General features: G+C 38.8%; 2 protein-coding genes across 13 annotated transcripts; both read left to right on the top strand.

Moving 5' to 3' along the window:
• The first annotated feature begins 46,755 nt into the window (after positions 1 to 46,755).
• Positions 46,756 to 107,816, top strand: HBS1L (HBS1 like translational GTPase). Of its 12 annotated transcripts, none has more exons than XM_055810956.1 (22): positions 46,803 to 46,950; positions 48,606 to 48,677; positions 50,212 to 50,277; positions 50,970 to 51,030; positions 52,224 to 52,304; positions 54,642 to 54,836; positions 80,711 to 80,819; positions 82,348 to 82,396; positions 83,199 to 83,293; positions 88,584 to 88,840; positions 89,320 to 89,485; positions 91,719 to 91,836; positions 95,071 to 95,217; positions 95,909 to 95,983; positions 96,768 to 96,885; positions 97,062 to 97,130; positions 100,383 to 100,487; positions 102,527 to 102,617; positions 104,239 to 104,347; positions 104,963 to 105,063; positions 105,962 to 106,106; positions 107,176 to 107,816. In XM_055810956.1, exons 5-22 carry the CDS (start codon positions 52,262 to 52,264, stop codon positions 107,185 to 107,187), a joined length of 2,004 nt encoding a protein of 667 aa, XP_055666931.1. In that variant the 5' UTR covers positions 46,803 to 46,950; positions 48,606 to 48,677; positions 50,212 to 50,277; positions 50,970 to 51,030; positions 52,224 to 52,261; the 3' UTR covers positions 107,188 to 107,816. The 12 variants fall into 12 exon arrangements, with proteins under 12 accessions (XP_055666932.1, XP_055666926.1, XP_055666936.1 ...); XM_055810954.1 differs by having other exon boundaries at positions 52,224 to 52,364; XM_055810953.1 differs by lacking the exon at positions 50,970 to 51,030 and having other exon boundaries at positions 52,224 to 52,364.
• A 2,350-nt stretch (positions 107,817 to 110,166) lies between these two features.
• Positions 110,167 to 121,288, top strand: ALDH8A1 (aldehyde dehydrogenase 8 family member A1). Its single transcript, XM_005230141.4, has 7 exons — positions 110,167 to 110,422; positions 114,395 to 114,542; positions 114,932 to 115,087; positions 116,482 to 116,631; positions 117,249 to 117,505; positions 118,311 to 118,472; positions 119,918 to 121,288. Exons 1-7 carry the CDS (start codon positions 110,285 to 110,287, stop codon positions 120,368 to 120,370), a joined length of 1,464 nt encoding a protein of 487 aa, XP_005230198.1. The 5' UTR covers positions 110,167 to 110,284; the 3' UTR covers positions 120,371 to 121,288.
• Positions 121,289 to 126,574: the final 5,286 nt, after the last annotated feature.

Raw genomic sequence — 126,574 nt, 5'->3', positions numbered from 1 at the left:
ACCTAGGTGCCTCCCGCCGACGGGGGGTGGGCCTGGGCGGGTGCACCTGCTGCGCTCCCTGCTTGGCGTGCGGGCTACAGCGACCCTCGGGGGGCGAGTAACCTCTCCCCCACCCCCACCCCCTTCCCGCTGGAAACATACGCTAAAAGGGACGCTGGGGGATGCGGGGGTCTCCGGGGGGGGCCGAGGGCCGGGGCTGTCCGGTGCCTGACAGCGGCTGCCGCGCCGCGGGGGATTTTTGCAATAGTTCCCCTTGCAGCTGCCAGGGGTGGATGGTCCCCGCCGCCGCCGCGGCGGGAGGGGCGGTGGGTGTCCGACGAGCTCCAGAGAACACGTTTTGTGATACAGAAATGAGTCAGGACGTGAAAAATGGCGAAACATGCAAAGTTCCCAGGCTGCGCTGCTGCTTGAAAAATCGGGGCTTTGCAGCGGTTTCGGCGCACTCGCCCTTTCCTCAAAGGCCCGCGGCTCATCAATGAGCCGCCGACGGGGCGGGCCGGGCGGGGGCGGGGCCGCGGGGCCGCTCCCCAGCCCGCGGCGCCGCTCCGGGAGGGCTGGGGGCCCGCCGCCTCCCGGGGCGGACCGTCCCGCCGAGCCGCAGGCCGGGCATGGGGCACAGCGCGGCCTGCGGCAAGCCCCCGCCCCGTCGTGTCCCTGAGGTCCCCTAGACTCCCATGTAACGGGATTCACCGGCGCAGGCAGCCCGGGGACGGACGGGCAGCGGGGCTGTCTCCCCGAGCCCCGCCGGTGCATCGCTGCGTGGGGTTACACGCGGGCCCACATTAGCCGACGGGCGCACGTCACCCCGGCTGTGCATTACCCACGCCTCCGACGGCCGCTGCCCCACCGCCCGGCCTCCGCTCGCCTACCTGTGAAATGGACCTGCTGCACCGGGGGGCGGCGTTCGTGCAGGCTGGAGGCGCTCTGCGCAGTCACCTCGTCACAGCTTTGCGAAGCGTTTCCCTGCTGTGAAGGGGGACTTCAGTGCTAGTGGCAGTGGGAGAACTGGAAAACTAAAGACTAGTTCAGCTCTGTTCTGCACCCGGTGACCTTTATATGAAAGTGCGTGCTGGCATCAGCAGAGAACAAGGCTACTCAGGTCCATCAGATTTTTGAGGCTTTTTTTCTGGTAAAGATGTGTTTGGGGAAAGTGGGAAATCAGGCGGCCCGAGGAAACCCGGAAAGGCATCTTGGTGTCCGCACTGTAGCGAGCCACTGTTGCTGGGTGTTGGGGATGTTACTGTTGCAGAACCAAAGCTGATATTAATCCACAAAAGTATCGGGATTTTTTGTGTGTGTTAAATGTTGCTTTCATTACTTAACACAGTGATGCTTACCCAGTTCTGTCAGAACCTAATGCTGAATCCTTTACAGAAAGTTATTAGAGAGACTTCTGAGTACTGCTCCGCCAGAGAGTGTTGCTTCTGTAGGTAGGAGGCCTGAAGCTGGGCCTGTAGTCGAAGCAGCTGTAAGGCTATGACAGGATTCACAGGATTTGCTCTTAAGGGGAGGTACTAGTAACTTTGTGACTGAAAAGGTACGTTTCACTGAAACAGTGTGGTCATGCTGCCTATAGTTTCCCACAGAGGTACAAACAAAACTGTGCTAGGTTATCTCTTCCTGCTTCTGCGGGAAACATTTTCCCTTGTTGGTTTTTGCAAATATTTCAGTGTTACTGAGACAAATCCAACATCTTCCCGATTTGGATGTAAATTTGCTGAATAAATGCAAAGAATGTCTATTATTGTTCTCAAGAGAACTGTTAATGTTCACAATTTCCTTCTGAAGGTTTTGTGTAAGACTGCATTTCTTCTCCAGTGACTCTGAATGAATACCCTTTTTTCTTCCCATATTGAAAAAAACCCAACCAACCAAACAAAAAAACCCAAACAAAGACCACATTTGGTTTATAAGAATACTAAAAATTGAAAATAAAACATATTTTTACTGTGTTCAAAATAAAGAGGGAAATGACACCTCTGCTCCAGGCTTAAAGATCAGTATTCTCCAACCCTGCATATATAAACCCCCATAAAACCACTAAGGTGTGCACATGCACTCCACTGGTGTTGCTTCATTGTTATTGTTTAAAATTTAGCTAAAAATGAGCCACGAGCCTACTGTTTTGTTTTCTTTCCTTTCCCAAACACCTGTAGCCTGAGGCAATTTGGGGTGTAAGGGTTCTTTATAATATATCTTTGCCAAAGCCCTAAAGAAAAAGAAATCACCCTTCTACATCTGAACTTAGAGATCATATGCCCTAAGATGTGCAGTAGCAGACTTCTTGTATTACCCTTCCAACTTCATTAATTAGTGATGTCTCTGAGCCTATTTATAGTAATTGCATCAACTGACAGAGTAATTGTAAACAGTGTAACTGCATGTTCTGATGATCTTTTACTTACACAAATTACATAAGTAATTTAAGAGAAGTAATTACATAAATGGTAAATACACAGTGAATTCCTTGATTTCCTGCACCTCCACTACAAACACAAACCTCAAAATGGAGTTCAAAGCATGTGAAGAAAGTTTCAAGAATCCCAGTTAAACATCAAATCCAAGACATGTTGTCTTCATCCTTAATGTTTTCCTGTTGCAATCTGCTGTTTAGCTGCAGTGACTTGGGCTGAGTACTGCCAATATTAGCTAACTAGGCATAATCAAATCAAAAAGGAATCGTGAAGGAAATGTAGCTGGGAGAAGAGGAACAGTAAGCCTGAACCCTGGGATTTTCCAGATGGATAGGAGGTAGTTGCATAAATCCTTATTTGACTTTGGAAAATCCCAGCAGCAATCTTTACCTATGTGCTGTTCCTGCTTTTCCTGAATTTGTCACAGAATTTGCAAGGAATGCTGTGAAATCAGTGTCTAACTACTCACATGATCACACACACGTATGGGGTTTTTTTCTATCACAAGTGTTATAAAAAGCCACCTTTCCCTCTGGTCTGAAGGCACCTTAGAATGCAAGAAACATTTTTATAAATGCATGTTAATATGTGCTTTTTTGTTTATTTTCTGCATTTCTCTCAGCTTGTGCAGTGAAAAACAAAAAGCAACTTTCACTTTTTTAGTTTCACTTTTAGGCTAGTTGCTGTAAAGTTTCAAATACAGTTGTGGTATTGTTATCATTGAAAATCAGAGTTTTTTTATATTTTAGCCAGAAATATTTTCAATATATATTGTTAACACATTTGAAGCAAAACACAAATATATGTTTTCCTTTAATGTAAACTTTCTAACCTAAGTTCCTCATGGAAGAAGAAGGTTGATTAAAAGCTCTGGGGAGGGAGGCAGGAGACTGAGGTTTAATGTTCCTGGTGTCACATACCAAGTCACTTCAGCCACATATTGAGCCACATTCCCCTACCCGTGGATATAAATTATGTCCAGCAATATGTATTAACACTTCTTTTCCAGTAAACTGTGCGGTGTATGAGGGCCAGCCTGATGGCCACATGGCTGGCTGCCTGAGGGCTACCTGCCTGAAAGGTACCTGCTTGTTTGCCACCCAGATTTGCATGTGAGCCAGGACTCCCAGAGCAGTGAACACGTAGATGTGAGTGGCAACCATCTGCCCTACTGAAAACAGACATTGTGTGGACCCGAACAGGGCCAAAATAGATGGCAGGCTGTGGGCCAGCAGGAGATGGGGCTATCTCCACACCATCATACCTACATTTTCTTGCAGCCAGGCTGAAAAGCTGGAGAAAGGGTAGTGAGCTGGGAAGAAACTGTTGCAGCTCCTGGGAAGAAGATCCGCCCCTAGGCTATGCATCCATGTGCTTAGAGAAAGAAGGAGGTACTCTGCTGGCTCCTACTCCAGCTGTGTAGATGGCATAGCCTTCGTCTTCAGATCTGGACATCCGGTTTCAGCACATGCAGTTTTAGAGCCCACTAGACCACTGTTACCCAGTGATTATACCAGAGCACCTACACTGAAAATCCGCAGCATGTTCTGGCACAGAACTGGAGTAAGACAGCAATAGTTCAGACTTATCAGTTGACTGCATAATTCATTTTTGTTTAATTTATTTTTGCCCAGGTCAGGTAACAATAAGAATTCAGTGATAAGGTTAGACTGAATCAATTGAAATTTTATTTGAAAGGGATTACTAACAGAATAAGAGGTCTATTTCCTTTCTGTTGTAACATCTAGGTTTTCCTGATGACAGTCTTGGATGATCCTCTTGGTTTAAAAGCTAAGGGAAATTCAAGAGGGACCTGTGCTGCTGCTGGGAGAAAACTTCGGGTTGTAGCTATACAATGTAGAATGAAAGGAAGGGACATAACTTGGTGAAATTAAGATCTTGAGCAAGGGAGCAAAGGTAAACCTTGCACTCTTCAGCAGAGGCTCTTTTTTGTGGTAAACCCTCTTTGTTTGTGCATGGCTTGGAAGAAGAGTAATGCCTGAGGCCTTCCAACTGCAAAAATAGCGTTCTATAGGAACAGAACATATGTTCTACGAAAGCTGTTACTTCATTTGTTCTGAAATGGCACGGTATAGTAGGTGCAAAGTGAGGCTTGGGGCAAGTGGCACCAGATCCTTGGACACCAGCAGAACCACATGTCGAGTCAGCTGCCCAAGTGCAGCAGGCTCAGCACCACAGAGTTCAGTGCCCCCTGTGAAAACTAACCCCTTCCCATGTAAAAACCTACATCATCACACAGAATGATTTAATTTTTTTTCCTTTTTAAAGCATAGTACTAACAATAAGAAGCATCCATTTCATATGCAGCTCCATCTTAACCTGTAGCGGGGCACTGACATCCAAAGCAATAGAAAATTAGCAATATGGTGGGGTATTGATATTGTATGTTATCAGCATACCTGGAGCAATACATCCTTTCTGCCAGCTTTCATCACATAGGAGACTATGTGATTTCTTGCCTTTTTTTTATTGCTAGCAACCAGTATTTCAAAGGAAATCACAGTGTTTATTTATTTATTTAAAACACAATGTGATAAAAATATTAGACAAGTTTGATTAATAACAGAGGAGAGGACAAATAAATGTAAACATAGGCAAATAAGTTTATTTTCTTAAGTGATTCATTTAAGCATACTAATATGTCAAGAAATAGCAATATGCCTTTCAAAATGATAAACCCTATTCACAAAAGAAGTGATTTGCTCTACGTACATGTTTACCTAGAAGGGTGTGGTTACTAAAATGTATGCCCGGCTGGCAAGCAGAGAGGCTTTTGTACTGCTTTCAGAAGTGTCCTCTGAGGGAGTTGCACCTTTGCACCAGTTTAACAGGGAATTCAGCCTGCTGCTTCTCTCAGTTTTGCTCCCATAAATGCAAAGCGACTCCAGTGATGTTTCTTGAGGTGCTCCAGTTATACCTGGCTGTACCTGAAAGCAGAGCTCAATCTATAAACCATAGTAGTGTAGCTGAGGATAAACACGTGTAAATGTTTAGCCGCTTACTTGTGTGACGCAGAACATAGCAACGTCTCGTGGACACCAACTGCTTTACCCTTTTTTCATTGTCACACTACTGGAGAGGCCTGGTTCCCCCTAAGAGCAGTCTTTCCTCCCTCTTGTTCTACTGACTTGGTAATTGGAAGGAAATATATTTGATTTACGCCAGTTTAAATAAAGGGCAGATTCTCATCTTGTTGAGCCCACTGTCTATAAAATTCATTAATTTCTCCTTGTACTGGAAGATATGTAAAGGAGATGTGTCTCCTTCTGTGGTCCCAACTCACCGGTTGCAATCTTTTCTTACGTGTTTCCTATGTTAATGTGTTTTTAATCCCATTTTGTAGATTTGTCACAGACGCTTACACTTCACACATAAACCCCTGTTTCCTGAGTAGTCCATTATCATCTTACTAAAATCCAATATTTCATATGTTTATAACCTTCCCCCTCTCAAACCTTCTCCCAGCATTGGACTAACTGAATACTGTGAAGTGGAATCAGTCCCTCCCTTCTTTTTTCACTTTCCTTCGCATTTACCCTATCGCTGTGATAGCCTAATGTAGGCTAGATGGTAAAACTTGTCATTTCTCACTATATTTGTTTTACATCCTCAGGCCCTATGTCACTCCTTTCTGTATTAGTCAGTAGGAGGTGTCAAAAGATTGGCAAGAAAAGTAATTTTTTTCAGGCTGAGACAGAATTAATCACCTCAATTTTTATACCTTGCAACCCTTGTTACCCACTGCTGCTCAAGAGCTAGTCAAATTATGTTTGCAGTAATGCTGTGTATACAAATAAGGCTGTGCTCCTTCCTTTCTTCCTTGTGCCCGTAAGTGGCACATTTCGTCCAGTTAAGCTACTCCTACATCACACCACTGTTTTTGAAAGAAGTTTGCTGGGCCCTAACTAGAAGCAAGACTAAGTGGTTAAATAGGTGATTGCTGTCGCTTAGACAACTCTGAAGCAAGTACTATGTTATTACCGAGTATCTGTGTCCAACAGCCTTTGAGTATCCTGTTTGAAAATGCATTCATCAGATGTTTTTTAGCAGTAACTCATCAAATTCTGTGTAACGTTGCATCTGCTTTCATCTACACACCTTGGTTTTCCAGGGTTGGAAATGTATTAGAGAGCTGCAAAAATATTTCCCAAAGTATCTTGTAAATGTCAATTGACAACATTCAGAAACTTGTGGTTTGAGAGCTCAACCAGATAGGAAAAGGACAGTCAAAAGTAGTGTAAATGCTTATGCTCAGCTTCCTGAGCAGAGGGCACCTCGACAGTGGCCGAGCCCTTTGTTTTCTTTAGGGACTTGAGCCTGTATTGGGTTTCCATGGCAAGGTTAGCTTGAAAATTAGCCCTGGTGGCCAATTATGGAAAGGAGTTGGTTTAGTGGGCTGGTGGCATTAAGTGAACGGAAAGCCAGCTCTGTGGCCAGTGACTTGCTGACAGTGCTGGGCTTCTGGAGCTCTGCTGTGCAGGAGCTACAAAGATACATTGTGAAAATGAAAACAGCTCTAAAAGACAGGTGTCAAAGTGGAATTTTCTGTGCTTTCCTTTACTTCTCCCTTTACTAAAGGCTGGTGAGTTATACAGAAAATGATACTTGGAAGACTCTTTCATACATTTCTTATTTAGACACCCTGGTCTTTTGCCATGCACACCCTCACATGTGTGAAAGAAGACATTAACTTTTGCATTCACACTTCCAGTGCTTTCATTACGTTCATTACCAATAATTGTGCTTTCTGGACATGCTGGTGTTTGTATCCCTATTCTTTAATGTTTTATTACTTCTGTTTTGTGCTTCCCATATGTTTCCGGGGAGAATTCCCTTCTTTCTTTTACTAGTCTTGTTTCTGCTTGCTCTTTCTGTGTATGCCAAATAATAATGAAGGCTATGCCTGTGCTTCCCCTCCCTATGGCACAATGCGGTTTTCTCTGGCTCTCACTTTTTGTGAAAAGTAGGCCATCTACTGTTGCTTTCTAGTATGGATTACAGATGGCCCAGCACATGGCCATATTATGCATATAGGTTCAAAGGTGGACTTCACAGGTGCCTATTCTCCTGTTTATAGGCACTTCTTATTTTGCAGGCATATTGTGATGGAAAAGCCTCCACAGAAAACTGAAATCTTATTTCTGTTTTTCCTTCTTTAGAATAGTAACTGATATATTTTGGTCATGTGTTCAGCTGCCATAAACTTAGTTTTTAATTTTCTAAAAAAGATGGTAGTGTTCAGGTTTGTTAACCTAAGATTTTTCCCCAAATGGACATTTTTCTTAGTTATACATCAAGCACCCTTCCCCTTTATCCCACCTTCACTGAAGTTAGAGAGCAGGAGATGACCAGCTAACAAGATTCAGACAGCTCTTAGTGACAGTTTTTGTCAGTTTAGCACATTTTTGTTCTATGGTGGTTGTTGGTTTGGTTTTTGGGTTGGTTTTTTTTTTTTTTTTTTTTGCAGTGTGGTTATGAACAGAAAAGTGACTTTAAAAATTGAATCTTGGTAGTACACATATCTATTCTCCATATGTCTTCTGAGTCATATCTGGATAGTATACTGATGAAAACAAGCTCTAGTGTTGTCAGCACCGTAAAACACAAAGAGCCATGAAAAGGGAGCTAGCCCATCATCTGCTTGTTGTATCACCAGGTCAGCAGTTGGGTTCTGATTCCTCAGTTATTTTCGGAGATGCTACAGAAACTGATCATTAAGACTGCTAAAGCTCTTGTCTTTCTGATGGGGATATTATTGCTAGATTAGAATCAGATGCAGCCAAAGACAGCTTTTCTGGTCTGTACTTTTAGGTCAAAGTTGGATATTTCTTTCTTTCCTTCCTGTGAAAACTGGCTGAGGGACTTGTCATGCAACATTATTATTGGAAAAAAATTCCTTTACTTAGTCACCTATTAGTCTTAAGCCTGTAATAAAATATTTACTACTTGGTTCATTAAGAGTAAAGCATGAGTTTCATAATTTCATTCTGCTCGGTTCAGGTTTTGTTCACTTGCAATCACATATAATTTCTTATTGCCTTGCCTCTCCATATGTTTTCACATGGAACTTTCATTAAAAATTTTTATTCCCATTTTAGTTTAATTGCAATTTTCAGGGATATTCCCTTGTCTCAATTAGAAATACAGGTATGATCATAGTTCCTCTGGGGAGTGATTTTTTTAAATACACCTACTTTACATAAGCAAAATTGCAGAACAATTCCGTCTTCTTGAGTGTCTGACTCTTTAAATTGGTCACTAGCAGAGCAGTAGTCTTGCACGGGGTGTGATTGCTGTGCAAAAGGAAAGGAAAAAGAAAGTAGGTAAAAGTACCTTTTGTAGCTCTGAGAATGATAAAGCGAGGTGGATCCTTAGTGCTTTGTGGGTAGAAATATAAAACAAGTAGAGGCAACTCTCTTTTCTTAAACAAGACAATTAGGGAACCAGCTAAATTGCTGTGGGGTGCATATGAATAAGTAAAGCATCCATCCTTGCTGATCTATCACTTGTCAGATGTTGTTTTAATTTGATGAGGAGGCCAGTATCTGCTTATACCCCCACTTTCTGCCCAAATGTAACTGGAGAGCAAGACTCGGCTCTTAGGGTGAGGTACTAGAAGTCAACAGTGGCAACACACCAGCGAAGTGCCATTATGGAGCTGTGACAAATGACTTCCTGACAGACATGTAGGAGCTATCTGATTCCAGTGGAAGGGGCATTAAAATTAACTTCAGATGCCCTAAATCTCAATGTAGTAAGCTAAGGGACACACACACACACACACACACACACACACACACATTCTCTCCTCTGAGGTGCCAGTGCCTTCTAGAGGTCAAGAATGAAGCTGAAAGCATTTACTCTGGAGTAGAAGAAAGGTATTTCTGGAGGAGTCTGGACAGAACTGAGAAACATTTTTAATGTTTCCAATATAAATAATGAAGTAGTCAATGACAACATCTAAATGGTCCATCTCTAGTTCTCACACTTAACCAAATGAATGCAATGAGCTGATTACAGGAGCTGCTTCTTCAGGCTGCTTTAGACATGGGCATAAATCCTGTACCAGTTCATACTGCACAAGTTCCTTTAAGTATGCAACTGTAGGGGATAAAAGCATTCAACTGAAGCAGATATGCATTAAACCTATTTTCACACTACCAGAGGTTTCTTCTGTGGCAAATCATGTGACTTTTTAACCTCAGATACCTCTCAGCTTGACAAGCAATAGAGGCAATCTTGCTGTTTCTGTTTAGATGTATCCCTGATAATACTTCAGCATCTTTTGTAGAAAAGTACTCACACAATTTTGCTGAGACAAATTTTCCTGTGATTTTGCAGACAATGTTCACCTTTGCTGCTCACCTAAATGCCCATCTAAATCTTAATGTTTCAGAGACAGCTGGAGGTTGTCATAATATAGTCTGTACAACCCCTATCTTCTGTAAATAGGTAGATAGGTACATAGATAGACAGAACTTCTTCTAGTGTCAGTCACCGAGATGGCAAGTGCTTCTCTGTGAAGTCTGTTTTATTTAGCTGACATAACAAGAGCTGATCTGTACATAACTGTGCCAAGGAAGGATCATCTTGTCTGCACATTTCTTCCAGTCTCTGCCTTTGCTTGAGGATATTGAGGGCTGGTGATAATGCAGTAGAAATTACATCGTTGCCAAAAAAGCTTTGAAACCTTGCCTTATAAACCGTGGTCCTTTTTTTTTTTCTTTCTCTTCTTCATAATAGTTCTTCTGGAATTCCCCTTTAAGAAAACATACTCTTAACCTTCCCAGTGACATTTTAGTTGTACTTGGCAGCCACACAGTTCATAAGTGTTTTGGCTAATATTCTAGCCCAGCTGGCTATTTCTCTCCCTCTAGTGCACAAAGATTGATACCCACTTTTCTAGTCTTCCTCAGACAAAGATGGTATTATTAGAAAATCACCCCCTTTTTTTTACTGCCTTACTGAAGTGTCAGAATTCAGAGATTCTCTGGCTTTTTTACATGCTGTAGGCTACTCTAGAAATAGTGGGCTTTTTCAACAGTTTCTAAAAGCCTCAGGGCCATCCTGTCTTCTATTTTCAGTTTCCTCTCCAGGTTTTAGGGATTACCCTAAACCTACAAAAGAATATGCTTTTTTTTGCTTGTAGCTAGGGATCCACTACTGTTTGAAAAGGTAGAGGGTATTTTGTGACTAATTCCTCTGCTCCATAACGTTCTGGTCAGGCAAATGTGGTTTTGTTGGTTTTCACTTTCCCTAATAGCAGTGGCCTGTAGATCTCCCTGACTCTGCGGTGTCTGTGCTTTTTTCCACAGGATATACATATTGAGATTTTTCTTTCTGTAACTGGATGACAGGTTGGGGTATGCATTGTTATCAGAACTTTCCATAGGACAGGGTCATGCCTGGCTGTAGAGTAATTTACCTCAATATTCTATTAGCAGAAATCTTGTGTAGGGAAAAATGCATGAAAGCTTTACATGGCTTCATATCAGAGAAAAAAGAGAAATGTTTTACGTGGAAAGCAGCAATACCAAGAATATTGTTTGTTTTACAAGGAACTCTTTCAGGCAATTTGGTATACTACACAATATTTTTTTATGGGTGTTGGAAAGGCCCCATAATTCTGTATTCCTTTCCTTTCTGATACAGATGAGCTGACTGCAGAGAATGACCTTGGGTTACTGTCAACAACAGTGAAACGCACAAAAGATTCATCTGTAGAATAAGTGTCTTCCACTGGTGTCATTTCACATAAGAATGGCACAAAACACACCAGCTACTTCCCTTTGCGTGAGGAAGATGTTCTCCACTTGCAGTTATCCTCTGTGCTCTCTGAATTAGTAACGGTGATGTAGACCCTGATTCAGGGAAATACTTGTGCACTTATGAACCTTAAGGAAACACTCAAACCTTCTTGACCTCCTTTTGATTAAGCACATGTACTGAGCACAGAAGTACGAAAGGCTCAGGCCTTCCTCAATTACCCTCTTGTGTTGAAAGTGAGGAAATATTGCCAGTACCAAAAGATTAATTTCAAAATTAAAAGATATGGCCAAATGGAGAAATCTGCAACAACCCACTGTTTACAAGAAGGAAGCTCTGCCCAAGTCCACGTGAAATACCATATCTTGGGGAAACATATCTGCCTGCCTGATGGCTTTGGGAGAACATTCTCTTTTGGGAGAACAATGAACACATTGCTCTTTAGCAGGATTTTGTCAGTTTGGTTTTGGTCTAGACATATGCTGTGTTTCACCCTGCAGGATCTGTTACTGTGGTACTTGGATCTCTTGGCTAGATCTTCCAGACCTTGTTGAGAAGTGACATTTGATGCTTTGCATCACTGCTACAAGGGAATAGCCTCTCCGGCATTTCACCCTACTTGGCTCACATTTCAAGGGACCCACATTCTTCAGACACACTCTCTGAACTTCTGTATCAGCTGCACTGGTATGACACTACAGCTCAACAGGCTGCTAAGCTGTACCCTACCTATACACTGGGTCTCAACAGCCAGCCACTGTGTGTTGTCTCTTCTGCTTTTCAAGTTCAGCTCTCCCACTAAGCTACCGAGGGTGACACTGGTTTATTTTAGTTTGGCTTGGTAATGAAGATCATTGTACGCTAGCTCTGACTACAGAAACACCAGGACTGTTCTAAAGCTCATATGCTTACCATGAAGCAGGAATTCCACTTTCCAGGGTACATCAGACTTACTGACCCAGGTAATAGGGCCTAAGAAGAGTGGCTCTGCATGTTCCTCTTGGGTGCCTTTTGTTCAGCACATGACTGAAAACTGATCCTCTGGCATTTCTTACGTTTTGCATTTCTAGCATGGATGTGATCAAGATCAGTCTTTAAGTACTGCCTACTGCTTTGATCACATATGCTTGCTATGCTTTTCTGTACCCTTTCATTAGCTGGAAACACATTCATAAAATCTGTCTCAAATACTTTGTTAAATGGCTGACTTCTTGTTTCTTAGGGTCATCTCAATGGTGGTCTTTAGAGTGTCCATGGTATATGACTAGAAAACCATCCATCAATCCTTCTCAGAAATAACAATTACCAGGTTGTCTCAAATTTAATTATTCTCACAGAGTCACATCTTGGCAAATACTTCATAGTCTCCCTTCCACTGTATTACCATCTCATAAAGCTTTATTTGGACATCAAGTTATAGTTAAGTTTTCTCAGGCTTTCAAGGCTTTTTTTTTTTTTTGCTTTTTTTTTTTTTTCTTTCCCCTCCTTAATTAGGAAAGCTGTGATTGGCAAACCAACATTCTCCCCTTCCTACCCTATTGCAAACTGAGGAGTCTCTCCTCTACCTTTAACTGTCCTTGCATTAAAACTTGGTAGCCACCTGTGAGAATTCCTCCTATTCTGGGTACTCTGTAACTTCATCAGCACTTTAGTGCTTCAGAGTACTAAGGCCAGATTTAGGTTTTCATCTTTACCAAAGTTAAAGCTGTTTAGCTTGAAATCACACTGGAAAGCAAGTTAGTAAAAACAGTACAAAACATGGTATTACATGATACTCTTTTTGTTCAGCCTGACTTGTATTAATTTAGCTTTAACTCTCCATTTGGGATAAAATTTATATGAATCACCCATTTGAATTAATTTTACTGCACCAGTTTAACTGAAAATGTAATTTTAAACCTATATACCTTTTAATTCTAACCTCACTGGTAATATATAAATAATACCATTTACATTCATTTAAACTCCTTAGCTACATACACTTCTCAATGTACCGAGTTAGTAAAACCTACAAGCCAAAGTACTTCGGAAGTTACTAGATACTTCCTAGATATCAGAAGTGTCTGACTTAAGTGTTTATTGATTAGTTGCCTCATTCCTGTACTGAGATCTGGGCACACAAATTACAATTTTAAAAGCTGTCTTAGACTTTAGAGTGGCAGAGATGGTAGGTGAGAGTATGTAACAAAACAGGGAGACGAGGTAAAAGACTGAAGTGGTATAAGAAACAGGTTGTTAGATACCCATAGAAAAAGACATGTACATACACGTATATGTAAGTACATATGTCAGTTTAGTCAGAATTCAGACTCAGATGCAACCCCGAATTTAGTTGTTAGTTCTTGAACAGGTTCCTTGCATGATGTCCTATACCTGCTGCTGTTTATAGTGGAATCAAAAAGGATTTTTCTAATCGCCTAAATGAGAGCAGGACAAAGCTCAAATCATAACACATGAAACTCAGTCCTAGATGTGATGACTTCAAGAGCAATGGCCAGCAGCAAATCACACAGGTACAGCTTCCACGAGTGCTCAAGTGTTGTCTTGGAGTTGCTGAGCTCAGTTGTCAGACTGAGAGCTGAGGACTGCATGCTGCCATTGATCTGTCGCATGACCCAAAGCATATCATCTAACTTCAGCAGGTCCAGCTTAAGGACTGTTATAAGGGGTAGCAACATTTCTGTTCCTTAGAGGACACTGCAAAAGTTAATCCATTAAAATTCAGGACAGTCACTGAAACAATTGTGATATAAATCAGATGGAAAGTTACCGAAGCAAAAAACTCTCTGAAAGAGCACTTTCTTTTAGAACAGTTTCTCCTGCTTCTCTTCCTTCTTTCCACACAGTGGAGGTCAACAGGGGCAGAGACAGCCCTATTAATTTTTCTGGTCTCTACAGATTTTTATTATGGAGTATTTAGGCAATTTTCTACAAGGGGAGCAGTTTTTACAACTTTTTTTAAGCCTTCAATGTTTCCAGCCTGAGAAAGTTCAGCTTGGGTTTTTGTATCAGACACTTAGGTCTGTCTTCCTGGAACATAATGCAACATGAAGGCTAATGGTAACAGTATCACCCATACAAGTGAGACCTGATTAAATAAGGTGGGACTTCATCTTTCATGTGAATTATTCCAAAGTCTTTTTCCTTTTGAAACTTAATCACCTCAAATGCCCAAACTATTTCTGAGAAAAAACATCCTTGTTGATTTTCAATATTCTTATCTTTCTGTTGAGGCTTGAGAGATTTCAAAACACATGGAGGACCTCCAACAAGGGAACATCTGATATATAGAAGCAGCAAAGAAAACAAAACAAGTAAAAATGTGCATGAAATTAATGTTCTTTTGAAACAGCAAAACATCCCATCCCACATTTGTTTCTTGTTCTTACAAAACATACCGTACAGTGATGCTCAGAGCCTCCGTTACAAACGATAATGGTAATAATATTAATGTGGGTCCTTATCTGAGACCTGCTGAAGTCAGTTAAAGGCCTTCCATTGATTGCAGGGGATATTAGATCAGGTCCTTTCAGGACGTATTTTGGTTAACTCTTGTCCAACCGTTATTTCATATAGGAGAAAAGGGTTTTATCTCCCTTCCGCACTCCAGGCTTCTATCAGCAGGGTGACATCCAAGTGAGCGATCCAAACACGAGAAAAGCCCAGGCTGTCCCAATGGTGAAGTACAGAGGGTGTGGCTGTTTTCTAAAGAGCCTCAACACAATGACACATGAGAGAGAATGTGGACAGAGTGAGGGAAAATAAATCATAGGGTAAGACTGGAAGGTAAGCACATAAAGAGGTATAAAAGCACTTCTTCAGTTTTTCTAAACCAAAAATAGTCCAGTCATGTTAAGACGTGAGCAGGTGGGAAAGTACAGCTTCACAACTTTAAAACTGTGTATTGTTTTTCAGCTGTAACACAAAAGAGAGTTTGAAAAAAGTGAAAACGTTCCATCAGGTTTCAGAGCAGGAAGGAGGCTATGCCAAATTACTGCTGATGTTCAGCCTTTACAGGTGTGCTTTCTCCTTCACCTTGATGGGAAATCCCCTCATTTAATCTCATAAAACGTAGCAGGATGATTGTAAGCAACTTCCTACCTGGTGTCCTTTTCCTCTGCCTTTCAAGCTACAGCAAGGCGACAGGAATTAAGACCGTGCAGGTTACGACACATGGATGAAACTATATCAGCTTGCAGGACATCACTGGCAGCGGGGTTCTGGAGGGGCATCAGCAGCCCTGCTTGAGGAGACGTTTAGCAGAGCAGGGGCCAACTTAAGCTGTTTGCTGTGGCTTGGTCTTCCTCCACAAACTTTCTCCCACACTTCTCAAGAAAGCTTGCTTTACTCTTAAAGTGAGAACCATGTTACATGGTGTTGCAATTAAAATGTGTCATCAGTCAGATGGGCATTTGTTTGATATTATTTCTAGAACAAAGATGATTCACAGAGAAAAAGACCTTTAAAACCGTATCCTATCATATCCTGTCTCCATTATACAAAAAACCCTAGATACAAATATCTCCAGTTGCACATTTTATTGTCCAAAAACCAAAATGACAAAAAAAAAAAAAAAGGACGAGCATGACTCGACCCAAATCTTTAATTTCTTTACAATCTTCATTATCATATTCCTTCAAAATATTGGAAAACAATCAGAAAATTCTATCCTGCTGTCAAAATACAAATATTTGACATGATTTTATTTAATTTTTAAATAGTTTGAGTCTTACTGGCAATATCAGTTTCTATATGTGATTTCAGTTTTCCTGTGCTATTTAATTTTTATTTGATTCATATTTTTATTTTTTAAAAAGCTTCACATTATGTGATATCTGTATTCTGTTTAACATTAGAAAGGATAACAACACATTGTATTGCTTAAACTGACATGTAGCAGAACCACTCCAATATTTAGTGTTCTGATACAGTTGTTTTGATATTTACCTGGAAACATTTTGGAGTTTGTTTCATAAAGCAAATCTTAATATTTTGATTCTTTGCCCCAGAATTTGGAAATGCAATTTCTTCTTACCTGGCATTAAGCTGATAATCAGTACCATTTTCTTCTCAGGTTTCATGGGGTGCGTATGAGATCAGACATTCTTCTTGTCTGGTTTTTTTTCATTGCTCTTACCCTACTCATTCCCGTCCTAATGGTGCAGACATAAAACGAACGCTAGTCCTCTTCCCTGTGCACTCACCCAACTACCTGGGACTATAGCTGAGACCTTTTCCCCCTCCTGTAGGAGTTCAGACTCTGGGAGCCTGATTAAAAAACCTAGGCACCTGGAAACAAATAGGGCCACATCTTATTCCGTATAATTTTTGTGAGATACTGTCTTTTTCCATGATTTATTAGTATAAATGACAGAATGGGAGATGAATAATTTAATGAGACCTTGTATTGATTTTGCAAACATACCACCAGAAAATGTATACATCAGAATATTTGGTAGCAATTCACATATACATTGCTACTTCTGCATGTGCAATGAAAACATACAGCATATTCCTCTGGCACTGTAATTAGAAAATGTGAATTGTTGAAGAGCTTATTATAACTACAGAGAGAAATGTTCCATTAATTTAAATTTATTTGTAATTATTGTTGGGTTTTACACCCAATAAATAAGGTATTACAAATGAAACATTTGACTAAAATGAATTAGAACAAGCCTTGAGGAAAAAAATCTATTAATTATTTGATATTAATTTCCATCTCTTTAGATATTTACTGTGATGAAAGATATAATTAAAGGTTTTTCACTAAAGGCCTGATCCAAAACTTGTGAAAGACAACAGGTTCTATCACAGTTTCATTAAAACTAATCAGCAAGGCTCTTCCATGAGGAGGAGCAAGATTTTGAGCATGGTAACTTGCTTGAGTTTTGAAAACTGAAGCTTTACATTTTGAGATTAAAACTCCTGTTCATGCAAGTACAGCCTGTAAAAAGTGAAGAACAGAAAGCTGGGTGGAAATCTTGAAGTGCTTGTTCAATTAAAAAAAAATAATAATCATGTGAATGTACTGATTTTTGTAACACTTTTGCAAGAAATTGCCAAAAATGGTCTATCATTTCAGTTTTCACATTCTACATATCGATGTACTAAATATGCAGAGCATTGTATACTTCCTATTGTAGCTTTTTCTATCGTAGCTTTAGCCGACACCTCAAGGCCTAAAATAAATGTTGTGGCATAATCAAAACAAATACCCACAGCATATTTTAATTTGAAAAAAAATATAATAAATCTAATATTTACATTTTCCTGTTGATTTGGGACGAAACAAGATGTTGCCATCTCAGAGTCTCACAGGGAGTGACGGTTCTAAGTTGTGCATCAGTGGCCCCACTTTAGTCATGCACATGGTTTGTCAGCCAGTTATCTTGTTGAACTTGGTGGAAATTTTGCCATTGAGTGAAATAGTGTGATAGCTAGGAACTTTATTTCCTTCTGAATAAATCCGTATCTTTCTTAGCTTTTCCTTTTACCTCTTCACCTCCTTTCCTTTCACATCTCCAAGCCACCTCTCATTTCATACCACTGTGACCATTTCATACTTGACCACCATGGGCTCTGCACAGCTTGTTAAGTGCCATGTAGATTTTTCTTTTGTGATCAAAGAGTCTCCCTTTTGGGAAGAGCTGTCTTATTGCAATGCCTCTCAAGGCCTTATCTCTCTGTGATCAAATTGAGTATGTTCCTGTTAGGTGAATTTAAGCTGATTCTGACCAGCCAGAAGGAAGGAGAAAAGAGGAAGGATGCTGGTGCGGTTATGGTGTTAGCCAGAGCCTCTGGGGATGAAGGTGTATTTCCCTGTTCTGCCACAAATGGCTGTGGTGGCTTCAAGCAAATTGATTAAAGTGCTGTACAGGTCCCTAAAATGTTATTTAGGCAGCAAAATAATTAATAAACACAGTCCTGAAACCACTGCTGGTCATGGTCTGAAATTCATCAGGCCCCTAAGCTTTGGTTCCTATCTGCCTGTGTGAGAAATGCTTCAGTGTGGACATGACTGAACAGCTCAGTGCCTGGCTCATGCCTGAGCTTGCCTGGCCAAAAAGCCTTGGCGCTTCTCCACTTACCTCCCACCGGGGATGGGGCCCGGCTGGCAGGCTCACAGTCTGCCAGCCCACCCGGCTGGGTCCCAGGCACGGGGACAGTCAGTGTCTTCACTGTAGATTACGATTGCACCTTTGAAATGACTCCCTCACTGTCCTGGCCCGTTTGCTCTGCAGCAGTCTGCATTGAAGACTGGCTGGGGATGGATGTTCTCTCAGGTGGAAGAAAGCTGAGAAAGCATGGTAGGAGCACACCTAGTGTGCTCCTGTGCTAATTTGCTTTCAGTACCTGGTGCCAGACTACAGCTACTCCCAATTAAAACCTCCTGAGGTGCTCAGTGGGTGGACATGGGGTCCTCAAGATCAACCATGTCATGCAGCGAATCTGTGCCTGTTGAGCTGCTCTACTTGGTAATGCAGACACGGAGTGGGAATTGAGTGCGGAGATGCTCAGCTGTGTCCCTTCTGTTCCGAATCTTCAATTGCTCTGTCGCTCAGGTCCCCACCCAGGAATGGGGATGTCAGTGCTCTTCTACCCGTCCTATGTGTAGTTACTGGATTTCACCATGTGGTTGTGAGTCGTGTATTATCTTGCTTCAGTGAAGGTCTCATGAAAAGAAAAAAGAAAATCTCTTACAAAGATAAATGTTAGGCCAAATTCTGTGCTTAGTTAAATAAATGCAATAACGGAGATCCTGGAATTTTCTTCCTCTACTGAAACCTTTGTTAAAAGAGTGAGAAAACCTGTTAATCTGCCCTGATTTGCTTTACTAAAAGGCAGGCAAATACTGTCCTGTTTTTCCCAACAAGGTGGCTGGGGAAGAATGGGAGATCAACAATCTCGTTTTCAGTGTCTTATGCACTTTTACTTTTTCCTGCTTTTTAAGTGAACTCTTCTTCACACCTACTTTCCCACAAGTGTATTTAACTGATGTACATTTGACCTCCTTTCTCACCTCTGTTTGCACCCTGCCACTGCCAGGTGGTTAGTCTAACTTCTCCAAAACTGTCTTTCTGTCTGTATTGTTAAGATCTTTTATTTTCATATCGTGACTCTCCTGGTGGTAACTTTTAAAAAAATAAATACAGCCTTTCTTCTATTAAGAAAAGGGATGCATTTTAAGCCATGTGACTTAATCTTTGACAAAATCTTGAGGAAGACAAGACAAATGGTGTTTTAAAACCCTGTTAGCCAGTGAGGGGGAGCTAAATATTTTAATAGAGCTATAAATATGAAAAAAGGTTAAGATGGTTTGAGTTTTTTAATCTTATGCAATAAGTCTTTGAGGGAGATGAAAACTGAGGTAGAAGTCTGGCATCAGAATACTTCAGTGGTGGGTATCCAAGTGACAGCGATTTTCCAGATCTGCTTTTAGCTCCAGAAAGTCCAAGAAAACTCAAAAAAAGCTAGATATGCTTTCCAAATGCCAGTCAAAATCATTATGGTAGGTTCCTTGGGCACTCCTTGACTAGCTGAGAAAGATTAAAGGCTGTTATTTCCTTGGTTTCAGGGTTGTAGCATAGACCATGAACAAACTGGATGAAAACCAGCCCTCACTTCTTTTTTCTTTTTCCCTTTTACAGAAGACAAGGTCTGTATGCCAAGTATCTAATCAGGTGCATAGAAAAGCAATACATAGTTTCAATATGAAAATGACCACCTCTCTGCCTCAGAACCCTGTAACAGTATAAGCGTTATACTATACAATCTGGTGTACATTGTGATTGCCACTTCCATAGATGTGAGAGTCATAAAAGCTGACTCTGTCCTTCACTCAGTTTTGGATCAGGCCCTTGGTTGCCTTTTCCAAATTGAGCACTGGCTCACTCAGAATCCTTGAACAAGTCACTTGGGGAAATCTTTTCTAAAAAGTCCCCCACATTTTGGGTTCTTCTTTTTTTAGATAGCCTAATTTAGACACCTGCTGGTAAGAGTTTTAAAGCCAGACAACCGTAAACAGAGGCATGCAAAGTCAGTGAATACTTTTGAGCCCTTTCAGCCTCACCTCTGTATGGCTGATTAATTTCTGGTGTAATTTGGGAGGCCCAAATGAGTTACATCAGGGCTACATTGTGAAATTTAAGTTTGTACGTATAAAATTTGTTGAGGTGGATTTTCTGAGGTTTTTGGGTACTTTTTTTTTTCCAGAAAAGTTGATTAAGATGTTTAAACTGTAAGGACTAAAAGTCAGTCCTCAATCTACTCATCTGTCTATGAAATACAGCCTGCTTTGATGAGGTTTTGTATCTTTTGACCAATGATGCAAAAGATGTGTATGTTAGCTTCCATAACTTTAAGCACTTAAGTTTAAGACTGACCTGAACTGTGCACCAGATTGTTACTAGCAACAAGAAGCCCTGACTTGCGACTTAGTTAAAAAATACTAAGGAAGGTAGGCTGAGGAGAAAGCACATTTGGCGGTCACCTTTTTAATGCTCAGCTTATCTCTGTCACAAGGAATTAAAGGCAAAATCAAGAAACAAAACACTGAAAACAGAGAAATACACAAGAAAAAAAGAATCTGACTCATTAAAGGGATGCCCTTACTTTTCCTATTGGTAAAAATGAATCACTTCTCTGTGTGAGTGCTAGGTGAAAAAAAGATCAACTGTAAATACTGCTTGCTTTTTCCTCCCTTTTACCCTGTTCTTGCACCTACAGGCTGTGGTTGCTATGAAAAATAAATGACATTTTCTGAAGCGATATCTACAGAGACAGGGTCCCACAACACTCAGCAAGCTAACCTGGAAATTAATATAGGTTCCCTTATTTTGTTCAGTTGTCCAGGCTTTGAGCCAAATAGCATGAGACTAGTTTTTAAGATTCAGCTGATCTGCCCTTGCACTTAAAGCCAGTATCTTGCTGTCTGGGAAGCTCCTGTGCTCAGCTGAGATGTAGGGGTGGTGTTTTGCCTGAGCAGGGCTTTGAGTCTTTGATACAGAAACTGTGCTTGCCATTTTAGTTCACTATGTTTGATCAAGCCTTCTTGTGCCTTGGTGTCTGTGAATAACCCTAGTTTTTTCTTTGTGCACTCTGTCATAGTAAGAGATGGAGAACTACAAGTGATTTGATTCTGAAGTTAACAAAAAGAATAGGTATGATTCAGTGACTAAAGGAAATTCTGCCCCAAAGCTTGACTTCAGTAGTTGTTGGCCTATGATATAAAGGCCTAAGTATGTGATATGTACCAATTTTTGGTAAAAACAAAAGCAAACCCAACTCTGTTGATTAATAGATTATTTTTTTTTCAATAAAAGACGTCATATAAACCAGAAATGTATATACTTTTTTTTAAGCAACGTCTATAAAACTCAGAAATACTCCCAAATAAAATAGCAACAATTCATTCACATAATACAGACTGACATACTAATATTTCAACAGTTGGGGCCAGATCCATGACCTCTTATAAATCAGGAAAACTTATTTTTTCCAAGCAGACCTACAGCAAATTTTCTCTGAGCATCTGGACTACTTTTTTTAAATCATGAGTACAAATTAATGATGGAATTGCAGAGCCATCCCCAAAAGACTATTTCAACCAAAGTAAAAAAAAGTATAATTGCCAGATTATTGTCCAACCTGTTCATGAAATACTTCAGTCACTCTGCTAGGGAAGTGAGTAAAGTCTTCCAGAATCTGTCCAAAAGACTTTATCATCCATCTGCATATTGTTATCACTTGTTTTAACTGAAGTGGTCATTGAGTCAGATCCATAGATCCATTCATCAACAATACAATATGCCTCCTCAAACCTCCCCAGCAGAAACAACATCCTTCAACCTCTTACTTAACAGGAGAACCAGGATGGCTCCCAGGGTTTGCAAGGGGCTTGAGAAGCAAAATACACCTAGTATGCAATATGAATGTGACTAGGATACTTTTAGGGGCCTATACTATCAGCACAGATGGGGAGGGCACCATCAGAAATCTGTCCAGCACAGAATAAACCAGTATTTGCCTTTTTCCCTAGCCATGTGATATTTTTGTCTGTCACCCAGTTTGTGAGGCACTCCAGCTGTAGGTCTGCTGCGCTGCCCAGATCATTCCTCCTTCTGTGTTTGTGGTGTTCTGCTCCTGTGCAGCATTGTGCAGGTTTCTTCTCTGATTTTCAGTGCACTAAATTTTGACCATTCTTTCCATTTAAAAAGATTAGTGTGAACTCTGGTCCTTTTCACCAAAGTATTTGTGGCTGCCCACAAGTTTTTAACGTATGATTTCTATTGTACTGTGCAAGTCATTATGGAAACGTTAAATATAACTGGATTCAGAAGACCCATGGTAGAATCCCACCCCCTTGGGATACTTTCTTTGTTTGGTGAGAATCACTGATAAGTAGATTTAAAACTGATTTTTCAGCCAACCTTATCTACCTGATGGTGACTATACCAGGATTCTGCTCCCCTCAGAGAACTCTGTGTAGACAATGAAAAACTTTACTGCAAGTACAGCTGACCTTCTGCTTCTTTCTTCTGTGCTACATCTATTACCTATCAAAGAAATAAACCAGTTTGGTTTAAAGTGAGCTGTTCTTGACACACCCTCGCTGCCTGTTTTTATCACTTTGTTATCTTTAAGGCACTTGACATGGATTGTTCAGTAATTCATTCCAGGATTTTTATAGACTGATTAGTTTATGACACTTGGCATCTTCACATCTTCCTTTCTCACTTTTTAAAAGGCTTCTGCCCTTTCTCATTTCCTGGAGCCTCCTTTGTCCTCCCCAGGTTCCCACAGTCAATCACTAAGTTTTGGGAAAGTATCTTGGTTAGTTCCAAAATCAGCTAGTTTGGCAACTTCCAGGTTTTGCTAGTTTTGTCAAGTAATTTTCACCTAGCTCTGCCAGCTAGAACATAACTCACTTATCTAAATATGTTCTTTACTTCTGTGTTCTGTCTGGTATCTTCTGTTCCTGTTAAAATATATTTTCTTCCCAGTGGTCTTTCATGTTTGCCTGTGTGTGTATTCATGCTTGCTTGCTTTCTACAATATGCAATGGATCTATACATCGTTTTCCTCTTCTAATACATTCATAGCTACTTCTTTTCTTGCCTTTTATGCCTCATGATAATTCAAATCTGATTTCCATCTGAGGTTTTCTGATTTTTCCCCACTTGATCATGCTTGGAAATAATGCTTATAAAATAATATCCCTTGACATAGCAGTGGAAATCCTAACCTAAAGGCCAGGAAATACAAGTTTCAGTACTACTTAACTTGCAAAATAAAGTTTCAGAAGCAAGGAGGATTAAATCGAATGGGAAACAGACTGGAATCATTGTTCAAAAAGAAAGCTATTTCTTCATCTCACTGAAAGCTGAAAACCAGTAGCCGTATGTTATACGGCATTATGAACTAACACAAAGATATTGGATAAAATACTTCTGGTTTTAGTCTTTGTCTTTTAATATAAGGAGATGATAGAAAAAATAGTGACTAATATTATTAGGAAAATTGTGTTAATATCACAACATAAAAAAAAAAAATTCTATGGAAGATAGAAGATAGTTTGACATAGGAATACCATAGCTGTTTCACGAGATTGGTTGTGCTGATCATGTAACTGATGTAAAATGCTTGAAAAGTATCGTATGTACTTCACAAATAGCTTCTGTGAATACTTATTGTCCCTTGTATGATCATACACTTTTCTCTCTTCTGTTTAGAAGCCTACACTTTTCTAAAGAGACTGTGTTTTCTTTTAAAAGCTGCCACGATATGCCTTTGAGCATGTTTCATTTGCTGTTTTGACTGGCTTGACTTCTCACTTCAACAATGCAGCTGAATTACAAGTCTTGCATTAATTTTAATTCATCCTTTTGATAACATTAATAATAAAGAAGTCAGTCTTATCAGGGGTGAGGATCAAGGAGGATTAAGAAGCTAAAGCATGTGGAATAGAATAGAGCATGAATCAGGTCTGCCAGATGGAAAATTGAAAGATGAAAAGAGAGGAGTAGGGGGTGGCTCATGAAATAGAGGAGGAAGATGAGATTGGGGAGCAGAGTGTTACAGTGAAACTTCAGGCTTTGTGGGAATTCACCAGCTATCAGACTTGTCTTCAAACATCCCAGCCTTTTCTTAGAGGCACTGAGTATAGGCACTGCACTTCTGGTATTGATTACGATAGAGAAAGGTAGCTAACGTCGTTACTGGGAGCAGGTCACATGCGGCTGCTATGGTGAGATCTCTCAATATAAGTCTGTGCTGGGGTTTGAATTGCTAAGTACTCCAGGATGCCTAGAGTAAGAAGAGAGGAGGTTCAGACACAGGCTGCCTCATGACCTAGCTCCAAGCTCTGTCCCACCCATTCCACGGGGCAGTGGTGTGACAACTTAAGGCAAGATGTTTCACCTCCCGCCTATCGCCACATCCTCCCCCAGGATCCCTCTGCCTGTTCTCTGGAGATACATACTGAGCTTCTTGACCTTGGCCACGTGCAAATTATTTTAAGTGGCCTGAAGGAGCACGAGAATTGGCTGCAATAGATGCGTATCATACAAGCCAGGTCGAAGACTAGCTATGAATTTCTGGATGCTGTTGTGACCCCATTAACTTGAAATACAGAGTAAGTTATTAGCATGTTACTTGCATAGGGCAATTTCCAGTACACTGAAGGGCAGTTAATGCCTAATCCCCAGTGAACGTCAGTGAGGGCTATACACCTGACTCTCAGCTGCGCCTCCCTTCTGATTCACTTACAGGGTTGACATAAAATTAAATTAGGGAAGAGGTAGACTAAGGGCTATTGCAGAGGTGAATAGGAATAAAAAGGGGGAGGACAGGAACAGCAAAACATACCCACATCTTGGGCTTAAATGAGTAGTACATTGTCAAGGATTGGCAATCAGCAATGGGAGGTATGTGAGGCAGGAAAACACTTCTGCATGCATCTGTAGATAGAAGTATTTATTTTTAAACAAAAGATTACTTCATGTAATTGCAGGTTTTCTGTATTAAAATCACTATTGGAGCATTTGCAGTGTGGTTGGTCAATCTGTGTGTGTATATATATCTATATATACACACACACACACACATACATATATATATATATATATCCTTTTGAGTCCAAGCAGCTTTTCTCCAGCTTCTAGTGTTACATTTAAAATATCACCATGTCTGTTACTATAACACAGCTTTATCATGTGCACTATTTAAGTATGCCAAAATAAATGGGAATGTAGAGGAAAGAGAGGGACAGTGACTGACTGAGTAATGTTCAAACTGTCAAATTCCTTATGAACAAATTAGCTGATCATAATCTAGTTGACATTGGGAAACCATCCAGGATTTCTTTTTTTATAGAAGATGACTTTTTATTGGAACTGAAACAACTTCTTCCTTGGCTCTGATTACATCCTTCCTCATCACAGAGCGCTTGGTATGGCTAGCAGGGAGAAGTCTTACTCCTTGTCTTACACATCCTGCCTTGTGCATCAATACAAAGGGTTTGGAGATGGGGATAAGGAAAATCTCTTTGCTGAAGACAGGCTGGAGAAGAAAGCCTACCACAGGCTGATGTAGGTTTGAGAATGCTAAAGTGTTGCTAGAAGGCTAAGCTAGAGCTGGGCTCTTCCACCATACAATACCAGGCAGGAATTTGTCATGATTTTTTGAAATGGGGCCCTTCCTTGCTGTCTACTTGCAATAATTACGTGCTCATGTTTTATCCTCCTTGAACATGTTGGCATCAAGCTCCTGACTACATAGAAGATAACTTCTGATGTAAAAGACTTCTGCTGTTGAGTTATGTGGGTGAGCTGTGCCAGTTTTCAGTCGTCATGGGAAATCTCTCAGTGTGCATATGATGTGCTAAAATGTGGTGCTTTGGAGAGCTCTTGAGAAGTTTGTTCTTCAAGTTTTGTTCCAGTTTCAGCAGGATGGTCCACCAGCTCAGCTTTCTGGTTGAAGAATGAACAATTTGTTACTTCAAACAGCTTTGGGTTATAGATTAAAAGTGAGGTTTGGCTAGATATCAGTGGATGGTTGCTGGATGCTGGGGAACTAAAAGGCCACACCAGAGGGAAGAGAAGGAATCTCACGTCTTCTGTTCAGAAACAAAGACAGAGAAAAAAGAAAACCCTTGAAAGGGGAAAATTAAGAGTTACAGCAACCACATATTAGAGCTAATTGCCCGGACACTTTACGAAATTTGATTTCAGTGTGTGGGGAACTTAATTTGCTCTTGGCAACAGGGCAGAATGCTTAATTCAACTTAACAAAAATACGTTTTTTGAAAGAGGAAACAAGACTGACAGAATTTTGGCATGTCAACAAAAGGCAAGAATACAAAAAGAAAAGGATTAGTGAAAATGAAGATCAAGAAAGGATCAAAAATATATTGGCTATAGTCCAGGAAACATTTGTTACATTTTATAAGCAACGCTATTCTTCCCAAGTGTGTAGAACAGCGGAACTAGCTGATCTTTACCTAAAGTGATATTGGCCACCCTGCGTGCTAATGAACAGATGTCCCCATAGGAATCAGAAAAGCGTTGATCTCTGTACCGTAACCGAAATGGCATAAACTGCCAGGTCTACATGCATTAAAAACAAATGGAAAATGCAGTAAGCACTTGCACAATTAAATTGATTTATAAGTAAGCAATAACGGCTAATACATTAAATATGACCCAGTCAACTGGTTTTACATTTAGTAAAAGCTTTTCTTGTCTTCTAATTGATTTCTTACATCAGGGCTTGAGCCACCCCATTAAATAACCGATGGCAGACTTAAGAGAAGGAGGATATTTTTTCCATGTGATGCCCAAGTGTATTGTGGCAAAACCAGTGCCACAGGATAGCAAGAAGGCCAAAATACAGATTAATTAAAAGAGATCAGTCAAATCAGCATAGGGTGGGTCCATCAGGTGGCTTCAGATTGAGAGACCCCTAAACTGCCAGCATCACTTAGTACTTGGCCCTGTTCCTTAAATCCTCCCCTTAACATTTTTGCTAGTGGCCAATGCAGATGTTGAATGCTGAGCTAGACCGGTCTTAGGTCTGACACAGTATGAATGTTTTTACAGTCTACTCTTGCATTCCTATGACCTGATTGAATTTCTGCCATATTTTTCTAACAATTTAGGAAAAATTTACTCTTACCTGTGATTCCCAGCTAAGACTTGGTAGCTAAATATATAAACATTCCTTTACAAAGCCAAACAGATTAGCTCAAACCAGGCTCAGAGTGGTTTAGTTAGTAGTTAGCCTCTTCAATATTGCACTGAAATGGACTAGGAGTGTTCACATGGTATCATGGCAACGATACAAGCAACAAATAACCAAAGACCATTTTTTTTCTTTCATGTGGATGCAGTCACTGATGTATGCCTTGGAGTAGAATAAAAATTCAGAGCAGAATTACTGGAAGAATTATCTGACTATTGGTGTTCCCCATCCAAAATTTTCATATTACTGATGTGTAATGAGATGCAGAATGAACAGACTGAAGAAATTCTTCCTGTGGTCTAAACTAGGAAGTGTATCATTTATTTTATTCAAATAATTTATCTCAAAGTAGATTAAACTTGAATGACTTTCCAAAGCTATTCAAAGTTATTCCAAAACTGTGTAATGTCAATTTTGAAAAGTGTTGCCTGCAAAATTTGTCTGGATACCTTGAGACTGCCAGGGCATTTTTTTACCATGCCTAAATTCAGACTGAGGGAGGAAAGAAAAGGTTTAGGACAGAAAACTGTAGGAACTGCCAAGAGAACTAGTAACTATAGTGCCCAGTCTTTCACTGCTAAACTCTGTCCACATGGGCACTGTCAAATTACTTTGATTTAGCTAGACTCAAACAACCCACAACTGTCTCTTTCTGATATGGAAAAACGTGGGGTTTTTTCAGTTTATGTTATGTCAATTGGAAAGGGATTCATGCTTGACTGGGAGAAACGTTCTCATACCTGACATAACATCCACTGAGCTATTTTTATCTGAGCAATGATACCAGTGTAACCAAGCGACTAAACATTCCTGTGTAAGTAAGGCACAAGTCACTACTCAGAGGTAGGAACCAAGAGATGTAACCTGGTGGCATTCCAGTGCTCTACTAGCAGAAGCTCTTTTCCCCTGGTCCACTGCCTGGGAGATGACCATCACCACCACCAGAATTACAGGTAATTTACAGTCTGAGATGAAGCAGTCAAGATCTTGATGCTCTGCACTAGAAATGCCCTTCCAGGATACAAGGAGCAAGAAATGTAGGCAATCTTAATTTACTACAACTACAGTCCACTAATATAGTTGTTTAGAGGCTTAAAAAGAAGAAAACTAAATTGCAGGCTTTTGATATGAAAAGCTGTCCAAGACATTTTTTTGAAAAAAAAAAAAAAAAAAAGTTTTTGGAAACATCTAGAGATTGTTATCAGAGTTTTCAAAAATGGCAGTGATTCATCAGAAGTCACTTCTAGTGACTCATACTGTGGTCAGAGTTTTCATATGTCAAGCAGGTATTTTTCTTGAAGAATACCTTCTGGTGTTTTTTTTCTTTCAGCTATTCAGGATATTACTTTGTGTTTAATCTTCTATAGCATTTCATACTACGAGCACATAAGGTTCAGTCTGTCAGACTGGCTAATCATGCAACATTATGTTCTGTACCCCTTTCAGTTTAGCTATTACAAGCCTTGAACACTCAAAACAACAAGAGCTGAACTCACCTTTGGATTACAGTGTTTTGAGAGAGAAATCTGTGTGTAGGTACCCATGAAGCGCTCTCTTGCTGATTGCTATAGGATGGGTTGTGTGGGCTTCTTCCCTTCCCAGGCCCTGAGTGCAGCTTCTTTGCCTCATGCAACCCAGCCCTAATCCAGTGCCCACTGAAGCCCACTCATGTTTGACTTCACTAAGCTTTGGATTTTTACGCAGAACGTAGCAGCACTGTTGTTTGTTGACATTACTGCCTATAACATTGCCAGGATGATTTTATCTCTCTGCTGGAGCAATGCTAAAACTCTTAAGTAGAAGGATGCAGTTGTGCTCCAGACCTCCCTCTTAGCTCCTGTCTTATTAACCACCTGTGCAATGGCGGTTCTTAGAGGTTCAACAGCAGCTAGGTGGGTAGCTTTTCATTTTCCTGTAATGCATGATTTAGTGTGGTACCATGCTACTTCCTTCAGGATATAAGCCTAAAACCACTCCACCCCACTTTCAATAACACCTGTTAATTATTCGGTAGAATTTTTTATTTTGACTGTACTCAGTCTCTGGGGAAGAGTCTTGCTGCTGATTTGAAAGATCATTTTCCATTTGGTTTGGGTTTTAATCTTCTTTTCTGTATTGTACATGACATGCTTATCTTTGGAATTTTTCATTATTTTAACTATTTGTGCAGAATTGTACTTAATAAATGTGATCTGTCAGTGTTATTCCTTGTATCTGCAGTCACAGCTGGAAGATGTGAACATACATAACAAAAGGGCCAGATAGTTTCTCTGAGTATTTATTTAGGAATTAAAATATTTTTTAAAAGCATTTTTAAAAGCTGCTGTAGATATTTTTAAAGTAATTCATCATTGGTGAATTTTAAAGTAATGACTTCATTTTAGAGTAAATCATTGCTGGCTTGTTGATCTGGGTAGAAATATTCTTCACCAGTACAATACAGTTTTTTACATAGAGGGCCTGATCCTTTATACAGGTTTGATTTAAAATCAGTAAGATTAAAGCTGTCATGCAGTTTTGCCAGTGGTTGCCCCCACACTTCTCCCTCCTGGCATTCTTGGAGTGAAATCCAAGGGTTTGCTGTAGGTGGAATAAGCACATGTTGGGGAAGGGCTCCTGGGGCACCACAGGAGTCTCTGCTGGGTAAAGCAGCCAGGAACACGGGCTAATCTGCAGCAGTGACCAAGATGACTCTCCACTGCCCTTGTTAATGCTAATCTCATTTACAGTCAGTTTTGCCCTTTTGTCTGGCTCACCAAGGCTTGCACAGAGTGGCATGTGGCTGGGCTTGAGTAAGCAGTCATTTTGATTCTCCTCTTCTGGCACATTAGAATAAAAGTGTGGAGGCACATATGAAACAGTGTGGTATATGGATGTGTTATCTCTTTTCTGTTGTTTGACAAGCTGACTCATAAAAAAAAGAGTTGGCAGAGAAGCCACGATGGACCATGTGCCCCACTGGTGATAGCAATGAAAAAACAGTGTCTTGGACTGAAAGTTTGTTTCAGACTTTGTTTCAGAAGATACCTTTCATTATCAGTTTTCGCTTTGAAACATAAATTCTTACAATTAATTTCATTCAGTTTTCGTCTTGTACTTATTTTGAAAGTTTTACTTCGGTGTATATATATATACACAATATATTAAAATACTTCTGGGACTGTTATTCTTTTTTAATTGGACTTGAGATTTGTCAGTAGCCTGGAGAAAATTGATAATGCTAATCAAAATTAAATGATAATCAAATTTTCTGGGTGCCTATATTACAAGTGCTGTAATTGTACATTGTATTTGTATATGCAAGTAAGCATTTGAATGTTTGGAATTGATGCATAAACATATCAACATATTCCTTAGCTGTTCTGTACACATACTTAATTGTATTTAAAGATGCATTTAGGGTACTTCTTCATGCATATGCTTATCAAATAGCCTACTGCATACTGAATATTTCTGATTGCAGAGTAGTTTTGTATGCGTAATTAATAGGTAGTTCCATAAGCAAAGGAATTGTTGGCTTCTTACAGATTTCAATCCTTTGCTCCTTAACCATTTCCACCACAATAGCCCCTGTTCAACAATAATTCCTTCAACAGCTCCAGTGCGAAGGAGATGCTGATATGGTGGCTGACCTGGAGGTATTACTCTGCTCTGGCCAGCCACGACACGCAGGTTCATTGGCCAATGGGGCAAATATTTTTTGTAACTGTTGAGTTCTCCTTCCTTTTGCTTTACTGCAATATTAATGTGGGATGGTATTCCACCTAGGAGCTGAAATCCAAGAAACTCTTAGGATCATAATTACCACTGAGATACTTACTGTACTTGAAATTTCTAGAAAATGGCCAGTGAAATCAGAAGACATACAAAGGGGACAGGAGACATACAAAGGAAGAGATAGACAGACCTCTGGACAAATAACACAATCAAATCCTCATTTCCTTAGGAAATCAAGCTAAAATAAAGGCAAATTTTATGACATTTGACTTACAGTACCTACCCTAACTTTTCAATGACTCTAGGACTGAGTTTGCCCCAGACCCTATGATTGCCCTGGAACCCATGCCCTGAAACTAAGTTTTCACTAAAAACAACTAAAACAACAAAGTGTTGCATGGCTTTTCTGTTGCAATCAAAACCATCCAAACAAAGAGCAGTAAATAAAGTTTTTTTCTACTTAGTTCTAGAGAAAGTCTGATGTAATAGAGTAGGGTAATCTCATAACCACATGAAGATATGCGCTATAAATACATTGTTCTTGCATAGTGTTTCCTCTGGTCTAGCCAGAATGACCTGTAATTCTCTTGGCTTGGGTTCTTTTTACCTTGAAAATATTTTTCAAAACTTTCACTGCTTTTGTATCTCCTTGACCTAACTTTAGTCTTTCTTTTCTTTTTTTTTTTTTTTCTTTCTTCTAGTATTCAAGGTCTCTTAGCACCTGTTGACTGTCTCATTTCCCACACTTTGTGTCATCATGTGATAACACCAGCTGAAGGGCTTCTTCTAAAACAACAACCACAAAGGCAGACTGTGGTTTTGAGAAAGGTACATTTGCAGAGGGTGACATCCAACACTATCGTGATGCCACCTGCATCTATGTTTGAAGTAGTCTGAAAAGTAACATGAATCATGTCTGACTTTATATGAGTGTCAGAGGTCCAGTAGGACCTTGAAAAGAAAATTAGCTGGCTTTAAGGAAGTTAGTTACTAGCTAGCAAAAAGGAACACATTTTATGCACTGAAGTAAATTACCTCCATTAAGGTCATTTGAGTCCCTAGCCATATCCTCACATGCCATGAATGTGACTCCTTAGCTTTTTGCCAGAGACTACAGCCCCCAACTCTGTACAACATTCCCATCCTACTTTGGCATCCCAGTTAGCAGCTGTAGCCACAGAAGGTCTTTTTGTTTGGCTCTGCCCCTCATTCCAGTACTGTGAATAACTTAGTTCCTAAGACTTCGTTCCCTGCCTTCAGACATACTGAGCGAAGAAGGAAGTGACATCTCCTGACTACCTGAGAAAACTCACCACCATCATGACAGAATTATGATTGGGCAGCAACAGTCAAATACTCCCTCCTTCCTCCCTCAAAAGCCAGATAAAACCAGGATGGTATCAGTAGGTGTTTTGCGGTGTTCAGGTACCTTGGCTTGAAGGGTTGAGTCTTCTTATGTCATTACTTTTTACTAGAGGTTATGATGCTTTTTGAAAGGTACTGCCAAAAAGCCCCCCCAAACCATGACAAATACTGACATTACCCAAAGGATGCTTGGATGACTAAATACACATTTCAAATACTTTCTATTATCCTCCTCACATGAATGGGAACAATGGATGGTCCCCCTCTGTCCACCTGAACCTGTGGAGAAAATTCAATGCCACAAAAATTAACACTATACTCAATTTCATACTGAAAGGTCACCTACTTAGTAAATCATGGTGTGTCCCCTTCACAGTCCAGAAATAAGGTCGATTTTAACACAACTTCAAAAACAACTGTATAGAGCTGTGACCACTTTGTTTTCTTCAGAATCATTCATCTTCCTGTAAATACTCGGGATTTTCAATTCTCAAAATACTACTTTGTCATGTTACATTTACCACGATCTCTCAACCGTACGCACCAAAGCTCTGACTGTCCTCACCCATGGTTTTCATTTGGAGTAAAACCAACCTACCATCAGTCAGGATGGACACCTGTCTGTTTCCTCAGTATATACTAAGCTAAGAACTCAGCTGTCAGCCTGCTTGTAAGGATAGCTACCACATCACATATGTTTACTTGAGGGAATAAATAGGAAACAAAATACACAAGAACTGTGATGCAGGTTGAAACTGTAAAAGCGCACATCTCAGAGATCCTGAGGCCCCCAGACTCTGGTAGGGTGTACTAGATAAGTTTATTAGATACACAGTAGTTGAGACAAATGGAAGGGAGGAGTGAAGGGTATGTACAAAGGGAGTGTTGCATACATGACAGCAAAGTAAATTGCAGATGGAGAAACCTAAGAGAATGACTGCAAGCTTAGATAAAGGTCACTGAGCTTTTCTTACACTTGCAAATAAACCAGGGTCACAGCTCATACTTGTGCACCCTTCTGCAGTTGCTGATACTTTCATGGTTTTAGCACACTTCCAAGCATAACTTTGGCCCTTGTCAGCTAGCACTGCTACCCTGAAAAATGTGTGGGTGTCACTAGGTGGACAGCATGTTACATGAACCTTGCCCATTAGGAGGTCTGGATTAAATGAATCTGTTTGGGATGGGATGGTGGGGATTTTCAGTCCTGGATTCAAGCCATGTCATGCATATTCTGGGCCAAAGCACACTCTCCAGTCTGTTTTACTTAAAAGTATAAATGTAGCCCAAAGAACCTGTCGCAGAAAGGGAGGCAGAACAGAGTGGTGAGGGTGTTTTGGATGCAAGCTTTGATCTTTTTCTTTCTGGCTTTGAAGCATTTACTCATGAGATTTGGATAAAACAATAGATGTAAAAGCCATGCACCAATTCAAGTCAGAAATGACCCAGATAGTTTATGTCGAAGGCCAGATGATGTGATAACGTTAGTGTCTTCTTAATCTGGAAAATGATCAGTATTCCTGACAAGACAGAAAAGAAAGTTTGTCAGAAAGGAACAATAAACTTGCAGGGAAACCATGTGCAGGTAAGTTTGATTCATGTGAAGATGATAGCTGCCTCAAGGTTAAAGGTAGTTCCATTATTACTGAATGTGGGAGCTAAGCAGAAAGTCAGCAGGAACCTGTGTGTGTCATAAATGGAGATAAAGTATTGTCTTCCAGCTCTCACTTGGTGTTACCAGGAAAAGCCTCACAGTCTTCACTGGCGGTTGAATGAAGCATAATGAAGTGCAATATTTCTAGTTAAACAAATCATATGTACTATTCTTGATAGATTTTTTTCTCTCTTTTGTGCACAGATCAGAGGTTTCATTTGTCTTTTTGTAGTTGTTTTCTTGCTTTTGCAGAGATCACTGTTTTATTTTGCGATTTTTTGAGGGGAAATATTTTGATTTTTCAGAATCAGGTGGGTTGTGAGAGCCAAGATGGGAATACTGAAAACATCTCACTTTTGTTTCTTAGTGGGAGGCCCACAGGGAAGAGCAAAAGAGAGTTTCCTCAGCCCAGACAAGTTTAGCAAGACAGTGTGAGGTGAGGGCTGAAACATATTTTCTGATCATCTGCAGGCCATGTATTTGATGAGCACAGAGCCCTTATTGTTGATGGTGTACAAATCCCCCAGGAATCGTCACACTGAAATTGCATAACCAACCAATCCGTACTCAGTAGAACAAACTTACACTAATGAATGAGGACACTCTTTGAGAAATACTGTTGCGTGAATTCTCATGACCATGAATCAAACTACCAAGAAAAAGGTTTCTTGCATGTAGCTAATTATTTTTTTTTTTATTGATGGTGGCTTAGCTATAATCCTGTATCAGAAGGGACTGTCATAAGTCATCATTGCACCATTAAGATGACAGTCTTACGCAGGTGCCTGCAGATCACCCACGGCTGTCCCCCTCCCTGACAGACAAGATGACTGAAGGCCAGCGTTTGACCCTTGCTTCTTCCCGCGATCCCGTCTGACTCTCCTGCCAGTGAGTCAGGGCAACATTGTCATTCTACCTCCAACCACCTCGCCACTTGAAAGGCTGGGTGCTGGCTGCACTTCCTGGTTTTCTGGGTTAAGTTTAGTTCATGAGAGGCTGCTGAGCTACAAACAGGTAACATGGAGCTGGGGCTCACTGCAGTTGTTAAGGGTGAAGCCAAGGTCACTGACAAATGGCAGGAAATCACCGGCTCACAGCACAAACTCCATTAATGTAAGAGCTCTGCAACATTTGGGAATGTACCTGTAGCTGGTTATACTCACACAGGATGGGTGGATGGATGGATGGACAGATGTACAATGCATTCCCCAGAACAAGCACAGCAGTCCAGCTTCCCTTGCTGGTCATGCTTTCCCAGCCCCTGTGGAGGACCCCTAACTCCTACCAAGCAGAAAGCCTAATAAAGAGTAATTATAAGCTAATATTTGCACGCTCTAACAACTGAGATCTACATTTTGAAGCACGTGCTTACTTTTCTTTACTCATCTGCTGAGCTGTGGTCATACAAGTCCCTCCATGCTTTGTTTTGCATTAGACATTTATTCCTCAAGTATAAGAAGGGAAACAGAGCAAATAGTAAACAGCTGTATATGCACTACATAATGCTGGTAGAAATGATTAATTTTTAAGTAATGATTTAATCAGTTGGCTTTTAAAAGGAGATTATTTAAAGATTTGGAATCTTTATTATTACAAATGTCCCTTTTTCCTTGAAGACCCAGTCATGGGGAAAATGGGTATAGAAGAATCCATTATTCCCTCCTTCCCTGGGGCTGCAATTATAATGTTAGGCCAGATAGTACCTATTACCTGCCTGCTTCCTGTTATTTTTGGAATGATCTTAAACAGGGTGAAAGTGCTTATTCAGGGTGTGGGAATAGGCAGGTTTTATTTCACCTCTCTGAATATAAACTCTGCATTGAGCCAGTGTTTTACATGACAAACTAAGGACCGAAATCCATTGAATTTAATGTGAATCTTACAATAATGCCAAATAAATTTGGAAGAGACCCTGAAACAACAAGAATACACATCCTGTGAGGATCTGGAGGAGATGTTGCATTATTAGTCTCAGCAAATGCTGTACACCATGTGGCATTGCTTGCAAACAGCACTTTTTTCACTTTCTCACCTTTGCGAAGGATTTACTGTTCACACAGTGAAGTGTGTTAGGTCTGTATTAGGCTCAGACTAAGTAATCACATTGCTTATAACTTGAACAGATTGTTTGAACATTCTCATGGAATAAAACATGTTACATCAAAGCAATATGTTCATCCATTCACCAGCTAAAACAGTGTAACCTTCTCAATGTTGCTGACGCAAAGAGATCACATATAAACTATATTGAAAGTCTGTTTTACTTTTTGCTACTGATACAAAGCACTGTAAGAGACATCTTTAGCTTCCAGTCAGAGAGACAGGACAGCGTAAAGACTAGCAATCTGCTTAGGTAAAACTGAATGTAGAACTAGTCCTACTGATTTTACCCTTACTGAAGGAAATATATGTAACCATTTTGACTTTCCTCAATTATTATTTTCATTTCTTCATGTATAGGTCTTTCTCATGGCTACATTTTGCCCTCCATTCTCATTTGTTTGATTTTTCCCTGGTTATTTACAATACAAAAAACATCTGCAAAAGATTTCAAGAGCTCATTCTGTGCCTTGGAAGCTGGGAACCAGTGTGACTAATTAAGGCATCTTTAACTTGCATTGGTAAGTAATAAAGTTTTCTACTGTTTCATACATAACTTGGGATTCTTCTCAGAATGAGCGCATGAAGTGAAAGACAGGAAAATCAGTTCTTCTTGGTCTATACCTGAATAGACTTTTCTTTAAAAAGATATGTTAGTTGCATCCAGGCTGTGAAGTGAAAGTTTTAAATCCTGCAAATTAAATCTGCAGCCACATTAAAGGCGTCTGCAGATTTAAGAAATTATTCTCATTTGAACAATGTTAATATATTTCAGGAGCCTACAGAAGTCGTATAACTCATACAAACGTATAACTGCTGTAAGATTACAACTGGACTTGCAATACGTTGATAGTCTTTTGGTTGGTCATAAATATATATATATGTTTATATCCATCTTTGAGATGCCAATGTTTTACTGCTATTACTTTTGTGTGCCAGTCCTGGAGAAGAATCATGCTGTACTCAGTAAGGTTAAAATACTGAAAAAATAAAGACAATCCTTTTTACAAAGAGTTTATAACCTGAGACAAGCATTTTTTTCTGGCTAAGGAATTTTTCAACATACAAGAAGTTTTCTTAAAAAATTCAAATCAATGGATCACAATTTCTTTTTCCTCTTCTTTTTGAGGGCAATCATTTTTCTTGATGTGCATTCAAAGATAGCATGTAAAATCTGTTTTAAAAAACTGGAAAGCGTCACATCTTTATTGCGAGGTGAAGGAAGTCTCATACAAGCACACAGTACTTGCTAAGCCCCTATGATTTTGTAAACTGGCAGGCTCCCTCCCCAGCCAGGGAAAAAAATCCAGTACCGCACCCAAGCCTCTTTAAGGCCCTTCCCTCAGGCACAGTTTACAACCTGAAATGCAAACTTTACCAAGCAGCACAACACAAGGTTATTTCCCCAGACTAAAGCTGCCTCCAAGGGCCCCTCCAACCAGGAGTCGATGGATGCAGCTAAGTTTCTTCATCCTTAGCAGGACTCACTTGATACTTTCCCTTTTGGTCAAAAAATGGCTCAGGACCAGCTAGTTCCAGTGCTCCTCTGTTACTTCTTGAGGCTCAAAGGGGCAGCCTTGGTTATTCACCTGCTCTTTGATATGTTTCACTTTTTTTTTTTTTTTAATTCAATCTTGTGTTTTCATAGATAACATCCATTGATATGACTGCCTGAGAACATAGATAAGAAATTTTCTATACCTATTATTATCTTTTGTTGCTCGGTTCATGGTTCCTCTTAGCAGTAATAGTGTGTCTCTCTAAAACAATTTGTTCCACTGGAACTCGATGTACAATTTTGCAGTTTTGTTCTACTAAAATCTTCTCCTTTATATGTTTTGTTGGTCTGGTTAGTGTCAAATTGATTTATGTAAGCAAATCCAGTTACGTCTATTGACTTGAGGTTTGGACCAGACCCAAATTAATTTCTACAAGAAGATGACCAGAATCTTTTAGTTGGAGAGTATTAGTAGAAATCTGCTGTAACATTTATTGAGAATGAAATGTGGATTTCCACATAAGCACAGCTGAATTAAAATGAAATATTTTTTTGTTTCTACTGTGAATAATGCTCTTACTGATCCTGCTTGTAACACTTCCAATCATTCTAAACTTCCTTTTAACAAAGTTGAGAGACCAATGCACACTGCTGGCATTGCATCATAGATGTAAATTATGATCTCAAATGGATGAAATCCAGCAAAGCACTGATGCATCTATCTAATGTTTTGCCTAAGGTTTCTGAATGCTAAGTAGATACTAAAATTTATTGCTATAGGGTTAAATTAATTCCTCATTAAATTTCATTGAAGTCACTTTTACGTGCCTTGCCAAATAAATTATACTGACTTAATTAATCCACTCTTCAGTATCAATTATTAAACACCTAACAGAAGTAATCTGAATATCCTACCAGCAACTTAAGTAATGTAGATAGAATATGACTATATCTATTAAATACTTCAGACTCCAGGAATAGTTTCTGCCAAAGAAAACAAGCTGTTCCACAAACAGTGAAGGAATGAAACCCGGATTCTTCTGCACTGTACCTGTTGTTCTCCAACTACCCTTTACAGCAGTAACCAGAGCTGTCTCTGTATCTCTGTGAGACCATCATCAGGGCCACACCGTGGCTAATGTGAAACTGCATACATGCAGAACATGTAACTGTTCAATTTTAGATGTTTTTCCATCTGAGGGAGCACTAATTTGAGCCCCCCTGTTTCTTACCACTGAATTTTATGAAGATTGAAGGAATATATGAAAACTGTTTTTCCATAAGCTTTGCTTCTACAGAATTTTGCAAAAAAATCCCATCCAGGTTACTGACGTAGAAGGAAAATGAACTTAATTCTTGATCTCCATGAGCACAGAGCAAAGAGAGACTTCATTGCTGCAAGGATCCACTCCATCCAAAGATGATGTAGTTGTTAATGTAAGTCAGATGTGTTAGCCTTTTCAGAGGTTGTCTGCAGGAATGACTGGTACAAGTTACACTTGATTCAGTATGAAGCCTTGTGGGAAATTATTTTATCCATAGCAGAGGAACAGAAAGAACCATTTCTTGCCATTGTGTCCATGCATGATTTGGGAAAAATTACTTTAATGCTAACTGAATTTGGCTTACACTGCACCATTGTTACATCTTTCAAGGAATTCATTGCATAGATATAAAAATAAGAAATACATGAATTTAATGCAAAGATGAAAGTTCACCACACCACCAATCAGCAACAAAATCACATAAAGCAATTATAATTTTAAGCATATTAAGCAAAATTTTATATAGTTAACCTGTCCTCAGAGAAAGCTTAGAAAGTGAGACTATAAACTTTTCACAAGGGGATACTTTGGAGGTAGCATTATGTTTAAATAGAATAGCTAAATCAGTTAAGCTTTTGATACCAGTATTATAATATTGTTTCATAAGGCCTAAGTTAAGTTTGTTTTTATAAACAGGGTGGATATGAAAACTGAGGAGATGAGTAAGATATCTCCAGTTAAACTGAAATCTTGCCATCACCCATGAGGCAGCTGCTGCAGCACCCTAAGACTGAAAGCTTCCATGTTCCTTTTCATAATGTATGATGTACAGACTAGGGAACTTAGGACTGATACTGTTTTTTTTTAATTGGTGTTTCTCCTTTATGCTTTGTGGCTAATATTTTCCTATTATCAAGGTCTTGCATATTTTCAGCACCCACCCAGCTCTGTGGTATTATATGTATTTTTTGAAGGTCTGAGTGACAAGTACATTGATATAAGTGAATCATCATTTTGCAGGCATAAAATTTTATCAGATTGGTTTTCTAATAGATTTATACATTTAAGACAGTGCATCTGCTGTACAAGATTAGCTCATGGAAGATAGGACATTTGTGCTAATAGCGAGTGAAAGAATTTTATACTTTAAAAATGTGAAGCAAAGTAGATAGTAAATGAGCATCTTGTTAAGTAGTTCCTGGTTATCAGATAAAGTAAACAAAACTGAACTAAAAGGATATTATTGTGCAAGATTAGGCCAAGTTTCCATTCCCTCCCTGCTGGCGTCACTGCTTTATTCTCCAAGACTACATTTGATGCTATGATACACAAAATATAAGCAGATGACAAAGCAAGAAAAGCAAAAGAAAAGAACAACTGAAGTGCATTATTTCCTGTGATTGCAGGATGAATTAGCAATACGTGCTGTGGGATTCTTCAGTCTGCAGTACATGAGAATTGATTGAGAGATAAATAGGGACTTGATAATTTCATGAAGAATTACCCCTTTAAAATGAAAATTCTGGGGGGGAGAAAACAAAGGCTTTAACCAAAAACTGAAGTATAGTATCAGTCTGAATGAAGCCACATTTCTTATTCATCTCATGATGTTCGCTGTCACAATAATACCATATATCTGCTTTCAGCTTGACATATCCCAATTTTACAGGATGAGTTCTGAGTCTCATGTGCAAAGGAATGTGATTCAGGAAAACCCTGAAGGCAGCAGATTGACAAGAGAGGTGAGTATAGGGGTGTCCCTGACACAGTGGCCATGCCATACAGTTTGCCCCTTCTGCATCGCATAAAGGTAACCGAATCTCAGGCTGCCTACAGACCACAGACAGCTGTACAGCCTTGCAATGTGGATGCACGGCAATGCTCCACACTCCGTGGTACAGAGGGCAGCAGACTGTGCACACCACTGGTATGTCTGTACTCAAAATGAGCCTAATGAACGCCACGTGGCTGAGATTTCTTTTTCAGGATACCCCACAACTTGCCCAGATCCCACATCTGAGTCTGCACTTCAAATAAAATGGACAGATACTCAGTGAGTCTGTTACAGCCTCAATTGATACATGAATATCAAATAGCAATTCCTCTAGATGTCTTCTGGAAGCCTGAATTTATTCTTCTGCTGCAAGTCTTTGTTGGTTTCCCATGTTTTAGGCAATTCCTCCTCACTCCCCTCTAGGACAGCTTTTTTTTTTTTTTTTTTTTAGGTCAGTAATCAGAAAGGGAAAAAAAAAAAGTCTCTGAGAAGCTAGCATTTGGAGTTTTCTTGACAACATATTCAGTCTGTTCTGCCCAGCATATATAGTTGGGTTTGCCAAAGGCAGGTCCCAAAAATTTAAAAGGGCAGAACACAGAAAACAAAATCAGAATAATTCTAAGATACACTTAGAGTTTAGCAAGCTACCTTCCCAGCAAACCAACTATAATTATGCCTCCCACAGGCATACATCTGTCAGCATTTGTTTTTCATCTAAGGTCTATATGAAGAGATCAGTAGGGGAATGTCCCCATCAGATTTATATCATGAACATCTCACCAGAAAAGTGAGACTTTTCAAACTGTATTCGCCCTGCTTTGATTTGCACGTCTGGATACTTGTGTAATGTTTTTTAAAAGATATTTTCCAGACTCTAAGTTCTTTTTTACTACTGGGGCAACAGAAAATTATCCCACTAGTGTTACTGGAAGCTTGTCTGCATCCCTGTGTTCAATAAACATACCTTGCAACAGACATACTGGTGAAGACAGAGCTTATGGTAGTAGCCAGGATCCATGACAAACTTTTTAAAGTGCTTGCTAAATTGATGTGTACAATCACATACAACAGAATGCTGTCACTACATATATATGTGTCATTATAACATGCTTTAGCACAGACACGTGCATCGTATTCCACCAATTCATAATTACAGCCTTCTGTTTTCCTTATGTCTGTAGCTCCCATTAATTTATCCTGTCAGTCACCTGCAGCAATTAAAAGAAGACTGAATCACTAACATGAAGATTTTCATACCTTGCAGAACTTTTATATAGATTTTAAATATTTACTGTGATCATGTTTAAGTATTTTTGCCACCTACACAAGTATCTAAGCCGTTTGAATCCTGCTAAGCTTTTGGCTGTGATCATTTCTTCTGGCAGTGAATTTTACAGTCTAATTCTGTGCTGAATGAAAATTGTTTACTTTGATCAGTTTAAAATTTGCCTTTTTTCAATCTCAAGGAATTTCCTCTTTCACTATGAGGGAAAAAAATAGTGGCTTTTTCTAAGCCATTCCCTAGCATAGACTTTGGTCATGTCCCATTTTATACATCTCCTCTGCAAGACAAATTCTTAAGCCTTTTAATCTTTCTTCATGTAAGAAATTTCCCATGCCCCTGATGATTCTCATCACTTATCTCACTCTATATCAACAATACACTTCATAGATCAACTAGAAGTGAATGCCACTCTCTGTTGTAATCATATCTTATTTTTTTATTTGCATTCAGCACTAAAAACAATTGATCCGGGATTTTCGGGGAGTGCTTCACAGTGGCTGTAGCTACCATGCTCTTGGCAACCATGCTTGAATTTGAACTCCTGCTCTCGAATCCACAAGGTTCAAGGCAGTTCCCCTCCTTGCAGACACTGAGCTTCCCCTTCTGGGCTGACGTTTGGGTCACTGCAGATGAGAAACAGTCTGAAAGCCAGCAGGGAGGCAGCAGGATGACAGGGGAATTTGGGATTGAGCCTAAAGTGTTTCAGGCAGTATAGACATAACCAATGTCACTGAAATATTTTATTCCTTATTGTAAGTTTACATACCTGTGAGGAACACAGATGTGATGGACTTGGCAGTGTTAGGTGTATGGTTGGACTCAATAATCTTAAAGGTCTTTTCCAACCTAAACGATTCTATGATTCTATGTTCAACCATCCAGGTAGGCAATTTATCCAGATTAAATTGCCATTACATTACCATCTGACATCACTTGCCATATAACTTAGCTAGATCCTGTTGAAATTGTATAAGGTCTTGACTAACATAAATCAAGAACTCACATGCAAAACTTGTTGTTCTGCTTACTAATCCATCCTGAAAGAAATAATAATATATTTAACAAGTCCATTCATACTGTGGAAAATTTGAGACACTTTCTATTTACCATATGTACAAAATTATCATTTATTAATACTCTTCGCTTTCTGGCTCCTAAATCAGCTTCTAATCTAGATGGTGTCATCTTAAAAAAAACCCAACCCCAACACCCCTCCCCCCCCCCGCCTCCCCCCTGAAACAGACAGGCATTTATTGGCTGCAGTTCTTTTCATCTTGTCAGATAATTTAACATATAGAAAAGTGCTTAGTGACATTGATAATATATATATTCCAAAACTTAGCACCCGCATCACATAGTGGGGAATAAATCTGGAATTATGCTGTTTTTTCCCCTGGATCAGGTCTTGCTTAAGAATATTGAAACACACTAAATATTTTTTTAACTAAGAACTTTAAAACTACTAAAAAGCTGGGTAGCTTCACTTTCAGAAGTAGTAACATAATTCGAAAGACTTCTTGCTTAGCTAAAAGTAATGATTAAATATTTTATTAATTTATTTGGACTGTTACAAAAAAAATTTAGTAGTGCTGGGACTGGAAGTGCCCAGGAAACTGCTGAAAAAAACAGGATTGCCAGTAATGCTGCCACCTGGATTGAGACTGGTGGTTTTAGTTCACTCCTTAATGCACATGCCTTAAATATATAATCCCAGTGCACAGGAAGGAAATGAATGCTTGTAGTGTTTACCAGAAGTGACCTGGTTAGTCATTCCTCTGTCAGGGCTGCTGGAGCCAGACTGACGAGGTTCTCTGATGGTGCTTTAATTACTGCTGAAGGAATAATGTTTAGTTATAGACTTTTTTGCTATCAGATGAATACCTTTCGTGAACCTTGCATTCACTTACAAACAGCACTGAGGTATAGTCAGGGCTTGAGGACTAAAGCCTATTATTTCTTGAACACCTTTACCGAAGACATTGACACAGGTTTCAGGCTTAAGGAAAGGCAAGGAATGACCACAGTGTATTTATGACTGTTTGAAAATACTGTTGTAATACGAAGTAATAGTGAGTCTGTAAGAAATTGTTGTTCTTGTGTTGTTTTTTTTTCCTCAGGTCTTCACATGATATAACCTACTACACTTAAAATGAAGAAAACCAGCAGCCTTCCAAGTTCACTGTTAATGCCACAGAAAGACTACATAGTGTATTATCTCTTACACTGGGTTTAGATCATCTTTACATTCTTACAACTATTATTTATTTTCTTTTTTTAAACACTAATTTGAAATCTTGAAAAAAATGTTACATTTGACTATCAAGAAACAAAATGTGGGTCAAATCTGTGGAGGTCACGGTCACTGAAAATCAAGAGCAATAACGTAACAGAGATGAACGTAAAACTAAGCATGAAATTATTATTTGACAAACAGCTGTTGATTTGTGTAAAAAGCATGAATAAGAAGGAAAAAAGAAGCATTTTTGCAATAGGATGATTAGGCGTGAAATGAGAAATGTCACTATTTGAAAGAAAAAAAAAGCTAAATTTACATGACTAAGATTTACTGGAGTTTTTAACATTTGAAAAATGGAATCTAAGTAATTTTGGAGGCTGGAAAAAGTGCCATTTCCAAAGCAAAGCCATTGGCTTCCAAAGTAAAGACTGGCAGGATGCTGTGTGGGTTCTAGTGCTACAGTGTCTTAAGTTACTTCACTAAATGCTCAGATAGCACGTGCTGGAATCAGGTTTTTAATTCAGAATTTTGTCATCCTGGCCATATAATATTAAATCATAAAGTATGACAGCAATTCTTCACTTGTGTGTCTTCAACCTTTATCAAGAGATTGACAACTTCTGTCAAACCTCTGCTGTAGAGAACATTTGGGTCACTTAAGGTCCACAGGACACCAGCATTAATTAGAAATCTTTGTTTCCAATTCTATTTTAATCTTAGCACTATATGAAAAAATATTATATAGATCCTAAGTTTGTGCAGCTACATATGCTGTTCTGCACAAATTAGTTAGAAATATGCAAATAACTTAAGAAAACAATCTGCACATTTGCATACAATTTGTATATGAACACAAACTTCCGCTTATGTTTTAACACACTCCACCTCCGGCTGTGACCAGGAAGGATGTGGAGTTGCAGATAGTGGCAGTTTTGGCATGTGGGCCAGGATGAGACAATAGTTAGGTGGCAGTTACAAACGCAGGGTATGCGTGTTCGTAGGGATGTGAGGCTATGTGGTGGGATATAGGACACCTGGGGCACGCAGGTGGCTGGAGGAGGCTGGATTTCTGGTTTTGTGAAAGCTGGCTAAAAAGACGGTAAACAAAGTATTAAAGATCTTGAAGATGGAAACATCTGACTTGAGAAATATTCATGGGGTTGTCTGTCTAGCAGCTCCTGAGTATGTAGATGAATGCAGGCATCTGGGGAACAACTGGGCTGGAGGATGTAGAAGCAGCCGAGTCTGTCAGAAATGGCACTCAGCAGGGAGCACTGGCAGGGCCTGGGAACTGGGATGTGTCTCCTCCCCTTGCCACTGAAGCTTACAGTTTTCTCTGCTTGCCCTCCTCTCCTGACACAGTAAAAGGAGTAACTGTAGGGATGTTCCTTGATTACCTGATCCCAACAGCACCTGGAGGCTGAAACTGTTTTAGATGGTGGCTACAGTAATGTGTCAATGAAGTAAAATCAAGACCGCTATAGAGCCTAATACCTTGCCATTTTGCTGCTTAACATTACCAGTAGAAATGCTAATTAATATCGTTTGCATTTACCTGCAAGCCAGCACATTTAATCCCAGCCACTAGTCACTGGATCGTAACAGCCAGTAGTTACCAACAAGCCAGGTTAATTTGAGCTGTTTCAGGTCCAGAACTGAAAAAAGCTTGTAGTTAACTTCAAAGCCATACCAACTCTGCTCCTGTGGTGGTACACAAATGTGGAAATGGTGTTTTGAGGGCGTGTTGTAATGAGCATAGCCTTCAGCAAACGTAGGCCAACTCAGAATCCCACATTGTCATCAATGATACAACCATTTTGAATAACTTTAAATACACTTGCCTACATACATGCACATATGGTCGCAGCCATTTATTAAGTGTGAGGTGTGAGTAAGATGTAGCAGTGAGGGTTACACATCAAATGCCAGGACTGCACTCGACTGGAAGATCACAGTCATGACAGCGTCGGTGGCGGGGTGGTGGGATTGTGGTGGGATGTTGGCGGAGCGGTGGGATAGCTGCCGGGCGAGGCCGGGGCAGTTTGCCCGCCGGGGGGCCGGTGAGGCGTACAGGCCCCACCGCTTTTGGGGCCGGGCCCGCTCCGCGTTACGCAGGGCTGAGCACGGCGCTACCGGAGGAAGCTGCGCGCAAAAACTTCCCGGAGCGCGGGGCCGCAGCGGCCCTTCCCTCAGCGCCTCCGAGGAAGCCGAGGGAGCCCGCGGGCGGGCGGCACGGGCCCTACGGCAGCGGCCTCCCCGGCCTGCCCCCAGCCCTCCTGCCGCACCAGGCAAGCCCGCGCCAGCCGCTGACGTCACCACCGGCCCGGCGCAGGGGCGGAGCGCGAGCAGCGTAAGGAGCCGCCCCCCCTCGCCCCGCGCGACGGGCCGCCCAGGGAGCGGCCGGGCGAGGCGGGAGACGCCGCGCATGCGCGAGGGCGCGATGAGAGCGGGCGGGCGCGCGGCGCGCCTGCGCAGGGGGACAGCGCCAGCCCCGCCGGACACCAACATGGCGCCCTAGGTCCGCCGCGCCAGCACCACCGCGGGCGAGCGAGGCGGCCGCCGCCGCCATCATGTCCCGACACAGGAACGTCCGAGGCTATAACTACGACGAAGGTAGTGGCGGGCAGGAGGCGGCGGCGGAGCTGCGGGAACCGTCCCAGCCGCCGGCCCCTTCGCGCCCCTCCAGCCCGCACGCCTTCCCCCGGCGGGGCCCTCCGCGCCGCGGCTATGCGCGGCGGTGTCCGCGGGCGGGAAGGTGTGCCGGGGCCCGCGCGGGTGGAGGGGAGGGTGCGGGGGGCTGTCGAGGGCGGTGGGAGGGGAGAAGCAGCCGCCTCCCCTCCCTCCCCTCCGCGGGGGTTGGACGAGGCTCCGTGAGAGGCCTCGCCGCCCCTACCCCGCCCCCAGCCCCCCCCCCGCCGCCTCCCGCCTGAGTGGCGGGTGGGGCGCACGTGGCCGCGCGGCCGCTGCCCTCCGGGGCCGCATCCTGCTGCCAAGGTCGCCCCGGGGCTCACACGGGCAAAGCTCGGCTTTGGCGCGCAGGCCGAGCCACGGCAGGGCTTACCTGCCTTGCCTTAAGCTGCCGAAGTTGACTGCTTTTCAGGCGGGTGGGAGTGACCCTCTGTGCAATTGAACCTGCCCTTCTTTAGTCTTGTAAAACTTAAAAATTTGTGTTCCCAGTCTAACTCTAGCAAATTGTTGCTGTTGTTCAGCCATAATAATAGACATGAGGCAGCAGCTCTTCTTTGTAGAAGAAATGTAGTTCTTGAAGATGGAGTTGAATACCTGAGGAAGACCCTGTTTTTCAGACACCTTTCTGACATATGTAACTTCCGTGTGCATGGAATGAACAAGCTCTTGTGTAAGAACTCGGTCATACCTGCAGTACTGAAGCTTGCGTTGTGCCCTGACCCATTAACTTAGGCAAACTATGAATTGTGCACTTTTTTTCCAGAGGCTTCCTTTGTGTTGTCTTGGGCTGTGGAAAAGTGGACCACAGTTGATATTGGTGTGGGAGCAGCTATTTTGTTGCCTCACTTTGTCAGGATAGGTAAAAAAAAACACAGGAAATACTTCTGCCTACCTCTGGTCTTTTGCTGCTGAGTGAACAGATGCAATGTCAATATGTGTTATAGTAGCACAGATTGGGTTATGCATCACAGTCTTGGAATTGGGGAAGTCATGTAAATCCATGTGAACTGTGACATTTGTGTGGCCTACCCTGCAGGTTTTACTAGTGCAAATTTACCCATTATAGGCAACATTTTAGACTGGATTGGGGATTTTACTGTGTCATTCTTTCATCCTCTATAGAGATTTTTCTTCATCACAGAGTACGTGAAATGTTGATTTCAACTGAATCTCTGTCTCTGTGAAGTTGGGTGCCCACTCTGTAGAATTTATTTCAGTGTTTGTACACTGTGATTAGAATCTCTTCTAATGAGGTTGCTGACATACATAGTAATTTGCGGTCATATGAGGCTTAAGTTGATAGTGCTATTTGTAAATTTACTATTGCATTACGCGTAAGGTTTAATTAGAGGTATGTATATGTGTGGTCTTTGTATTTATACCATGTACAACTTCTGTAGTCGCTTACAATAATGTATCCCAAATGAAGTACGCTTCTGTCATCTTTTTTTATTATTATTTCATATAATGCCATTTGTTCTTCTTATGCCATTTATGATTCTGTAATGCTTTGTCTGGCCAAATTATTTGTATCCTTTCTAAAGTAAACATTTGCAGTATTTTTTGGTCTCCTTTCATAGGAAGGCTTCTGAGGTCTTGGATCTTGTGGCCTTTATTTGACCATATTCTATTTCTGCTCTCTTCTTTTTGAGGTATGGTAATATTCCAGCAGAGAGTATGTTGGTGATACAGTTGTTGATACTGTGGAATGCTTCTGTTGGTTCTATTCTGTAATTTCTGTCATTTTTTAATGATCATTTTTATGGTCAATGAAAGGTGAACCATTTTCACAGAGATGTCTTTCTTACTCTAGAAATTAAACTAGTATAGGATATACAGGTAGTTCAGATAATGCACACTGACAAGACTTACCTTGATTTCACTTAGTACTAAATCTGAATTAACCATTCACACAAGTCATTTTGGAGTTCCCCGTGACACTCTCCAAGTATTGGCCAAATTATGAAAAGGGATCTTACCTTGAAAAAAATGTATAGCTGTTCTCTAGACTTTTTATAGATTAATTGGTCCTAGCAAGGAACCAGGAGACAGTGGTCAAAAAGTAGATTAACAGTGCACTTTTTTTTTTAAAGACAATCAGTCAAAACAAGCTTATAATATGTTTTCTTTATCCTGAGATACTTAACTTCCAAAGTAGCTTCCTGGGTCCTTCATTAAACTTTTCTTATACTTGTGCCTGCCTTTTTAGCTACTGCTTTTCATTCGTGTTTTTTTGAAAATTACAGAGTTAAGTTGAGTTTGAGATAAGTGAACCTTTTGTGCTGCAAATTCTGAGGCTTTTATAGATGTGTACAGTGTTTGTAATGTCCCAGTTCTGTGGTCCATAAGTTGGTATCCAGTGCAGATTTTTTTTAGTTGTTAGCTGCTTTTTTTCTCTGGCTCTTAGAATTACAAACAATACATGTTGTTTGTGAAACTGCCAAGTGTATGCAGTAACATCTTTTTTCATGTATTTCCTTATTAGTTAGTGAAAACTACAAATTTATTTTCAAGGTTACATGGTACTAGGATATTGGGGGAGGGGAATGTGATTTGCTTTCTCTTTGTGTTTCCTCATAACTGATTCCTCTTTAATGGGGAAAGTGTATGGTTATATTTAAGTAAATATATAAGGTTCTTGGTTTTTGGCTGAAACAACTTTGCATGTTCAAAGGGAATTGTGAATTGTGTTTTTGCCTTGCTGAACTCAAAAAGTGTGTGGCCGTAAGGATGGACTAGAGAGGAAAGCTGAGAAGTAGACAGGTATGGAGTAGCAGTGCTAATCCTGAGTTGTTGGAGTAGGGATTGTAATTGAACTGTCTTGTGGTTAAGACTGTTGAGAGGTCAAGCAGAAATATCAAGAGAAGTGCCGTGGGTGAAGATTTGTGGAACTGTAGAAAGCTGTGTTTGGACTGTGAGGGCAGCCTTCCAAAGGAGATGCTGAAGGAAGAAGTGTGAAGCATGGCAACCCTTGAAAATTTTCAGCTTTCCTAATGAATAGAGTATTAAAATTACATTATTGTAACTCAGAATTTCTTACCAAGGTAAATAAACAGTACTTACCTGCACTTCTGGAATATTAGATATGCATACTTTCTTAAAACCTTGTGTAAAAACTACACTTTGAATTATAATATTAAGTATTTAGAAATTGTGCAGACTAATCTTACTGTTTCTGCTTCATAGATTTTGAAGATGATGATGTGTATGGCCAATCAGTAGAAGATGATTATTGCATTTCTCCTTCAACAGGTTAGTTCCAATGGTTACCTATAAGCACTGTCCATTGATGCCTACTCTGATATTTATTTGTGTATAAAACGGTTTTTAAAAGCTAGTGAAACTTTTGAAGAGTGCCTAGCGGCCATAAGAATTTTCAAGTCAGTTAGGTAACATGAGGCATTGTTGTACTTTTGGAAGTCACATTAGACAACTGGGCACATCTTCAGTCAAACAAGTATATTGTCTTGGATGGTCAGAATATACTTGATAATATAAAAATCTGAATGTGTTGGTAGTCTTGAAACGTTTGGTATCTTTCAGAATTGTTATTAAGATATAGCTGGGCTTAACAGTTATGATTCTGCACCTGGTAATTTGTCTTTTACACAACTTTGGGTAAATGTGGGGTAGGGAGTCTTATTGTGGGATGCAGCACTGATCCTTACTGGCTTGTGTTCTCATGCAAGATCTCATGGAGCTAAGAAGCCTTCTGGCATTTGTAATGTTGCAAAGTAGGTATGAAAACAGTGATGCTGTGTGCTCAGGTAAGATGTAATTGGAGCGTCTCAGCCCAGATGAATTCGGTCCAACTGTAGAATCATTAGGTTGTGTTCTGCAGTTGAATCTCTGGCAAGATTTTCCCGGATTTGGTGGCAGTGTTTCTAGAGCTGAGTAGGCTCTGAAAATAGTATGGCTGAGGCTGATGTGAAGCTGTGTTGCAGGTAACCATGCCACATCTAAATCCACTGCAACTGTGATGTAGTCTGTGTCCTCTTGCCACAGGTACTTGAGTTAATTAGGTCTTTAAAAATCTGTTCCTCTGTCATCCTGTTGATTTTGGTTAGTGAATCTAGGTGTGTATTTTTATCATTTGTAGTCACATTCCCCAGCAGATTGCTTGCATTCAATTTCCAAGTATTGCATTTTATGCTAGAATTTTTCAGACACTTTCTAAGAAGAATTAAGGTAGTCTTGTATTTTGTGATGAAAACATGCAACATGCTTACTTTTTACTCAAGTATAAACTGCTAAATTACAAAACTAATTCTTGCTTGTGCACAGCTATTTTCCTAAGAATTCCTTTTACCTAACCTTCATTTATAAAATAATCTGATCTAGATTGTATAGTAATATTTTAATACTTCCTTCAGTTATGGTGATTGAATTTGGAATGGTATGCATTTGGGAAACAGTTGCTAAGGCTATACTACTGCTGGATATACAAATGCTTTACGTATGTGTTTTAGAGCTGGAGAGCGTATTACATAACATAAGGAAATTTGTTTACATTATATTTTGTACATTTCTGAGAGAGGTAATGACTGGGTCTCATGTTCAACAAGAAGTTTTATCTATATATGTCTTAATGTGTTGCAAAATCAGAGTGGAATTATGTACTTGTTTAAAGTTTTGTGTGAATACGTTTTAACTCATGGGCTGTATTTCTAATGAAATTCCAAGAAGAGAAGAATGTGTTTAACTCCATTAAATTATCAGTAGTTTGACAGTGCCATACTGTGAAAGCAATGGTATTTTCATGATAATTTTTTTTTTTACTTGTAACTGAGGTAAAAAAATAATTGCGGAGTATGGTTCTGAAGGCATTAGGCCGTAGAGAGTAATTTGGTATAGAAAATACTACTTTTTTGAACCTGGGCATATTCTTTTGTTTGAATATTGAACTTGAATAATGCAGAATGAATATTGAATAATGCAGAATTACTGCATTACATGGATATGAGGATATTGCCCAGCCTGTGGTTTCACTGTGAGGATGACTTTCTTATATTCTAGCATGAACTGTTGTAAGCTTTGTACAGTCTTCAGGTAGTAATCATTATACAGTAGTGTTCCCCACCCCTGAAACCACTGCAACGGCAGCGTCCTAACACTTTTCCCCCTTCAGATATGTTTTGTTTTTAAAGGAGGAAAAAAGATTTGACTTTTTTTAATACTTTGTTTTGTGCCTAATGCAGCAGCTCAGTTTATCTACTCCAGACGAGACAAACCAGCAATGTGTGCTGAGCCATTAGAAGAAGAAGGATATGGCTATGAAGGTACAGATGATACAGCTGATTATTTTACATCTAATCATCAGTTGACTGACGTTGATAGAGGTAATTATAGACAATAAATAATTCTCAAAACAATCTATTTTATGAATTAAGGACTTACTAAAATAGCTTTAAATTAATGTTTGTAACTTGACTGACGCTGCTCACAACTTCGTAATCTTGTAGAACACCACCCTCCATGAAATTAGATAGCTTCAGTGGTGATTCTTTAAGCTTGTAACTGCCTTTTGTATAGTACTTGGTTGCATACTTTGAAACATGTTTTAGTTTCTTATTAGATGCAGTGAGATTTGATGTGAAATTCATACATAAGAACAACTGTACTGGCTCAGGCCAAGCATCCATGTAGCTCAAGGTCTTGATACAGCAAATGGATGCTTAGGGAAGAGTATTAGAAATGGAGTAGTTGTAGAATGATTTTTTTTTTTTGCTTGTATTGCATTCCAAATTATGGCAATTAGCAGTATTTCAGAGGTTTTCAAAGTCATGCATTTCCTTGAAATAGTAGCCAATATCTTCAGATATCTGTATCCTCTGCAATCTTTTCTTACCCTGTTTTGAATTCATTTGGTTTCTATTCTGTCCTTCAGCTGTGAATTCCACGTTACAAGCAGAGTTCTGAGTGGTTGAGGGCAAAATACTTGCTTTAGTTTTTTAAACTTGCTTCCTGATGGCTTAATTACATGCTTTGTGAGAAATACAAGTATCCTTCCCAAGTATTAATAGTTAACTTCAGGTTTTAATGTTTTGGAAAACGAGGATTATTTTTAAAATCTTGATAAGCTCAAAGTAAAGTGTGTTGGTGAATGAATAGTCAATAAAATACATGAATGAAATGTGGTATTTAAAACAAGTTACAGAAAATTCAGAAACAATGGACAGAATAGAAACAATCTAGATTCCATGTCAAGTAAATTGGTAGAAGCTATGCTAATGCATAGACACACGGGTAAAACATGATAAATTGGGGTGTAATAGACATGTTTTTACAGCAGGAAATAATGCTGTAGAGGGCAGTTTGAAAGAATCAGTATGTGGATACAGGTGATCTGGACGATACAGTATGGTACCCTGGCTCTTCAGAATGCTTTTGACAGACTCAAACAGTTAAGAATTGACATTGAAGAAAGAAGGAAGGTAAAATTCTGGACTAAAAGAAGATGGTAAAGAAACCTAGAAATAACCATTTCTGCTGTGAAAACAGCAGTTGTCCCACAAGACCTGTAATGTTTGGTATAGTGTGCAGTGTTGGCCGTTAACACAAAATGATTAATTGCGGTCCATCTGGCTGCAGAGAGTTTGGTAAGATTGGCCTTGTTGAATGTTAGATAGTAAAATGGCCAACTGGCACATTGTGCCAGGGCTGTGCCAGTACTTGTTCTGCAGAGCAGATACCTGGAGTGCATTGCCTTGCTATTTGGATTACAGGTTGAGGTTGCTGATTTGAGTAACCAGTTGGAATTCTGTGGTGTCAAATTCCCTTAGCAAAGTTCTTTAAACATCACCATCTTTGAGAAGGTGTTCAAATAAATAATCTGTAGTAGTCTTCCTGTTGTTCACTTACTGTTGTCTAAAATCTGAACTAGCAGAACCTATGATACACAGGAAGATTCTCTTCTGTTCTCTTGTGTTTGTATGTCTGATCAGCACGCTACTTCCAGTGAGTGGCAGCCTGGTGAATTTTCAGTCTTCCTGGTGTGTGGCAAGTCAAGACTTAAGAAACTTGTCTTAAGTCTTACAAGGCTTATACTGGTTGCAGAAATATGCTCCAAAGAAAGTTGATTTTATCAGCCAAAAAATGTATTACAGGTTTAGGAAAGGTAAAGATTACAGGTAGTTTAAAACCTGGCGCGTTGATCCAGAGTTTTCAGTTGTTAAGGCCTGAGGCCTCTGAAAATGCTGTTTTACTTTGGGTGTTAATTATAACATCTGTAAACACTGGAATTGTGTTGTTCAATGGGATTCCACGTTGACTTATTAAATTCGGATAATTTTAAGTTGTTTATTTGTGCTTCTCAACAGTGAAGATATTTAATTTCACAGCATCAAAGGATTTCAATATTGAGACTTTATAGACTAATAAATAGTAGTTGGTGATATGTTCCTTATAGCAATATCTGGAATTATTCAAATATTCTGCAGGGTTTGGGGGCAGACTTTATCATGGCAGTAAGTGAGATTAAAGTTAATTTCTAAAGGTTTTATCTCTTACTGTGATATTTTTCTCCTGTTTTTGTTAATCAGATGTGTGGTGCTAGTGGTTAGGCCACTTAAGACATTTTTTTTGTGCAGCTTATAACAGTCATATGTCTCTTTTAGCCCGTCTTAATTCATGCCTTGATCAAATGAGAGAAGTTTTGGCAGAGTCTGTACCAGAGCAAAAAATGGTGCAAGCAGTACTGGATAGTAAATTTGATGTACAGAAGGCTTTGGATCTTGTGCTTTCTCAAGGCAGTAAGCAAAATGTGAAGACCAAGAATGAGGACACTGTGACTGTAGGAAAGACAACAAAAGGTATACTTCTATTTAATTGTTTACACTGAAGATGATTCATTTCTAAGTACAGTTTAATTTTGGCTTTACAGGCTGTGAAGATGCCTGTTATTACATTAGAAATTTATTAGAAATTTAAAAAAGATGAACTTTTATATTTCTGTGTTCTAAAAACATTTAAAGGAAAGTAGCTTTTCTTGAGCTAGAAGTCAAAGTAACAACCTTAGTGTCAGTTTAAATTCAAACTGCGAGTATCCACAGTTCACAGTACATTTCTGATTTCTAATATATAACTTAATTGAATAAATAAGTGTCCTAAAAGTTGGACAACATCTTTAAGTTTTATGCACTTCCATTATTTGTGAACTGATAATCTCCCATCCCCAGTTCCACCCTTTTTTTGGTAGTATCTGTACATTAACTTTCTTGTTTTGATTTATGTTTAAATCTTTGTAATCCTTACTGGCATACTTTGCTGGTTCTTACAGTTTCTTAGGTATTTCAGTAGTTACCCATAATTTAATTGTATAACATTGCATGTCTTTGGATAACACTTAGTAATTAAATGCCTTTTCATGTTTCTCCTTGATTTTTCTGTTGCTGCTGTCAACTTTTAAAAAAATGGATATTTCGTTGTGACTGCATTTGCATCTGAAAATTATTGGCTATTGTAAGGTAAGGAGACTTACTTTGTTGTCCAGAAATGTGTATTGATACAGGTGGTTTCTCTTGTGCAGCAGAAAGTGTTGCTGACAACACCAACAAACCTGGGTTTGGAAACCTGACAGCCAAAAGTGGTTCAGCTTGTTACTCTCTAATTAAAAATGACAGAATACTCCTTAATGCTGAAAAATCCAATATACCTTCATCTGAAAGGAAAGGGTTGAAATGCTCTTCACTTGTTCTGTCATCTTGTTTCAGTGATGATTTATGTAAAGAATTGTTTTGTGAACCTGTGAATAAACAGGCAGAGAATCAACTACCAGAAAGTGCTAATACAGTAAATTTGATTTCTAACAGTGAAGATAATTACTTTAGTATAGGAAGTAACCCATCTGGATATTCTTCTTTTAAGAAGTTGGAATGCAAGGAAACACAGGACTTGAAATCCTTGCCAATGCAGAATGTGCTTTGTGATTCTCTGAGTCCTGAAGACTGCATTCCTCTTGTTTCCTCAGATACTTCTGATCGTAATAGTAATGCGTATTTTTACAGTCCTCCGTGTTTAACAAGTGCTTTAGGAAAATTGGCTCTTGATAACAAAGTCAGTCATACTGTAAATAGAAATAATGAACTTGAAAATTTTTCTTCAGTTGTGCAAAGTAGAAAACAAGAAAGCCCCTCTTCAGATACGGCTGCTTTGCCAGTGTTAAGGTCTGGAAGTACAATGTTGGCTGACTTACTTCAGGAGCACCAGGAAAGCAGTGCTAGCCACTGTTACTCTTTGGCTGACCTTTATACCCAGTCAACAGCAAGTCTCACTGATACAAAGTTGGGAATCTCACCATTATCGCAACTAGTAAGTCAACCTCAAACTTCAGGTGGGATGCCAGAGCTAACAGGATCTTTGTCTTCTCTAGTCCTGTCCAAAGTTTCTCCACGAAAGGAGGTTGAGAATTTATCACTCTCGGATTTAATAGCAGAGACTATTGAAGTAGACAAAACTCAACAACAGACAGACTTCCCCATGCTTGATGTAATTGAACTAAGGCCCTCTAAAAGAATCAACATTGATTTAAGTGTCCTCGTAAAAAATGCGGATGTTTCTGCAAAACAAAATGTGGTAGGACAGTCAAGTGTCTTGAGCCCTGAATCTAAACATTTAAAAGAAAAACAAGGAAAATATTCTGGTTTTGCCAAAACAGATAAAAAACCCAAAAGAGGTTTTGCTTCTAAGAGGCAGGATTTGTCCCTTTCATGGATAAAGGCATTGCGTGCAAGACCTTCAGCTTTTGCTTTAACCTTGTGTCTCCGTTATCCTCCAAAAGGTTATAAGCGGCGCACAATTGGTATACATAAGGCTTTCCTATACAGTAGACAAGTACAAGATGTAAAACCCAAGGAAACTGGTCCTATAATAACCATAACACCATTTGACTTCAAATCAGCATCTCCTGATGACATTGTGAAAGCTAACCAAAAAAAAGCTTTCACAAGAGAGTAATGAAAAAAAAAAAGAAAGCAAAAAACCAAACCAGCCAAGCAACCAAACCCACACAAACAAACCCCTCCAAGAAACAGTGTTTATGTCTTGATATATGAAAAATATTAATTATGTAGGACCTATTTATAATGCAGAATTGGATTTTTTTATTTTTTTGACATGTTACATTCTCACTGTTTGGTAGCAAATTTGTATGTGAACTTTTAAGCTGTTGCACTGAATATCTTTATTTTTGTCTAATTTTCACTGACAATATAACATTTTTAACTTTTGCAAAGTCTTGAACTTTACTATAGATATTGCATGCACAAAATTCTATAAACAGCATTAGACTTCTTGAAACATCTGTAGGTGTTGAAGATACAGTTTGTTGGGAAGAACACAGTTATTATTTTGTAATTTAGTTTTGCTATATGGTGTGTATAGTTTGGGGAGCAGGAACCTCAGTTTATATTATGACTGATGTAATAAATATTCTTAAAGTTAGATTTTCTGATAAGGTATGCTGGTAAACTGCCAGTCTTGTAGTTGATGTTTTCAGTCAATGTCATTATTCTCTTCTATCGTTATACTGATTACAATATTACAACAGAAATACCTTTAGTTTTAAAAAGCCTCGCTAACCTCAGGTCTTAATGGTTTTACTTGTGGTAGGACGTGTAATTTTTGATAGGACCAAATTTTCAGGGGAGCAAGCATTTAAAACTGTGTGCCTCCCCTCCACCCCATCAGCTGTCAAAAGTGTGGAATCCGCTATTTTGTGGGCATATACATGTATTTCATTGGAAGATTAGCTAGGATTCTGTGGTTTATTCTCAGGTTTTTTGGAAAAGTATTGGCATGAGCGTTTGCTCAATTGAAAAAAAAAAAAAATGGGCAGTGTAAGTGCTGTTTGTGTCTCCCTCTTGTCTGTTTTGAAGAAAGCTTTCTTTAGTAATGGAAATGTATTCTCTTCAACTGTTTGCACCAGTCGCTGTTACTTTGAATCTTTAAATGGACGATCAGAATTGGGACATTCTGAAAAATTTTTTTTAGCTGATAGTTACCAGATTCTGGTGCCCCTTCTAGTCAAATTAGTAACTACATGTGCATTTCAACTTCTCTTTTAGTAAATATTACTACTTTTAGTATGTTTCCAGTGTCAGTGTCAGTATTTTAGATTCTGAACAGCAATAAGTGCAATAAAAGTACTGCTGCAACTAGAAGAATGTTTGTTCAGATACTGCCATACGCTTATTCATGCTAAACTTGGCAGCTAGTATGGAACAGTAGATACAATTTTAATCTAATTTCTGTTGAGCATGTTGAATCAAAAAGCAGACAAAAGCTTTAGGTTTATTCCTAAAGTCAGGTTGCACTACAGTTTTGTTTCTAAATAAAAATAAAACATGTTCCAGTGCTCTCAGGTACAAATTTCATGTTCTGTATATTTTGCTTGTTTGTCTAGTTGATGCTATTGTCATTTAGAACTATGAACAGTGTGACCTCTGACCTCTTGAATGAAATTAATATTTCTTACCCTTACTAATAAAAGTTTTATATAATGACAGTGCTGCAGTGTTTATGTTCTAGCTGACATGTTAATCTAGCTATCTGTATTCTTACTTAGTTTGAGTGCCTTAAAGAACTGAAGTGTAAATAATACAATCCAGGGTACATGCTATGATCTGATAAGTTCATGGGCAGGACCAGAATTTATTTACTTTCTTGGAAGACTTCCTACAGAAGTCTGGCTGATACTGATGGTACACTGGTTGTTTTATTAATTAGTCTTAATAGTAAATTCTGCTTTTTGAACAGTATGGAATGCTTTTCAATGATCAGTTTCTCTGTAGTTACTCCAAATATTAACTTCCTACTGCTTAAAAGTTCAAGTCTCTTTTTCCCACTGAGGCACAATGTCCTACTTGGAGAGTTTATAATTAAAGTTCAGTTTTTCCAGAATTATATATATTCTTCTAGTAGAGAAATTCAAATTTTTAAAAGTAAAGTATTAGTGCAAAGTTTGGCATCATCATGCCTGGTATATTTTTAGGTGGTTTTGCTTACTTATGTTCCAAATACTCTTGAGGCACTAATTAATGTAGGTAGAGATTTCTAATACATGGCAGTTTGGTTTTTGTGGTTTTTTTAAATTTTCACTTGAATAGCTTTGTTTTTCTCTAGAAATCTTTCCTTTTACTCTTGCTGAACTTGTCCTTGATTTTGGTCTATTTTCTCATTCCCCTGGCTGCTTTTCTTTGCGTGACACTTCTTACAATTTTTTAATAATTTTGGAATGTAAACTGGACATACACCTAAATGTATGTGCTATGAATTCCATTGGAAAGTATGTACAAGTAGTGGGTGGCAATGCGTAGTACTCAGAGCTCATTTTTGCCATAGGTTTCATGCAGATCAAAGTTGAAACAAGTGACTGAAGCCAAAGGGCATCAGCATTACATCTTTATTGTAGATCTTACTGTGGGATTGATACCTCGGTAAACAATTTTGGATCTTGTGATATAGCTAAATTTTCATGTATAAATACTTTTTCATTTGCATTTGTGTCAGTGTTGTTAGTGGTCTTGAAGAAGAAATACATGCTGTTTAGTGTATAAGAAGTAGGGGTGGGATTTTTCTTCAGTTTGCAATCCTAAATCCCGAAGTGAGTGTTGAATTAGTACAAACCTGCAGGCTGAACACTGCAGAAGGTACCTAAGTGGTGGATAAACCTAAATTCCAATGAATTTTCAGTAGAGGTTGTTCATTTCCATGCTTGGAAAATCTTACAGTTTTGTTTTTATTAGGAAAAGGGAATGTGTTACTATATTTGCTTTTTAAGTGAAGCAGATATTTTAATAATTTCCTTACTGAGAACTGGGTTTGTGTCATTAGTGACAGGTTTAATTGTTTTAGAATACTGCATGATACTACAGCATATGGCACTTCTGTATAACAAGTCTGTCTTTGGCCTTTGCGCTGAAGTGTTTCTGCCTAATGAATGTTGGAATTCTTGTTAATAAATCTACTTTATGCTTAAAGAGCTTATTTTATTGATGTATGTATATAAATTTCCCCACCCCCCCACCCCCCATTTTTCAGCTAGTGGGTATCTTTGTCTAATACAGGTTGTGCTACTTGTTTTGGAATTCACATATTAACATTGTAAAGTACTTGTGTCTCTGTTTGCATATGGACATAAAGAGAATACTAAGCTACGTAGACCTACTACTTCTAGTATTCAGATTGTGTACTCCTAAGGTATTTTGTACATTAAATTTATTTTGTACATAATTTTAACGTGGCTGCTGAATATTTTTTAATACAAAATTGACTTCTGGGTATTGCTTTATCTACCTTTTAAATAAAGTACGTATTCTTAAAGGACTGACTTAATTACAGTTTCTTGTTAACTTACCTGATGGAAACAGTTGTGATTACATGTTCTAGAATAATTGTATCTATTGTGGAAACGGGCTCCAATTCTTGTCTAGGTTTGCATGGGCATAGTTCGTTCTTTCTATGGAAGACTCCTTTGGAGAAAGTAAGGCAAAAACTAGCATCTGCTAGTGTTTCTTCAGACACCATATTGAGGCTCTGGTTTGCGTTTGGTTAGAAATGGGTTTGTAAATTCTATATTTTATTTTTATTTTTAAGATAATTTTGATAGCATTTTTTTAAACCTTATTTGGATCTTAAAAAGGAAAGGATATCAGTGAAATAAGGAAAAATCAACTGTCTGAAGTTAGTTCTCAAGCTTTGTTACAGTGGAAATTAGAGCTACTACAGTTGAATTCTTAAAATGTCTCAATACCTGTTCCATTTTTCTCTTTTAGGTTTCCTTTTTCTAGCTGATTCTATATGAATTTGTTTTGGAAAATTAGCGCAAATTGAAAGTCACAGTATGTGAAGTATAGGAAAATAACCCCCATGGGGATATAAAAAAATATTAATGCTTTGTACCCTTTTGGGATGTGATTTAATGTAATTAGGTTGAGCTGGTTTTTAATTGCAACAGGAAACAGTTTTGTTTTGAGAAGAGTATACTGTTAGGAGTATAAGCTTCACATTAGAAAAAAACCCTATGGGATTAAAACTTCACATACCTGTTTTTTTACTTCCTATTCAGAAATAACAGTATGAGTAATTTCTCATTGAGTTGTTTAGACAGTTCTCAGGGTCTTAAGCTTCAGAGGCAGCAAGCTACTTGAATTTCTGGAACTGTTGCACAATAGTATTTCAAAATCTTACTTCTAAGACACTTAACTAGTGCAGTGAGGTAGTCCTTGCAATTTTGTAATTTGCCCTATTTCCTCTAATCATGTCATTCAAATACATTTTTCAGTAATCAGTAATTCCTGAAAATCTACACTTATGCAAAAAGCTAAAGAGCAACTTCTACTACTGGAAATAATGAGTAGCTATACAAAAGATTTCTATGAAGATAGGATATAGGTTGTCTTTATGAAATGCATAAATACTGAAATAAGCTACATACAAGGGCAGTAGTTCAGGGTTATGCACACAATCATTCATGTCTCTTGCAAATCTAAAGTTTTCAGCTTTTCAGAGTTGTTGAAGTGTTTTTGTATTAAATGTTGATTATGAATTGTGATTGGGAGGAAAAAAGCAAAAATTTCAATACATTGTAATTCATGCAGTAAAAATAAACTATAAAGTGCTGAAAGGGGATGCTTCTCTGTTTTATTGTTTCTTTGGAAGTGAGTTGAATGTTTGTGGACAAGGTATCCTTTTTTGGTTTGTGTGAAGTGTAGACAGCTGGTAAACTCTTCAGTAGATTTTATGTTCAATTCACTGTGTCCAAAATACTATTTAGATTATGAGGAAATGTCATTAGTCCAAGTTATTTATACTTCTGTGTGTGCTAATGATTTTGACCTTATAGGATTTTCTGCGGGGAAGTAAGAGAAAAAATTTTTGTGTGTTCATTCTGCACTAGAAAACAATGTGATGAAAACGAAAATCAAAGCCAATGGTGATTTATTTATTTCTTGAAGAAAGCTCTTTTGTTCTTTCTGAATTGCTATTTTAATGCAGTTTGGTGGGAATGGATCTCTATTTTAGCGTTGCTGTAGTGTACAGCCAGTTGCTCCTTTATGCAGACTGTTGAAGTATACATTTTTACCCAAAGTAAGAGCTAATTGCAGTTAGTGAATTTTAAGAACTCTTCATCTCAACAATCACTTATGAAATCGTTCATGGGTTTCTAGTGTCTATGTCATCATGAAGGTGTTCTTTTTTTTTGTTTATGGACATGTTACATTGCATACTTAAAACTGGGCCATTAAAAACAATTGTCAGTGACTTTCGAGGTATGGCAGTGGCTTGTTGGTCAAATAATTGATTTGGGTGCTTAGTGTTCATAGGGTCTTTTTAGAAAATAACCTATTGCCCTTCTCTACAACTTTCTGGTAATAGAATGACCTGTAAAATGGTTGTAGTCTGCAGAGATTAAAATGATATATTTTGGAAGAGAACTCATGAACAGTTTGTTAAGAATTAGACTTATGAAGATGCAGTGAAAATTGTCTTTTTTTTTTCTTTTTAAATTTATGAGAATATGGAGATTTTGGAGAAGAGTTGCTTGTGACTTATTTACTCGTCACATCAATGTATGGAGATAATAGCTGATGAAGATGGACATTATTTTAATATTTCAATTGGCTATTTTGAGTCTTTTTGTCTTTTTTTTTTTCCCTTGCTTACTTTTTCTGGCTAAACTACCTTTTAATTTCTTGTTGCTTGTGTTAGTATTGTAGAACTAATACAGATGCTGGTGAGTGAGCCAGATTCTTTTCCATTTCGGGCACCATTAATGGGATTATGAACCACTTTATGACATTAAGATTTTTTTGTTTCAGTGATGCCCGAGCAAGAAGGAGGTCAGATATCTGTAAATGTGCAATCCTTGCAAGAAATGCAAACTACTGTGAACTGAGCACGTCTTTTGACTGTAATTGGAGTAGCAAGGAAGCTATAATTTATTTATTTTTTTTCAGGTGAAGTCATTCCCATAGTTGAGCTGTCTTTGTGGGGACACTAGCTGTTTTGGTTTATGGTAATTTCTCGGGAATAGCACCAAGAACAGGGCCTCTACAGGGCTATATGTATAAATACTTCATAAGAAACAACCTTCAGAGTAAAGAGTTAATGTTGAAAGTAAGGCACAGGAAGCTGAAAAGCCTTACTCATGATATGCCAGATAATCTAGGAATAGAGTACAGGTCTCAAGCTTTAGTCTAGTTTTCTAGATACTGGACTATACTACTTCACTTTTAGCTGTTAATAGAGGAGCAGCTTCTTCACTGGCATTTATTTTTTTATTTATGTTTTTTATTAATGCTGCAGGTACTCAGATTTTTGATGTAGCTATTAAGACAGTGTGGGCAGTTTCGAGTATATAAGCCACAAGTAAAATTAGTAGGTGCTTAGCTTGCATTTTATTGATGTTCTTTTGTTTTTCAATTTTCTGGAATTCTTTTCTTTTGCCTCTCCTGTATAACTGTCTTCCTTAATTTTTGCTTTACACCACTAACAAACAAAAATTCCACAAACGCCACCACAATGTGACTTAACATAATTAGCTTTTTCTTTTCACTCAGTCAAATGCCGCAAGGTTTGTTTTTGGTTCAGAATGGTGGGTGTTTCTTGGTGCATGGACAAATACCTAATTGTCTTCTGTCTTTTTATGCTACAGGTGGACTCATAGCAGTTGTTTCTGAGTGCAACATGTCAGAATGCAGATTACTGTGCTTTAACAGATAAATTATCTCTTCTGTATTTATTAACCACATCTGTGGTTAATGGACAAGTGAAGTTAGGAGTCTTAGATGAAAAAACAAACTGATACTTTTTGGATTTTATTTATAGGGAGAATTCCAAAGAAATCCTGGAGGAGCAAACGTTCTGCAGTTTAATGGTGATGTACAATATATTTTTATGAGCTTAGAGTCCCTCAGGTTTTACTTCAATTTATCATACTAGGCCCTTAATGCTTTGGTTTTGCACGTTTGAAAAATCCATTATTTGTACCAGAGTAGCTCAGAAGAAATTTTTCTCCCCAACTTCGATCGGCTGTGCTCACTTTTCTGTAACATGACAGTTCTCAAATGTCTGCTGTAGTGATGAGAGCCCATTGTATTTAATACGACTCGGATATGGCATGTATTCAGTCTGTGGCAAAGAGAATGTGTTCTTTACTGAATGGAAATGTTTGAAATCTGACAGAACTGGTGATATAGTTATATCTTAAATCATGGAAAGTAATGAGAATTTAAGACTTCCGTGTTTTGTGTAAGAAAAATATATACACAGACTTCAAGAAGTTATGAATCTGACGCTGAGGTACTGTGTGGGTTTTAGAAAGGAAGTGGCTTATTTCAGGGAAAAATGTGTCACTAGCAATGAAAAGCTTTTTAAAATCCTTTGAGATACTTTTTGAGATTCTCCTCATACATGCTGTACACCTACACTGGAAAAAGTGACACTCCAGGCTTTTTCTCAGTTTTCTTTTATGGGTCTTCAACATTAGTTTGGTTCACTTTTTTTTTACTTTTTTTTTTCAGACAAAGTATAAACCAATACAAAGGCAATAATTTTCATATTTTCATAATTGACTGTTATCATCTATGAAAGTCAGAACTTTTGAGATTCCAGAAGAACTAGAGATCCTGGGGGAACAGTAATTCCCCTTATTCTTACAGTGGTCTTCTATCTCAGTGCCTTCAGGTCATGGTAAAGATCAACCTTCAGCTGTTTTTTTCTGTCTTTAGAAGGTGAAGTGCAGAATTTTAAGTTCTCAGATGTGATGTGATTGCTGGAGTGCCAGGAAGGTATGGTTGGAGTAACTTTTTAATCCTATTAGGTTTAAGAATGAATGATTGCTGCTGTAGTGCTGTTGTATATGAATTGATACATTTTAAGTCCTACCTGAAGTTTGCACTTGAGTACTCAAAGCAAGGCTGTTGACAATGCTAAGACAGTAGCATTTTGCAGTTGCAAACAAATGCATTTCAGCTCTAGAAACTATTAAGACGTCTAAACATCAGAAGTATAGGTGTATCAAATCCAAAATTGTGGGAGCAAAAGAAACAGTTTAGAATGTATCAGTTACTGATGATGAAAGGAGCTTGAATGCTAACAGGAAGCACATGTAGAAATTCAGAAATTAAGTTAATGGGGGGAAGCCAGGTAGGTGTAAAAATGCAAGCTTAGACCACAAAATTACAATGTCTGTTTATGCTGTGTCTCTCACTACAAACACTGTTGTTCCTTCCCTGTAAAATTTGTTAACAGTAGAGAGATAAAGCAGGTATTGCTATCTGGATGTATTTCTGCAGTATCATACTTTTTTTTTTATTCTGTGTGAATCAATATTGTTATAAAACATCAGTTGTGTAGTCTAGTTATTATGCCACATATCAACAGAAATGCCATTCATGCACTGCTTAATGTGCCTTGATTTGCACCTGAACTGGTTTGTTCTTGGGTGACAAAATTTTGCCCGTTTTTCATCTCCTCAGCTTCTGTATTCTTCCATAAAGCTAGTGTTTTGGTCTCCAGAGTGGACAGTTATAAATACTTAAAATACCAGGTTCCTCCCTTCTGTTATACTTGTGAGACTAGAAATGGCCATTAAACTTAAAACCCTTGAGTCTACTGTCAGAATCTCTGGTAGAGATTCATGGTTAAAAAGCCAGAAGTTTGAAAAAGTAGGTAACTTCACTATGGAAAATACCTGTTCCTGCAGAAGCTGTGATGCCCAGTTCACAGAGACATGGAAGAGCTTTGACTGGTTGTTGCTTCAGTTCTTCAGTATTTTTACTGCATATAGAAGCTCGGTGTAAATGGAAATCTTATATCTAATTAATTCCAAAATATGAGTTGAAGTTGTTTTGGGTACTCCTTGTTTGAGTCCTTTTTACCATTTTTTTTGTGGTTTTAGAATCACATTTTCCAATTTTTAATGTTTTCCCTATTGCTGACCCACATAAACAGGAAAATGACTAACTTTGCTTGTCAACTAAGCAAGTGTGAAACTCCGTATACACCAAGTGCTGTGCCTAAGTTGGAAAAAAAGGAAGGAAAATAAAGATTTTAAGTAAACATTTTTCAAGGCAAAAATGCAATTGGAATTGTATGTTTTCAATGCTATTTTTTCTGATAACATGTATACAAACTATTGTAAGGTTGTATATGCTATTTATGTGCTTACAGGTACTCCTGTAAATGTGAAATGTCTTAATTACTCTCACTGCATCAAAGGAAAACATTAAGCAATGAACTTGAGTCCATGGAAGTTTTCCCCTCTAAAGTTACGATAGAGTGAAATGCACTTCTTTAGACTGTCAAATGAACTTTTCCTGGCATTCATTTCCATCTGCTAAATCTTGCAAAGCTTATTTAAAACTACAGATTATATTTTACTATATTATTTTTTTCTTCTAAACTCAGTTATACAGCATTTTATAAATCAGTTTGTGTCTCCAAATGATTTTGGCAATGAAGAATAGAGCTTGCAATGCTGTGTTTCCCGTCACATCTGTCATAGGTTGTTATTTTCCAAATACAGGTCTCCCTTATTCAGATTATGGCCATGTTCAAACTGCATTTTTTCTAGATTTAATTAAACAAGTTCATCTCTGATATCTCTGGAATTCAGATATGTTTGGCTGGCACCAGAGGGGTTCATAGGAAAATGTGGAAGAAAGACATTTTCAGAGTAATAATATATATAAATAATGTAAGTGTAGATAAGTAATGCAGATAGTGTCAAACATACTGCAATTAGAAAGGGAAACCTTTGTAAGTTTGTAAGTTTACAAAGTTTCCTTTTTAAGGGAAAACAATGTAAGTGAATACATTTCTTATGCTGAACTGTGGGGTAATTTTTATAATCTCTTCCTAAATTTTAATGTAGAACAGGTTTTTTTAAATGAATTTTGCTTCTCAAATGTATGTTGCTATGTATGTCAGGTAGCTTGCTTGTACTTTGCTTGCTTCATGTTGGCCAGTATCGCTACTTTTCCTTGCAGTGGTTTCCCTGATAAATACAATTAGAGCTATGATTTTATATCAGTTAACTACTGAAAGCCCTACTGTCAGCTTAATTGTCTAATTAATGTTAGATTCACCAAATCCCTAATAATGTCCACTGTTACTGGTAGCATCCGTAATGTTTCTTATGGAATGATGTCTTTCTGGTGTATGATCTGTAGTAGGCTAAGTGTACAAACAGCATGGTATACAGTGGTGGTCCAGGAAAATTTCCTTTGCGGCTTTTCAGATAGCTTAAGATTTGTCTCTCAAATTGTAGTAATAGATGTTAGAACTTGTTTGCTCCCCCGCCGCTAATACATTGTTTTTAATACTACAAAATTTCCTAACTGCAGATAAATCAAGTACGCTTCATGAGCCTGCTGCATTGTTATAGCTTGAGTTTGTTTTGCAAGTTAGATTCAGAAATCTTCAGCAGTTTCACACTTAGGTTTCAAAGATTCTTTGTCTGTAAATGTGTTACCACAAACACATTTAAATCACAAAGAATGCTAAAGTTTTTCTTTCTCTGTTACTTGTATTTTTTTAATAGCCATTGCTTCCTCTGCATTTTTGCCCTTCCTCAATGAGTAGGAACAAGGCAAGATAGCAGTGTGGCAAACTAATTCTGTTTATTTAGGAAATGAGCAGGGTGCCTTCAACTAGAATTAAAGGAAGCAGCAAAAGTAGATGTTGAAACCTGTTGATACTACAGAGAAGACAAACAGAAAATCTGACAGAAACAAACGAGAAGAAAATTATGTGGCAGTAAAGTATGCCTTAGTAGTTTCAAACTGCTTTATCTAACAGCTTGCATCTCAAGCCATGCTTTGAGAATGTGCTCATCCTCTCATATAGTTGTATTTAGTTATTATTTGTCTTTTGTTATAAACAGCTGCTGTTGAGTAGGTTTATGTGGCATCTATTGAACGTTCATCTGTGTAGCACTGAGGACAAAACTGTGATTGCACTCTTTGCCTCCAAATGGCAGTTGCTCAAGTTTAGAAGGTACATACAGCAAAAAGTCCTTTGCAGCACAGGAATATCTGGAAAGTGTATCAGCAAGGGCTGCTACTGGTGATGTCTAGCTATATCAGAAAAGATGAGCTTTGAACCCTAGTAGGAAGGCAAAATAAAAATGTTGGTTTTCTAGAATAATTATGACCAGGCAAGGTCTTTTCCAGTAGGGAGCAGTCACTTTGAATAACACGTCTTCATATCCTCTGTTGTGGATAGAGTACCAAAAACTGGTAGATACGCAAACCTGATCAGGCTTTTAAGCCTAACTTCCTTTTGTTTCTCTTCTGATGTTCCACCATGAGTGGAAAATAGCATTAAGGAGAGGAGTAAGATGGGAAGATGTTCTGATTTTAGGTGGTATCTAATAAAAAAATGGAGAGAGCACACTGCTAAATAATGGCACGCTGTGAAATGTGATCTTTAGTATTGAGTTGGTAGGTTGCGAGCATATTGTAGAAATGGCTTGTTTGGTGGTGTACCTGCAGCCTTTGGCTTCATGATGTAAGAACATACTGAAAACAAAATTCAGCTAGAAGGAAAAAATCCCAAGTGTTTTCTCCTGATGTTATCTTTTTTAAATTGATGTTTAATGTCTACAGAATACTTACGGCCCCATCTACATAGAAATAATTTATAAATCTCATTTCTTTTTAATTAGGTTGAATAGAATATAAGAAAAAGTGTTAAAACTCTGAAGTAGTGTTTCTGAAATTTATACTGAAGAACTGTAATCTCACAGCTAAGTTTTTGGATTTTTTTAAAGCTACTTGATATTTTGTAGTTGAGGAATAATGGAAGATTGAACTAATGGCATAAAGCTCTGCCCCCTTATTCTGAAATCTTGGAACAGTTAAGGAGGGGAAGAGTGGGTACTTGGTCAATATTAGTCTCGATTTGGAGGGGGGAAAAAACCCAAAGGAAAAACAGCACCTTGTTAATTATTTTGCTTGGTTTGATAAGTGTATGTGTTTTGCTTCAGTACTTGTTTTACTAGGACTAAATGTAAAATAATATAAAAGGTGTAAGTTCACTCAGCAAATTTTCTTTGAACAGATTGTGTGAAATGTTTAACTTTACCGAATTTACATGTGCAAAGGAGAACAGTGCATTTTTAATGCCTTTTGTTTCCAGGTTGTCCTTTCTTAACATTTATTTTTTCTGATACATTAAAAATGGCAAAAATCCGAACATTGAACATTTTTTTCTCTTCAAAGTAATTGTTCAGGTGGCTTTTAAATATGTGTATTAAACTGTTTAAGATTTCACAGCTTTTTGAAATAGACTCAGCTAATGTATCCTTTAAATTTTTACAAGGCTATACATTTCCAGTAGCTGCTTAATTTTTGGATATTAAGAGACATTGGAATAGCAAAAAAGGGAGGATTTTCAAGTAAACAGTACCTTTGAGCTATGCAGTTTTGTAAAACCCTGTAAATTATCATACTTCAGTCCTCTAATACAGCTTTTTTGTAATCAGGGGCATATCAGATGCTAGGTCTGGAAGTTCTTTATTTAGAGCTTGTCAGCTATCAGCTGTGTTAATAGTTCTTGTGATTTTTTCCTTCAAAAATTTTATTTACAATAGTTAGTAACTTAAGGCATCCATGTGCACAGCTACAAATACTTGTCCTGCAAAAAATTCCTATTGTCTTGGGGGCCCACAGGCAGATACTGCTCTGCTAGACTGCCTTAAAAAGTGAGAGCACCTATTACATGTAACGTGCCAGTTCCTATTTCACTGCTTATTCTTATTCCTTTGGAAGCTTTTTTTCATCCAGAGTAAAAGGCATTGCTTGGAGTCCCGTTTCTGTTGGCAATCTTGTACCACCATTCCTACTGTCTTCACCTTTAAATTATAATGCATACTGTCATTTCCTTTTGTCTTCATGATAGGTAAAGCTTTCAAAACTGGAGTCTTTGGCTGACTTTTTGTAAAATAGGAAGTAGAGTATGTCTATCTTTTGTCTTTCTAAGGAAAAAAAAAAAACTAAAAAGAGACATCTCTCTGGATTTGCTGTTTAATTACTGTAATCTTGCAGGCAGAAATGCCTGTCAGTGTCAGTGAGTGATTCTGTCTCCCTTGTACTCTTGACCAGTTCCTGGGTTTTGTTACTAAATGCATTTGTGTTTCAATTTGCAGTAAGGGTGTGTATGTATACATAATGTTTTCAATAATTGCTGTACTGCCGGACCTTGATTATTATTTTTTTTTGTTACTCTAAACCATACTCAATCTGTTGAAAATTTTTGATTCTTTGAAATCATGTCGTACATAAGTCCCTAAACGTTTTTTTTTTCAATAGCTGGTAAATTCTTGATATGTGATTAGGTTCTTGTTTTGGTCTTCTGAAGCCACAAATATTTCAGTCTGAAATGTGTCCTATGCTGTGACATTGCAGGCGGCGCTGCCGTCCCTGAAATGGTGGAAAGACATCAAGTAAATATATTTTTCTTATATAGGGCTAATTTTTCAGAGAAACAGGTGAATGAATAGACAAGTTAAAGTTTGCAAATTTGACTGACTTGTAAGAGAAAAATTGATTGATTCTCCTACAGATATGCCAGCTATCTGGCCCAGTCAAGGTCTAGTGTGGTTGTAATGTCACCAGCAGAATGAGAGAGTTGAGAATCCAGAAAACCTAAACAAAATTTAATAAGGTTTCAGCTAATCTTACCTTGAAGTTCTCACTACACTAAAAGTTTGCAAGATACAACTTTCTGGAACTTAGAAATTATGAAGATACATGCAGCTTCAACCTACTTAGTGGGGCAGGACTAGTAAATACTATTTCTTTTTGTTTTTCAACTTTAAAAGGCCATCTCATCAAGTTTTTAGAGAAATTTGCAGAACAATTGTGGAAAAGTTGAACAGATATGAGATGATTTTACTTTTTGTATACCATCAGTTTTGCTGGTATGCTTTTCTTGTTCACTGTTCTTCTATTTAAATATCTGTTTCATACTGAAGTCATCTTGGTGCCTAAATAGAAGTTGTGGATCAGGAAAGGTTTCTTCTGTAAAATGCCTTGTCACTCCTGCAGCACAGTCAACGGGGATGTACTTGTGTAGGTAACGTCAGTGTGTAAAAGGCATGATGATGTTTCGGAATTACCTGGATGATGTGCAGGCAAATAGCACCATCCTCTGGCATTATAATATTAGTTAAGAATTAAACTTGAAGTTGCTGTGTTATTTTTGGAAATTAAATATGATTGTAATAGAATGTACGTATTGTACTTTCAGTTTTACATACTCATTTTGGGCCAGGGTTTTAACAGAAATTCAGGTAATTTGCATGGACTCTGTGTATTCTGTTCAACTAAGTGACTGGCTAAAGGGGGTATCTTTTTAGGGTTATTCTGCCAATAGTGCTGACGCTGCTTTTTACATGACCATTTATGGTAAGAAATTGCACTTCAGAAATACCAGACTGAGCTTTTTCTAAATCCCAGTGAAAGACAATTCACAGTCATTTAAGAAAAATTCGTTGAATTAGAAAACACCACCAACGACTTACAGTTGTGTATGTGTGGGAGAATAAAGGTGCTGTTACAGAACAACTGCGAATGTCTAATAAATTATTTTTACAGCAGATTGTAGCTTCAGTTACGGATTGAGAAAAGGGGCATTTGTTGGCATTGCTAGAGTGCAAAACAATACACCTCCCACAAATAAGGTTTCAGTAGTTACAGGATGAGTTGTACTGAGATATGATTATGTGAAGGACTGGATTTTAGTCCATTTAACTATAAGCAGTAGGTATGAGAAATACCGCAGGGACATTCTTTTCAAAGACTTGACGGATGAGAAAGTCACTGTTTTGATTGTTGTGAATTCCTATTGGACCTTACATGTTTACGTATCCGAAACATCAAAAGGAGGCAGCTGATGTTAGGGTAATCTCTAGAAAACAGACACATACACACCCAGCCCCAAGTCTGCCTTTCTGTACAGCAGATCTCCATTCCTTTACATCGGAGGTGTTGGCCTAGTGAAACTGGAAATCTTGAGAGTTTTACTCCAGTGACAGTGACTTTCCCTTAATGTATTAACTGTGAATGTAAAGCAGACCAATTATCTGTGTTTCTGGAAAGACCATGACAATGGTCTACATACAGAGCTGAACTATGTATTCCTTTGTTGACGTGTGTTGCTTAAACATAACTTCTTAGAGATAGCTACTGATTGGAACGTTGTATTAAGCATCTAGATCTTGAGACATACAAATTCAATTTGCTGAAACGCTGAATGCTCGCTGTTGTAACAGAGGTCTGTAAAATGTTTTATATTAAAAGATACACCATTCTGAGAGACATTAGATTTTTGTGGGACATCAGATACTGTAAATGAACACCATTCAATGGAATGATTGCAATAGAGTCACAGAGAAAAAATAGCTTTAATAGGTAATGTTGTTTGAGTGTTTGAATGCATGTAATTTGATTAAGTCTTGATGGCCGGAAAAGTTGTATGGGAAGATGTTTGTTTTGGGGAGGAAGAGCAAGGGAACACAGCAGTAGCTGACTGCAATATTCTGTATCATTTGGCTTCTGTCAGGGAGGAAGTGTTGATGACTAGAAGTGGTGAGACTCCAGAAATTTTGGCGAAGTTCCAGGCAGGAGAGAAAATGTGTTACTGCTTTGTTATAAAACATTGCATGCCATCCACTTCAACCTGATTAGTGTCAGTGTCTCTGTCCTGAAATTAAATCCTTCCATTTATTTAGTTAGGTTCAGATTTTGTTGTTTAATTCCTACTTGTGCCCTAAACACAAAATTTCCTCATGTCATTCCAAGTTTTTCATTACTGTTCCATTTTTTCCACTTTATCATTCCAAACCCTTTGTCTAGCCATTTCCAGTTTCCTACCTATTTTCCAGTCATTGGCCATGATTGTTTTCTATGTTTACTTTTTTCCACCAATAGTTTGCGATCATTTTCCGTTCTGATCCTCTTCTGCTTCCTTTGTTTCATGTTTAGCTCTGCACGTAACTTGCCACTGAGTGTGTGGCGTCGCAGCTTTTCCCCAAGTTAGTTAATGAATACCGTCAATTTTTTTGTGGTCACTGTAGCTCTCATTTCAACTCTGCTTTATTCTTTTTCATTCTTGTAGTCTGTGCCTGTCCTTGATAATCAGGTCGTCTTGTTGCTTGTCAGTGCTTTACTATACTGTTGGATTTTATCCCCCTCGCCCCCCAGTTCTGTTTCATTTTTGTGATTCTCTGAGCCAGGTTGATGCCTCCAGTTTCCTGATGTGGTAGTAAACTATGGAGACCACAGGGAGAGGTAGGATTTGCTCTCAGGTGACCCAACGGAGTCTAGCCTGCTCAAAAAGGGCCACAACAGCTACATATTGAATGTTGATGAAGTATTTGGAGGATTTAATTGCTAAAACTTAAGCTGTAAGAGCATATGCAAACTGTTTTCTAAGGCCAAATTGAGTGGATTTTCAGAAGGTGGAAAGATCACTTGAAGTATTTAATTTATGCAGAGAGTCTTTTCTTCAGGTGCCATTTTTGAAAATAAACTATTCTGTCTGATATTTTCTCTTCCGGTTTCCCTATTCTCCCTGTCTGGAATGGGGGGGAAAAAAAGTCATCCCCAGACAGATACCTCACTTGAGCGAATTAATTTTTTGACTGAAGAGTTCAACTTGCTGAAAGTTGCAAGCATTGAAAGTAAAGTCTGAGCAATGAGAAGTGCAAGCTAAATCTAACAGGCGAGGCTGCCAGTGCGTCTCACTGTGCCTACTGCGCATCCAGTTGTTGCAGCTGCATGTGGTGAAGCAAACTGTTTCTGGAACATCAGCGTTGGGGTAGCAAGTTGTGCTGTTTGAGTATTATGGGCCACAGAGAGCTGGCTCATGTTGGTGATATTCAAGCATATCACTCAATAGCCTGCTGTATCAAAAACCTTAAAACCAAAACATTCTTGTAATCAGGTGCAAGTAGACATTTTTATTTTCAGCATTTTTCAATGAAAATGCATACTCCCAAGTTCATGAAAGAAAAAAAAAAACCCAAGTCATATTCACCATCCGAAACTTTGCAGAGAATAGAATAGCTATAACAACAAGACGAAGTTACCTGGAAAACCCCTGACTGGTTTCTATTAGGAAATAACCTTCTTTTAAAAAGAAAAAGTTCAGTGCTCTTGTTTGGAGAATTGTTTTCAGTAATATCTTTAGAATGGCTGTATCTCAGCACTAGGGAGTGACTTAGCAAGTTGCCTTCTCTGTTACTTTGGACTGTTGCATTACTTTTATAAGTGCTATAGATGTTCGGTAGCATCCATTTGTATATTGGCAGTTCATGATAGTATGTCATGTGTTTTCCTAAAAATGGGTGTTTTGAACTGGTATAATTTAAATACTAAATAAACCTTTTATTTTGAAATTTTTTCATGTGACATTTTTATTAGAGCTAAGTGGTTGGTTTTTGCTATCAGAGGTGCTCTTTGGAGGGCTAGGATCATAGAAGAGTAGGAAGACTTTTCCAAGTAATTTATTTTTTCCCATTTGTCCAGTATTGCTTTATATATATCCATAAGACAATTTCTGCATGTTGAACTTCCTTCTCACATATGCTACAGACTGTCACTGATCTGTTACATCCAGCCAAATTTAAATGATGAGCTGTAGGGATGAGTGCACATCACATTGTATGCAGGCATAGTGTTTTAAAGGTTAGTGAACTGTGTTAATTTAGGAAATCTGAGGTGTTCTAAGTTCAGTAGTCATGGTATGTACTGATGGGAAATGACTGAGTCCTGAACTTCTGATATTCCCAGCACTGTGATGTGTTGATAATGCTAATACTCAGTACCATTGTCACTGAAGATCCAGCGTGCTCTGTGACAAACTGTACTGCAAATTGCTGTCATGTCCTATGGCATTTTGTAGAATTTGAGTGTCAAATAATTCACTTGAATTATAAAAAAATAAATAGTGTATGTCTTTATTAAATGAATTTTTGTATTTCCTTATGTTACTGTTTTTCCTGTGTACTGTGAAATTTGAAGGGAGAAAAATGCAATGCTACTGTTTTTAAGGCAGATTAAAGGCTAGAAGCTGGTGAGGTTTGTGGCATAGAAGCATATAAACAGTTTGAAATCTGTCAGCTGGGATAGGTTACAGTCACAATTTTGAAGTAGCTCATTACAGTGATGGGTGGATGTATTAGATGTTAATATAAACCCACATATGTATGGGCAAACAGATGATGCATGCTTCTGAGCATGAAATTGTGTCATCAGGCTGGCATCTCCACATCTGCTTGTCTCGTGTAGTCTGTATTTGGAATATTTTTCACAATTGTAGGGCCTTAAAATCAGTTTTAAATCATAGCACAGCATATAGGAAGGGAACTATTATCTTGATAGAGACCTCAGTTATTAAGTCTGCTTTTCAAGGACAGACAAGACGCAGTTCTGTCTCTGCTGCTACTGATACGGTCAATAGTTACACTGCCAGTAATGTATTAAAATTATTTTTTTTAATCAGTGAGTCATGAGGCATACTTGGAACAAACTACTGACATGGTGCACAAAACCAGTGTGCTGTCTTTTTTCTTTTATGCAGTTGGTGGCTGTTGCTGTATGATGGTAGACAAAGTTGCAAGTGGCTTGGTTGTGGTTATATAGAAAGTCTGTAGCAGAGTAAGGGATGCAAACTGTGTCTTCTAGATATGAAGGCATGGTGTTATGTGTATATTTTTCAATGACAATGCAGGTTTAGACAGTCCTAGGAGAACTTGCTTAAGTAAATTAATTCTGGTGTCAATAGCATCTAGGCTTCCCAGCCCCTATTCAAAATCGAAATAGTATGCAGCCTTCTTCAAGTGCTCATACCACTTTTGAAAACAGATGAATCGGTATAAACCAGGTAAGAATTACAAAAGCATGTAAAAGACTTAAAACTTTAAAGAAAAAGAAACTGCAATCTGGCCACAGTTAATTAGCACCTTCAAGGTGCATTCCTTTGCCGGTACTGATGCACTGCTAGTATTTGTTTTGTATGTAGACAAGGATTTATTTAAATGGTGTTGCCATCTGAAAAAGCACAGACTGAGGACATGTCTAACGTTGGTATTCTTCCTTTCTTGTTTTTTTCAAGCTAGATTCAGCTATATTAAAAATTTTGGTTCATCTTACCAGAAGCAGGCTTTTCTGTGCAATGGTATCCTTCAGCTTAAAGTTTCAGTGCCATAATAAAATTTGATGAGGGGAAGACAAATTGGGAGGAGAAGCCTCTGTGTATGGGAATCAAAAATGGCATTTTGTTTCTTTTGTTGAAAAGGTATGGCCATCTGAATGGAGCCAGTGTGGGTTTAAAAACCCAGTGTTAGTATGCATTTCTCCAAATCTGCCAGTATCCCTGTTTCACTTGGTATAAACTTTCACTTGGTGTCTTTCTTGAGATGATGGTTTAACAGGTTCCTCTTGGTTTTATGCACCTCTAAACTACTACACCTCAAAACAGAGTAGACTGATGATCAGCTCTTCCAAGTACTACACTTAACTTCCCAATCTTCAACAGAATTAAAGACCAATTTTTATCTTCCCGTTACTTTCAATGTAAGTATATAAATGAACAAAAACTGAAAAAAGAAATTCTCAAGCCTGTTACGTATGGTAAAGAAGCCCAAATAATCTTTTGTTTGTTTAAATCTTTTACGGGTACTCCTTAACAACCATTTTTACAAGGAGATCCAAAATCTAGGGACTTGCTTTACAGTAAAGGAAAATGGTTGACTATATCCATACACTTTTGCTATTCCAGCTTGAACACCCAGAAAGACTGTTCTAATTTTTAAAGACTGTCCCAATGTTTTACTTGCTTCCTGCATATATATGTGTGTGTCTGTGTCCTGTTTGTCAGTATGCAAATACATTATTGTGTCATCAGATTTTGGGGTTATACTCCTAATAATTTTGACATTATAGCATGTGTCATTAGTATTAATTTTTGACTAAATCAAAAGGATTTTAAGTCAGAAGGCCAACTGGCAGTTACAGGAAAGGTAAAAGCAGACAGAAGGATAGTAAAGGGAAGAGAGCTTTGGCTGTCAAGTTGTTGCACGCTACCATAGTTGTACTGGAGTAACGGCAGTGCAGGTCTGTCTGTACCCTTGGGTATTAGGCTTATCCTAACTTAATACTGAGACAAATTGCATCCGTGCATGTTTTGTTTTGTAATAGTATTTGACTTGTAGCTACAGTATGCTTTAGTCTAAGTACTCTTGTCAGTACAGTCTAAATAGCAAATACCTGTCTGAAAACCGCTTTGCTTAAAATAGGCTAGAAGTTTGTGTGTTAAACTTTCTGAATTGTGAGAACTATGGTGCTGACAAGCCTTTACATTTTTTTAAAGGTATGAAGGTATACTTTCTGTTTTCATGGAAGGTAAATTTCTTTAATTTTCCTAATGTTAAGTTAGTGAATTGCCAGAATTTTTATGGAGCGTCCCGTTCAATAAAATCTCTTGCTCTGCAATTTGACGCCATTGGCCAGTCAGTTCGTTTAGATGCATATGATCCACTCTTTCACTTCTTGCAATGCTAGAGTAATGAAAAGTAGCAAAGAGGTGTTTGGGCTTCTTTAGGAGTTTATGAAAGATGTATCTGTGTTTTTATTTTATGTGTACTCTTGATTTAGGAAATGTATTGTCATTGATTTACTTAGGTGTGTGTTTAAGAATGTTCAAATGACAGTAAGTGTGAAGAACCTTTTTTGACAAGAAAGGCTTCGTGCTTATATATCCTTTATATCCTTTCCCTTTAGAGGTTAATATACCTTACCAGTGCTCTTGTCCTAATCAAATTGGAATTACTGCTCCTACACTTCTTCCAGGCTTGTAGTGCACTTCAGCTGCCATAGGATACTCTGATTGTTGATTAAGAAGTGTTCTAAGAATTGTATCACCATTGGGCATTGACTTCCTTTTAGTTCCAAGGTGCAATTTAAGGATTTGCATATGATCTGTTCTGTTAAGTGCTGAATAGTTTTTGCTTTGCCTGCTAAAGCAGGTAATTTATCAGGCGGTTTTCTCTGGTGCCCTATAGATTAGATAGTAAAGTATACTGCTTTCCTAGCCTTGTGCCCTTTGTAATGAGGCCTATAATTATTAATCTTCGTGGTGCCTGCAGTGCATAAAAGACAGACTCGGTCCTTATCTCAAATGTAAATGTGCTGCTTGATTTTTAGTGTACTTGGTTATAAAAATACTGAAGTCAGAAAATTATATTTGACTCTTCAGTCAGTAGTGTTACTAATAATTCTTGTGTTGTCTTTGCATGTATTTGTATACCACTATTCCAGGATTACCTTCTATGGTTTGGTTTGCCTTTATATGATCCTAGCCTGCTTCCTTGCTCCACTTATGCTGAAGTAGTAGTGTTTTATAAAACTAACTAATTACACCTCCCCCTTCCCCAACTATTAGTGCTATTGATGGACAATTACTTTACATTCTCTTGTGCTTTTTAATTTTATTTTTATATCTTCTTTCAACTTCTAGTGTTTCCTGATCTCTAGTGTTAAATTTTTGTGGTTTGTGTCAAAAACTTGGTTCATTGAATGTATTTTGTCTCCTTGTACATTTAACTACAGATCAGTGTCAAACACCCCAACAGTACTTGTACAGAGTGAAGCTTAATTTCTAAATTGATTATAGAAGATGTTTTTTGTAAAACCTTTGACCTGATTTTTGGATCATATGTAGCAAATATTGCTAATAGATTGCAAGTTATTTTCAAGTTACATGATGTGAATTGTTATCTTGGCTTCTTTGAACTAATTTCATTCAGTATCACTGTGTTTTTTTGTAATTATTAGTTCCTAGCAGCCAGATTTCAAAAATGGTACTTTCTGAGAATTAACTGTAATTCATCTTTGAAATGATAATAAAGCATTCATGTTTAACTGGCAGTTGAAGGGCATGGCTGCTTGAAACTTCTCAAAATTGAAGTGGAAAAAACCATACCAAGTTGGCAAGAAAAGTAATTTTTACTGTAACTCAAGTGATTAACTACTTATTACAAAAATGCTGTACGTGATTTGTGTAGGAGCTTGAAGATGAACCAGAATCTTTGTGCTTAAGTAGTAGTCCCTGTCTGAGAATTTTATATTCTGAGTCTTCACTATTTGTTTGTCAGTTAAATAATTTGTGAATGTTGTAAACCATGATTTGTGCTGTTGCCTTTATTTCTCTTATTGTTTTTCCTTATTTACAGTGTAGTTGATATGCAAGTACTAGTAATACGCAGAGACTACTTCTTCCAGAGATCTCTAGGTGGCATATAAATGAAATCAGTTACAGCAGATAAGACAAATGAGGGAGATGAAGACCAAGTCATCAGTTAAATAAGAATGTCTCTGTCTATAGCGTGATTGTTTAGAAAAAGTTGCACAACAACTTTTTTGGTATGCTATTATAGACATGCCTGTAGTAGTCTATTTTCTTGCCTGACATCTTCAGCAGCCTTGACCACATCTTTATATGTAACCTACAAAGCAATATTATTCTGTGGTTTTAAAGGTGTAACCATCATACTTCAGTACACAATAGAGTTAACCTAAATGAGTAGGACCAAATGACTCCAATAATTCATCTTGCAGCAGTAATCTAAAAAACTTAAAAGATTAACTTGTTATTCAAAATAAGTATTCATTTGACTCTGGCTATCTGAATTGGTCTATTACTGGAAGAATATCAGCATTTTTCTAGTTTTCAGATACATAGATGAAGATTGTTTAAAACTTTTAGTTAAATTCTGAATTCAGGTTACTGGTTTGCTTTCTTGTGCGTATAACGTCCTTCAGAATGCAAGGTATAGCCACCATCACTAATGCTGTAAAGCTGGAAGTCTTTTTTGTTGTTAGGATGCCTTCTCCCTTCATATTAGAGAGGGAATTGCGGAAAGGAAAGAGCTAGTTTACTACTTTCATTTAAACACCCCTTCCCCAGTGTAAATATTTTATTACTTTTTTTAAAGCTTGACAAGAAACTAATAGTGCTGTAGTGTTATTAGTTGTGAAACTGTAGTTTCACAAAAATAAGAATGAACTTTACTGTGCTCATGTTTTCATTTAACTTACGGTACAAATTGATACCTCTAAGTTACTCAACTCTGGTAATTATTTCTGAACATCCTTTAAATTAGCTAGCTTTTGGGTATTGCTTGGCTTCTTCGGTGTAATTCAGTGCAAGACAACTCTGTTTCCAGGTTTCAGGGAAGGCCTGGTAGCCCACACATAGCTTGTGCTGCTGCTGGCAGTACCTGAGGCAGACATGGGTTTTTTTATCTTACTATAGCCTTGAGGATCAACTGTGTTAAGGCAAAAGAAGAACTCTATAAATAAGAATTAATCTGATCAGATAGTGAGCAGCTGCAAAGCATTTCATCCTCATATTGCATGAAATGCTTCTGGCATCTTGCAGAACTGCTGCAAGTAAAGTTCTTGAATGGCGTAGGTGTCATGTGAATGAATATAACTGTTTGTAGATTATTTTGAATAAAAATGTAACATATGCAAGTAAGACATGGAAGTGTGGGAATTCATTATCACAGACTGGTATCTTTAGGTTGAAGAGAAGTAATGTACTTGTTAAACTTTGTATTTAACACCTGTTAGTTACAACCTTAAGTTCAAACTTACTTTTTGTCTATTACTAGGAAAAGCAAGAGATTCCCAGTCAGCCAGAATGGAATCTGAAATTGTGCCAAAAATTACCAAAATGACAGTGTCTGGAAAGAAACAGTCTATGGGATTTGAAGTTCCATGGTAAGCCAAGCCCTCTTGTATCAAGGTACATCAGCAGCTCTTCTTTCAGACTGATGCACCTGTAGCAAGTTTCTTCTTCTTTTTTTTCTATTTTTTACAGCAGTTTTAGTGTCACTCTCCAGAACTAACCATCTCAGCTTCTTGTTTGACTCAGAATTACTTTCAGAAGATTGTACCTCACGTTTTGAGTTTAACAAATCCTTTCACTATGAATAGTGCAGAGAGATATCGGCTAGTCAGATTATTTAAACATCCGCTTCATAGAATACTGAACTTTCTTGGGGTTCGTTTATTTTAAATTTAGTTCTCTAAGTGGAATTATGAAATCAATAAATCTTAACTGTAATTGCTTGTTCTTCAAAGGAAGTAATACCTTTAAGAATAATTTCTGGGGAAAGCAATCACTTATGGCTAAACTTTGCCTTCCTCTGCAGCTTTTATTAACTTTAACAGGTGTCCAGGGTATAACTGTTGTGGAGAAGAAATTGGTCCTCCTTATGCTTTAGCTAAATTAGAGTGGTTGAGCTGTATTTCTAATTTTATCCTAACTCAGAACAGTTGGGGGTATGTCTTGTGAGAGTGTGAAAACAGACATTTGGATCAGAGTCTACCTACAACAGTAGCCAGCAGTGAATACTTCAAGAAATACATAAGGACAGGGCATGTGCATAGGGCATACAGTCAGTGGAATGTCATTACATGTAGTGTTCTGTGGCTCGCCACCATATTTTTTTCTTGATTAGGCTGTTTCTGTTAAAAATGGTTAATGCGTTTTTCTTACTTGGATGTACTTATTCTATTTTTGAACCCAACTTATAATAGCCGCCTAATCTGTGGTAAGAAATTCCATAGTTCATCCTCAGGAAAAAATTTGCAAGCATAAGCAGTTCCAACATCCCCGCCTCATCTCCCAGTGTTTGTAGTTCTGATCTGAAAGCATTTTTGGGAGTAAGAAGGCAGCATGGTCATTATTTTACAGTATCTTGTGCATGTTTGGTAACTGAGTGGAAAGTAAGCAGTTGCACCTACTTAGTCTCTTAAGCACATTTAATACAAGGTGTGAAGCTGATGTCATTACACCCTTTGTACGGCTAGATATCATTGCTAAGAGACATCACTTTCATTCAGCTACCTAGATGCAGTAAGCTCCAAATGAAAAATTTATGGGACTTTAAAAATCCTCTTTGCTGTTTGAGATTTGCAGTATATAAAAGGGAACAATGTTTGGGTGTTTTTCTCCTTGCCCTACTAATCGGTGACTGGCTGTCACAACTGGCCTCAATCATGAAATTCCTATCAACGTCGTAACATCTTCATCTATGGTGTTTCTACTACACTTCTTTTTTTTGTGGGACTTTTGTGGATTAAATTAATTTGGATGTAAATTTATAAAAATAAAGGAATCTTAAGTGAGTGAAAAAGTTAGACCTGGATAGTAGCGACTGATTATTTTAGCTGTAATAATGACTAATAAAAGGTTTGTTTATAAATAAAAGCAAATACAGAATTTTGTATCTCTGATACTTAGCAACTCCCACATCTTGTGCATGTGTGCCTGCTCCATAGGAGAGAAGAAGGTAAGAATAATGCTTTCTCGTCTGTAGACTGGAGTAATTCCTGGACAGGATAGTGATGACTCAGTCCCTGCGGAAAGATGGTTGTCTTTAACATGCTTCTCAGCCACTCTGCCTTCTCTTCAGGGATCCTGAAGTAGTTTGTGTTATACTTGCTTCCATTTTTATTTTTTTTTTTTGTTATATACTATTTTTTGTGACAGAAAAAAATTAAGCCTTCAGGACCTGCAGGTAATTGCTTTAGAAAAATCCTCAATATTGTGAGGTGGTTTTAAATATACTTCACTTGTTTAGTTGTACTGCTGAAATGCTAATCAAGAACAAGCCTCTTCAGCTCTAGAAATTAGATGCACGTTAGGCATTTAGCTTTAAGTGGGAAGAATTAGGTAAGTGGAGCGATTTGTAAAAGCATGTGAGATTTGAAGCCCTGCCAGTCAATAAATATGGAAGAAAGTACAATTTAAGTTGTAAAGTTATCTGCATGCCTAAAGATCCCTGCTTCAAGGAGTCTGTCATGGCCTCCTTTCTTCTTTTGCCTTACAGGCACTGTGGAGACATTGCTAAGGCACTAGGACCTTGACATGAAGAATGAGGGAGGAGGCCTTGACCGTACTTGCATCACATTTTTCCTTCTCTGCTGTAGGACAGTGGCACTTGCTCTCCTGATTATTTTCCTAACAGTTGGAGCTTGACTAGCTTCTTTCCACAGTATCTGCATAAAGCCTGTGCTAAATACATTCTGGTTAGCTGAAGCATTGGTATTGTCTTGCAAACTTGTAATGACTTTGTATGTGTCTGTTTCTAGATTTCAAAAACAAAGCAAAACATGAACCCCTGCCTCAACTCCATGAGTATCACAGTTGAGTTTTTTCTTCTGCAGTTGTCTTCTGGATTGACAGTGTAAGGATGAGTTTTCAGGGAACAGAATGAATCTGTGTTTATTAACACCTAAGAAAGACTCATTATTTTGACTCTTTTCAGACCCTTTTTATGTTACTGTTGCATTGATAAATGTACTGCAGAGGGTTTACTATTATACAGATTTCTAAGTACATAGTTTATATTACTGACAAAAAAATACAGTGTTATAAATTACTCGTAGCAGTTTAGATTCTAAAACACCTGTAACTGTGTCCCTTACTCTCATCCCCAAAAACTGTGTTGGTGCAGACACCATTAAAAAGTGATTGTATAGTATGTATGAACTATTTTTTTTGTCACTTCTTATAGGATCTTAAATGTAATTCATGAACCGTATTTTCAAGCCAGTGGCCTAGCTATTCAGCCTTTATGATTGTCTTATGATGATGTCATATCACATAACAATTAATTTTACTTAAAATGAATGGGTTATTAGAAGTCATGAAGTGCTTTAAGCATTGATTGCCTTTTTTTGGGGTATTCTTAAGGGGATTGTCTACAGAAGATGGTTTGCTCACTTCTGACAAACTGTTTTTCTGATGTTCTAGCAAAATTATTTACCAGGCTTTTTCTTCCTGGTAAGTCATGAAGGAAGCCAGAAGTTGTGAGCAAAAAGAGTGATTATTTTAACCAGCCTGACCGATATTGTGTAATTAATAATTTTGAAAGGGGAAATAAACGTAGACATTCCTGTAATGACTGTAAGTACTCCGAAAGAGTCGGTTGTATAAAAATAATTCACTAAGCATCCAGACCAGAAGATTGAAAATAATGTTTAAGAGCTTAATTATGCAGAGTTAATCTTCAGCAGATAAGCTTTCAGGTTCTTTGAATGCATGGTAGCATGAACCTCTCAACAGTTGTTGAGATTGAGTATCTTCTAACATGTCTTACAACAACATATGTTGTATTTCTTAGTTTTCCTCAGAAAGGAGATGTAAGCATAACATTTTAGTCCATTTACTCTTATGGTTCTTGTTGGCAAGACAACGTAGGATGTTTCTGGCCTGGCAGTTTTAATTTTGACTAAATGTTGGTCCTTGGCAGGCTTTTGTGTCTGCTGATGTCTTAACAAGAAGCTGTGGTAAGCTCTCTTGACGTTTGTGCCAGAATTGCTAGTTGTGAGGCTTTCTTGAGTACATGACCTCAGTGCGCGTACAAGGTGTGTAATGGTTCTGTCCTTTAAAAGAAGTCAAGAGCTGTTTAATCAGAAACTCCATGTTACTGGCTAGCGGTGATGTGGCAGACAGGCACAGATGTTGGCAAATGCAGCTGCTCTTGGTAGTTCCATCAAGTCCTCATACAAAGCCACAAGCAGTTGGTTAGGAAGTGCTGTTCTTCCAAATGTGAATAATTCTTGATATGGTGGCTCAAATAGCTCAGACCAAGTTGGAGCTTTGCTACTGAAGATGCTTGCTAATGCAGTCGACTTGTTTATACCCTCAACTGCCTGCACCAGTGTATACTAGGTACTAGTATGCTATCCTATATTCTCTGTCATCTGCCAGAAATTTTCAGTTCAATAATTTTGAGAAATCTCAGTGGAAAAGGCTTACTGAAAAGTGTTTCCAATGTCACTAATTTCTTCATTGACTGTTAGAGATGAAGCTCCTTGGCATTTTTCTGAGCTGTTATCGAGCTTTAAATAAACTACTCATCTGGTTGCCATGAAGAATGGCTGTCAGGGTCTTACTGCTGCATCTCTTTTCATGTACTTCCATGAGACTGGAATTGTATGTTTTATCTGCCCATCTTCCTGTTTTGGTACCTAGCAATAAACTCACTTTTCCTTTCCCTCACATTGATCTGCTGAAAACTGAATTCACTCTACCCATTCTGAAGTTTATACTATGAAATGGCAAGTCATGGTTTATCATGGCACAAGTTGTTTTCAAGTTTCCAAAATAGGGTAGTACCTGAAACTTGCAAAACCCTAAATGGAGCGGTGTACTGACTGTTCAAGTACGGCACCACTGAAAAATTAGCAAGGCCTAATGCTATGGTGCCTGGAGTCACGTTTCACTCATTATTTCACTTGTATCTAGCGCTTTTTTTTTTTTTTTTTTTTTTTTTTTACCACCTAAAATAAAAAATGTCAGCTTTAAGCAGTAGTAGTCACAGTAAAAGCTACTTAGAATTGAGGGAGTAGTTATTTTATCTGTCAATAACTGTGATTCTTTCAGGTACTGTAATTAGTTTGAATTCTACCGCTTGACATCCATCCTAGTTCTGGGAATCCTTACTGACATAGGGTTTGGCCTACAGGATGATTAGAGCATCTGGGATTACAAAAAAAAAATCAATTACCTAGCTAAACAAAATAGAATTTAGAATCTTATAGGTAACCTGTCTTTCAAAATACATTTTGGATTTTAATAGTCTTGATTGTGACAGTCTTTGAATATATTTTTGAAAGCTACAGAAAAACATGAGAGTTATGTTTTTGGGTCACATCACTTGGAGCTTCATCTAAATATCTTTTACATTTTTCATTTTTTGAAATTTGGTTTGGGAAGAAATGCAGACGTTGAAAAGGAGAGAAAACTACTGCCAACTGCAAAAGTTGCTTTGATATGACTGCTTATACAAATACTTCTTTCTAGAACTTCAAATATCAGAATTCTAAGGAAGAAAACTTGATACCAGTGTAAAATACTGTATTTGTATTACAGTGTGACCTTTGCATATTGGCATTGGTCCTAGTACTTAAGTGTGAAAGTGCTAGATAGTATGCTGACACTGAACTGAAGTTTACCTGAAAAAAGGGAAGAAGATGGAAGAGAGCCTCAACCTTTATGAAGGATGTCTAATGCAAATTAATTGTAAATATTTGAAGATCTCTTAATGCATGATTCAGGCAAAAATGATCTGGTGTACTTTGTTATTCAGATTATTTAAAAGTTATATATAGAAAGCTTTGTCACCACAGTTTTGTGCATAATTGCCTCCTATCAACTGGACTGTTTCCAGTCAGTTTTTATGAAGTAAAATTCCCTGAAGAGACATTGGAGAACACAATTCTGCCATTCCAAAGCAGAGTTTTCAGCTTGATCTTAATGTACTATTTAAGGAATTTTAAAAATAGAGCCTTCTGCTCAGTCTTAGGGAAATGCACTGATCTTTTCCAGTAAAAGAGCACAAATAACTGTAGTGACTATTTTTCTGTGGAATAGTTCATGTGTAATCACCTTTCTTCATAGCTACATCTAAAGCAATGATGACCCACTAATTTTTGGAACTTGGGCAATCAATTGTATCTTCTTGTAAAGGGTATTCAGCTTGTCAAGACACGATGTTATATACTGGAACTTGTTTAAGGCTGTATTTGGTGCTACTGTACAGCTGGTTTCATAGTGCAGAGTTCAAAATGTCATGATTGTGTGACCTAAGACAGTAGCTTGATATTGACTTGCCCTTCTCTCTCAAGTGATTTAGAATATTTTGATAGGACGAGTTCTTGTGAACAGGCTTTATACAGAATTGTCTATCCAGGTAGCATCTGTGCCCCTGTAACCAGCATGGCTGGCATAAACTAAGTTCTTTGCTTAGCAAAGGTGAGAAATGTGTTTGTGTATCCAGCCTTGATGCAAGAAACAGGCCTTGGGTTATGGAACTGTAGGGGGATAAAAAAAAACCCAACCAACCACCAAATGAGTGCTCATATCTCTGCTTTCGAGTCTCAGAATCAAGAGAAAAACTTGGCTTTGGGCCTCATGAAAAAAGTGTCAAGTCAATAATTGGCTGCAGTACTGATTACATAGGTGGGTTCTGAAACTGAGGGGAAAAAGGGACATGCATAAAATATCCCATGTTACATAGTGCTGTGTAATGAGGGGCAAATTTTCTGTTCAGTCTGAACGTTTCCTAGGTTTAATTTTTTTAGACTGTAACCCTTGAACTGATTTGTTCAATAAACTTAACGTGCTTGGACTGTATTGTTTCCTGAGATACATGTAATGGAAAGGGACTAATACAATGCAAATACTCCTACGCAGACAGAAAATGAGAAGCAATGTCAAATAAAAGCAGTTGGTATCACAATGGGATTCTGAAGTACAGAATAAGTAGTTTTGTTTGTAGAAGTTGAAAAGAGGAAACTGAGGAGACAATTGTGGTACTTAAACAGAAAATGGAGAGAAAAATTCATACTGGATGTGCAGACACTTGAGTCTGAGAGCCTACATGAATCTGTTCCATAGAAAGCAGCCCGCGGCATGGTGGTACTGCATTGGAAAGGATTTCCATTTTTCCAGGGGAAGAAGCCTCTTCTGTATTGTTTTAAATACAGTACTTTGTAGGTATTTTCAATAATCTGTAATGGTCAGTGGTTGGTATATTGAAGTTTGCTGTGATACAGTGTTGTCACACCTGTAATTACTGCTTCTGTTCCTGTCTTGCTGCTTACATTAATGCCTCGCTGTGGAGCTCTGTCAGGCAATAAGAAAGCTTTTGTTGTCTTAAAGATGTTGCTTAGCGTTCGTTTTTAGTGGTCATTTCTGCCATAACAGGTGAAGAATCATATTGTATATTCTCAGAGTGCTTGTGTAAATTAGAAAAATATCTCATTTACAAATTGGAGAGAAAAAGAGTGAGAGAGTGTAATATAATAATATATATAGGATTATTTATTATTAGGATTAGTATGGTGATCTGTTGGAAAACAGGGTGTTAGAGAAGGAGAGTTGGGGAACCCAAATCTCCTTAGTCCCAGATGCCTTGTTTTATGCATAGAACACATTGTATTGATAAATATAACTTATCTGTTATGGCTCTGTATAAGCATTGCACCATAAATTGCAGCTCAGGTATGTATGCTTAGTTCTTTATGCTGTATTGCTGTTCTCACTATAGAACATTGCTACGTTCCGCTGTAATACTTGTAGCGTATGTGGAAGCTGTTTTAGAATCCATGCTTCAGGGTTGACTTAGGCTCTTAGTTCAGAGACAGCCAGCTCTAGTTGCTCTGCACAGCTGTCCTTTCCCTCCCCATTAAAAGAAGTGGCTGTGGGAAGCTTTTGTTTATCTGTTTCATGTATTTTACAAGATTATTTCTTATCTTGCTTTTGTACACAGGGCTTTTCAGACAAGATGTTCAGAGCTGGTATCTGTGCAGTTTGTATCTAGCTGCTTATCGCCTCCACCTTAACGGGTTTATCACATGCTCTTTGTCTGGGGCTTTACAGGGTAGTGGAAGGAAAACTTAGTTTCTCTCCTATATTTCTACAGCTTCTTTGTCATTTGTATTCCTTGTGTTTTCTTTTTTCCCTAGTGTGATTGCTGAAGAAAATGGCCATGCTAACACACCTCAGAAAGGACTGTTAACTGAAGACGCCAGTGTAGCTTCTGGGGTGCTTCAGGCAGTCTCAAAATCTGCTCTTTTACCCCAAGTAGCGCAGGTTTCAGAAGAGCAAAATATGGTGCCTACTCCAGTAAAAAAGTCAAGCAAGACAAAACTGCAAATAGATGTGAAAGCAGAGTTGGAGAAGAGACAAGGAGGAAAGCAACTGCTTAATTTGGTGGTAATAGGTAATACTGTTAAATTGTATTTTTGACAGACATAGAGATTAAAAACTGTGGTGATCGTATCTAGAAGTAATACCGAAGCAAATCTATCCTCTCTCTAGGGAAGGGAAATTTCATACCGTTTTCAGTCGCGTCTGCTTGACCATTATTCATTGGAAAAAGAGTACATTCAGATGTCCTTGACTAGGGCAGAGGGGTTGATTTAGCTTCCTTTTGAGAGTATAATAAAATGTACTTTGGTTTGGTTTCATTCTTGGCGGTGTGTTCTTTTTAGTATGAATTTGGACATCCTATATTACTGTCATGCTCTGTTTCAATAAATTTCCTCTCTGTAACTCTCTTACAGGATTGTGAAATTCTGTGGATTGCATAGGCATTATTAGTGCACATGATTTTCATAATGGTTTAGTGTTTTTCTTCTTGTACTGTATTTAAAATCCTTAAAATAATAAAACTGATACAGTGTTTATTTCCCTCTGTAGGACATGTTGATGCAGGTAAAAGTACTTTAATGGGTCATCTGCTCTACCTTTTGGGAAATGTGAACAAAAGAACTATGCATAAATACGAACAGGAATCTAAGAAGGCTGGCAAAGCTTCATTTGCCTATGCATGGGTCTTGGATGAAACTGGTGAAGAAAGAGAAAGGTAGAAATATCTTTTAATGGGAATTACCTTGTTTTCCCTGAAAGAACAGCATTTGTTAGAAAGTATCGGTCTACTAATAATGCTTTGGTAGAAATAATCTAAATTTAAAGATACTTAATACTTACAAAGAAAAATATTTGCTAATATGAGTACATGTTATCAAAAGAAAAAATAATATTCTTGTTTTGTTATAAGAAGTGTGAACAAGAAGCTGAGCATTTCATGACGTATTTCTATGCTGTGGAATGCAGTGTACGGCTACAATGCAGAATGCTTCTCATAGCTGAGTTAGTTCATTTAAAGCTGCCTTACCAATTTATTGCTGCCACATTTCTCTGTTTGATATAATTATATGGGAAAGATCTAGGTTTAAATTTTTCTGTGAAAGGCTGGCAGAATTATAAACTAAACACTGAAATGTCAGTTTATCACGTGACTTAGATTACATTAAATATAAAATCTATAAATTAAATTAATAAATAATTTATATTTTTATAACCTGTCTTTTATTATTGAAATATGAAATTTTAAATTAAACTTTATCATATTTAAGTAGTACATAAAGGGGAAGCAGTGAAGCTAATAAAAAAAAAGTAAGAGCTTTTGAGAACACTATATGGGAAGCTAAGGACATGGTATTCTGTGTTCACAAAAAAAGGCGTTTTCTTTTGTGTTTATTTTTTTACAATCGTTTGTCACCCATGGTTTCATAGCATATAAGCTCTTCTGGTTAGGAAGATAACCTTCACAATGTAAACTGATGCTTGAAGAACATGGAGTAAGGCAGTCCTTATCAAGCATGTAACTTACTGTTTTCAAAGGCAGATATGCTTTTGCAGTGTCCCTGTATATAGCTAAACTTTTGCCTGTGTGAGTCCTTTAATTTACGAAGTGCACATACACATCTGAGTGGGGGTGTCTGTCTTGGGTGGGGTGCAGGTACGAGGAGGGGGGAACAATCCTGAAATGACCAAACATAAACTTTGAAAGTAGCCTTACATCAATTAAGGCTGTTGATATTGTAGTGGTAGTGTTGTTGTGACATTACAGTCTTGAGGATGTAAAAGAGGAAAAGCTAATGGAAAGGAATTTTCTTTATCCTTGTAGATGTAGTGCAGTGTAAAACAAACAAACTTTGAAGATCAATTTCTTTCACAGATCTGTAATAAAACCATATTATGTTATTTTATTAATATAAGCTACCTTTGATAGGATGTAATTAACATGTGAAACAGGAAATAGAGACAAGTATTTATAGCCCGTGAAGAGTAAAATGTTAACAGAAAGTAATTTGTGGAATAATTGTCATGAGCCTTAAAAGTGATATTTCTTGGTTTGTGATTTTTTTTATTATTTTTTTTTAAGTATCCAACAGTTGTGCATTTAGGTACATGACTTCAGAAGATAATTTCTAATTATTAAGGGAAACATCTTCTGAATTGGTATTTTGGATTGATTGTGTTTTCTTTTTACTTTGAGTTTTGTATTTTAAAAGGAAAACTTTCTGGAGCCATCTGTAAATGTTTGGGGGTTGGGAGGGGTTATCTTGTTGGGTTTTTTTGTCATTGGAAGTAGCCTATTTTAAGTATCTGTGCTAATGTAAGAATTTCGTCCATTTAAAGTGCCTGTGTGTCTTCATTGTCTATAAAGGGAGATGGGGATGACTTAACACAGATAGACATGTGCGTTGTAGGTGTTTGCATTTGAGCAGATGAATCCTATCCTATTTGCCATGCAGAACATGTGGTTGTTAGTGAGATGTGGAACTGAGTCAAAGCACTGCCTTCCATCCCAGCTAATCAGCTTGTGGATTTTTGCATGTATAACTGTATTGCTATAGTCCCATACCTTCAATTTTTTTATTCTTGGCTGTGTTTTTGTTACTTTATGATGTCTTTTTTCTGAAGAGCTATGTATTAAAAATAGAATTAATAATGATACAAATATGCAGTACAATTACCATGTCCTTGCTGTGCTTGTTGGGACATTGTCTATAGGTGCATGGGGTTACTATTGTGAATTCTGCATGTTTGTTTCTTTATGACTAGAGTTACTGAAAGGCAGTTCTAGAGATCTGCTTTTCCAGCACGCAGGTTTCTTTTGGTACAGACTAAACCAAGTGAAAGCTATGAAGTGTATAATTTCACGATGGTGTTTTTAATAGCTTACTTGATACCTCTCTGAAGCTTTCAAAGCAGTTTTAATGGTGCATTGTGTATGTGCTTTGTTTAAGGGGAGTGACAATGGATGTGGGTATGACCAAATTTGAGACAAAGACTAAAGTAATTACACTGATGGATGCTCCAGGCCACAAAGACTTCATTCCAAATATGATCACAGGAGCGGCACAGGTAGCGTTGGTCTAAAACTCTTTTTCCAATGGCATTATTATTTATAACTTAAATTGTTTTTCTTCTTTTAAAATCTAAGATGAAATGGAATTATGGTGCTGAGATACCTTTGATATTTTCATGAGTTTTCTAAACTTAAGAAAATGTTTAACTGTAAAGGCAGCTACTTTGCTTTTTTGGGATGTTAACTTTTTGGAGAAGAGTTTTATTAGGGAAGTAATTTGAATACTAAGTTCAGTTTGATAACATCAGAGTTGAGCCTTGAAAGCTATTCAAATGTGGCATATGTCTACTCAACAAGAAGCTCTGTGAAAGTGGTCCCGTAGATAAAGACTTTAAGTGGTTTTGAGCTTAAAGAGAAAAGCTTTGTGTCATGGTTTAACCCCAGCTGGCAACTGAGCACCACACAGCTGCTCAGTCACTCCACCTCTCCCCTGGTGGGGTGGGGAGGAGTATCAGGGAAAAAGGTGAGACTCGTAGGTTGAGATAGAATTCAATAATTGAAATAAAATTAAATATAATAATAATTGTAATGGAAATGAGAGAGAGGGAAAGAGAAATAATAGCCAAAAGGAGAGGGGGGGGGAAAAAAAGAACAATACAATTGCTCACCACCTGCTGACAGATGCTCAGCCAGTCCCCAAGCAGCAGTCAGCAGGCCTAAGCCAGCTCCCCCCAGTTTATATACTGAGCATGACATTCTATGGTATGGAGTATCCCTTTGGCTAGTTTGGGTTACCTGTCCTGGCTGTGTCCCCTCCGAATTTCTTGTGACCCTCCAGCCTTCTCGGCGGCAGGGCCTCAGAAACTGGAAAGTCTTCGACTTGGTATAAACATTATTTAACAACAACTAAACCCATCAGTGTGTTATCAACATTATTCTCATACTGAATGTAAAACGCAGCATTGTACCAGCTACTGAAAAGAAAATTAACTCTATCCCAGCCAAACCCAGGACAATTTGGAGAGGTCAAACAAAAGGCATTCTTGTATTTAACAATGTATTTTATGTGGGATGAGAAAACATATTACAACGTTTATGCAGAAGTCATCTGTATTGCCAATAGGACTTTTGCAGAGAATACTTGCCACTTGTTTTAGGAACAGTAGGTAAAGTCAAAAGTACTGGGCACTACCCATTTAATTCAGTATGACACTTACCATTCTTATATAGGTTAGATATTTAATTTATGGAAATAATAAAGGGGAGGGGAGAATAATGTGATTACATAAAATGTGTGAAATTTTTTCCACTTAAAGGCACCATTTTTATAATACTAGATTTGATTCTTCAAAGTAGAGATTAATAAAAAATTATTTTTTTCCCAAAACGAAGCTACTGTGTAGAGTTTTCTGCTTTGTGCATGTCATTACAGTGTAAAATGTGAATTTTAACTTAACATCTCAGTAAGAATGGGTACTGCTAGTATGATTTTACAGTAAAGAGAACTATACTGTAAGAAGACTAGCTTGCCCCAAATTCTGCTCTAGCTCTGAAGCAGAGCCTGAGTAAGAATTCAGACCTTGTGACCCAATGGTTAGGCTGCAGAACAGTCAGAAGTTTGGAAATTAGTGTAGAGCTTGTACAGTTATCTGTATTATGGAGCATATCTTGTAGGAAGTCCAGGATTTTTAAAATTAGAAATTGATCTTCAGTTTCAGAACAGTGGAATACACCAACTCAGCCATGCCATTTTCTTTAGAACTTTATTTTGAATTGGTTTGTCTTTTGGGGAAAAACTAATACAGGTAGAAGTGTTAAAAGAAGACCTGCAGATACACCAGCAGTTGTATCAGTTCAGCAGAAGATGGGGCTGGCCAAATAGCACTTGTTATCTCTGTGTTCCCTCAGCTCTCGAGATGGTGAGGGGCTGCTCTAGTCTGGAGCTCTTTAAGGAATCACTGAAACTTTGCAATTTTCGGTTGCCTGTTAAAGTAGTCTCAGTGCTGAAGCAGTGGGTGGAAGGAAAGCATATGTGGCAATGGCTCTGATGCCTTTTTATCATGGAGAATTCTGTTAGGAGGTGAATCCCCAACTGCTGTTATGCAAAATGCAAATCAGCCTTATCAGGGTCAGGATCTGGCCTTTGATACATATGGTTAATTCACGTAAGTCCCGAGGTATTTTTTTATAATTTAGAAAATACAGGATGTCCTTTTTTGAGGGAGAAGTTTACCACATGTACTTCTGAGGCAGAGAGCTGTGGGGAAACTCATCCCTCATCCTTTCCCGTTCTCACACTTGGGCCGTCTCTGTATGAACTGTGAGGATTTCATGTCTAGGACAAGGCAAGGGGAGTTCAGAGCCAGGACAGTGTGCTGTCTCTGTTCCTTCTTCTGGCACCCCGAAGCATAAGCATATAAGGAAAGGGAGAAAGTACCGCTTTTTCTCCTCTCTTTCCGTTATGTCCATCTCATCAGTCCTATTAAATTTTCTTAAACCTGCCTCTTGATAGCAGTATCTTTGTTGTTCGCATCTTGTTGCTGTTGCTTGGTACATGAAGGTGGTCTAACTGGCTGTTACCAAAGCAGGAAAAGTAAAAGAAGTATTAGCAGCATTTAAGGCTAATAGCAAAATCTGTGGTTTTCCCTGGGCTTACATGCTGACTTTTGTGCAGTGCTGTCGAGTCTCTGATACCGCTTTGCTCTTAATGCTGTGTGGCAGAGAGTTTGCCTAGAAGATAAAATAGGCTTACACGGTCTTTTCCATCGTGTGATTTTGGCATGCTCCAGTGTGTTGAGTGGACTGTGAAGCATCCACATCCAATATGCAGTTGACCAGTTGTCCCAGTTGTATAGTGAGGTGATTTATCTGTAATTTTTGCAGCTTCTCACTATGAAGTTTTTCAGACTGAGGCAGGGAGGCATAGACACTGTGCTCATACCCATTCTTAAACTTCTGGAGCACGGGCTGCATTTGTTTAGTTGAGGTCTGTGCAGCACATCCATAGTGGGTAGTTTGAAGAGGACAGGTTCCCAAAACCAAGAGTTGGCTTGTGTTTAACAGAAAATGGTGGTTTATGACATGAGATGACATAATGCCATAATACTCACCAAAGTGGGCATGACTGAGCAGCTCAAAATACATTTAAGGCACATGAGGATTCCTCCCATGTAAAGTACATTTGTATATTTATTTTTTTTTAATTTGTGAAACATTGCTGATGGGCATAATCTTGGTAAATATGTCAACCTCTTAACCACTTTTGATTGTATTGGTTTTTTTTAATCTAGGCTGATGTGGCTATTTTGGTTGTGGATGCTAGCAGAGGAGAGTTTGAAGCAGGGTTTGAGACAGGTGGACAAACACGAGAACATGGATTATTAGTGCGTTCTCTTGGAGTTACACAGCTAGCTGTTGCAGTCAATAAAATGGACCAGGTATGTGCTTATTTTTTTCATTTTCTGAAGGGCTTCCACCTAGGATTGTGGACCCTGAGTTTAAAGATCAGTATTGTAAAACTAATAACAAAGTATCATTTCTTTCTTTGATTCTCTGCTCTGTCTCTTGTGTTTAGACTTTACAATACTTTTTTTTTTTTTTTTTGGTTATGGTATATTTTCAAAGTACACAGAAGGATAGTTGTGGTGCTAAAATGTGTAGGGGTCCCTCTTGTACTTGTGAAGATCTTACATGAGCAGTTAACCCAGTGGTATCTGCAAGGGCATCTTGGTGGTCATTCAGTTCAAGACCTCAGGAGCTTTACTTAAAACTGTAAGGTGTGTTAAATATTACTAGTTGTGTTTTAGATTATTACTGTGTTATATATAATCTTGCTAAATCTGAATTTTATGTAAGTTTATTTAAAAAAAAAAGGATGCTGTTCAAAGACAGCTCAAACTAAAGGGGCTTGCAAGTTAATCAATGTGTTGCTTGCTATCAGTAATTGTTAATGTATATGTTCAACTGAATCCACCCAGAAGTCTTGTGTTTATGAATTCATTGGGTGCTGTGTGTGGAGAACACCTACTGATACTACATGTTGTGTACACACAGTTGATGACATGCAGCTGTATGTTTGAGTCATAGTTAAAAAACTGCTATTTTATTATAATCTGTTTTCTATTTTAGGTCAATTGGCAACAGGAAAGATTTCAGGAAATTACGAGTAAGCTTGGCCAATTTCTTAAGCAAGCTGGCTTTAAGGTAATACAGATTTCAGTGGTTGTTGCTTTGTTCAGGCATTTGGATAGGATAAGCTTTTCTTACAGTCAGGTTATTTATTTTTTTTTAGTTGCTTTCCTGCTACTACTATGTGTACATATTCTAGCATATTCCATTTCTTACTGGTAGGGTGTACACTGAGCCCTGGCTAAGGTTAGTCAGTTCTTCAGTGATCTGTCTGTCATCAGCTTTGTTTAGGTCTGTAGAATCTTCAGGGCACTCACCTTATTTGTAGTTTCTTGGAATTGTTGACTGCAAAGCAGAACAGACCAAGTATTATGTCTTAATGTTTAGTACTACAGGATCGACAGGAGAGTTTTATACCAGAGCAGGTGTCAAGTGTGGATTATGAACTCATAAGAACACTCTCCATTTGCCATTCCTGACCGTTCTTGTGTTTCCTCAGATCCAACTACTATCCATTTGGACTGGTTGTGGCCTTCCTGAAATCCAGCAATTCAAACTGAAGTTTTGCTTGTCAGATAGGGAATTTGAGTTTGTTACCTGAACTTGGTTTCTAGTAGTTAATGTTGCTATCATCACGTTTAAATATCGCCAACTCTTTGTTGGAGTACTGTGATCAGGCAAGAGGTAAACAGAGAGGAAATGGATCCCCCGAGTAGTCTGCCTTCTCCAGGGGAAGTACGAATGTGCCAGTTGTTCTTTTATAGCTTAGATGTGTAACGTTTTAAAAATGCACCTCTTGTTTCTGCTAGAAGATCCTGTTGTTAATGTGTGCTTAACTTCTATTTGTTTTCTTAATTAGGAATCAGATGTGGCTTATATCCCAACAAGTGGCCTTGGTGGTGAAAATCTGGTCACAAGGGGTCAGTCAAGTGACCTCACACAGTGGTATAAAGGAAAATGTTTGTTAGAGCAAATTGGTGAGTGTAATTTTCCTCATTTAAAAATTAATATATCTTAGTCCTGTGTATGCCAAAACTTTTATTTTGGGGAAAGTGTGGGGCAAAACCTTTGGAATACAATGCAGTTGCTTTATCCCTAAGTGAGAAGTTACTGAATACAGAAATTCTAAAAGTTCTTGTCAATTTATTTGCAGATTCTTTCAAGCCACCACAGAGATCAGTGGATAAACCATTTAGGTTGTGTGTTGCTGATGTTTTTAAAGGTTGGTTGTTTTTATAGTTTTTTCACCATCATTTCACTGATATTTAACACAGGTGTTGAAAAATGATGTAAAAATAAGACTTAAAGTAGTAGCTCTATGTGTATCAGTAGTCTTGAACAGGAATATTAAGTTTCAAGCACTGTTCTTTGTTGAATTTTACATAGTGCTGCTGAAGGAAAAACATACTGGGAAAGAAATTGAGGAAGAAAATCTGCATGACCAGCTAATTGGCTATGTAATGAGTTGATGGTTTTGTGGGACAGAATTTGGGAGTTTCTCTCCCAAACTGGTTCCTGTTGCTTAAATTAATGTTTCTCAAACTTTCTACGTGTGTGACTTTGGTTTCTTTTACATTTCACTCTTAGATTTTAAGAGTTTGACTTGTTCCTTTTATGTTCATTGTTGTAGCTGTAAATAATGATACATTTCTTCTTTTTTGTATAAAAATTTGGGGAGTGGGAGGTAGAAGAAAAGGGTGGTGGTGGTCAGACTGTTATAACCAGCCAAGGATTTAATGAAAGGCAGCTAGCTATTCCCTAGCACGAATAGCGATATGGAAAGCAGCTATAACCAGTTCTTACTTCCATTGCCTGGAGAAAATAGACTGCCCTGAGCTCTTAAGGTTTTCATGGTAAACTTTTTTTTTTTTTTTAGTTAAATGCATTTACATTTACAGGTAATTTAGGAAACATAAGGTTTGTAATGCTCATCCCACTTGAAACATTCTGTAGGACCCTTGAGAAAAATTGCAAACTAAGTGACAGCATGATTTGAAATGTTGTAAATATTTTTCTATTTCAAAATTCATATTTTAAAATAAACTTTGCTTTATATATAGGGTGTTTATAGGGGGAGTACAAACAAACCAGATCAAAATACTGATTTTTTTTTAATTGGAAAAATCAGTTTTGTGCAATTTTCATGTGGGTGTTTGAGGAGACACTGGATGCTGTACATGCCCTGGGTTAGTTGACTTAATGTACTGAAGCCATAATGCTGAATATTGAAACTTTGCATGAGAATGTGACCGCTAGTTTCGTCATCTAGGTTGTCACTGCATGCTTTCTTTTCTTTTTTTTTTTTTTTAATAATTTTGTGAGCTGTGGGAAAGGGTGTTAGGATTGTTGATTGAGATCTTTTGAAGTATTATCATAACTTTTTTTGTTGCATCAATCATTTTGGTGTTGAACCAAGTTTCACAAAATGAGCAATTTTGACTAAATTTGTTCTGTGGAAAATATTTTTTTTTTTTTTTTTGCTAAAGTACGCAAAAAAAAGTCATGGCTTTGGAAGGGACTCAATTTACATATACAGGGTTTATCACTAAATGTGGCCTTTTAGGTGTTTTTTTAGGCTATTTTTTTCTTGGCTTGTGATCTCAAATTGGATGTCAGCAGAGGAAGTATCTGCAGGTTACAAGTACATGAAGCAACAGTTGTTCTCAGCTCTGTTCCAGTGGCTGTGTGTGCTCGGGAGGAGCTGTCCATAGAAGTGTGTAAAAAGTGAGAGTGCTGAGTGTACTCTTGCGTAGTTTGGAAAACCCCTTTATTAAGGTTACCCACACATATGATTCATCAGCCTCAGCCTGATTTTAGCAGTTGTACTTCATAGCTCTCATAATATTCTGTGCAGGCAAGCTATCCCCTGATGCAAGAGATGCCTGTAAATTCCTTCATTGCTGCATCAGTCCCCAGTTACCATATGATAATGCTGTCTAGGGTATGACTTGACCTGACTTCAGGAAAGCCTTGTCCAGCAGCCAAATTCTGAGGACAAAGAACATGTCCTGGCAGAAGCAAAGTACCATGATACACAGAAATCCAGCTATTTTTTATGCCCCCGATTCTGTTCCCCACTATCCATTTTGTACTTGTGTTGATTTCATGGGGAGCTGAAGGAACTTGACACTTTGCAGGAAGCAATCAGTATGGGAGAGGGTGAAGCTTCAAACACCACACTGGTTTACCAAGCCAGAGCTGGTGGTGATGTGAAAAAAAGAAAAATTATTCTTGATTGTGCTTGGGAGTGGTTAGGAACCTGGAACCAGTTCTCGTCTCTGGTTGCCTGCAAGTTCTGGTTGCCTTTAAGGTTGCCTGCAACCTTCAGGTTCTGTTGTGTACCATATTGAGGTCGTGTTTGTACTGTGACTTGGGGAGCAAGTAGCTGCTTCACCAGTTTTCTGTTCTTTTGACTTCTGATGTCATCTGTTAATTGACTACATTCATCTCACTTGCTGGAATGAATAGAGGAAGATCAGCTTGCAGGCATACTGCAATGCAACAGTACTTTCCCAGCTAGATAGATGCAAGCATTCATCAGTAAAATGGTGATGAATGCAAAAGAGCAAGTTGGTAGTATGTGACCTCAAGATTTGAGGTCAGTTTGCTCTTTTGAATTCAATTTTAAATTAAGCTTTTAAGCTAATGTGACAGACAAAATAGTAAACTGTTTGCTTATCACAAAGTTCTAATGTTCAGCAAAAGGTATACTTGTTGTTTGTATGGATACTGAAAATGACATTGTAGAATCACTTTGTGAGATTCTTCTTAAACACACATGCAGACACACTAAGGAGATGAGACATTTCTTAAAGTGTATGTGCTTAAATGTGCACGTGTAGCGTGTCTATTGAAAAGAACTGATGTATTGTTCACATAATGAAGAGACTATTAGAACGTTGAGGAAGAAAAACTTTGCAGATCTTTTAGATTCAGAAATATTTAAGTCATCCACAATTACAATAGCTCCTCATATTAAACAGGACCGATTCAATCTCTTGACTTTCCAGGACTAAAACTAATATGCAGACAGTATGTAGGATTCTGACTCAGTTAAATGGTAAATGACATAGGAATTTGCACCTGTATGCATGAGAATTTTTGAGAGGTCTGTGGTATGTTTTTATCTATGTTTGAATGAGAAAGTATTGAATTAAATGAAATTGTTAGAAATTAAGGGGCTTAATGTAATATGGAAAAACTAAAAAATATTTCTTGATGTACCTACATTTATGAAAAGAAGGATGTATCTCCCTTAGTTCTGAAAAACATAAGATCTAGAGGTTTTGAATTTAATGTTTCATTTTCGTTATGATGCGCAGCTGGCTAACTTGCAAGTACTGAACGCTCTACTTGGCTGTGTGTGGGGATTTGTATTAAAAACTTATGTATGCATTGCTGAAGGGCTAACTTGTGATGGGAAACTGACCTTACTAAGAAGTTTTTTGAAATATTACTGCTGTGTTTATTACAGACCAAGGATCAGGATTTTGTGTGACTGGTAAAATAGAAGCAGGCTATATTCAGGTTGGGGAACGACTTCTGGCAATGCCTCCCAATGAAACTTGCACTGCAAAAGGTACAGTCTTCAGAAGTGTGTTTACTTTCAGGTCAATACTGGGCTAGAAGCAGTTACTGAAATGGTAACAGACTGTCAAATTGATACCAACTGTCAAACATAAAATGTGAAAGCATAAAACGAATTTCTTCAGATGTGACTGTGACTGTATAAATATGTCTATGAAGAGTATGTGAAATCTTGCATGTTTTTTTTTTTTCTTTTACCGTGTCAGATATTCCAAATGTTACAGCCTCATGACTTTTTACAGGTTCTTCATAAAGCAATGTCAAAACATCTGAGTTACAGCAATGTCTATAAAAATAAGCAGTACAGGAATCATTAATATTCAGCTTTGCTGTGGAGTGTTACTTCTGTTAGGAAGTGTGAGGATGTTGAACAACCCTTAAAATTAATCTTATGAATTAATGTGAAAAAGCTTGAGAATTAAGTCTCTGCTGTTTGATGTTCATGAGATTTGTCACTGATCCTTTCATAATATTCAAACTTTCAGGATGCCATTGTTCTGAGCAGCTACAAAAGAGAAGAAAATTGGGTTTAAATTTCAATACCTTTGACTTCTGGAAAGAGGAATAGCTAAGTCAAGACATTAAATGTTTAGCTGTTTCCCGATTGCTGTCTTTAAACTGCAGAGCTGGTTTTGTTTCATATGCAAACACAAAGATAAAATTACGATTTTCCTACATTGACCAATGAATAAAAAATTAAGCCCTCAAAATAAATGAATAGGTTTCTGTATCTAACTATTTAGCCTGAATTCAGCAATGTGTCAGTTTATCTGTCCTGTTCTGTTCCGGAACCAGATCGTTCAATGCTAATTTGGGAAGCTCCTCAGTATGCCTCTGCTTGTTCATGTGGTTGTATGCACATTGTCTGCATGCACAAGAATGTTAAAATAACACGGATGAATATGGGTATCAGACCACTGTAGTCACTCCTCTGTTTTGCAAGTGGAGGAAGTAGCATGGAAAAAGATGTATTTTGAGTATCCCCAGTGGTGCAATTCTATGGTTTTTCTTCTGTACTGTCTCTCATATGGGTGAAATGCAGGTGAAGGTTGGAGGCATGCGTTCATTAAGCATGTTAAATAACATTATCTCCTCTTTACATTAATCATACAATGTTTACTGAAGATAGCATGCACATTAGGATTCCTGTTTTTCATTTCAAGAGGTTCTTCTCACTTATTCTTTCTTAGTCTCACTTACTTATATTCATTCGTGAGAATGAAATGTGTATGTGAAATTATTACCAACACTGCTTAAAAATCAGTACTTAACATGCTTGTAGTTGAGTGATGCTTTCTGGCATGTTCTTGACAAGTGGTTTTGGGAACAGATTTGCAAATCAATAAATACAATCTCTAGTGAAATAGAATTAGATCCTATAAATGTATGCAGTATTTATAAAAAGTGGGGTTTTTCTCTTTTCTTCTTGGTGTCTTATCAGAAACCTCAGAATGTTAAGTCAGGAGCAGTTGATTTTGCCCTCACCCACCAGCCAGGTTATCTTTTAAAGGGATTAAAATACTTAAAAGTCAGAATTATTTTTTTTAAAGATGCTTTCTAATAGACGCAATGTCATGAACGAAAGGCATCGGTTACACTTTTTTATGAAAGAGTCAGCAAACCCACTTAAGGTAAATGAAAGTTGACATAATACCATTAAAGTATATGAAAGATGCGGTCTAGGGTGTGCGTGTGCCTGAAAGGAAGGGTGGGGCGATACAGAGATACTAGTACTACAGCATTTTCAGGACTGCGTCATCTGCACTGTGTGACAAGTGCCCGGTCCTTTCCTCTAGCTTAAATAAAGCCATGTTATTGTGCAGGGTGGGGTGAGAGAATAGTGAGTCCTTACCACGGGGGGAAAAAAGCTTCCTCAGTCTTCTCAGTTAAAAAGCTTTTACTCTCAACCCATTCATACTGAAAATTGATGAGTAATGGTTGATGAAGCACAAATGGCCCAAACAGAACTGTTTGTTTGTAGCTCAGAACCTAGGTACTTCACTGTGAGGTTCTGTTCTTACTCATTTCCAGGAATCACACTGCATGATGAACCAGTTGATTGGGCTGCAGCAGGAGATCACGTTAGTCTCACTTTGACCGGCATGGATATCATCAAAATCAAGTGAGCAAAACTGGGTTTCAGTCTAAGTAACGGTTTGTTTTTAATGAAAAGCTTTGTTAAAGTATTACACTTAACAATCGGCGGTTTACTTGAAGAATGATGTGGCTACCAGGATATTTAAAACCAAAGTGATGCATATCACCTGTCTTGCATGTACAAACGTTGGAAACATCTGCTACATGTACAACGGCAACCTCAGAATACTGTTAGTTTTCATACTTTTCCCCTAGTGCTGACACTGATAACTTTCAAAGCCTTTTTCCTTAAGACTTGTCCTTGGACGTTCTAATTACTGAATTAAGTAAATCCTTACTGCTAAATAAAACAAAATGCTTTTGAAGAGCTTATTGCATCATAAATCATTCTAACAAAACCCATCCAAACAACTGCCATTGCGTACCAATGAGTAAATCTGGACAAGTGGAATTGACGGAGGCTTTATTCAACACATTTAGCTGCTTGTGATACTTGTTTTGGTAATTGTTTTGCTGACCCTTGTTTTTTTGGGGGTCCGATACATTCAGTGAGACACAGCAAATCTGTTTGTGTCTATTTCAGTCTATAGGTTTCATGCTAAGCATTAGCCTCAAGCTTTTTAATAAGTGTCAGTTATTGTTCAGGCTAGAAAATTGGATCCATAATTTGATCAGCTTTTTTACATTTCAGTTGGACTTCAGACAGCAAACTTTCAAGCTAGTGTTTGAAAAACTCCTTGCGTTGATAGTTTTGTAAATTTATGCTCTGTTAAGGGAAAAGGACAGGCTTTTCTGTATTGCTGTTTCATAACGGGGTTTGATTCTGTGTTAAATGGATTGGAAAAAAAAAAAAAGTCTTGTTCTGCTTGTTGAATAAGGCTTGAGTCAATTCATTAACTTGATGTCATTTATCTTTTGGAGATATATTAGATTTTTCAAGAAAAAGTATGAAGTTTTAAGTCCTCTTGATACTGATGAAATCTGATTACATCTGATATATATAGTTTAATCATGCTGTTTGGTCTCTTCAGTCGTGTTTTTCTGCATGGGACTGTTTTTCCTTTAATTTTAGATAGCTAAAGCCAGCCACTGTGATAAAGCTTGTCTACCTCGTGGGCTTGTAACGAGCAGCATCTTTCTTGTTCACTCCATGTAGTGTTCTTTGGAAATGAGTGCTGCTGAGAGCTTAAGTTCTGGAAGTGCTGATCATGATGTTCCTTTATCAACAAAATAGTTGTTACAGGGAGCAACATTGCAGTTTTGGGCACCCTGCAGTATTTTATGCTATTGATCTGAAACAATTAATCTCTGAATGAAAGTCTTATTTCTTCAAAGTACCTACGCACAGGAAACAGTGACATTTTTAGAAACTGATTAGCAATGGACGTAATTGTTCACTGAATTAGACAGACCTCTTCATGCATACCCACAAAATACCGTAGACATTGTCTAGGAATTAATTTCATTACAGGCTTTAATACGGTGTTCCTGGTTTCTTCTCTCCCCCGCCCACCCCACCCCCAGGTTATAGTAAAGCAGTGTTGTCTTTGCTTTGCTTGTCTTAAATATTTATCTTTTTCCAGCGCACTGATTAACATTTGTATGCCAAGATAGATATTGGTTTCTTTTGTTCTCCTCTCTTGTAGTGTTGGCTGTGTATTTTGTGATCCCAAGGAACCCATTAAAGTTTGCACTCGTTTCAGAGCTCGGGTTCTCATCTTCAATATTGAGGTTCCAATCACTAAAGGTTTTCCTGTAAGTCTCTGTGAAAGTTGCTGTGTTCATTACAGGCTGTTTTGGGGCTTTTCCTCTCCATGTTCAACCACCTGTATATGAGAGGTATTTAGTGTCCAGAAGTGGTTCTGTCTCTCCAGAGGAAACTGATTTATTTGTAACTTGAAGAGGATATAAGGGGATACTGTGGCCACTTATGCATATTCTTACTGGCTTTTAACACGCAACTGAGCCATTTTGGAGAACATGAGTTCCACCACAGTCAGGCTACACTGTGCTTTAGAAAGCTCATGCCTTTTAGGAGTATAATGATGCATTTAGTTATAAGATACCTTTTAAAATAAATAATATATCAGTTCATGCTACAGAAGTGCACTGAAGTGGCAAAAGCAAAACACTTAAAGAATGAAAAATGTATTTTTGATGAATTAATACATGATCTTTGTCATATCTGTAGAGATCACAAAGTTTAGGAACTGGGAACAGTTACTGAATGTGAGGCAGAGACTCCTGTAAGGAAGCTTTATAAGCATTTGTTCAAAAAATCAGTCTTAAAAGAAGTTGATGCTTTTAAGTATTAACACCTAGGATTTCTGATTATTGTAGAATGTTTAATAACAACAAAAATATTTTTAGGTGCTTTTACACTATCAAACCATAAGTGAACCTGCTACTATTAGAAAACTGTTGAGTGTCCTGCACAAAAGCACTGGTGAAGTGACAAAGAAAAAACCAAAGTAAGTGTTTTGAATAGTTAATAATTGCTCAAGAAATAGGCTGACTTTTGATTTAATATATGGTATATCAAGCAGGTTCTATTATATAGCTATAACGTGTTTGTAAGAGTATGCTTTCATTGTTCTAGTTGGTTTCATGTTTATATTTCAATGTGAAAAACCTCCTGCCCACTTGATACGTCTGTGGAGCACCTGAGAAGAAAATGACTTGGCTAAGTTCACTTGCAGAACTGGGAGTGAATCCTAGATCACCAGCTTGCACTTAAAGGATTATTCCGAGCCCCTCACCCCCTTTTTTTTAAAAAACGATCTCGTCTTCCTGCAATAGCATGGGAGCATTGCTATAATTCTGGAGATGGGTTGCTGTAGACAGCGGTTCAGAGAAAGAGAGATTTTTAGGGAGCCTTCCCATACAAGTTAAACTATGGGAATATCCCTCTAGTTATTTAAAGCTGTATTTGGATAGAAATGCTGTTTGGTACATACAACGTTATCAGAATAATCCTTTTCCAGAAATTGCGTGGCTGAAACTGTTGCTGAAAAGTAATGGAAAGAAAAATCTTGACTTCTGAAGAGCAATAAATTAGCTGTTTAGTCATTGAGTTTGAAATAACACTTGTTTTCTACTAGACGTGACAAAACAGGTGTTAATGAGGTAATTAACTTCAAAACAATTTGCTGAAGGTTGTGGTGGATATCCTCTAGAAGTTTTTAAAGAAAACTCAAATGCCATTTTAAAAGGTATGCTCCAGGCAAATGAGTTTTCAGTCTGGTGGCTTGGGTTGTACTTGAAGTCAAGCTTGATTATTATACTTTTGGCCTTTTAAGTGGTTGGTTGTTTTTTTTCATTTATGCATGCATGTATTTATAGTAGAGTTTTCTGCCTGTTTGCCTGCAGGTTCTTGAGTAAAGGACAGAATGCGCTAATAGAACTACAAACTCAAAGACCTGTTGCTCTAGAGTTGTATAAAGATTTTAAAGAGCTTGGGAGGTTTATGTTACGCTACAGTGGTTCCACTGTTGCTGCAGGAGTCGTGACGGAGGTATAGTATTTTTGTAACAGACCTTCTGTACTGTAAAGGAGCAGTGTTAACTTTCACGTAGCATTTAGTTTTTATGGTTAAGACCTGGTTTACACCCATTGGTCTAAAAAGTGAATTTATTCTGCTGAAAAAGAGACAGTCTTCAACAAGGTGTAAGGAAGACTTGCCACAGTTCTGTTAAGTTTATTAGGAGCAAAAATGACTCTATTTAGAATTTTTGACTTGTGCATTTTTCCCCATCTCATCTGTCACTGTTTTAACATACACTGGTCTTTCTGAAATCTAATTGCCTATATAACGGTACTGGAAGTAGTTCATAAATGAGACATGTTGGCCATTTTAATTGTGGCTAGTGGGTCCCAGGTCTTTTTCTGTTAGTGTTAAAGATGATTATGCATTTGATTTTTACTGATGCCTATAGACATTTTCTGATCCTGTGTAAGTGAGAAGGAAGCAAAGGCTGTGAGGCTAAATGTAAATGTTTTGTCTTCCATTAGGAGCAAAAATATGAATGTCCCCCTATCTGTCACTTTAAAAAAAATTTGCTATGATTTCTGGATTAGAATTGAAATTATAATTCTAGGCTTGAGGGAGAGCCATTTAGTCGTGTTAGTCACCTTCTGGTACTGAGACTTAAAGCTGAGTCATTTAATGTCAAAACTTGGAACTAGAGCATGAGAATTTCTGGCTTCTCCCTGTGTGCATAGGAGTGATATGCTACGTCTGTCAGAAGCTCTGGGCTTTACGGAACTTCAAGGCTCTTAATCTGTCTGGTCTTAAATAGGATCTACAATTACTTGCACCCATTTTTCATTAAATTTAACTTGAACTCAATGGGGTCCATGGTCTATGATACCCAATGTTTGTAGAAGAGTTGGGGACTAAACTCTTTGATTGTTATTTGGGAATTACTATTTTAGTACTTGTTAAATTGTCCCAGAGAATTTCAGAGCAAAAGGAATTATTTTTTCCACAGCTAACTATATCATGTTGAAAAAAGCTGTGACTGTTTTACATTTAGTACTCCATTTTTCACCATAGGTTTTTTTCCATTTACTTGTATTTTTAGATTAGAGAATGACAGTGGTGCAAGAACTTCACCGTCCAACCAAAATTCAATCAGATATCCAAACTTCTGTTTAAGAGTTGAAGGAACAAGTGCAATTAATCGGGGAGATGATGATGATGACAAAAGTTGTGTGAGACGTCTGGGGAGCCCTTCATCAGTCTCTCCCACTGCAGAACAAGATGCCAACTGACAAGGAACTGCTAATGTTGCACTTCTCAATCTCAAGAATCTCATGTGTTTCTCCACGTGGAATTTAGCCTTTAGAGAGCTTGACGGAAAAATTTTAGCAAGTTGAATTAGAGGAAAAGATGATGAATCATCATGAAACAAACTCCTTCCAGACATAAATTGTTTACATGTTTTCTTTGGTTTGCTTTTTTCCTGCACATCAATTCGTTAAAGTAACTTTATTGGTCTAATATATTTTTAGGTTTGAGTTGAATGCATATTCAGGGGAAAAAAAAGAGCTATTTACTTTGGTTTCAAGAAAATGGCATGTAGTATTATCTTGGGATTATTTTCCCTGTCCCAAAATTTATTTAAAAAAATTTTCTTTTGCTGTGTAGTGGAAGCTGTGCCAACATTGGCTAATTTTATTTTTTAAACTGTAAGAATAATAAAATAACTTTGTCTGAGCATAATTTTTGTCTCCTTCATCTTTTGTTATTTAAGCACTTTCAAATTGTGTTAAATCATTCTTTACTTTCCATAGCTCAGAAGTTTCAGAGTAAACTTCTGAGTTAAAATGCGAAACTGGCATGCGACTTGTCTTTCTGTGGAAATAATTTCAGTTTTTCTCACATTACTCAATGCACTTACTGTGCATACACGTCTTTCATCCAGACTTAGTGCTCTTTGAACAGAAGCTGGCAGTTTAATCTATGGTAAAGCCTGATTATTCTTGCTCAAGCCTGTAGCTCCTTCCCACTATTCAGTAATTGGGTCTGCAAAAACCTCCAAAATGAAAAGGGGGTCCTTCTGCCACCTCCAGCATAAGCTCAGGACAGACACGCTTTACTACAGTTTGGAAGTTTATGTTCAATAGGAAGTGTGACAGGACCTCAGGTATTTAAGGACCTGTACGCAAGTGCAGGGTGGAGACAACTCTACTTTGACTATAGTAGCGTGGGGAAGGAACTAAAGTACCGCTCCAGAGCATCAGTTACTGGGGTTAACTGCAGTAAAGCTCTGTGCCCTGTGTAGTGAAAAACACAAAAAGCATAAACGATCATTACTTAGTTCAAAGTCTTGTACAATCCGTACCTACTCTTCCCATGTGCTTTTTTTGGTAGGTAACTTTTTTTTTGCACTTGGATGCTTTAGCCCCATTTTCAGCAGATACCTGCACTTGGCCACATAGATACAATACAAATTGTACTGTTGACTGCATGCACATTTGTAGAAGCATCGGCAATGCTTTCTTTATGTGGAAATGGCTTCTGTGAAATCTTACGAATCTGAAATAACTGGAAAATGTTATTGCCAAAACTGAAGCTTATGAACTATCACTATTTGTTATGTCTTTTTATAGTCCAGAAATGCATTTAAATACTTACCAGTTTTAGCATGCCAGAAGGTTTCAGTGCACTCATTGGATTCCAGAGATTTGTACTGCCAAGCACCCATGTTAAACCTGTTCCACTTGAACTTGCCTTCAAACCTTGAAAATGGTTGCTTTTAAGTCAGAGGACAGCTGAAGTGCTACAGGCAGAGGAATGTGTCTTCAGTTTTAGGACTGAAGTAAATTCCTGGCTGTTTGTGGACAAGGACGTGTGATACGGGATGAACCTATGATAACCATTCTCACGCGTGGTTACATTAAATTTTGAGATTCGGTATTCTGTGACGACAGAAAAGCTAGGGCATGCTTTCCCAGTTTGTAGCTTGGGACAGCCGAAAGTATTGCCTAACGCAGTTTCAACATGACTGCACCTACCTTTCAGCCCTGATTTGAACTTTGCCCAGAGGTGCCAGCTGGCTAATGTATAAATGATCTGTTGTTGTGCAACAACAAACTCAGAGCCTTTATCGATCAAAACATGTTTGCATGTTAATCCATAAGAAATGCAATGGCTTGGCAATGGTCTAGGGCGCAAAAGCTTTATAAACTTCTGATTTGAGATATTCACAATCCCCTGGTAACAAAGCATACTGCTGTCCCATATGTATGTCGTGTTTTGAGTATCTCTGGAAAGCAAGGAGGTGACATGCAGTCTTAGAGCAATTTGATCATCTACGCGTTCTCTCTTGGAGAAAAATGTCTTTTACGCAGCTCTTATCGGGCAGTTTGGGTTCTTGGGAAGTTAAAGAAAAACCTAATTGTATGTAATGGGCTTCTCTATAGTAAGGTGGTTTCCGCTGGAATATGGAAGGGAAGGTGTGAAAGCTGGTGTCTTGCTGCTTTTTTAAGAACTGGATTTCTGACAATATACAACTGATTGTACCAGGTAGGGTTGTGCTCCCTCAGCCGTTTTGAATTGAAGGCCCACTCAGCTGCTTGTATTGTTTGATGTTTGGGGACATTGGTGGGAAAAAAAGGTTTCTTAAGTTTAAAAAAACGTTTGTTTTGGTAGCAGCATTGTTTTGGGGATTACAAGGAAAAGTACTGATGATGACAAAGCTGAGCATGAGTTGCAGACATGGTAGTCCAAGTTTTTCTGTCTGCTGTCAGTAAGGAGCAGGTCCCTGGCTGGGTGTTTTGTTCTTGAATTATTTTGTGTAGATTTTGCAAAATGTCTTTAGACTGTAAACTGTCTAGACTTGAAAAACTGCTGTAGGGAGAAATTTCCCTGTCAAACCATTCTTCTCCCCTTCTTCAGTACTTTGTTTCCTATAGGCAGAGAGGAGCTGTTTTCTAACAACTGAGCTGAACCTGCCTCCCTGCCTCAACTCCTAGAAAAGATCCAAGTGTCACAGAAATAGTAATTTTTAGCCTCTTTCCTCTTTTTTGCTGGTGTTACCAGGGGTTTGTTCCCACTCACAGGCGAGCGGTGCAGGGAAGGCTGAGAGAGGGGGAGGAGTTCAGACTCGCTGTGCAAATATATACAGACCTACTTATCTAAACTGATGCCATGCAGAAAAAAATCACGGATGAAGCAAGCGGCTAACAATGGCTCACTCAAAGAGTCTCCTAGTGCTGGAAAACTTTATAGGTGGCAAATTTGTTCCTTGTTCCTCCTACATAGACTCCTATAATCCATCAACTGGAGATGTCTATTGCAGGGTGCCAGATAGTGGCAAAGCAGAGGTGAGTACTATCCAAATGTACAAATAAGTGAAAACATTAAATGCACTCAACGTTAGTATTTTGAGTGGGAAAGGCTGAAGGTGAGAGAACAGAAAAAACCCTGAAGCCTTTAATGCTTAAATGAGTAAGTTCTTGATTGTATTGTAGCATGCTGTCCTGTACCCTATTGCTGCAGCAGTGAATACTGTTACTTTTTTGCACTCTGCTGTTAAAAACTTACAGGCTGCATGCTGGGCTGCTGTAACTCAACAAAGCTTCAGGAACTTCAGTGGAGCAGCTTCAGCTCATGTGGGAGATGTCTTGTACGTAAATTAACAATAGTGCTCAGACTGGCTGTAAGTATAAAATATTTGTAAGAGAGAAAAAGGATTATTGATCTCTTCTGTAAATAAGCTTAGAGGTACTATATACAACTGAATGTATTTTCCCTTAGTATCTTGATGATTTGCAGTTGTCATTTAAAAGGATTTTTGGTATTAGCAGTTGGATATTAAGCGGAGGTGATGAAGTGGCTGTGATGAGTGTACATTTCCTTAAAACGTAGCCTGTCCTCTGCATCAATGTAATGCTTCCTAGTTCTGTGCTCTCTAGTGGGATGAATATTTCCTGGCACCCTATACATCCTCAGGTGTGTATGGGCAATGTGACATTCATCTGGGGATCTGCAGTTTCATTGATGCTACTTGGTAAGGGACCTACAAGTATGTGTTCAGCGTAGTGTTTAAGGCTTATTGAAGAGAGAGACAACTGGAAAACCTAGAATAATGCCAAGGTCTTGGAAAATATTGACAAGAAGTGTACAGTACTTTCAAAACATTTTTTAAAATAAACTGCTGCAGTATGTAGCTGTTCACTTGTATTTCAGTCCTGTGGACATCTTTTTTCTATGCTTTTCTCAGCAGAAACCTTTGCACTGTAGTTTCAACTGGGTAAATATTTGCTAGATGCTGATGACCAAGAGTTAAACAGTAACAGGTTGAGTTTGCTAGAATACATCTGTGTAGGTTCATTCCAACCCTAATTATGCCTCAAGAGACTTCTCTTTGATGTGCAGGTGCAAATCTTTTTGCAAAATTTGCAAAATAAGAGATGTGAGAATGCTAGAACATCTTAACAAAAGTAGGTTGCTGGCCATTCTGGAGATACAGGTCAAATATGCTGAAGAGCAATGGCTTTCCTCTTTTCAGCCTTTCCAGTTAGCTAGCGGTTGTGTATAGCAGCAGGAACCCAGTTTAAACACCTGTAAAGTCAGTGGCTGCTTTACTCCTGCCTTTAGAGAACTATGCAAGGAGGTTGGGCTCTGCAGTGCTGGTATCTGCCTGTGACTGATGGAATATGCTGCAGGGGAAAAATGCAATCACATATTATTTAGACATACCTAGAGATATCAAAATACACATCTAGACCCAAGTTCAATGAAGAGCTCAAGAACTCAGGATGCTGGTTTCTAGCAAGGCTCAGTGTCCAGCTGGATTTTTTCTTGGTTAGTTTTAGTGGAAAGTGAGAAGGCAGAAGAGAGACACAGTGAATCTGTCGCTGACCCTGGAATTTAACACCTGCTTAACAGCTGCAATGGCCATTTCAGCCAGTTTCTGCGGAATGTTTTTATTCATGGGTTAATTAGTCCCCCAGCTAGATGTCTTAAATTCCAAGTAGCAACACCAAAGCAAGCTGAGCAGGTGCCCTGTATCTCCAAAAGACAGGTCTAATTAGTCCTGGTTAATATCTCCTTTAAAAAGAAATAAATCTCTCTTTAAAGAACCTTGTTGCTGGCATCATCCCCTGGAAAGCAAACATCATGTCCTGAGGGCAGTTTTGAGTATTTTGGTATCAATCTTTTATGATAGGTCTTGATTGTGTGTTCTTTCTTGGTGTTTGTCTTGTGCAGGAGAGGAAAGCAGAAGGAAGCGTTTCAGACACACGAGTTCATAGTTGAATTCTTAGGCATGTTTTCTTTGTGGCTCAGCTTTCTTTGCTGCTTTTTGCTAGTCAAACTAAGTAACTGTCTTACTTCTGAACAAATCTCTCCTTTTTTGCCCTCTTGCTTTTTATTAATCTACTGCCACTTCATTCCTTCCTTTGCTAATTTTCTCTTCTGCTATCTGTGAAAATGCAACCTTTTTTTCTTTCTTATAAATGTACTGGAGGGTTAGAAATGCAGATAGCCTTAACTTCACATTAGCCCTCTCTTGAAACGCAAAGCACCCAGTAGAAAAGGCCACAGAGGAGAGGACAGATGAAAAGCAGCACCACAATGGCACCTAATGATAGGAGGGTGGAAGAACAAGTTGATTAGTAAAGGTGGTAGGGTTTCACAGAGGGTGAACCTTTTCAGGGTAGTGTGCCATCTGCACCTGACTCACTCAAGATGCTGTAGTTCCCCTTTCCCAGGCCTGTTTTGACCTTGCTCCAGCTGTGGGGTAGCTGACAGCCTGCCACCGTTGGCATCTGAGCAGTAGGTTGTTGAACTACAGTTGTAAGAGTAGAGTCTAGGTTTCTGAGCTTAGCCAGTGATCCACGTGATCTTGGTGATTTGATTTGTTTCCAGCCTTGGCCTCTGTACTAATATTGTTCTGGCCCTCAAACTCTGGTCCTTATTTTTAGGAAGACCATAAATTCTGATGTGCTTGGCAGGGAGGCTTTTTCACCCGTTTCAACTTTCGCACCTTCATTAGTAAAGCATCATCGGAGTGTCCATAAAATATTTTGTGATGGGTTTTATAGCACTCATCACACTCTGAAGAAACAAATTTGGAACTCGGTTTTGTGGAATTGGTAGAAAGGAGCCTTCAGTGACTGCATGGGAACCAGCAACATGGCAATGTTAAGAGAGATCAGAATCATCTGATAGATGTTAGACCAGTGTCCTCCTAGTTACTGACTCTGGCAGATTTCCAAAAGCTGAAGAAATTAATGAGCAAAAATTGTGGGAAACCAGTTAAGACAGCTTTGGCTAAAAGCCCACCTTGATGCATGTGTTAGTCACTGGAAGCAATAAAGATGTGATACGTAGGAAGCAAAAATTGGGAAATAGGGCAGTTAATTAAAATATGGAAGGATGCTGATAACCATCTCTAGTAATCTGAGAGACTGGTAAACATCTGGAAGAAACTGCTTATAAATCAATAGATGCAGGTACCTTCCATTTAACAGCCCAGAGGAAATGACTGGTGGGAGAGAAAGCTTCCTGGGGAACTGCAATCCTTTGAGGCCCAGCCTGCTTCAGAAAGTGCTGGTAATCTGCCACTATTCAGACAGGTCAGGCTGAAGGACCATGCAGCAGTTATGTACATCTCAGGCAAAATAGTGACAAGACTGGTATGCATCTATGTAAAAACATATAATTATCTTTTATATCTGTGGATTTCATTAGGTATCTGATGAGAGAACAGACTAAACCCCAAGAGTTTAGGAAGGAACTTCTTTCTTTTTCTGTGAGGGCACTAATGAGTTTCTAGCTGTGATCAGGTAAGGCTTGACTGTCTGTTCTGTACATATATTCTTAATCCTTGCTTGCACAAGCCGGTGGAAAGGAAAGAGGAAATCTAAGGCTAGCAGGGCATGCAGTCTGTTCCTTCCCCAGCCCCTTAATTTCATCATTGCTCGGTGTGGCTGAAGCCCTGTGTTGCAAGGACTGTGGATGTTTCGACTGAGGATGCGTTTGTTCTGGGAGATTCTTGCACTTTCCTCCAGGAGAAACAAGGTTCTACATGGGTTCAGCCAGGGGCACTTGCTGCTGCTAGTTGACTGGTCTGGCGTTTCCTGCAGGCCTGGAGGGTTGCCCACAAGTTGCTGGAGAAAAGCAAGACTTACAGCAACTGTTTCTTTTCTGGATACTCATTTCAACAACACCTCCTGAGTTATGGGAAAGTGTCCTGGGAAGATAAAATAGTCAAAACTCTGAAGAGATGCAGTCTTCCCAACAGTGTGATCTAGATTGTTAGCCTCACCATCCCTCTTCTGCTTTTTTAGGTGGAAGCTGCTGTCAAAGCTGCCAAAGATGCCTTCCCAATTTGGTCCTCAAAAAGTCCATTGGAGAGATCTCAGATCCTGAACAAAATGGCAGACCTGATCGAACATGACCTGGAAGCATTTGCACAAGCAGAGTCAAAGGATCAGGGTAAAAATTGGAACTGTTGATCTCAAATACACTGTGTCTTGCCGAATATTGAAATGGTGGATATGATCTAAATTTTTAGCATGGCATGAACTGTTGGAGCAAATTGGAGTTGATGTGTGCATGACCTTTGCAGAAGCTACTGATTTTGGATTCCTGGAGTGTTCTTGCTTTTCAGAATTGCTGAGTTTGACTTCAGTTGTTAGTTATTCGGAATGCAATACCACAGGGGAACTGCTGCTGTTGGCTATGGTTGCACTGTGCCCGGGATTACTTGGGTGCAGGACAAAAGACATTTCCCAAAAAACATGCAAATCAGCTTTCAGAGAAGAGCAAACAGAGCAACTGTTTCTGCCCATGATAACACAGCATTGTGCTTGGTTTTGTTTCAGGAAAAACTATTACATTTGCTAGAACAGTGGACATCCCTCGGGCCGTGTACAACTTCAGATTCTTTGCCTCTTCCATCCTTCATCATGTGACAGAATGCACTGAGATGTCAACCATAGGCTGTGTGCATTACACCTCGAGGACACCTGTGGGAGTTGGTATGGTGCTCCTGAAATGCTGATAAGCTTGGCTTCGATCCTCAGCAGTGGCTCAACAAAGAAAGAGCATTTTTCAAAAGCGTTTATTGTTTCTGGATCAGGTGCTAAACACGACTGGTCTGCTAAAGCATGAGCAACTTTATCTAAAATCAATTATTCTACTTCATGGTAAAAATAATGCCTTAAAAAACATCTGTTTTAACTTGGTAGCTCTTATCCTCAAAATCTGTCTTGTGTTTTGCACGTTGGGTGACCATGTGGGCATGCACGTGTGTGTCCATGTTGGCAAGTATGTGTTACTGCTGTGGGTCAGTGAGATGCTCAGCAGCACTGAGCTGCTGCTTCTGCCGGGAGAGCTGGGTCCTCCTCACCTTTGGGGAAGGAGGAGTAGTTTGCAACCTGACATACCAGCCTGTGACTGGAGTGCATGTGGGTGGCTGAACCGCTTTGAGCTGGGAAATGGCTGAACGAAGCCACTAGATGCTGCTAATGTTTCAGAAATAAAGTGGCCGTGCTAAACTGACGAGTGATGGCATCCTGATGCCATTATTAGGTATTGATCTAAATATATATGAATGTTCTATGTTCACGCTTGAATTATTTAAAACATAGGATTGGCTAACCTAGAGAACCCATTTAAAAGTGTTCTTGAACAGTGGAGAACGTGAGTGCTTCTGGTAAAAACTGTCATAAGGAAAAGTCACTTGCTGCATCTGCTCCATCAAACAGTGAGAAATCCTGTGGCTTTTTTGAGCAGTCACGCCTAATGATTACAGACGGTTTTTCACCATTTCCTATAAATATGTAAAGTATTCCCAAAAGTGCTTACTGAAAAAATTGAGTAAATTGTGGAAACAGCAGCTTTTACACTGATAAACTTTGGCACTCATTACTTAGGCTGAAATTTATCAGGAAAATGTGTGCTATATTTTATGTGTGTTCTTTTTAATATTAAAATTGGGGGGGAAAAAGCTCTAAAGACAACAGAAAGCAAGAGTGATCTCAGCTAACACATTACTTTGCTGTTTGCTATCAAAGAATATTATCACAGACTGGCTGAGGTAAATAATTGTTATGACTAACCTTGCATTAATGTTTCTAGAAAACACTGAAAAGCTTCCTGTGAATATAAGATGCTGCCCTGAAGAAGTAGCAGAACTTATTCAGAGACTTTGGCTGATCGTCTTTTAGGATCATTTGCACAAATCTTTTAAAGTTATTTGTCTGTGAGAAATGTTTCTAGCTGCAAATTTATTGTACAGTTGTCAGGAAGCAAAGGCCGTAGCCAGATTCCCATCATAAATCTGAACTGGTGTATGACTGTTTGAGATCAGAGAAATAAATTTTATATCCTGGTAAACTAAACTCCTGTCTTTTGTGGGTTTGTATTGTAGCTGGTTTAATCAGTCCTTGGAATTTGCCACTGTATTTGTTGACCTGGAAAATAGCTCCTGCCATTGCATGTGGAAATACTGTGGTTGCCAAGCCAAGTGAGATGACATCTGTCACAGCCTGGATGATGTGCAAACTCTTGGAGAAAGCAGGTAAATCCTGTAGTGTTCTAGGGAGGGGGAACGAGGTAGAAATGCTTGTCTGTGCACCATTTTTTGTTGCAGATATCAGAATGTGCTCAAAGACTGGCTGCACCAGAGAACAAAAAGTTCTCCCTGTCCTCATGCTATCCCATCTCCCCACCCCAGCTATTGCCCATTTTTTTCATGAGAAGATAGTGGAAAAGTCTTCATGGGCCTTCTTTCCTCTTTCTGCACTCCACTTAAGGATGTCCTAAGTCTGTGGTGCCAACAGAGGAACCATGAGAGCATAAGAGGGTGAGAATCAGCTCTCGGCGGTTGTGTTGTGGCTGCATTTGATGCGTTTTTAAGAGAAACCGGGAGGACAAATGCTGCTTCCCTGAATGACTGAAAACTGAATCTCTGTTGATGGGTATCAGGCAAGCTTGACTGATCAGCAGAATTAATGTTATCATTTAACTCATGGCCCGCGGAGCTGTTTAAGATCATGCATTTCAGCTACTATGAAAGTTAAGGGTCAGTCTTTGTCACCCGAGGTGATGTTCTAACTTCAGTGGCAAGACACGGTGAGCTGAAACCAGCTGAGCAAGGGAAAGCGTAGGAGAACTGTGTGCCTTTCTTCCCATCAGGGGTGCCTCACGGGGTGGTGAATGTGGTATTTGGAACGGGCGCCAAGGCAGGAGAAGCCCTTGTCTGCCACCCTGACGTGCCTCTGATCTCCTTCACGGGAAGCACGCTGACGGCCCAGCGGATCATGGAGAGAAGTGCTCCGCACTGCAAACGGCTTTCGCTGGAACTGGGAGGCAAAAACCCCGCAATTGTCTTCAATGATGCCGACTTGAGCCAGTGCATCCCCACAACCCTGAGGTCCAGCTTTGCCAACCAGGTGCCTCCCGCTGCTGTAGTGTACAAACCCCGCTTGCAACAGCTGTGCATGTGTCTGAGAAGTGTGTGTGCGCACGTGCACATATCTCTGCTAATACCAAATCCTAAATTGTCAAGGTCTGTTTCAACATTCTGTGTTGTGAGCAAATCCTAAGTACAAAAATATGAGAAATGCTTCATTATTCCACAAGCAGGGAAACAAAATAAAAAAGGGCTCTTTGCATTCTCCATCAGAAGATAACAAGATGTCATTATCCCTCTCAAAATAGATATATTACTTATCCCTCCAGGAAGCAGCTGCTTTAAATCCTACCCTGCAAGTAGGTGGGAAGCTTGCTGATTTTCTGGAATTAAGTTAGGAGACTTCCCCCAAAATTCTTCCAATGATCTTCCCTCATCAACGCCCTCAGGACAGATCACCAAAGCCAGGAAACTGTATCAGGACAAATGTTCAGAAAAATAGCTTGGTGTCAGAAAGGGAATACCAGGAAATGAAGACAGAGAGCATTCAGAGTTGGAAATCACATTTCCTGTGAAAAATGTTGGAGAGGAAAACAGGTAATCAATGAAAAATTGTATTTACTTGCGTTAGGAAGTGACTGCACAATCTGATACTGTTGTTTTGTCTTTTTCTTCTCTTTTTCCCTTTTAATCTGGGAAAAAAACCCTACTTTTCAGTGTTGGTGAATGTAGTTTGCACTCCTGAGGATGCAGGGACACAAGTCTCATTCTGGGATGTGATTCCCAGTACTCATCAATAGTATAATGAACTAAAATTTTTTTTCTTGTTTGTTTCTTTTCTGTAGGGTGAGATCTGTCTCTGTACATCCAGAATCTTTGTTCAGAGGGGCATATACAGTGAGTTTTTGAAGAGGTTTGTGGCAGAGGCTAAGAAGTGGAAGGCTGGCAACCCCTCAGATCCTACAGTCGACATAGGAGCGCTAATAAGTAAAGAACATCTAGAAAAGGTGATGTTATGTGGACCTTATGTGATCACATCTCATCATTTAGAGGGCTATAAAGGGTGATTTCAGAGGTATATAGAAAAGGACCATGTCCTCTCCAAGATTAGCTCTGAGAAATGACAATTCAAAGCCATTATAAGGTATCTTTTAGATAAGGTTTCTGTTGCCTGTGGACTGGGATCATGTGATTCCTCTGGAAAAATCAGCTCCATAGGGAAAATAATTTTAAATTACAAAAAATATTTCTTCCTGTTTGAAATAATTCAGAATGGTGAATTCTAAATAATGAATCTGAATACTAACCAATCTTGGAGCTTAGCAACATTTTCATAGATTTTAATATTCCATTTGCTAAGATCACTTATTTGCCTAATAAGTTAGTTAACAAGATAATTATTTATTTATTTTTATATCACCATCAAATCCTGGAGAGTGCAAGACACGGCTTCCTAGGACTGCTTGCAGTAATTTGGAATTGCATGTGTGGAGGGCAGCTGAGATGATGCACCACTAAGACATAGTCTGCTTTAGTGGCTTACATGAAATGAATTTTACGGTGTCAGGCAGAGTTCAGGAGAGCAGGTGTTTGTATCCCCAGCACTATCTGACACAATCGGTATAAGCAAGAAGCAGACTGAAACCGCAGCATGAGAGAGAAAGCCAGACCTTTGTCATGTTTCCTGGTGCCTCAGCAGGCTCTCCAGGGCTGTTATGAAGTGGGGTGGTAGAAATACCCACTTCCCGAGATCCTCAGTCTGTGGCACCACAGAAAACTTCCGAGTCTAACCTACTAAGGTGGTTGAAAGAAGAGAAAGAAGCCCAATGGGTATCTCCCTGATGTTTCCATAGAGAGAGGAACCAAGCAACTGTTTCAGAACAGCAGCAGATTAAAAGCATGTCCTATCTGTTCAAGGTAGCATAGGATAGCAGCAGCCATGGAAACAACTTTAATTATTTATTGATGAGATTTTCTATAGCATTGATGGCTTCATCATCCCAGTGGCATGTAAACATTTAACAAGCCTGCCTGCGAGGTAGGAAGATATTACTGATCCCTTGGAGTAAATGGATGAACCATGGCATGGAATATATGGCAAACTGCCCAAGCTCCAGGAAGGATGGAGGGAGGCTCTGGGACAGCTTGTGTTTTCATCAGGGGCTCTACCCTTTTGCGGATATTTAGTGAGGAGGGCCACTGGTGTTACCTGCTAAGCTAATAAATGTTTGGAGAGAGAGAACAGTTGTTTTACAGCAAGAAACACCTAGTCTTACTTTTACAGAAATGTAACGAAAAACTAGGGAATAACCCTCTGTTGTTAGAAGGGAAGTAAAGGCAGCATGATACAGTTGGAGATATTCAGGGGCTCCTGATGATGTGTCCAGGCTTGTGAGGTGGACTCTCAGATTCGGTGTTCTTCAGCAGTGACGTTTTCCTGCTGCTTCCCCAGGTAAGGAACTATGTGAAGAAAGCCCAGGCTGAAGGAGCCAGAGTCCTCTGCGGAGAGGGAGTGGATTCCTTGGCTCTCCCAGCTGGCAACCAGAAAGGCTATTTCATGTTGCCCACGGTTATTGCTGAAGTCAAGGATGAATCTTGTTGCATGCAAGAGGAGATCTTTGGTCCTGTGACATGCGTGGTAGCATTTGACACAGAAGAAGAAGTGATCAAAAGAGCCAACAGCGTGAAATATGGCTTGGCAGCCACTGTGTGGTCCAGCAACGTGGGACGCGTTCACCGGGTGGCACGAAGACTGCAGTCTGGATTGGTGTGGACCAACTGCTGGCTTATTAGAGATCTGAACTTGCCATTTGGTGGGATGAAAGCCTCAGGCATAGGAAGGGAGGGAGCAAAGGACTCCTATGAGTTCTTCACTGAGGTCAAAACCATCACAATAAAGCACTGACATACGTCAATGGAAGTATTCTGGAGTAAAATAAATGGCAGTAATTTGTGTTACCAAAAGTGGCTTTCTAGAACACAGGTTGCTATTGTGGCCATCTTTTTCTTGAACTTTGGTCAAGTAATACTGATGACAGCTGAAAAGAGTCATCCCCAAGGCTAATGTTGAATGCAGCCTTTCATCTTGCATAGGAAGATCAGTGTGGACTCCACAATCAACCCATCCTAAGCCAGATGACTTGCTTCTCTCACGGATCCTAAAGCTTTTTTAGTATTCCTGTCTCAAAAATCTCTCCCTCTAAGGCAGACTGGAGAAAGGATGATATATGACTGTACCTGCAGTGGGTGAATTACCTTGATGGACAAAGCGGCAAGCACATTGTGAGGCTGATACTGTAATGGAAATCAGGCTGTTGCCACTATGAACAGTATGGTCCACATACCAATCCATATTGCACTTCACTGATACCAGACTGCTGCAGCATGCTAAAAGCCTGAGGCAGTACTTTTAATCTACTATGTGGTGTTAAACCATGGGGTCGTGAAATTCTCGTGATACACGGAGACAATAAAAATTTTAATTATAACCTGCTTTATGGTATGCAGCTGAATCATCCTGAGACTTGTTCTCTTAGCTATTTTCAAATTACCGCTTTTTGTCACTTCTAGGCCTCACTGATGGTGTTTTTCACATCCCCGCACAAAGATTTGGCTCCATCAGACAGTGTTATTCTTCATTACTAAAGACTGGAAGTGACTCCTAGGAGAGCTGACTGTTGGAAATGTTTGTCACCAAGATGTAAAAACACTGGTGACCTTTCCTCATTTGTTTACAACGGGAGTTTTTTTAATCCGATATCTCACAAACTTGTTTGCATTCTGCAGAAACAGAAATAAAGTTGGATACATGTTTCCCCCCTGAGATGGCTATGTTGCTATTGAATTTTTACAGTAGCCCTTCATGACTTGTTTTTCAAGTTTTGAGCTGAATTTGACAGTAAACAAAGCTCCATGTAATTTCATAAATGCCTGTATTCTAAGAAGAGCTTATGAGTTACTGGCATGTGTTTTTCAGGGCTGTTGGAAAAAAAAGGGCACCTCTAAAATACAAAAAAAACCCTGATGAAAAATTATTACTAATGAGACGTGAAAGAATAGAGTAGCAAACTGCCCTGCTGCTCCTAATCACAACAGAAAGAAAATATATAGAGAGATCTGGGGTTAATAGAAAAGACAATTTTATTTTTTGTATGCTTTATAACATTTTTAGCAATGTGGAGCTATGACATGCAGGGCTGTAATACCAGTTTCTAGGTCTTGAATACTAATCCATACCTTTATTTTGATATTTCTATTTAAGATAGATTTTTTTGCATAGCGTACTATTCAAGAGTATATTTTCCAGAATGGATTTATCTTTTTCTCTCCAGAGTTTGGCCAAGCTAACACTGGATTTCCACTTTGCTTAGTAAAAATAAAAATGCCAACATGGTGTTTTAAATTCCAGCTGCAGAAAGGCAGTCTTTCTTAAGTGCTCTTTGGTGGGGGGAGTACTGCAGTAAATAGTCGTGGTGGTGTCCTCACTTTGCCGAAGTTGTGCCAGGAACTGCTTTAAAGGCCTTAGCGTAGGGGATGAGTCCACCCCCACTTCCAGAAGCATTTGCTGCATATGTCCCAAGTTGGTTGAAAACCTGGTTCTCTTTCAGAAGACTTTTTGAAAGTAATTTTTACCTCAGAGCTGAGGCCCAAGTGTGTGGTGAACCTGGATCCAGCCTGGTGGCAGGGCAGACCTTCCAGGCAGGCAGGGACCTTGGTCATCTGATACAAGTACCCCCAGCTGGGCATGAGCTAAGGAAATACATAAAAGTGATAGCCTCGGTGAACTGATGTGTTCTGAAGCACAAGCATTTCGTGGTATTCTAAAACAATGCCTAGGTCTGTCCGTGACCGTGTGGTGGCAGCAGAACCCTGCTCTGGTGGTTTTAGTCCCCCAGTCAATCATTTTGCTTGGAGGGGAACCAATAGCTGTATCAGTGCCTATTGGAAATTTTTTTTTTTTTTTTTTTAAGAAATCCTATTTGGTAGAGCAGAAGAGCCCAAAAGCTGTGGAATGCTTAATTAATTTGGGGGGCAGACGTTTTCAGCAACGGCAGGTGGGATATTACACAGTTAGTAGATTTTGATGGATTCCTCCCCCCACCTGGATCTGGTATAGGTTCAGTTTTAATGAGCTGAATTTTCTTTCAGGTGTTGGTTCTGATTTGGCTTGAGATGTGATGGGAGATTCTGTATATATTTCACGTACAGGAGACAGAGGCCTCATCTATGTGTTTCTGGCCCAAGATATCAGAGGCGGAGTAGTAGGTGGGGAGGGGACAGAGCTCTGCAGGACCCTTGAGTGAAGGGTATGGAGTTGGCAGCTCCATGTCCGGCATGGCTCTGAGGGTTTCTCAGAGGTGAATTCCTGGGATGCCCCATTTGGTCATCCCTGCGTCCAGCACCTCAGCGAGGTAAGGGAGGTCTGCTGCTGCCGCTGCTGCTTACTATGAGGCAGGAGGGAGAGCCTAGGTGAAGATACAAAATATTGTCCATTTCTGCATTTTCCATCTGTAACGGACTTCTTCCTTCTCCGGTTAAAGTGCAGGTCATGCTTCTTGTTTATTCTGCTATTTCTTGCCCTTTTAGATGAGTAGAGATTCACATATGTAACTACACACGTGGGTGGCTGGGTAACCTGGTGGGGGATTTCTTTTCCTGCCTGTAGTGATGGGTAATTCTTGCCTTTCACGTGCCCACCTCTGTCGTCAGGTCCTGGCCCACAGGGGAGCTGCTGGTGCTCGTGGCTGTGAAGCAGATGACATGAGAGAGGTTATCTGCTTGTACCAGGGGCTGCCTGTGGAGACACTGAATTCTCCCACATACCAAGTGCTGTGAACTTTCCCATATTTTCTTTATTCAGACTGACTCCTAGTATAGCAGTGTGCATGGATAACTGTCTCTCATCTTACAGATAAAGTAGTCCAAGAACTTCTTCCTGCAGATTATGAAGGTGCCTGTTGCAGCTGCTTTGTTTCTGGATTTTCTGCTCTTGGTCCCAGTGCACAGCGAAGAGGATATCCTGGAGGACAAGGCACGCTGATCCAAGGCATTAGGCTGACGCTTTTGCAGAGCTCTCTGGGCTACATGGCCTGGAATTTTCCAACCTGGCAGAAAAGCTTTTTTCGTAGACTGCTCTGGCTTGTGCATGAAATCATGTGGCTATTGTGAGGATTTGTTTAATTACTGTTACGTAAACCCCAAAGAGTTGTTCCATCTGTTAATTCTTACAGATGGAGCGAGTACAGTTCTGTTTAACACGAGCAGATTATCTCACTGGTGTGAGATGATTACTTTACATGGGTAGGTAGTAATATATTTGCCATACCTAACAGCTCTCAGTTAGCATAGTGTTATTTTTGTTGTATTTCAGTTCTTTTCTCAGCATGTTTATATCTGTATCCAGCTATGGTATAATGCTTGAAAGCAGCTTTGCTTCGGGAGACTCTGGGTGTACTTTGGAGAGAAGACTGATCAGTTCTAATGATTATATTCAAATCAAGCTACATCCCTGTTCCCACAGTGTTTTTAACTTAAGGCAGAACAAGAACTATTCGTAGAACACACAGGGATGAAAACAGATTTGATTTTTTGGGTCAAAGAAAGTTTCATGCCTAACTTAAATGTGCAGGACTAGAGTGTAAGCTAGGCTAGTTTTAAAACCTTAGCTTTGGATTTCTGAACTTCAGAAAGCTATACCATAAGATTCAGCTTCAGAGATAGAGTTAGATCTCTTATCCTTGAGACTTTCCTCTGACAACAGCAACAACAAAAAAAGAAGAAGAAAGAAAGAAAGAAAGAAAAGCGGGGGGCAGCAGGACAGGGGGATGATTCTGAGAGAACTGTGAGGATTTCTGTCAAGGTTGTTCTCAGGGCTGAGGTATATGTTTTTGCTCAGTCTGGAAGGATGTTTGCTCAACACCTGTTTCAGCTCTAGAAGGGATGCCATCTGAAGTGTCCAAGTACTTGACTTCAAGCTTCTTATTAAGTCTTTGGATTTTCTGTGTGTTGAGAGAGTGAAAAATGGAAATTGAATGAAATTTTCCTAGGCTGGAGGAAGACCTTGGTCCCACTCTCCACCCTAGCTAGCAGTTAAGTATGCTGTAGAAAGCTGTATGTAATGAATAGAGGAGACCCAGAACAGTTGCAGGAAATCCTGGTGCCTGCGCCAGTTTCTTCATTGAATTCTGTTCCCCTCCTTTCCAGGCATTTGTTTTTGTATCTGGAGGATGATGCTTGTATTTTGGGGGCCTCAATGCACCAGCTTTGTTGTTCTACCAATATATTAAATCCCTCTTGGTAACGCTTGGACTCTAGGTGAAGACTGGTATATAATGAGAAAAAGAAGGAAGTCCTGCAGTATTATAACCGGTAAATTGAACGCATTTTAATGCAGCTGAAAGCTAGTTATGCATCTAGAAGCTGTATGTGTGTGTTGCTGCTGCCTCCTGAAAAGGAGCAGTTGAAAAGGATTTAGAGATCATGAGGGAAAGCACAATCAGTATGAGAATACCAGCTCAGCCAAACAGTGTAGAACTCAGCAGAGCTCATGCTACATCATTGTAATTAATGGGGGAGCCAGCATGATCCCAGAGAGAATAAGCAGAATTGTGCTGAAACTGCAAATAAACTGTACCTTTGTATGTAGTGTTGCTGTCATATTGTGCATCTATTTCTGACCTCTTTTAAAGGATATGGAGGGAGAAAAATTATTCCCAGTTTGAAAAAAAAGGCCTTCTATTGTAAGGCTTAGACCTTGGGCCACGTGTTGCAACATCCTTTGGCTTCAGGAACACCTGCTTTACTAAGACAACTCGTGTATGTGTATGTGTGTGTATGCAGATGCAGGAGAGCAATTACAGGGATCATTTTTGAGTCCAGAGGGGCAGATGCATACAATTGGGCTGGTATTTCGAGAGCAAGTTTTGTCTTCTGAAACACAGGAGGTGGTGGAGCACACCTGACAGATATTCTCTCTGTTGGGTGATCAGTTAACCATAGCACAACCTGGCTTATGGTGTTTCCCTCTGGCACCAGGTGTCCTTAATCATTTCCGAGAAAATGCAAATGCTCCCACAGAAGGGAGCATGAGTGTCCTGAACAGGCTACATCTTGTGCTTTAAAGCTTGCTTTTTACGGAAAGGGGGAGATGCGGAGTCGTGACCCATCAGGTGGATCAGGCCAAGGCTTCTCACCTGGTTGTGACCACTCAGTCTTTGTCCTGGGCTCTGGGAAGATGGGCTGGACCTTGCAGCTTGGCTCAGGTGCGGGCAGGGATGGCTGGTCCAAGGAGCCTTCTGGGACATGAGTGGGTGAGAGACGTATGCTGAACTGCTGCCAGAACTTCATGGTAGGCATGTGGGACCTTTGCTGTTACATGCAAGTTGAAGTAAGAAAACTTCCCTGGGTATGAGAGGTGTTGTGGAGTGCTCAGATATGATAATGATGGGGCTTATATAAGCCCCCAAAAGAGCAAAAGTCGTCTTCCAGAGTAATGCTAATAAGAGCTATTTCCTCGTTTCAGAGAAATGGAAGTAATTACAGACCATTTATTGTGGAGAAGTAAGGACACACGTTCATTCACAGGGTGCTAAACTGGCCCAGTTAACTCTGAGCTCCTGAAATAATAATGAAAAGATTATGCTACCATTTTAGTAATTGAATTTTCTCCTCCTTTGGGAACAGTGCATATTAAAGTGAGGGTTTACCCTCGGTTACAGAGAATTTTCTTGTTTTTCCTCAAGTTTGGCTGACCCAACAAAAAAGTCAGGCAAAAGTCACATTTTCTGCAGCTGTAAAATAGCATTTTCAAGGCTTGATTTAAAAAAAAGAAAAAAAAAAAAAGACCATTTCCTAATCTTGCCTTAATTTTTCAAAATTGATTTGTTTACACTTACTTGGCTTGAGTGAATTAACTGTTTACCTGCTAAAAATGCAAGCTTTTGTCATCAGGAGGAATGCCAAAATGTGTGTTAGTGGAAATAGCAGAAAGTCGGTTTGGGATTCCGTTTGGGATTCTTGTGCTAAAATATCCATGTTTTCACATGTGTACTTGTTAGCTGAAAATAGATAATTTCAGTCCTGCTTCATGGCTGTATTTCAGTCACCATTT

The sequence above is a fragment of the Falco peregrinus genome, chromosome 7 (assembly GCF_023634155.1).
Source record: "Falco peregrinus isolate bFalPer1 chromosome 7, bFalPer1.pri, whole genome shotgun sequence".
NCBI lineage: Eukaryota > Metazoa > Chordata > Aves > Falconiformes > Falconidae > Falco > Falco peregrinus.
This window is presented reverse-complemented; position numbering and strand designations above follow the sequence as displayed.

Coding starts and splice junctions, on each gene's coding strand:
- HBS1L (XM_055810961.1), top strand. CDS start 46,908: ATGTCCCGACACAGGAACGTCCGAGGCTATAACTACGACGAAG. Junction 89,486..91,718: donor ACTGGTGAAGAAAGAGAAAG/GTAGAAATATCT, acceptor GCTTTGTTTAAG/GGGAGTGACAATGGATGTGG. Junction 100,488..102,526: donor TGAAACTTGCACTGCAAAAG/GTACAGTCTTCA, acceptor ACTCATTTCCAG/GAATCACACTGCATGATGAA.
- ALDH8A1 (XM_005230141.4), top strand. CDS start 110,285: ATGGCTCACTCAAAGAGTCTCCTAGTGCTGGAAAACTTTATAGGTGGC. Junction 114,543..114,931: donor AGCAGAGTCAAAGGATCAGG/GTAAAAATTGGA, acceptor GTTTTGTTTCAG/GAAAAACTATTACATTTGCT. Junction 115,088..116,481: donor GAGGACACCTGTGGGAGTTG/GTATGGTGCTCC, acceptor TTTGTATTGTAG/CTGGTTTAATCAGTCCTTGG.